Source organism: Gopherus evgoodei, chromosome 2 (assembly GCF_007399415.2).
Source record: "Gopherus evgoodei ecotype Sinaloan lineage chromosome 2, rGopEvg1_v1.p, whole genome shotgun sequence".
NCBI classification, from domain to species: Eukaryota; Metazoa; Chordata; order Testudines; family Testudinidae; genus Gopherus; species Gopherus evgoodei.
This window is the reverse complement of record NC_044323.1, coordinates 76,695,039-76,806,551: the sequence shown is the minus strand read 5'-3', so window position 1 is coordinate 76,806,551 and position 111,513 is coordinate 76,695,039. Positions and strand designations below refer to the sequence as shown.

The 111,513-nt window shown below is 43.1% G+C and overlaps 1 protein-coding gene across 4 annotated transcripts; it reads left to right on the top strand.

Moving 5' to 3' along the window:
• Nucleotides 1-4,549: 4,549 nt before the first annotated feature.
• TCAIM (T cell activation inhibitor, mitochondrial) lies at nt 4,550-67,712 on the top strand. Of its 4 annotated transcripts, XM_030551029.1 has the most exons (13): nt 4,838-4,977; nt 7,852-7,925; nt 20,971-21,106; nt 21,766-21,919; nt 22,006-22,068; nt 23,254-23,494; nt 38,862-38,984; nt 51,132-51,229; nt 55,708-55,799; nt 58,555-58,787; nt 60,564-60,695; nt 62,817-62,881; nt 64,774-67,712. In XM_030551029.1, the coding sequence occupies exons 2-13, from the start codon at nt 7,897-7,899 to the stop codon at nt 64,806-64,808; spliced, it is 1,401 nt and encodes a 466-aa protein (XP_030406889.1). In that variant the 5' UTR covers nt 4,838-4,977; nt 7,852-7,896; the 3' UTR covers nt 64,809-67,712. The 4 variants fall into 4 exon arrangements, with proteins under 4 accessions (XP_030406887.1, XP_030406889.1, XP_030406886.1 ...); XM_030551027.1 differs by lacking the exons at nt 4,838-4,977; nt 64,774-67,712 and adding an exon at nt 4,550-4,829 and having other exon boundaries at nt 62,817-64,269; XM_030551026.1 differs by lacking the exon at nt 64,774-67,712 and having other exon boundaries at nt 62,817-64,269.
• Nucleotides 67,713-111,513: the final 43,801 nt, after the last annotated feature.

Here is a 111,513-nt window from a genome sequence, read left to right as displayed (position 1 = left end):
TTTTTCTCTTTAAAAAAAGGTTAGATTTTTATTAAGTAGGAGGGGCCAAATCTGAAATTTCTCAGCTAGAATAAAAAGACATGTTGTGTGGAAGCTTACCATAAGTTAGTGATTAGGACATGCAAATACATGGTTTCACCGGGATGGATTTAAGTGGCAGGCTGCAGTTTTATTAATTTAATGCCTCTCTGCAGTATTATCTGTCCTCATTCCCCACCTCTCATGTACCAGGCATTTAAGTGTGTTCCAAGTGGGATTACAGAGCTCCCACTATATAACCTATCTCTCTGTCTACTCCAAGGATTCAACTCACTCCTGAATCCTCTCACCCTCATGTGTGCTTCCCCTTCCCCCATCTCTCTTGCTGAACTAGTGAATGCAGATGTCAGCCTTGGAGCTTAGCTGTGATCAGTTTGCTAAGCTGGCCACCCTCCTGTGGGCCAATGCGCTACAGAGTGTTGCTGTTACGGAGGGTCAGGCTTGTTCGGGATGTCTCCTGCAATCACAAAGAAAGGACCCCTGCAACACTTCCATAGGGACAAACATAAGTCTTGTAACAGTTTGGTTTCTAGCATCCTATTGCCTGAACTCTCTGGGAATCAGAATCCTCTGATGCTGTGGATGTCACTGTTCTAATACTGAAGGAAAATGTACCAAGATAAAGAACTAAGGCCAATAATACCTTCTCCATTACAGCAACAAACTGATATCTGGTCAGGTAGCTGTCATACCTATGTACAAATAGTGGGCCAGGCTCACCTTTCCATATGTCTAGAAAGGCTTTGACTGCATTCATATGGCACAGATAATCATCTGGGGGTTGGACTAGATGACTTCCTGAGGTCTCTTCCAACCCTGATCATCTATGATTGTATGATAGTCATCCAAGTGTTCTTTTAGCAGCACCAAAGCAGCTTTTCCTGTTTGTTTTCAGATACCTCAAATGCAGACAAAATGCTCTTTGTGTAAACTTTACATCAGTTATTGCTAATGCATGCTTGGACCTGTTCCCTGCTGCCTGTGGCACCAGCTCACTAACCCTAAAAGCACCAAAAGCCACAAGAAATGCATCTTTAAATAGAACTGTCTCCATCCCACAACCTTAACAATCTATTTTTATGGAGTGCTTGTTGTCTTCCCTGCATCTGTACCTCTGAACTATCCCTCGAAGACCTTCTTTACTAAGAATTCTCTACATGGGTTAGGAACTCCTGCTACTTCTGCACCAAAAGAACAAACTAGCTAGGTGATCAGATATAGTGGATGAAGCCAATCCACAGTGCACCAGATTCCTTATATCTCATCATGTGATGCTTAGGGATGGGCCAAAGATGCTGGAAGCCTTCCCTAGCTCTAAATTCCCTGAACTCAACATGTTATAAACCCTGTTTCCTGAATTGAGTTTTTTCTGCTTAAAATTTCAAACTTTTGGTGAGAAAATCAAAACATTTTATTTGAAAACTTTCAGAAATGCTGCCAAATGCTGGGCGTTGTAGTTTGGGGGTTCCATACTCCATTTTCCTCTATGGGCTGGTCTCTCTGGCTGAACTATAATTCCATGATGTGCCATGTTCTGTCTTCTTACTGAGCACTTGCAGTACATCATGGAAGTTGCTGGCTTTGAAGTATCGTGAGAGAGGTCATCTGACTGGAGAACCTAGGCCATAGAGGAGAACGGCGGCATGAAGCAGCCTAACCACCACCCCCACAGGCACAATGGCAATATTCCTAATCCGTTTTTTGTTTGGCTGGGAATTTGGGGGTGGTTCAATTTTTTGACAGAACCTCAAAATTATCTACTGAGAAGAGACATTTTTCATTTAATCAAAAACCTAATTGTATGTCAAAAACCAGTTTCAGTGGAAAATGTTTGATCTCCATTGGCTTTAATGTTAGGAGAGTAATAATCATCAGGTGACATCACATGCTACTGACTACATCACACAAACCTACATAATTATACAACCAATTTACTTGCATGACTTATTGATTGGCATTTATTAGGATGCAAAAACACCTGAGTGCATGTAGGAATCTTTATGCAGAACATGACAGAAACAAGGAATGGATGCTGACTTAATTTAAAGCTTCACTGAAATATGGATGAGTCCTGTAACTTATCAGCCCTGTTTCTAATTTCTTGCTGTGATAAAGAAGTGGATCCTAAAAACACCACAGATTCCTAGACTCTGCCAGGAAAACTCTGCTTCCCTCCCACTTTCCCTATATATCACAGTAGTGGTATACAACTTTTACCACAGTGAACACCATTTTTACTGTAGGGTTGTTACAATTATCTGGATCTGATTCTGACTGCCATGTACCATCTGAAAATATATTGTAGTATGAATGTATTACTTGTATGATTGTATTTCACAGATATAAATGTTGGTTTTTACCCTTCAAATGACCATGGTACAGGTGAGTCTGGTTTCACTCATTTTGATATTCCTTTTATACCAAATGAGGGAATTTGGAATATCCCTACCTAGTTTAGATGGATTATGCCTTTCATTTCCTGCATTTCTTTTTGATGGGAGTGATTTCTCATTTTAGGAATTTCATATTCTCATCCTAGATGCATTTAGCATGAGAAATTCTAGATAACTAGAGGCAGCGATTTAAACTCAGATTTTCAGAGTTTAAATCTGACAGATTTTCTACTCTCTTGCCTCTGGTGTAATCATACATTTCTGTAAAGTAGCTGTAAAGTGCTAACATTCCAATATACTAGATGGAAGGTGATAATGGTAGGTTTGGAAAGATATTCTTATTGGTAAATGTCTGTAAAACTGATTTCACCACACCCACAAACTGATGAAAAAATATTTCCATCAAAAACTGCTACTACTTAGTGTATGCACAATGTGCCTAAGGTGACAATGACCAGGACTGATCACTGCGTTTGGTCCATTGGTTTGAACATTAGCTTCCCTGACTTGGGCCCAGTACTGACAGGGAGAGCAAGGTGAATACTAATCTATTCCCCCCACCCCCTGAACAGAAATTTACAGATCAGCAAAGTAAGAAAAATGCTGCTTGAGAAATTACTGAAGTGATTTAAACATATTTACTTTGTATAGATTTACACATGATGTTGACATGTTTTAACAGCTAAAGCTTTATCTTTTTTAATCTTAACATCTCTTTAAATATTTCCTGGCCCACAACTTAAAATTTAAATTGATAAAAGTCAGAAAAAAAAAGTTTAAAAATAATATCCATCAAAATTATCAAAAAATAAAAATCAGATTCTGCCAATCCTAGGTAATAATCACGGACTTCATATAGTGCCTATTACTACTGAATTTAACTATATTTTTATGTTTTGCATTGAATCCCATTGTTATTGTGTATGCAAAGTGCTCAGTAATCTCTGTATTGAAATGTTGAGAAATTCTATTTGATCACCAACTTGCCAGCAGGGGTGGTTCTAGACATTTCGCCGCCCCAAGCATGCCGCGGGGGGGGGGGGCTCTGCCGGTTGCGGATGGTCCGCTGGTCCCATGGCTTCGGTGGAGCCGCAGGACCAGCGGACCCTTTGCAGGCATGCCACCGAAGGCAGCCTGCCTGCCGCCCTCCCGGTGATGCACCCCCTGGGCATGCTGCCCCAAGCACTTGCTTGGTGTGCTGGGGCCTAGAGCCACCCCTGCTTGCCAGAAATAAGATAAGGGCTGTATTTGCATTTGGCCACCAACCTCGGGGTGTACTTTGTGTTTATTTAAAAGGAATGCAATGTCAATTGCTGGGTGGCCCCCAAGTATCAGGGAGAGCGGTGTTAGGCTGTAGCCACAGAAACAAGGCAGCTGGTGACACCTTAAAGACTAACATTTATTTGGGCACAAGCTTTCGTGAGAAACCCCACAACCCAACTTCTGTGGGGGGGGTTACCTACGAAAGCTTACACCCAAATAAATGTTAGTCATTAAGGTGCCACTGGACTCCTGCTGCTGGATAGCTGCGTTCAGAAGTAGTGAAAGCTGATTTCCAGCTCAGAGAAAGAGCAGCGTGGGGCTCCCTAGCCAGGCTAGCTACTCGCGATGCGTGGGTGAGGAGACATAGCCAGGCCCCCCACTCCCAAACTATGCGGAAGAAGTTGTAGCAGCGGGAGCTCAGGGGCTGCGGCTCGCAACCCGGCACCGCAGAGCTGCTCCGGCGTGCGCGGTTACAGGCAAGGCCTTGGGGCTAACAGGGTGAAATCCCCAACGTTACACGAGCGGTGGAAGCCTGAGGGAGCCGCTAAACTCCGGCCGGTTCAGCTTGGCTGAAATCACCCGCGCTGGGGTGAGAGTGCGGGGCGCAGGGCCGCTCCCGGTCTCCGCCGGCGGAGGGTCCCTACCGCAGAAGCGCAGCTGGGTGTTCGGCGGTAATTCTGCCGCAGGGGGTCCTTACGTTCCGGGACACGCCGCCGAAGACCCGGCTGCACTTCGGCGGCGGGTCTCGCTTCCGCGGTAATTCCACGGGAGACTCCCGCCGCGGGTCCCGAATTACCGCCGAAGCGGGAGGACCCCCTGAATCCTGCGGTGGCGCGGCGAGCCCGCTAATAGCGGCCGGCCAGAGCGTGCCCCTGGTGGGGGAAGATAGGGAGAGTCCGTTCCTCAGCGTCTGCGGGGCGCGGGAGCCTGGCACCGGGATGGTTACGTTCTGCCGCTGAGAATTAAACATCCTCCACCGGGTCGCTTGGGCACTGCAGAGCTCTCGCGCATGCGCGGCTACTTTGACGGATGGGGGTGCGCGAGCTGTCTCGGTCGCGGGCTGGAGGAACGCGCGAGGTGACGCGGCTACGCGCGACCCGGAGTGTGGGCGGAGGCGAGGAACCTGCTCAGGAGGTGGGAAGGTGACGGCGGCGACCCCGCCCCTCAGGCCGCTCCTCCCTCTCGGGAAAGGGGCACTGAGCGTCGGCTCCCTGCGCGCGCGCCCCGCCATGGGGACCGAGCTCGGGCAGGCGGGGGGAGGGGCCGCTGTCACGACGCTGAGGTAAGGGGCTGGGGGGCCTGCCGCGTATCTCGGGGGAGTGTTAGGGCCTCAGCTGCGCTCAGGGGCCCTTCCCCGGCCCACGACCCCTCGGGGGCACAGGCCGGGAGCTGCCCGCTGAACGCGCTAGCGGGCCGGGCCGAGCCGAGGCAGTGATCGGTTTCCACGCGGCTCGTTTAAAACTTCCCGCGGGATTCCGCTGCTAGCCGGGCCGGCTGTCCTGGGGAGCGAGGCCGGGGGCGGCGCTTTCCAGTCACGCGGTGGATGGAGCCCTGGGCCCTGCCGCTTTTTGTGTCCGGATTGTAACCCCTTGGCTCGGACCTACCCCTAGTCTAGTGTAGGAGATGTTGGTGGCCTGTGATATACAAGAGGTCAAGATACATGGTGCCCTCTGGCCTTATAGGCTATGGATGGTCAAGAGCTGGAAGACACTTGGCTTGTGTTTTGTAAGCTGCTTCTGTATTTATGCTGAGAGTGCAAAAGCGCTGCTCTTCTGGAGACCAAAACTCCGCCCTACTTGTGTCTCACAAGAGGCTTTGATTTGGAACTGCAGTTACATGACTGCGTCTCAGACCTGTTACATAATGCAGCATAAGCCCAACAGGTGTCTGCCTGAGGCAGCAAAATGTTTAGTCACTTGCTAATGGTGTGGATTTCAATGGTGTCTTTTAAATATTCCTGTTGGCAAATCAGCCCTGATTCATTCTCTCTTGCATAAAGCTAAAGACTCACATTTTAGATTTTAATTTTAAAGCAGTTTTTGCAGTCTGGGGATAGAATTTGCTGGATGCTTCATGAGATATTTTAAAAACTTACTCAAGTCTTTGAATTTTAGTAATTACACTGCTTATGACCACTCTGAATTTGCCTGAGGTAGCAAAAAGCCACAAAACCAGCTCTAGTGTTTTACTCTTAACCTATGGAAATGTTGTAGCTAAAATGTTTATATGAATGTTTTAGTTCATTCTGTATATACTGTTGTTGAAGTAACCATGCTGCAGTCTGGCCAGTTAGGGAAATGGGTAGCTGCTTCAGCAGGCATAAGACTAGAATCTACAAGAATCTTTCACCAAATCACATGCTATTTTAGAGTGTGTTGGGTTTTTTAAATTGTTTTAGAAAAGTGATCAAATTGTTGACTTAACTGATTAACCATAGCAGGTTTTGTGCAGCATGAGAAAAGTGAATATTTCCTTTATATTTAAACTCCTTCAGCTTTTGCCAGTTCATGACATCTGTCATTCTTACTAATATTGGTATACCTGGAATGTTCAGTTCAGTATACTGCTGGGAATGCTCACAGCAATCAAGTGCTCAGTTAAACATGAGGAACTGGCAGCACTGACTGCTTATACACACACTATGCTGCTTCCCTTGAGGAGCCAGTTATGCTGAATTATTTTGTGCCTTTCCAAGAGGAAAAAAAGGCCTACATACATATTAACCAATACCCTTATACTTGATGAAAGGAAGTGTTTGGCCCTAGATCTATGGAGAATTCCAAAAGTATTAAAGCAAAAATTATTAGGGCTGTTTTTTCAAATATATGGTGAATGGACTATTAACACAATTTGTTTCAAACTGCCCTAGATATCACTTGATTAACACTCTCTGTAAAAATTAAAAAATACATTCAAATTTAAAGACCGATTTGCTTGTTTTTTTTTAAATGCAGTAACTTTTTGCATGTCACTCTCCCTTCATGTTAAGTTGGAGAAGTGAGGCTCAGTAGGACTGTGAAACCAACTATATTCACTTTGAGTTCTGAAGTGATAAGGCAAAAATGATGCTTTATTCCCAAAGACTTTGATGTTACAAATGGAGTACAGTATAAATCTAGTTTGTTTGAGGAAATAAAATTGTGTTTTGCTCAGGCACAACTGTCTTTTGATTAGGGTGCAGATGAAATAATTCTGTGTGCGTTCAGTTGATCAGTTTTTAATAAAATAATTAAGACTGTAGCCAACACCAGATGTTTCAGAGGAAGATGCAAGAAAACTGCAGCAGGCAGTTATGAGAGAATCTGCCTCCAGAAATACTCACTCCTAATCCTCAGTAGTTAGAAATTGGCTTAAGCCCTTCCAAAATGGTTGGTTGATTTATTTAGTGTTTACTACTATACTTCTAGATTTTCTTATCATACAAAAAATTGCTAATTTCATTTTGAAATCTAAGACTTTTGCCTCAATGATAACTTGTGGCAATGGATTCCATATCTAATTATACATTGTATGAAAAAGTACTTTCTTTTATTGTTTTTTTTTATCTGCCACCTGTTTTTAAAGGAACATAACCAACTTGAAAACTTTTTGTTTTGAAAAATTTTAAGTTAAATGTAGCACCTAATATAACTGGAGGAAGTTTGGGTGGAAACTGTTTTGCTCTATTTTTGTTTGGGTTTTTTTGTTTTATTTTGTGGAATTGACAGCACTTTGTACATAGTCAATTTCACTGTTTTCCCCTGTATAGCCAGTCAATTTCTCCTTTGCTGAAAAGACAGTTATAAATATCAACAGGGAGACTGGAAAATATTTTAAAAATATCAAAGGACTTTTTTAAAAAGCCGTATTCATCAGAAACTGGAGTATCTTTAAATTATTCTGTTTAAGATTTTCAAATAGTGTCAGTTCAAATCCACCTATGTCAAACAGAGTACACATTTTATCACATAATTTACTAAAGGATACTTTTTTCCTGTAGCTCCGGAAAAAATCTAAAAGCATCCTTGTGTAAAACCAAATCCTGCATTGTGGATTTTCTTAATTGTTCATTACCACTGTAACTTAAATTGTAAAACAGTTTTTTAGAAAATTGAAAGGGGAAAATATACATGGACACAATCATTAAATATACTTTCCTTTTATATTCTTCTTTAAGTGATCTAGCGGATGTCTGAAAGTTGACTTGAGCATAAGCAGTGAGATGTTTTGCCATTTGGGGGCTGTGAGGAGGTAAGACTGATTGCCAAATTAATCTACCCTTTAACTTAGTAATTAAAAGCTGGAGGTTTTGTGTTTAATACTTTTCAATTTTTGTCTGAATCGGTCATTTGTTATCAGTGTGCCATTTGACATTTTTACTACCATAGCTGCAATACACATTCAGTCATCCAATGGAGGATGAGTAGTCAGACACAGGCTAAACAGAACATAGGTTTGAGTATGACTTTATTGTGTGAAATAAGGTGATATGACAAAGCTAAAATTAAATATCCAAAATATAACTGAATTCTTATGCTATTAAAGTTCACCATTACAGATAAAGTGAACTGTAAGGGTAAAGTAAATTACTTTTAACAAAGATATTCAGTGTGAAAGCTACAGGAAAAAGTTAGGTTTAATAGATTTTTGACAACAATCTTCAGCAGGGGGTATTATTTCATCAGTAATTCTGTCTTGCAATCCTACTGCATAATCTTGTAGCAGAGATTGTGTTTGATAACACAATAGTGAGACTGCCCTACTCTTGGTGGTAATGATTTTGCTTTTGAACATGAATCCCTATCTCTTCTTATCCTCAGTCTCAATGCGGTTTTTGGGGAAATTGATCACTCCTTGAACAAAAAGCCAAGGACACCTTCTTTGCATTTTTTTTCTTTAAATTAATTTTAATTTCTTAATTTCACCCTACAGCTATGGGATGCCTCCAGGTCTGTCTTCCATCTTTTCTGTATATATTCATTCTGTTCATGGGTTAATTATGGTCTGTGAGTGTTCCTCCTTTGAGTAAGTTCAAAATAGTTTTTTGCTAGGATCCTCAGCCTACCTTCTACCATGGTAATGTTACATATACCAGTTTGTTTTATTTTGTTTCCCATCTGTCACCATTTTCTCATTACGATCTTGGATAAATGTGATTTGTATGTCTCAAGTTTAAAAAAAAAAAGTTATGAGGAAAACCTTGTACGTTAGCCAGAGATACCTGTTCCCATCTTTAAAAGTTAAGGTACAGGGAGCCTAGGCCCCTTGTCAAGCAACTATGAAAGGGTAGGGTGCTGACATTCTTGTATGGGTGTTGTCCAGGGATCTTTTTTTCAGACTATCTTTTGTATGAGCTTCTAGCTGTGTCTGATTAAATGTAAAGTACTTAGGAATGTCTGGAAGGGAAAATCTTTCTCTTACTGCCTCAGAGCCTCCTGGTTACTGCAAAGAAGTTGTATATGGGAGGGGTTAACTTTTACTACTGTTCTTTCCTGAATTACAGTGGTGAAGCTGACCAGTCTTGGTAAATTTCATTCTGCTTCTTGACAAAACTAGGAGTAACAGAAGAGGTGATAGAGTTGCCTCTCTGCCTATACAAGACTGTGTTGCTTTGGTTTACATTTGGTTCACATTTCAAAGGTTATTTTTTAACTATAAGGGCTCCCCGTCTTCGCCAGAGAAAGCTTTGTGCTTGTCATGGTCAGATGGATTCTTCAAGCCCTGCAAATTTATTTGAATCTTATATATTGACCTACCCTTTTTTATTAGCCTCATCAGTTGTTTTGTTGTTAACTAAAGGCAGGGCTTAAATTCAGCCAAAGCCATCCAGAACAGAGCTCTGGTAAATATTTTCAAACTGCAGGAGCCCTGGCACCAAGCCCCGAGAAATACTTGTGGAGAATTTAAACCCTGACCAAACTGTTACAGATACTGACAAACAAGATCAGAGTCCTTATCTCAACTTGAGAACTCAATACTTGTTTTAAAAAATTGTTAAAAATAAGATTTAGGTATGCACATGAGACTCTGATATCCGATCTTGTTTTAATCGCTGAATGGAAAGGTATTCACATGAATGAATCTGCTGCCCAAGTGGTGTTAAAGAGATTTGGTGATGACCCTAAAATGTTATGGATCTATGCAAGTTCTGTTTTAATTTGACTCACTATTTAATGATTTTGGAAAAGAAAAGATGTCTCCCGAAGACCAAACCATCTGGTTGTTAGCTTCATATTGCACTGACTTTCTTTTAGTTATTTGATTTTCAGAATATTCATATTTGCAAAGATCTTGGCTTGTAAAATGTTCTTTGATCGTCTTTCTTGGGTTTGTTGATAATGGTTTCACTAGATCTCATAAAATTTGAATAACTACGATTTGACTATCGTGTTTGTTTGCAAAGGCATTTGGCGAGTGCAGTAAAACTTGATTGTTTGATCTCCCTTTTATAGACTCATAGACTCTAGGACTGGAAGGGACCTCGAGAGGTCATCGAGTCCAGTCCCCTGCCCTCATAGCAGGACCAAATATTGTCTAGACCATCCCTAATAGACATTTATCTAACCTACTCTTAAATATCTCCAGGGATGGAGATTCCACAACTTCCCTAGGCAATCTATTCCAGTGTTTAACTACCCTGACAGTTAGAAACTTTTTCCTAATGTCCAACCTAAATCTCCCTTGCTGCAGTTTAAGCCCATTGCTTCTTGTTCTATCATTGGAGGCTAAGGTGAACAAGTTTTCTCCCTCCTCCTGATGACACCCTTTTAGATACCTGAAAACTACTGTCATGTCCCCTCTCAGTCTTCTCTTTTCCAAACTAAACAAACCCAATTGTTTCAGCCTTCCTTCATAGGTCATGTTCTCAAGACCTGTAATCATTCTTGTTGCTCTTCTCTGGACCCTCTCCAATTTCTCCACATCTTTCTTGAAATGCAGTGCCCAGAACTGGACACAATACTCCAGTTGAGGCCTAACCAGCGCAGAGTAAAGCGGAAGAATGACTTCTCGTGTCTTGTTTACAACACACCTGTTAATGCATCCCAGAATCACATTTGCTTTTTTTGCAACAGTATCACACTGTTGACTCATATTAAGCTTGTGGTCCACTATGACCCCTAGATCTTTTTCTGCCATACTCATTCCTAGACAGTCTCTTCCCATTCAGTATGTGTGAAACTGATTGTTCCTTCCTAAGTGGAGCACTTTGCCTTTATCTTTATTGAACTTCATCCTGTTTACCTCAGACCATTTCTCCAATTTGTCCAGATCATTTTGAATTTTGACCCTGTCCTCCAAAGCAGTTGCAATCTCTCCCAGTTTGGTATCGTCCACAAACTTAATAAGCGTACTTTCTGTGCCAACATCTAAATCGTTGATGAAGATATTGAACAGAGCCGGTCCCAAAACAGACCCTTGCAGAGCCCCACTTGTTATACCTTTCCAGCAGGATTGGGAGCCATTAATAACTACTCTCTGAGTACGGTTATCCAGCCAGTTATGCACCCACCTTATAGTTGTCCCATCTAAATTATACTTTCCTAGTTTATCTATAAGAATATCATGCCAGACCGTATCAAATGCCTTACTAAAATCTAGGTATATCACATCCACCGCTTCTCCCTTATCCACAAGGCTCGTTATCCTATCAAAGAATGCTATCAGATTAGTTTGACACGATTTGTTCTTTACAAATCCATGCTGGCTATTCCCTATCTCCTTACCACCTTCCAAGTGTTTGCAGATGATTTCTTTAATTACTTGCTCCATTATCTTCCCTGGCACAGAAGTTAAACTAACTGGTCTGTAGTTTCCTGGGTTGTTTTTATTTTCCTTTTTATAGATGGGCACTATATTTGCCCTTTTCCAGTCTTCTAGAATCTCCCCTGTCTCCCATGATTTCCCATAGATAATAGCTAGAGGCTCAGATACCTCCTCTATTAACTCCTTGAGTATTCTAGGATGCATTTCATCAGGCCCTGGTGACTTGCAGGCATCTAACTTTTCTAAGTGATTTTTTACTTGCTCTTCTTTTTATTTTATCTTCTAAACCTACCTTCTTCCCGTAAGCATTCACTATATTAGACATTCCTTCCAACTTCTCAGTGAAGACCGAAACAAAGAAGTCATTAAGCATCTCTGCCATTTCCAAGTCTCCCGTTACTGTTTCCCCCTCCTCACTGAGCAGTGGGCCTACCCTGTCCTTGGTCTTCCTCTTGCTTCTAATGTATTGATGAAAAGTCTTCTTGTTTCCCTTATTCCCATAGCTAGTTTGAGCTCATTTTGTGCCTTTGCCTTTCTAATCTTGCCTCTGCATTCCTGTGTTATTTGCCTATATTCGTCCTTTGTAATCTGACCTAGTTTCCATTTTTTATATGATGCCTTTTTATTTTGTAGGTCACGCAAGATCTCGTGGTTAAGCCAAGGTGGTCTTTTGCCACATTTTCTATCTTTCCTAACCATCGGAATAGCTTACTTTTGGGCCCTTAATAGTGTCATCTTATTTCAGCCTTGCAAAATTATCAAGATAATTTTAACAGTCCAGGCACATACTCTCCAACCCAACTCCCCTCCTCCCCCGAAAAAGCAAAAAAAGTCTGTTAGCCAACTTCTTTTATAGGGTAGGAGTAGAAAAAAAGAAACGTTCATCACAATTTATTCTCCAGTAAAATTACTCACCCTAGGAAATCAGGTGAATGGAGTTTTATAAGGCTATCTTATTATTTTTATATAGTCATCATTTCTATTTGAAGGATATGCAATTATGCCTCTTATCTTTTATTTATTCGCCTGTCTTGAGTTTATCAACCTCTGACCATAATATGATTTTGTCTGTCTTGTATTTAATTTTGTGAAGTGTGTTTTGTTTTTTGTTTTTTTGTTTGTAGTTTAAATGAAAGACTCTGCATAAATTTAAAAATGTTTTACCACTGAACAGAACTGAAGTGCTCTTCATCATCTTAGTTTCAAACTGAATGTGAATGCTGATAGAAGGAAAAATGACTTCTCATGGTAAATTAATTAGTATACTATGTCAGAGCAGTCGGGAAGGAATAATTCCATTGTTAAACATTTACTATTTACACACTGCCCTTGGTATTTATAAGTGTGCTGTCCTGTTCATTTAACACAACAACTCAGACAACTTTGTACTATGATCAGAAAGCTTAGTGATCTTTTACCCAGAATTTGGCTTTTCCTCTCATTTCTGTAATCTGCCATGCAAGTCTGCTCTTTGTCATTTCCAGAATGTTGTCAGAACTTGCCCTTACTTCAGTTCTGCCTCCTGAGATTCTTCTGGGGCAATCAAAAGTGCTGTGGTTATATAACTCTGCCACTGCAGGAAATGGAACCATATCATATTTATTGCATCTTGTTAGTTTTCGCATCAGTTCAGAACTGTAATCCCGGTATTTACAAATTTCTAAAACTAAAGACACACTATCTCCTGTTTGCCCACTACTTGCTCTTACAACCTTGAACTCTCTCTTTTAACTGTCCACAGTTGAAGCTTATGCTTTCTGATCTATCTAGAATTTCTTCATCCAAACACTCCCTCTCTTCAAATCTTACTTTAAACAATCTGTCATAAACAGATAGCTAAGGGTTAATGTTTTTTTACCTAGAAAGAAGTAACCTGAAACACCTGACCAGAGGACCAATCAGGAAACAAGACTTTTTCAAATCTGGGTGGAGGGAAGTTTGTGTGTGAGTCCTTTGTTCTTTGTCTTGTGCCTGTCTCTCTCTCGGCTATGAGAGGATTTCTGTCTCCTGCTTTCTACTCTTCTGTTTCCCAGTTGTAAGTACAGAAAGGACAGTGGTTTATATGGTTTTTTTTTTGTATTTACATGTATGTAATTGCTGTAGTGTTTTGAATTGTATTCTTTTTGAATAAGGCTGTTTATTCATATTTCTTTTAAGCAATTGACCCTGTATTTGTCACCTTAATACAGAGAGACCATTTTTATGTATTTTTTCTTTCTTTTTATATGAAGCTTTCTTTTTAAGACCTGTTGGAGTTTTTCTTTGGTGGGGAACTCCAGGGAATTCAGTCTGTAGCTCACCAGGGAATTGGTGGGAGGAAGAAGTCAGGGGGAAATCTGTGTGTGTTAGATTTACTAGCCTGACTTTGCATTCCCTCTGGGTGAAGGAGGGGAATGTGAGGGGGGAGCTTGGCTCTCTCTCGGTGCTTGTGTTTTCCAGGACTGGAAATAGAGAGGGTGGAATCCCTCTGTTTAGATGCACGGAGCTTGCTTCTATGTGTCTCTCCAGGAACCCAGGGAGGGAACACCTAGAAGGGAGAAGGGAACAGAAATGGTTTATTCCCCTGTGTTGTGAGACTCAAGGAATTTGGGTCTTGGGGTCCCCAGGGAAGGTTTTTGGGGGGACCAGAGTGCCCCAAAACACTCTAATTTTTTGGGTGGTGGCAGCTTTACCAGGTCCAAGCTGGTAACTAAGCTTGGAGGTTTTCATGCTAACCCCCATATTTTGGACGCTAAGATCCAAATCTGGGAATAAGTTATGACACAATCTTCTTTATCTATGATGGAAATTAAATCTGTCAACATCCCTCTTCTTCCCCCTGTTCTTGCACCTTTTCTCACTTTCAGCACCCTCATTTTCAAATAAGCTTATTTTCTTTCACTCCAGTCTACCTCCTTACATCATTTTGTCTTCTATACAAGAATATGCCTGAGAAATTAAGTAAATTTGCTCAGGATTAAAAATAGCTACGGGTATGTGGTTCTCAGAAGTGAACAAGGGATGCCTTCTTTGTGTTGAAATATGATTATTTCTTCTTCAAGTGCTTGTTCATATCAATTACAATTAGGTGTGCACGTACCACATGCATGGCAGCCAGAAGATTTTTCCCCTAGCAGCCTCCGCTGGGTCGGTCTGGGCTCCTCCTGGGATCATGCCTTCATTGCACTCACTATAGGACCCTGACGACCTGCCACTCCCTCAGTTCCTTCTTACCACCTGTGACAGTTAGCCTGAACGCTTGTTGCTTTTGCTCTGCAAGTGCAATTCCCCTAGTTTCTTTAACTTGTTAATGTAAATAGTTTGTATATACAGTATTGTTAGTGTTAGTTTTAGATAAGGTTTTGTTGGAGGGTGCACCCTTTGATTCCCCCCTGTGATGGGTTGGATCACAGAAACCCCCTTAGGGCTGCCAACTGATGTGCTAAGACTACTTCTACCCCCGCTTTCTCTGCCAGCTTGGGACTCCAGCACCCTGGCTTGTTGAGCCAGACATGCCAGTCTGCTCCAACACAGACCCATGGCTGTGGACCCAGACCCAACCACATGCCTCAGAGCTGCAGACTTAGCTGAAAGCAACTTAAGAAGGGGAGGGATAGCTCAGTGGTTTGAGCATTGGCCTGCTAAACCAGGGTTGTGAGTTCAATCCTTGAGGGGGCCATTTAGGGAACTGGGGTAAAAATCTGTCTGGGGATTGGTCCTGCTTTGAGCAGGGGTTTGGACCAGATGACCTCCTGAGATCCCTTCCAACTCTAATCTTCTATGATCTAAGAAGTGTTCCTGTCTTTAACACTCAGATGCCCAGCTCCCTATAGGGTCCAAGCCCCAAATAAATCCATTTTACCCTGTATAAGACGTACACAGGGTAAACTCATAAGTTGTTCACTCTCTATAACATTGATAGAGAGAGATGCACAGCTGATTGCCCCCCCAGGTATTAATACATACTCTGGGTCAATTAATAAGTAAAAAGTGATTTTATTAAATACAAAAAGTAGGATTTAAGTGGTTCCAAGTAATAGCAGACAGAACAAAGTGAATTACCAAGCAAAATAAGATAGGACACAGAAGTCTGTCTAATACAGTAAGAAAACTGAATACAGATAAAAACCTCACCCTCAGAGGAATTCCAGCAAGCTTTCTTTTACAGACTAGTCTCCTTCTAGTCTGGGTCCAGCAATCACTGACACCCCCTGTAGTTACTGTCCTTTGTTCCAGTTTCTTTCAGGTATCCTTGGGGGTGAAGAGGCTATCTCTTGAGCCAGCTGAAGACAAAATGGAGGGGTGTCCCAGGGGTTTAAATAGACTTTCTCTTGTGGGTGGAGACCCCCTCCTCTCTCCTATGCAAAGTCCAGTTCCAAGATGGCGTTTTGGAGTCACATGGGCAAGTCACATGTCCATACATGACTCAGTTTTTACAGGCAGCAGACATTGTTTACATGCTACCCTGAATGTCTTCAGGTAGACTTCTTATGTGGATTGGAGCCTTCCAAGATTCATTGTCCTTTAAATGCTTCTTGATTTGCACATTCCTTTCCCAAGAAGCTGACCAAATGTTTTACTAAGGCTACTTAGAAATCAAGCAAGTACACAGCCAGTATTCATAACTTCGAACACAACAATGGCACATGCATACGGATAGGAGGAATGTATTCAGTAGATCATAACCTTTACAGAGAGATGTTACATGGTATGTGTAGTATAAAACATATTCCAGTTATGTCGTATATGCATTCATAAGCATATTTCCATAAAGCCTCATGGGGTACACCATCACACTCCTCCTTTTATCCCTGGTACTGGGGCATGCCTCAGTCTCCAGAGTTTAAACTGCATAGACTGTGGCAGGCATATGCCAAAAAGTGACCCTCATGCTTCCTGCCTGAAGTGTCTGGCAGAAAGCCACCTCAACGAGCGCTGCAAAATCTGCAGAGGTTTTTGGCTGAGAACCCAAAAAGAGAGGGAGCAGCACCTCAGAGTATTGATAATTGAGGTTTCTTTGCATGCCCATTCGGACCCCAGCTCAGCAGAGCCAACGCTGAGCACTTCAGCACCAGGGCACAGTGCCCTGAAACTGTCACGACATGAGTCGGCACTGAGAAAGGACTCCAACAGAGACTCTCAGCACTGGCAGGCATCTCCTCATAGGAGCTCCACGCACTCTCATTCTCCAGTACCCCACAAGAAGAGAAAACCTGCGAGGGGATGCTCCACCACACCCAGAGCAGTGCTGAAGGAGCCCGCCGCTGTGAGACCTGCCTCAGGCCACACAAACTCGGCATCCACATTGAAGGTTGCGTTGACTCCTGACTCTCCCTAGGATCAGTTGAATCTGGGCCCCCTCCCCTGTCTGGGAGAATCATGACTTGCAAATACCTTCCACGCTGGAGGCATTCAAGGCAGCTGAAGACCTGATCGCTCTCACAGCACTGTCTCTCCCCCACACCCCAAGATAGGACAGGACGCCCGCAACAATCTCAGCACCACCCATGAGACCTGGGTGTCATCCAGGGGCAAACCAGCGATAATGCCGTGCTGATTGCCATCCCCTCAGCACTGATCACCAGTGCCATCAACAAGCGTGCGGGTAGGGGAGCTGCACCAGTACCCTAGCCCTAGATGCCACTCTCCAGCACAGACGCACTCTTCTCCTCCGTGGTTGTCTTATACAGAGTCCTCGGAGTCGGAAACAGAGTTCTACTGCTCCTGGTTCAGAAGGAGCAGGAGTTTGAGGTCCCACAGACAAGGATACCATCTCCAATCAAGACCGTGGCCAGGTCAGCGGCAGCCCCCTGCACAGTGGCCATTTTGGACCCTGGACCTTCCGCCAGGGCCAGAGCCACTGGTCTTATTCTAGGTCGGTGACATATGTGCCCTCAGCCTCCCAGATGGTCGCTGTACCTCTAGCATCAATGTCAGCTGTGCTCACTGGGGCACTGACAGCGACACCAGCCCTGGCCACACTGGTACCAGCTGCACCACGAGATCCCCTCGTCATCCTTCTCACCTGACAAGGTGGTGGTGTGCACATCAAATGCCCCAGCCCTAGAGGAGGGTGCTCCAACAACTGATGCTCGGGGTGGCACAAAATGTGGGCACGCGGGCTGAGGAGGTGGTTGAGTCCTCTGACCCGATGGTGGACATCCTTGCCCCTTCTGGTCCCTCCTGTATCGCCCTGCCTCTGATACATACCATACAAGAGGCTACTAAGACATGGCAGACTCCAGTCTCTTTGCCACCAACGGCAAAGTGGAATGAGTGGAGGTATTTCGTTCCCTTTAAAGGGTTCGGGCACCTCTATACCCACCCTCCACCAGACTCCCTAATGGTAGCCATGGCAAATGAACAAGAGTGGCAAGGCTGCTAGGGCCCCTTCCCAAAAAATCAGGAGGCAAAAAAGATGGACCTCTTTGGGAGGAAAATTTATTGCACCAGGGGGCTACAGTTCCGGATATCTAACCACCAGGCTGTTCTCAGCAGGTACAATTACAACTCCGGCAGAGTGATGCCCAAATTCACGGAGTTGTTGCCAGAGGACTCCAGGGCAGAATTCTTTCTAGTGGAAGAAGGAAAGCTGGTTTCCCTGAGTCTCACTTCAGGCAGGCCTTGATGTGGCAGACTCACTGGGGATAGCCATGAGATGGAGCACCTGGCTACAGGTGTCTGGGCTTCCTTATGAGGTCCAGCAAACAATTCAAGACCTCCCCTTTGAGGGTTCAGCCCTGTTTTCAGAGAAAACAGACTCCTGGCTTCATACCTTGAAAGACTCACGGGCCACCCTCAAGTCTCTGGGCCTCCGCACTCTGGCAAACCAGCAGAAATGTTTTAAGCCGCAGCTCCCTGCCGTGTTTATACCAGCCTCAAAATAGGCAGGACTTCTCCCGCAGGTTGGGTAGAAACAACAGAAAGGGGCCCCACTCTTCATCAGGCCAGGGCTCTGGTCAGGCGAAGCAGTCTGCTGGCCAGAAGCAGACCGTATGAAGATGCACCCAGGAAGACGCACCAGTCTGGACACTGGATCCTTACCTTCTCATGCTAACTGTCCCCTTTCTTCCCTGTGTGGGCCTGTATTACATCGGATCGCTGGGTACTCCACATGGTACAAAGGGGATAGTCCCACCAATTCTCTACTCTTCCACGTCCCTCTTCGGGGACTCTGCTCATGAGCAACTCCTCATACAAGAGATGTACTCGCTCTTGTCACTGGGGGCAGTGGAAGAGGTTCCTCTGGAGCTGAAGGGCTAGGGCTTCTATTCTCTGTATTTCCCAAAACAGGAAGCCAAAGGTGGCCTCAGGCCCATCCTAGACCTGCAAGATCTCAACAAGTTCATGAAGAAACTGAAGTTCCCCATGGTCCCTTTGGCCTCCATTATCCCTTCCTTGGATCCAGGAGACTGGTATGCCATCCTTGACTTGAAGGATGCTTACTTTCACATTTAGATTATGCTGTCCCACAGAAGGTACCTCAGATTCACAGTCCTTCCGTTTGGCCTGTCAGCAGCTCCTGAAGTGTTTACCAAGTGCATTGCAGTTGTGGCTGTGTTCCTGCGTAAGCGATAGGTACGGGTGTTTCTGTACCTCGACAACTGGCTAATCAAGGGCCGCTCGTGGAGGCACAACTTGGCTTCATAAGAGCAACTTTCAACGAACTGAGCCTTCTTCTCAATGCCCAAAAAGTCAACTCTTATCTCCCATTTAGCAGATAGAGCTTATAGGAGTGGTACTAGACTCCACACAGGCCACAGTGTACCCCCCGGAATCGCAGTTCCAGTCCCTGTGTGATAACATTCAAAACCTCAGACGGTTCCCTGCAACCGCAGCAAGGAATTGCCTGAAGCTTCTGGGACACATGGCCGCTTGTACCTATGTAGTACAGCACGTTAGACTCAGACTTCGGCCTCTTCAGGGATGGCTAGCCTCGATGTATCGCCTAGTTCAGGACAGTCTGGACAAGATCGTCACTCTGCCTCATCCAGTCCTCAACTCCCTCCTGTGGTGGCTCGACCCGCAGGTAAGGTGTGCGGGGCTCCCCTTCACCAGACCTCACCCGTCCCTCTTGCTGGTGATGGATGTGTCAGCACTGGGGTGGGGGGCGCACTTGGGAGACCTCAGGACACAAGGTCTCTGGTCCCAGGCGGAGCTCTCCCTTCACATCAATGTCAGAGAGTTGAAAGCAGTCCTCCTAGCATGACAGATCTTCTGAGTTCATCTGGAGGGGAAATGTGTATCAGTCATGACAGACAACACGACAGTGATGTTTTATATAAAGAGATGGAGGTGCACGCTCCTCTCCCCTATGCCAGGAACCCCTTAGACTCTGGGACTTTTTGCATAGCTCACTCAATCCTCCCCAGGGTACAGAATGAATTGGGAGACTATCTCAGCAGATTGTTCCACAGCCATGAGTGGTCCTTGTGTCTGGATGTCGCAAACTTCATTTTACAACTCTATCTCCTTCCCTTCTGCTCACAACGCACTCCACGAGGGCACAGGCTTCATCAGCTGCATTCCTGGTGCATGTTCCAACCCAGGAAATATGCGGAGCAGCGACATAATCATCAGTATATATATTTTTGCCTCGCATTACGCTTTTACCCAGCAGGCCAGAGATGATGCAGCCTTTGGTAGAGCAGTGCTACATCAGTGAACCTTTGAGCTCTGACTCCGCCTCCAAAATTTGGGCTTGGTATTCCACCTAATTGGAATTGACATGAACAAGCACTCAAAGAAGAAAAAACGGTTACTTACCTTCTCGTTACTGTTGAGTTCGAGATGTTGTTCATGTCTATTCCAATACCCACCTCCTACCCATCTGTCCAAGCAGCCACCAAGAAGGACCTGAGGGGGTGGAGGATAGGCAAGGCCCTATATTGAGCACCATGAAGGTGTGACCCCAGGGGCCACCCGGGCTGACCCGACAGAGGCCACTAGGAGAAAAACCTTCCAGCTGCCATGCACGCAGTATGCGCACACCTAATTGGAACGAACATGAACAACATAGCTCAAAGAATAACAGTTACAAGAAGGTAAGTAACTAAGTTATTTTTAGCCCAGAACTAATGCTTTGTTTTTATAGCACTTTTCATCCAAGAATAGCAAAGTGCTTTACAAATATTAAACTTCTTAGCTACTTTCTTACCTTCAACTTCTGGGCATTGACTTTGAGAAACAATTCCAAAATGGCAGCCCTCAGTATCTCTGACTGTTCCAATCACCAGAGTTTAAAAGAGCTATTTGTGTGGAGGATTTCATATATGAACTTGAAACATGTATCCCTTACCTTCTCCAAATACCACTTTTTGAATGCCACTAATCAGAACTGTTGGCATGAACCATCTTTGTAACACAGTAGGCCTGTTCTGGTTAAACAGGATTTTTTTAGATCCCATGGGACAAAATTCAGCCTTCTAGTATGGCTTATTTTTAAGTGATTGTATTTCATATGAGTGTTTTAGTGACATTTCTTTTATGTAGTTTATATTACTTTGTCATTTGGTGGTTATTTTAATACATAAAGCTTTTATTACCCTGTTAGGTTGTGTCTGGAGAAAATATTGCTACAATGGGTTCTTCAGGCAAGACCTTTGTCAGGGGCTGAAGCCGTCAATGCTCTCAGACCTTTCTATTTTGCTGTGCATCCAGATTTCTTTGGCCAGCATCCCAGAGAAAGGGTAAAAATATATTTTTGTTTCTAATGGTGTTTTCATTTATCTGGTATATGAAGAATGGAAGTATGTTATTAGTTTAGGTTTTTTTACACTGTCAAAGTTTGATCTACCATTTGTAGAACTAACATGATTGATATTGGTGATTAGGAAAATAGAACTTTAACAAGATAATGTCCAGCAAATTCTTATAATTTGGACAAAGTATATCTCCAAACTCACTGATCAGCGTTTCACTATTCTGACAATCTGGAGTCTTGATCCATACAAAACATAGAACTAATGCAACACTCCTTTTTTTTTTTTTTTTAAACGTGTGACAACCTTTACAAAAATTACCTTTTACTTTTAATCAAATCTAATTTTTACCTGGTTTTGGAAGCTATCTTGAACATTATGTATGCTTTAACTTCTGTTTACCTTTATCTACCATCAAGTCAGCTATTCATGCAGTGAAGACAATTTTTTAATAAAATTACTCAGTCACTTTTCTATTTGAAATACATTGATGTGTTTTCATGGAAGTGTGAACTATGTTTAATATTTTGAAATGTAATTGTATCTTATTAAACTAACACTGTTAGCCTGTTTTTAAATAAATATGCTATGTTGAGAAAGCGGACAAAATTAAGTATTTACAGTGGCTCTTATTTTGTTTTGTACAGGAAATCAATGAAAACTCTCTTAAGAGGTTAAATGGCTATTTGGAGAATCTCCAGAAACCAGGATTTAAATCTTTTAAGCCAACTCAACTCACTTTTTATGTGAGAGAGAGAGAACAAAACTCTTCTGATGTCCAAGAATCCTTCAGTGCTGCAGGTGCCTTTTTTATCTGATAATTTCTCTTGAAAAATTAAATACTGAAAATCCTTTCCATAGTTTTGTACTCTTCGTACCTTTTATAGTGCCTTATCTAATACCCATTGATGTCCATTGGCATTGGATCAGGCCCTTAAAGGCTATCCCAGGTAATTACACATTTTTCTAATGGAAAATCTTTATTAAGAGAGAGTGGTTATAATGGGTTTAAAAGTAACTAGGAGTTCTGTCAGTAATCTTACACTGAAATTGAAATAATACCCTGAAATACTTGCCAGATATCAATGCTTTTAATTCAGCTGTCTGTGTATAACTTGAAGATAGTTTAGGGTGTTACTTTTATTTTCTCATTATTTGGTCCCGCTGTAGCATGTAGACTGTGTGTTTATAGAAGTGCTGAATGACCTAGAGTAGCAGGGGTACATTTTAAAGTGCAATTTGTAAATTTCAGTTAATATTCGCTTCAGTGGCAAGTTTGGCATGCTTGTCTCTGAATTTTCCTCAGATTTTTTTACATTTTTGTCTAATAAAGTGTTAGTCTATATTTTAATTCATGTTCTGCTTTCTAGTGGTCAGAAAATTCTCACATAAATGAATTTTGAGTGATCCTTCTGCTAGAAGAAGAAAATCATACTAGCCTGCAGAGGAAAAATAGTGATATATTTGAGCCACTTAGATGTAAGAAAAAAGGGGGGTTGTTTAGTAGTTGGAACAGGGGGGACTGGGTCTATGTGGTTCTGTTTCTGCTTTTCCCACTGACTTGCTGTAACACTGTGCGAGTCAGTTAACATCTCTGGGCCTTAGCTTACAACTCTGTATAATATGTGTAATGTTTGTCTCTTGAATTTCATAGGTGTTGAGGCTTACTGTTTGTGAAGTAGTTTTAGATCCTTGCCTGTCTACAGTATATTTAATCCAAAGTAGTATTTTTTTGTTAATAAATCTTGCATAAAGGGCTCTCAGACAAAACTGTTGGAGTTAAAGCAATAGAAGTGTTTGCACCTCCGTCATCTTGATTTTCTATTTGTCACAATTGCAGATAAGCTTCAGACTCACCCATTGAGCCAAATAGTTGAAATATCCTAGTAGTTATGGCTCTGGACTTGTACAGTTGTAAATAGTAAACTATATTCTGATGCCTTCTGCCATGATAATAGTTTGAAATCTACAGTACTTGTTAAATAAATGTTATAATTTCACTTTGAAATTTATCATATAATACATGTATGGTTTGTTTTAGCTTTAAGACAAGAATGAAACAATGTGAATGCATCTAAAAGTTCAGCTATTCAATTGAATACAATATTAATTGATTTGAGGGTTGCGTTTTATAGGTTTTCGAGCCGTCAGTTTTACTTTGCACACCAGGGACTTACTAAGCACAGTATTGGACATTCTCAACTCCTGCAGCTTATCTACTGAGCATGTCCAAAGTGTGAACTCTCAGCCTCATAAAGAAGTAAAAGGGACGTTTTACAGGCCTATCAAATGGGACAAGACTTACTACTCGTTTACTGGATTCAAGGATCCTGAGGAAGAACTAGAACAAGCCCAGAGGGTGGAAATTACTCTAATGTAGGTAAAGGTTTTTATTAACTAAACTAGTGTTTTGTAATATACCGTATATACTTGTTCATAAGCCAAATATGTTTGGTAAAAAAGTGATGCATCAAAGAGCGGGGGTCGGCTTATAAACTGGTCTACACCAAAATTTGATGATTTTAAATTCTGTGGAATCATTGAATTGAATATCTAATGCATTGTCATTTTGTTTATCTGGAGTGTCTGCAGGCATGGAGCCCCTCAGCTCCCATTGGCTGGGAACGGCAAACCGCAGCCACGGGGAGCTGAGAGGCTCCATGCCTGCAGACGCTCCAAGTAAACAAAATGTCCCGACTCGCCAGCAGCTTACCCTGACGGCCAAGAGCCAAAGTTTGCCAACCCCTAAAATACAGGGTCAACTTATGAAAAGGTCATACAGTTTTTGCTATTTTTACCTAACCATCTTGAGGTGTCAGCTTATAAACGAACAGGCTAATGAGCGAGTATATATGATACATTAAGTATACCTCTACCTCGTTATAATGCCACCTGATATAACACAAATTTGGATATAAAACAGTAAAGCTGCGCTCTGGGGGGGCGGGGCTACACGCTCCGGCAGGTCAAATCAAGTTCGATATAACACGGTTTCACCTGGAACACGGTAAGATTTTTTGGCTCCCGAGGACAGCGTTAAATTGAGGTAGAAGTGTAGTCTGATTTTAATAGTGGTAAAATAGATTAAGAGTTTTTGACAAACTGCTAAATTATTATCACTCCCTCCAAGTATTTTCCCTGCCCTATAATGATGTAATTGACCAGTGCTCAAATGAGCAACTGCAGTAATCATAGACTCTGGTGAACGATGGGCAAAGAGACAAGGAATGTTTAATCCTAGTTTTTCATTGGTTTGCTGTGGAATTCCACTGTAGATTCATCAAGGGAATCAATAGATTTCAGATATTATAACTTTTTTGTAATTTACGTAAAGCTTTTGGAACACAAAATAATAAATTTAAATCTATACAAGTCAAGACATTAATTGGGCACCATGTCACAGAGCCCTGTAAAAAAGGTCTGTATCTGTATAGTGTGGTTTTTGCAGTGCCTATCATTTTATGTCTAAGCTTCTAACATCTGTTTCAGCCTTAGGGCATCATCTTAAATATGATACCTAGCACATAAGGTCATTGTACTACTGTAAAACACATAACGGGTATAAGTTGTACATGAGTTTTGTTTTCTGTCTGTGTGTAATTGTACATACTTTTCTTCTATATCATGTGCCAGTTATGATTACTTCATAATTTGTATAAATTGTCATTTGAAGAGGGACCTTTTTTTATCTGTTTTATTTTCATGCTTGAGTTTAGTACTTTTTCGTAGCAGTGGAGTATAATATTCTTGTAAAAACAAGGAACTGCAATCAATCAGTTGTGTATAGTGGGCATTTAGATAGCTGAAATAGTTTAAAAGGGTAAATAGAGTAAAGGAGGTCATTAAGTATCTCTTAGAAATAATTGATTTTAATCTTTTGAATGTCTCATATGTTTTTCCAGTTATAGCAAAAGCTCTGCCAGGTTTCTGACCAATATTACAGCTATCATTTACTGTTTTGTTTTGAGGGGGGTTTTATGTGTATATAGTAAAGATTACATTTCCTCTCAATCTATATTCTGATTAGAAAACAATATACATTGTTGACTTAGGACATGTCTACACTGAGACTTCACACTCTGGCTTGTCATGTAGGAATCTGCAGCACATTAACTGACCGCTCACTGACTAGCTCTGCAGACTGCTACTGTGCACTGATAGTTCCAGAGTATTGTCTCCATGTGGGCAATCCCTGAGTAGTCTGTCTGCTGCTTGAAGTTACGCCAAAATTACAGTTCAAAATACCTTCCTGTGAGCAACTGAATCCCTGTCACTGTTAAGAAAGGATTAAAGGCCAGTTGGGTGTATTCACTCCACGTGAGTGGAAATTAGATAGTTATCAACCAGAGAGGGAGGACAAAAAAAATCCAGGGATAACTCAGCAGACACCTGGGCCTTATAAATAGGCTGAGAGAGTTCAGTGTTGGGGAGAAAGCCACAGGAAGCAGGTTGGTCCTTGCTGCAAACAGCCAAAGTGCCAGATACTAGTGGAGGCTAGAGGCCTCAGGAAGATGTAGTGGGATAGTGCTTGAGAAACTGAGGAAAGGCAGTGAAACTCCAGGAAAGGGTTAAGCGCAGGGCCCAGAGAATACATTGATTTTGTGGTAGTTTGGATTACGCTTGAATGTTTTATTAAACTGAAAGGGATTTGGACTAGTAGCTTCTCAGCCAGAGGGCTGAATGGCATGCAAAGACAGGCATCCTGCAGGGGGCTCTGTGTGGTCATAGTGCCCCTCACGTTTGGCATGGCTGCTCTTCTGTCTCCATCTGTGAAGGGGACGGATGGGCCAAACATGAGTGGCGCTGTGACAATGCGTCAAGTCCCAATGCTCGTAGCGGGGAACAGAGCCAAGCCAAGCTCCACAGAACAGGAGCTGCGACTGCAGGGTGGCCTCAATGTGAGCTTTATTCAAATTCACAATTACCATGAACACTAATGCTATGATTGTGACACAGCGGTCACAATCAGGACAAAATATTGGCTAGTGGTGTGGATTCAGCTCAGAAAACAAGTTCCTAAAAGGTGTGGCATCTGAAAACGTTCATATCTGAAATATCACTAAAATATGGAATGTGATATAGTGGAATAATTTTTCTCATATTATTTTAGGATTGTAAAATAATGCTCTAGTATTACTAGTGTATACTTGCATTTTGCTATTGACATTTGTGCCGCACAAAAATAATGGGCTCTTTTTAATACTGTAGATGTGGCCTTAATTGTATTTATGTGCACTGCGCACAACTGCTAAGACCTGAGATTTTGCACTCAACAGATCCCTCTCTTTTGGTTCATTGGGCCTGGTAAAAGCACCCACAGTTTTAAAATTATGCTGTTGGGCTCACTTCACATTGTCCTTGCTTAGATATTTAGATTGCCCTGTTTCCCTCTCCTGCCCTCCCCAGCCATACCCAAATGCTTCAGAACTCGGTTCATTCCTGATGGTTATCAATGACGAAGGAACCCTAGAACTGTGACCTCTACTCCTCAGTGTTCATCCTAGCTCATGTGAGGTATCAAAGTATTTCACCCCTCATCTCTTTCCCACCGCTGTATTATATCCTTTGACTCTGGTGTCAGTTTCCTTAAATTTAAAAACAAAATACACCACAACCTTGTGTTAGCCCTCAGAGACACTGACATCTGACAGAGTTGTTTTAGAGCTGCTCGTGTAAACTACACCAGTCTTCAGGCCTCTATCTTTCAGTCCCCTCAGAACAGCTAGAGTAATAGAGCTGCCTCTCTAATACCAGAGGTTTCAGAGCAGCTTGTGTGGCAGCTGGTGCACAGCTTTTGAGGAGCTCAAGTTCCCACTTACAGGTACATCAGAGGCATTCAGCAGCTTCAGTCACTTATGTCTCATTCCCTTTGGAACATCACTGAGCTTCATAGACTGATCTTAATGCAAGGGCATCTTCAGTGCTCTTAAGGCCTTGCTCCTCCCCATGTGAAAACAGTGTACATCACTGCTGCGCTTTATCTTTGAAGCACCAGTGGCACACTTCTCAGCACATTTTCTGGATCATGTGTTGTGTGATGTGTTTTCTGTCTGCTTCCCTTTCTCTTTCAGATTGAGAAGGGCCCCTACAGCTTTAAAAAAGGTGGATGTGGTCATACAATATCCATCATAAGTAGGCATGACTGCTGTGTCCTGGTTCAGTGAGGATCACGATTGACTAGGATGTGAGATGATCACAGGTGTCAGTTTGAGCCATTAGGTCCCAGAGGGAGCTCCTCCTTATAAATTCTAGTGCTTCTGATAAGTCTGGAGAGAATTTGGCCTTAAAGGAGTCAGAACTGATACCCTACGCTTCACATCAGGGCAGGCCTTAAGGGTGAGCGACCTGGGCAACTGCTGTAGTCAGGAGAGTATCATGGTGAAAAGGCAAGGGTCTCAGTTTCTCCCTCGCGGGGTGCAGCCTGTCATGACAGGAGCGCCCACCTCCTTGCACCAGAGCAGATACCTCCTGCTTGCCACCACACTTGGTTTCCCAGCCCACCTCCCAGTCCCACCTCTGACTCTTCAAGCTGATGAGCTCTTCCCCTGCACCCTCTGGGACTGTCCCAGCCTGGGCCATTCCTCCTTCCATGGGTGGCCTGAATGAAAGCAGTGCTGCCCAATAGAAGGTATGTGTGGCATCTCAGCCAGCCAATGGGAACTAGAAGTTGCTGGCCTCTTGGTTTGGGAGAGGAAGGGAGCTGAAATTGCAAGAGAAAAAAATGAGTAAGTATGTGGGAGGTGGTTTCCTGACCCCATATCCCAGCTCTCAGAGGGCCTCCCAGGGCTTCCAGGTCCCAGGGGGACCCTCCCTATACCCCAGGTCCCAGGAAGCCCCTCTCTCTGCCCCCCAAGTGCCAGCCTCCCAGTTCACAGGGCTCCCCATTCTCCCCAGTTCTCAGGGTGTCCCCCAGGTCTTTGAGGTCCCACTCCTCTATTCCACACACTGACCACCCAGCTCTCAGGGGCTCCCCGTTTCTCTCATTCATTCCAAAGGGAGGTGTCAGTGCAGGGGGTTGGAGATATTTGAGAGTAAACCTTCCACCACCCACCCTAGCTATCTCCAGTGCACTGGAGTGTTTGCATTTTAATCTTCCCTGCTCCCCCATAGCCTCCCTTCTCTTGGAGTTGGAAGGGGCATTTGAATATTGGGAATGCTCAGTATTGGGGTGTGGGGAAAGATCTGTCCTTTTGAAGACCCCATGTCACTACTCCATTCCTGCCTTCCCACACAAGCAAACTATCTGTACTCCTCTGGTTCTCTCCCCTCTTTCTGGGGCTCTCTGGTCACCATGCCCCCCTGCCACCACAGCTCTCTGGTGCCTTTCTGTTGCTGTACCTTCTCTTGGGCTTCTGACCCATTGTGGAGAGCCCAGGGAGGCACCGGGGGCTGGGGCAATGAGGGGGTGGGTGGGGAGCCCAGAGAGGCAGCGGGGGCCAGGGACACCAAAATACAAGTTCACCTAGGGCGCTATTTTCCCTAAAGCTGGTCCTGCTTCACATCAAGACTGAGTTGGCATTTTCTATGGTGGTATAGGTCTGATGGGATAGATCCCATCATTCTACTTCCATCCTTTCAGAGCAATTAACTAAATGTACAGTATCAATATTGCTGTAGTGCAATGAGCATGTCCTCATCATGTGGCTCTTGAAGCTGATTTTTGTGGTTAATTGAGGCATGATAATACTCCATAGTGCTTAAACTCATTCTATACTATTAGGGCTCACAAGACTTTCAACTTGTAGCTGACTTTGCCAGTGAAGTATAACTGTAGTTTTAAAGTAACTCACAGTAAATTGATGCATTCTCTGGATGTATTGAGAGCTATGATCCCTGATATCAACATACACAGATGGAGCTTCTGTGTCAGACCACTGTTTTGTCATGCCATAGTTGGTACAAAGACTTGGGAACGAGCTTGGACACATTTCATTGCTACAAAAGTGGTCAAACTTAATATTTTTATCAGCTAACTCTCCTCTGCTGTCTGTGCCCTGTCGTTGTGAGACAGCTTTCATGCTCTAACGATCCCCAGAGTCTGGGTCAGCGAGGACTTTTTGCTCCAGGAGGTTCAACCATGCTGGACTGGTCTGTAGGGAAGGGGCCAGACACTCTAGCCCTCCAGGTTTGGGGGGTTAGGCACAGGGCTAACAACCCTGTCCCATAAAAAACAAAATATGTTACAGAAACTGCGGCAGAGAAATCAACCATTACTGTTTGTGATGGCCTTCAGGAGTCAATGACCCATATGACTGCCAGTGGTGAAAGCCAAAAGGAAGCCACTGGCATGAAGACTGAAGTACTCAACACCAAGACAAAAAAGAAAACTTGTGTTTTGGAACACAGGGACAATGTATGAAACAGGGAAGCCAGCTCAAGTCACAGCAGAGAAGAGACGCTACAACTTATGCATCCTGGGTGTCAGTGAGAACAGGGATCAGGAAGATTAACAACAGCCTTGGGAGAAACTTTGCTGTATTCTGGCCAGGATGATGGATGACTTCCTGAGGTTGTTGCCATCTTTTTGGAGAGGTAGTGGAGCGGTCCCTGCTTGAGTGGAAGTCAATCAGCAGCAGACTTATGAGAGCCAGATGGAAAGGGAAACACAATAATATCACCCTGATTCAGTGCTATGCTCCAACAAATGACAGTGATGAACAAGCAAAGGACAAATTCTACCTTGCACTACAGGCATAGTTAGAGAGAGTACCACACCACAACCTAACTATCATCATAGGAGACCTGAATGCCAAAGTCAGTAAGGACAACACAAACAATGACAGAACAACGAGAAGACATGAGTGTGGCACCATGAATGAAAATAAAGAGAGTCTGATGTTGATTTCTGCAATATGAACGATGTAGTCATCAGCAGAACCCTATTTCAACATTCTGAAATTCACAGGCTGACATGCAGAAATATGCCAAATGGCAGAAATAAGCCCAGATCAACCATACTATGATCAATGGCAAATGACAACACTCACTGACAGATGTGAAGGTGAGAAGGGGGGCAGATACTGGCAGCGACCATCACCTTGTGACAGCCTCTGTCAAAGTTTTAGTTTGTGAAGTGTGGGTCCACCAAACTCGACCTCTTTTTTTAAGGCTGACCTGATTATATTCCTGAACTTTAACCTTGGACCGGCAGGGTCAGCCTCCTTCTTACCCTAGTTTAGGGAGATTCGGATAGAAGAGCAAACCAGTCCTGATATGGTTAAATCAGGAAATAGTTTTATTAAACACTGACAATTACACACAAACACTTACAAGCATGCTATAATTTTAAGGCACGGTAATTCTATTACTAGAAAAATCCCCCTTTATTTTTTGAGCTTAGTTTTAAGCAGCACAGCAGCCCACTCCCTGAATACGCCCCTGACTTTTACCTGGTGAGTTTGGGGAGTTTCGGCCGGTTACTCCTTCACCTGTTTAAGCCCAACTTCTCCAAGGCCCCACTTGAAAGCTCTAAAACCTAATCAGGCCCTTTTTTGGTAAGTCCTCTTAATCCCTCTGATTCCCGCTGCCCTACGGCTAGTCGTTTAGAGGATTCAGATTTCCCACCCCCTTTTCTCCTGTCGGCCCGAGATGAGGCCCGAGATTACAGCCCTGTTGATCCACCTATTCCTGATTTCCCATGGTGGGGATGTGTCAGGTAAGGATTTTCAAGCAGAGTACTGCAACTCAGAATCTCATCCCCCCTCAGGGACAGTCCAATTGCTCAGACTGGGCAAACAGTGGCTCCAGCTAGTCTTAGGATTCCAGTGCCAGCAGATCTCCCATGGTGGGGATGTGTCCACTAGTACCTTCGTCCCTGGACAGCCAGTTTACCGACTGAGTGCCCCGATGGATTTGTCCGGCCATTCTTTATACCCTTTTTCGCTGACTTCCAACACGCATGAATCAGGCAGTATAGACCATTTCCAAATTTGGGCTTGCCACAGGGTCAGTTTCTTGGAACGTCCCCACCCCCTTCCAGATGGTCAGCAAGACGTGACCCCAGGAGTGTCAGCAACCTGTTTCTCGTAAAACCCCCTCCCCTATTAGCCAAGCTATTTCTTGTAAAACCCCCTCCCCTATTAGCCAAGCTATTTTTTAACCTATTGCAAAAATTCACCTCCCCCCTTAAGCCATTAGATGCTTTAAAACTTGTGCATAACAAACTTTCCCTTTTACTATGCCTTCTATTAACCCTTGAATATATTTCCTTTAGGCCTTCTATACAATAGGCCTTGTCCATCCCCCCTTAATCCCCATCAAGGACTATTGGACATTACAAATCATTATTCCCGTATCCCTCAGTCAACTAAAGTTTTAAGATGCACGGCCGTTTCTGGATCCAAACTCCACCCACTTTGGCTGAGTCCTTTTCCTAAAAATTGTACTTCACGTCCCACTTGTGTTTTTTCTTTATTTACATACAAATTGTGGGCTTTTAACAACATTTCAAGTTCTTTTATTTTATCCCTTATTTCCTTTTCAGAATTTCCATTAATTATTATGTCATCCATAAATGGAACGACTTTTTCCTGATCTTTCAATATGTTTACCATGGTTTCTTGTGCATAGGCCGGTGAATTAACTCAACCCTGCCCAAACGTTTTAAAGTGCCATACCTTATCATCCAATTTAAAATTCATTACATTATGTGGGTCGGCACGTTTTATACTGTGAAACTTATCTATTACCCCATACCAGGGACCCTTCTCTAAGCTTTTGAGTTACTTCTGTTATATCCGGTCCCCCTTGGGTTACTATTGTTTGACTGTTTACTTTCCTGCAATCCAACACCATTCTATAATTTTTTCCACTTTTTTCTTTACTGCCCATACAGGAATCACATGAGCATAAGGTGGACTTGCTTCTTCTATATACCCTTTTTCTTTAAATGTTTTTACAATTTCTCTTAATCCTTTTAATTGTTCTTTAGTCAATTTATATTGCTTAGCAGGAGTGGGCAAATTACCCAAAATCACCTCATAATTTTTCTTTTCCTGCTGTTTTATCCATTGATGTGCTATTATTGCTTTGATCTTATCAAATTCTTTTTGACATTGATTTTTAAACTTATTCTAGTCTGCTAATGCCAGGATATTAAACTCATGTGGCATTAATAATACTTCTAAAATTTGTCCCTGTACTTTAATTGTTCCTAATTCCAAAACCCTTTCCCCTACTCCTACTGCTTTTACCCAATCCTTATGTCTCCAGGTTTTAGGTCTACATGTTACTGTACTAAATTGGGCTCCTGAATCTAACAACCATGGCTTTTTATTATAGTCCAAATTTACATAAATTAACTCCCTATCTAAGTCTCCTCCCGAGGGAGGTGTTTGTTTTTGGGAGGCCACTACCTAGGGTTTGTGTGGTTTAAATTTGTCCTCCCAGCCATGATCCCTTGCCAACTGCAATAACTCCTGTCCTTGTGCTGAGTGTTTTACGCCTGCTTGCCTCAAATAAGCATATGCAGATCGTTCATTTCCTGGCCATCTATCTTTTGCAGAAAATGGCTTTGCCCCTTCGCTGGCTGCTTCCTTTTTTTTTTATTTTTACTTCTGATTTTGTTCTATCTGACCTTTTTGAGTTTTGTTCAGTTGGTTTTAACCATTGAACTCCCGTGTCTACTTCTGTATTATCTATCATTTCTGCCAGCGTGTCATATTGTAATATACCCAACGGTAACCAAGGGCTTCTTTTTAATAGAGCCCTACTTAATACGTCCTTAGTTCCAAATCCACCCTGGTCCCAATCAATCTTTGTTACTAGCAGCGCCTGTCTATTTATTTCTGTTCCTCCTGTGAGCCAATCCATGAGGACTACCAATGCCGGTATTTGCTCTTGATTTCTGGCTTTAAAATCCTTAGAGGGCCACCATTCTTCTCTTACCAATCGTCGCAAGAATCTACCTAGGCCAATTGATTCTAGCCCGCTTCCAAATATCTTTGTTAATGAACTTCGATCCCTTTCCTCACCATAAAATGATCTAGGTGCCAAATCTTCTACTTCTGTTCTATTTAATACTATGGCCTTTAACTCCCCTTTTAGCCATTTTAATACCATTTTTTTAGGATCTAATCCCAGCCATTCCCTGATCAATTCTTCTTCTTTTTCCTCAAATTTTTGTTCTATAATTTTTTGCTCTTTCACATTATTTCTATATTTTATTTCCCTTTTTAGTACTGGACAGACTATAGGATCTGGCAGTGGTTTTACTGGTGCCAGTTGCTCTGTCCACAAAGGGCTAACTATGTTCGATGGTATTTCTAGGTAGAGGGGCGGAGCTGTAGCTGACGCATCCTGATATTGGGGTGGTTTTACGTTTTTTTTTTTCTGATTTAATTTTTAAATGACTAAATCTTCTTAATTCATATTCCTGCATCACCTGATCCTTGCTTCTCCCATACACAGTTTTATGCTTCCCCCCTTTTGGTCCTAAAGTGGGCGATTTATTCCATTTAGCCTTTTCCTTTGTTTTACCCAATTTTATATGATATTTACAGCCTCCTAATATTATGTCCCTCCCCCATCGGTCTTTTCCCCCTTTTAACTGTTTCCAAGGACCCTTCGTTAGGGCGTTACAAAAAACAGGTCCTTTACCTTCTCCTGTCCATAATTCCCCTGAATTTGGTTCATTCGTCCAGATAAATCTTAAATCTGGGTGATTACGTGTGTCTGTTTCTTTAAGACATTGGATTTTAGGTCTTTCTATATCTGCTTCTACTCTATACACTCCTATTCCCTCCTGACCTGTCTCTAAACGTGTTCCAAATACACCAGCACATATTAATCTTATTAATTCTCCTCCATTTTCCTTACTATGACTCACCACATACAAAAGGTGCTCAAGATCTGTCAAATCTCGTTGTTGTTTTACTTCCTTAAACACACATGTCCCTGATGATGATCGCGCTTGTGTACTCACCAACATCAAGACATGTTGTGCCCTGGGTAATCCTGGATTTCTGTAATCAGCCATTCTACAACATATTATTTATATTTTATATCACATTACTTACACATTATTTATCACATTATTTACAAATATTTACACAACTAATTACTCAACTAAACCCATGATGTTTGATTTTCTGCTTTTCCAAAGCTTATCATCACGCGACCCATAGTTCTTCCCATGAGTCCACTCATTAATATTCCTCCCATTAAACCTCCTATTATTTTTGCTTTATTCTCCTCCCATTCTATTCCCCAATCAATTATAATCACAAAATATATTACTACAAAAACTATCAAATTCAGTAAAACTAACACTATTTCCCAGTTTCTTTCTTTTACTTCTTCCGTAAGATTTTTAATTATTTGCTTATTTTCCTTTTCTCTGATCGGGCCTTTTAATCCTTTCATCTGAACTATTTTTTATCAGTTTGTTCCTACTTCCGATGAGTGGGTGCTTCCTCCCAAATTTTTGGTTCCACAGCCGCTACTTATACTTCTGTTGGAACCCTGACAAAACTTTTCTTTTTATCCGTATACTGCTATTACCCTGCTCGCTGCGCCATCGACCTTTTTTTAAGGCTGACCTGATTATATTCCTGAACTTCAACCTTGGACCGGCAGGGTCAGCCTCCTTCTTACCCTAGTTTAGGGAGATTCGGATAGAAGAGCAAACCAGTCCTGATATGGTTAAATCAGGTAATAGTTTTATTAAACACTGACAATTACACATAAACACTTACAAGCATGCTATAATTTTAAGGCACGGTAATTCTGTTACTAGAAAAATCCCCCTTTATTTTTTGAGCTTAGTTTTAAGCAGCACAGCAGCCCACTCCCTGAATACGCCCCCGACTTTTACCTGGTGAGTTTGGGGAGTTTCGGCCGGTTACTCCTTCACCTGTTTAAGCCCGACTTCTCCAAGGCCCCACTTGAAAGCTCTAAAACCTGATCAGGCCCTTTTTTGGTAAGTCCTCTTAATCCCTCTGATTCCCGCTGCCCTACGGCTAGTCGTTTAGAGGATTCAGATTTCCCACCCCCTTTTCTCCTGTCGGCCCGAGATGAGGCCCGAGATTACAGCCCTGTTGATCCACCTATTCCTGATTTCCCATGGTGGGGATGTGTCAGGTAAGGATTTTCAAGCAGAGTACTGCAACTCAGAATCTCATCCCCCCTCAGGGACAGTCCAATTGCTCAGACTGGGCAAACAGTGGCTCCAGCTAGTCTTAGGTTTCCAGTGCCAGCAGATCTCCCATGGTGGGGATGTGTCCACTAGTACCTTCGTCCCTTGACAGCCAGTTTACCGACTGAGTGCCCCGATGGATTTGTCCGGCCATTCTTTATACCCTTTTTCGCTGACTTCCAACACGCATGAATCAGCAGTATAGACCATTTCCAAATTTGGGCTTGCCACAGGGTCAGTTTCTCGGAATGTCCCCACCCCCTTCCTGATGGTCAGCAAGACGTGACCCCAGGAGTGTCAGCAACCTGTTTCTCGTAAAACCCCTTCCCCTATTAGCCAAGCTATTTCTTGTAAAACCCCCTCCCCTATTAGCCAAGCTATTTCTTGTAAAACCCCCTCCCCTATTAGCCAAGCTATTTTTTAACCTATTGCAAAAATTCACCTCCCCCCTTAAGCCATTAGATGCTTTAAAACTTGTGCATAACAAACTTTCCCTTTTACTATGCCTTCTATTAACCCTTGAATATATTTCCTTTAGGCCTTCTATACAATAGGCCTTGTCCACAAACAAGGGACATCGACATTAAGATGTTGACAAGCTAAAATCCCCTGAAATACAGAAAGCATTCATTCTGCAGTTAACAGGTTTCAGGCACTTGCAGACCTTGATGAAGAGGAGGGGAATGCAAATGAGGAAATCAACAAGAAGTGGGATAAAATAACAACAATCTATAAACAAAGCAGTGAAGCCTGTCTAGGCTACAGGCAGAAGAGGAAAAAGGAGTAGATTACACCCAACACATGGAATACATAGAGCCCTGAAGAAAAAAGTTTTAGACACAAAATCCCAGAAGCTAAAGGACAAATACTACGAGAAGTAGTGCAAGGCACACTAGGAGGTCAAACGCCTTGTGAGAGCGGACAAACGACATTATATTGATAATCTGGCAACACAAGCAGAGGATGCAACTGCTCATGGTGAACAAGGGAACGGTCTACCAAATGACATGGCTTGTCAGTGGCAAACAGGAAACACCAACAAACATTCTCATCAGGGACAAACAAGGCCACTTACGGACCTCAGAAAAAGAACAAGAAATGAGGTGGACAAAGCATTTCAAAGAATTGCTGAACAGGGAGCCACCTATAGAGGAAGCAAACATTCAGGAGGCAGAAGATCTTGATATCAACACAGACACCCCAACTAAGAAAGAGATCATTCAAGCCATCAAATGCTTAAGAAATGAAAAAGCTCCTGGCAAGGATAACTTGAATGCAGAATTGTTCAAGGTAAATCCTGAGTTAGCAGCATCTATCCTGGCCCCTCTATTTACATCTGTCTGGGAAAGGGAAGAATTGCCAGATGAGTGGACCAGTGGGGTTATAGGGAAGATACCAAAGAAAAGAACCCAATGATTGTAATAACTGGCATGGTATCACACTTTTATCTATGCCAAACAAAGGTATTGTGTAAGATCATAATCCAGCATATATCAGAAGCAGTTGATAGCATTCTTAGAAAAGAGCAGACTGGTTTTTCAAAAGGGCCTGGATGCACAGACCAGATTTTTAGTCTATGAAACATAGTAGAACAATGTTAGAATGGCTGCGGCAACTCTACATAAACCTCTTAGACTTTGAGAAGGCTTTTGATAGCATTCACAGGACCAGCCTATGGCGTGTTCTGCGGGCATATGGAATCACTCTCTGTATAATCAACATCATCAAAAGCTTCTTTTCCAACTTTACATGTAGTGTTGATCACAGTGAGCTCAGTTTTTGAAGTCAGAATAGGAGTACATCAGGAGTGTGTCATGTCTGCAATCCTCTTCAGTATTGCCATCGACGGGGTAATGCGGCATACAACAAAAGACATGTCAGTGAACACCCTTCTCGTCCTTTGAAGGCCTGGACTTCGCAGATGATCTCGCTGTCCTATCACATACCCAACACCATATACAAGAAAAAACAACTGGACTCAACACATTCAGCCAGCAGATTGGACTGAAAATCAACCGCAGTGAGACAGATATCGTGACCTTTAACATTGGCTCACCATGAGCAGTACAGATAGAGGATCATGCTCTCACGAATGTAGAAACATTCACATGCTTGGGCAGTACCATCAGCCAGAACAGTGGAACAAGCCAGGAGATTCGGAACAGAATCAGTAAAGCCAGGAACATCTTTAGGAGCTCAAATACAGTCTCTGGAAGTCTTCAAAACACAACACCAAAACCAAACTCAAGATTTATCTGAGCTGTGTATTTTCAATACTACTTTATAGTGCAGAATGTTGGGGAATGACGAAGTATGACATGTCCCAAACTGTCTTTATTCCATACAACCTGCCTAAGAAAAATCCTCATGATGACTGGTGCTCCGCCAGTATTGGGGGAGAGTGACACCAGCTAAAGGGGAGACACTGGATCTCCCCACGTGTCTCCACCCCAGCCCAGGGCCCCTGTGCTCTCCCCACCCCCTTCCCACCCAACATTACCTATTGGGGGGATTTCTGTCCACCCGCTGTACCAGCTCTTTCTGGCAGCCAGAGCTGGGCAGGGAGCAGGAAAGAGCCACTCTTTGGTGCAGTGCAGCTGCTTCCTGGGGGAGTGTCTGGCTGTGGCAGTAGCAGGCTGCCTCCTGCCTGGGCTTAGCTTCCAGGATAGCAGCTGAGCAAGTCAGAGCCCCCTCCACACCCAGCATACTCAGTCCACTCCTGTCCCCAGAAGCTAAGCCAGAGCAGGGACCAGCAGCAGCCCATTCCATGCCCAGGTTCAGCTTCTAGGGGTAAGAGCTGACTCTGAGCATGCCAGAAGCTGAGCCTGTGTGGGGGGCAGACTGCTGCTGCCACAGCCAGGTGCTCTCCCCATCAGCTGAGACACTGCACTGCACCGGGTAGCATCCCAGGCAATGTGGCTAAAAGAGGCTCTGGCCCCACCCCTTCCTCTCCCCGCCCAGATCGGTTGCTGGGAGGGCACTTGACTCTTCATGATTCTCCCATGCGTCACCTCCCTACAATCTCAAACCAAGACTTATTCACACAGTGCAACCAAGCAGATATGAGCACCACCATTACCAGGAGGCACTGGAGGTGGATTGGCCATGTGCTTCAGATGGAAATTGATTCCATCACCAGAATAGTATTAAGGTGGACACCTGAAGGCAAGCGAAAACGAGGCCACCCAAAAACAACATGGTGAAGACTGGGGCACTGCTAGGGAACCATTGAAAGACTTGCCAGAAACAGTCAGGAATGGAGGAGCTTCATCACTGCCCTAAATGCCAAAGGCGTAATGGGAAGATGATGATGATAAACTAGATCATTTGAAAATGTTTTATCCATTAAATCTCTTAAGATGCTGCTTTTAAAAAGTTCATGAGTTGGAGCTGTGGGAACATGATTCAGTGACTTATCTACAGTTATCTGTTATACTATAATAGAAATGTTACACTAAAAATAGATTTTTCAAGAAAACATTATTTTAAAACGTTACCTGATTTGATAACTTGACATATTTCTTAAAGTAGACATTAATATTTTTAAATAGCAGTACAATGTGCTTGAGAAAAATGGTCTTGAATAGCCATATATTTTCTTTTTTACAGCTCCTGGTTAGATAATAGTGAAAAAAGTGCAATAAAGAAGCTGAGAAAGAGCTTACCACTTAGGGAAGAACTAAACCGTTTAAAAGATGAACTCACTCATCAGCTACAGCTCTCTGATATCAGGTAATGAAGTACAGAAGATCTAACTTAAAAGGGTCAAAACAAGCATAATTTACAATTTTGTAAGGCCACATAGACTAACAACAAAGTAATGCATTTAAACTTTAAAAAATGTATTCCAGCAAAATGTCTATTTTATATGTAGTCATAAATGCAGTACTCCGCTGAATACGATTATATTTTCATCAGACTTGGATGGGACTAAAAATTTGCATTTACAATAACTGAACTAGACATAGTCTTATTTATAAGTCAGGAGATTGTACTACCTAGTAGCATGGTTGTCAATTCAGGAAAAACACTTAAGCATGTGCTTCAGTTCTATTGTAGTCAATGGGACCTAATCACGTGTTTAAGTATTTTGCTGGATAAAATTGCTTTCCTGAATTGGAGCTTGTCACGGAGTGTGGGAGAGTCCAGTCCTGCACCCCTCTTCCTGGGACCCACAGTGACTTTTAGCCAGCCAGTAAAACAGAAGGTTTATTGGACAACAGGAACACAGGTTACAGCAGAGCTTGCAGGCACAGTCAGGACCCCTCCGTCGAGTCCTTCTGGGCTTTCAGGGTGCTTGGATCCTAGCTAGGATACCCTGAATTCCGCCCACACAGCCCCAAGCCCAAACTCAAAACTGCTTCCCTCCTGCCACTCCCTTGCTTTGTCCCCCTTCCTAGGCAAAGGTGTTAACCTTTCCCCTCCCTTACCTAGCTCAGGTTACAGGCTCCGGTATCGTCCATCCCCTAAAGTCCTCCTCTGCTCTCCCATTCCCCACACAGACAGCCCTTACTCCATCACATCTCTCCCCCCTTTGAGACTGAACTGAGTGGGGTCACTCTGCCCAGTGACCTGGGGAAGTTCAGGACCCCCTCTCCGGGACAATGCGTCTGCTATCAGGTTGGCACTTCCCTTCACATGGACCACGTCCATGTCATAGTCCTGCAGGAGCAGGCTCTACCTCAGGAGCTTGGCATTGGCTCCTTTCATCTGGTTCAGCCAGGTCAGGGGAGAATGGTCAGTGTATACGGTGAAGTGTCGCACAAAGAGATATGGCTCTAGCTTCTTAAGGGCCCACACCATGGCCAGGCATTCCTTCTCGATGGCCGCGTAGTTTTGCTCCCAGGGTAGCAGCTTCTTACTCAGGTACACGATGGGGTGTCTCTCCCCCTTTTCATCCTCCTGCATTAACACCACCCCCAGTCCCGTGTCTGAGGTGTCGGTGAACACCATAAAGGGTTTGTCAAAATCTGGGTTTGCCAGAAATGGGCCACTAACCAGAGCCTCCTTCAGCGCCTGGAAAGCCTCCTGCACTGCTCAGTCCAGATCACCTTGTCTGGCTTCTCCTTTTTGCACAGTTCAGTGATGGGGCCGGCTATGGCACTAAAGTGGGGCACGAACCTTCGATAGTACCCCGCCATCCCAATAAAGGCCTGGACCTGCTTTTTTGTTTGGGGAGCAGGCCAGTCTCTGAGCACCTCCACCTTGGCTGATTCCGGCTTCAGGCAGCCGCTCCCCACCTGATGGCCCAGGTAAGATACTTCAGCCATCCCCACCTTGCACTTCTCAGCCTTTACTGTTAACCCAGCCTTTCGGAGTCGGTCCAGGACTTGTTTAACCTGGGATATGTGGTCCTCCCAGGTCTGGCTGAAGACGCAGATGTCGTCAATATATGCCACGGCAAAACTCTCCATCTCCCTCAGTAGCTGATCCACCAGGCGCTGGAAGGTGGCCGGCGCTCCCTTGAGGCCGAAGGGCAGGGTTAGAAACTCGTAGAGCCCAAGAGGGATGATAAAGGCCTATTTCAGCCTGACATCTGCGTCCAGCGGCACTTGCCAGTAGCCCTTTGTAAGATCCATAGTGGTGAGGTACCGAGCACCTCCCAGCTTGTCTAGGAGCTCGTCAGGCCTGGGCATGGGGTAGGCATCAGATACGGTAATGGCATTGAGCTTTCAGTAGTCCACACAGAACCGGATTGACCCATCCTTCTTGGGGACCAGCACCACTGGCGAGGCCCAAGGGCTGGAAGACGGCTGGATCACCCCCCAGGCCAGCATGTCCCTGACCTCTCTTTCAAGATCATGGGCAGTTTTACCAGTGACCCGAAAAGGGGAGCACCTTATAGGGGGATGTGACTCGGTCTCCACCCTGTGGACAGTCAAATTAGTGCGTCCAGGCTGGTTGGAAAACAGCTGTCGGTATAGATGCAGCACCCCTCTGATCTCAGCGTGCTGGGCCAGGGTCAGCTGATCAGAGCGGGGAATCGCCTCCAGGGGGGAACCAGCTTTTGTCCCAGGGAATAGATCCACTAAGGGGTCATCTCCCTGCCCCTCCCAATGTCCACACACGGCCAACACCACATTCCCCCTGTCATAGTATGGTTTCATCATGTTCACGTGGTACACCCGACGGTGATGTGCCCAGTTTGACAGCTCCACCACATAGTTTACCTCATTCAGTTGCTTGATAATCTTGAAGGGCCCTTCCCAGGTGGCCTGGAGTTTGTTTCTCCTCACGAGGATGAGAACCATCACCTGATCCCCGGTGGCGAAGGCACGGGCTCGTGCCGTGCGGTCATACCAGACCTTCTGCTTCCTCTGGGCTCGGGCCAGATTCTCCCTGGCCAGGCCCATGAGCTCTGCCAGTCTTTCCCGGAAGGTCAGGACATACTCCACCACTGACTTTCCCTCGGGAGCGGCCTTCCCCTCCCATTCGTCCCTCATCAGGTCTGGGGCCCCCCTTACCCGCCTTCCATACAACAGTTCGAAAGGTGAAAACCCGGTAGATTCCTGGGGTACCTCCCTGTACGTGAACAGCAAGTGAGGTAAGTACTTGTCCCAATCCTGCAGGTGCTGGTTCATAAATGTTTTTAGCATCATCTTCAGCGTCCCGTTGAACCTTTCCACCAGCCCGTTGGACTGGGGGTGATACGCTGAGGCCCAGTTGTGCTGGACCCCACATTTCTGCCATAAGGGCCGAGCAGGGCCGACATGAAGTTGGACCCCTGATCCGTTAAGACCTCCTTGGGGAACCCCACCCGGCTGAAAATTGTCAGCAGCGCATCTGCCACTGTGTCTGCTTCGATAGAGGACAAGGCCACCGCCTCGGGGCAGCGAGTGGCAAAATCCACCACCACCAGGATGTATTTCTTCCCTGACCGGGTCGTCTTGCTGAGGGGTCCCACTATGTCCATGGCCACTTTCTGGAAAGGTTCTTCTATGATGGGTAAAGGCCTCAAAGCCGCTTTCCCCTTGTCCCGGGCCTTCCCCACTCTCTGGCAGGGGTTACAGGATTGGCAGTACTGTCGGACCTGGGTAAAGACCCCAGGCCAGTAAAAGTTCTGTAGCAGCCTCTGCCTGGTGCGCTGGATTCTCTGGTGCCCTGCGAGAGGGATGTCATGGGCCAGGTACAGCAGCTTGTGGCGAAACTTCTGGGGAACCACAAGCTGCCTCCTGATCCCCCATGACTCTACTTCCCCTGGGGGAGCCCATTCTCGGTACAGGAACCCCTTCTCCCACAGGAACCTCTCCTTGCAACCTCTCCTCATGGTCTGTACCGCACTAAGGTCAGCCTGGTCCCTGGGCTTCCGCAAGGATGGATCTTTCTGCAACTTGGCCTGGAACTCAGCAGCTGGGACAGGGATGGGAATCGGCTCTCTCTTGCTGGCTGGGTCTGAGGCCGCAGCCTCTCTGAACCGTGCCCCTGGGCGGTCCCCGCCCCCTAGGTTAGGGTCCTGCACCTCGGGTCGAGTACCTTCCCCGTTTGTCGGGGTGCAGTGCCCTTTGCCGACTCTGACTACGAGTCACGGCCAGGGCACTCTGGGTGTTACTAGGCCAGTCCTCGAGGTCCCCTCCCATTAACATGTCCATGGGCAAATTTGGGTGTACCCCCACGTCCTTGGGGCCCTCCTTGGCCTCCCACTTCAGATGTACTCTCGCCACGGGCACCTTGAATGGGGTCCCGCCCACACCCATCAGGGTCAGGTAGGTGTTGGGCGCCATCTGATCTGAGGCCACCAGCTTGGGCCGGGCCAGTGTCACCTCTGCGCCCATGTCCCAGTACCCAGTGACCTCCCTCCTATCTACCTCCAGGGAAACAATGCACTCTTTCCAGAGGGGCAGCCCCGCACCTACCCAGTAAACCGAAAATCCGGAGCCTGGAGCATCCAGCCCCCCAGAGGAGCTGACCTGGGGACCTCCTCCCTCCTTCACAGGTGGTATATTGCCAGCCCCCCCTTTCCTGGGAATGTAGCCCCTCCTCCGATTGGGTTTTTACCCTCTGCGGGTTGGGTCTGCTAAGTCTGTCCCTGACCTTGGGGCACTGGGCCTGTATGTGGCCTCGTTGGCCACAGCAATAGCAGCCCATGTCTCGTGGGTCCCCTTGAGTGGGTCAGAGGGACCTGACGCTGGATGTTCCCCTTTTGGGGGGGTTCTCCATAGGCCCCCTTTGGGAGGTCCCAGGATGACTCTCTCTCTGCGTTGAGGCAGGCCTGCTCCTTCAAGACTCCTCCCTACCATCCCCTGCCCGACTGTCCACAAATTGGTCGGCTAGCTGGCCGGCGTGTTATGGGTTATCCGGCTTCTGGTCCATCAACCACAGCCTCAAGTCGGACGGGCACTGCTCGTACAGGTGCTCTAGTATGAATAGGTCAAGCAGGTCCTCTTTAGTTTGGGCCCCAGCTGTCCACTTGCGGGCATACCCCTGCGCCCAGTTGACCAGTTGTAGGTATGTGACCTCACAGGTTTTACGCTGGCTCTGGAACTTTTTCCGGTACATCTCAGAGACTAGATGATCAGATTGGTCCCTTCTGACCTATGAGTCTATGAGTCAGCCCAAACTCGCGGAGCAGGGCCTGTTTGAACAGTTTGTAGTCCCCTGCCTCCGCCCCTTTCAGTCGACTGTACACCTCCACAGCTGTGGAGTCCAGTAAGGGGGTGAGAATTGCGATCCTGTCTGCAGGGTCAACCCTGTGCAGCTCGCAGGCATTCTCAGAGGCCGTCAGGAAGGTATCTATGTCCTCCCCCTCCTAACGCCGGGGCAGCAAGTGCTTATCAAAGCTCTTTGTAGGCTTGGGTCCCCCCTCACTCACCGCAGCCGGGGCCTCACTACTCCTCAGCTGGGCCAGATCCAGCTCATGTTTACGCTGGTTCGCCTTCTCCTCCAGCTCTTGCCTCTTTAACTCCAGCTCCTCCCGTTTCAGCTCCCTTTCATATTCCAGCCGCATCCGCTCCACGGATGCCGAGCGTCACTGGGAGGATCCCCTGCTGGGGGGTGAGCTTCGCCGGGAGGATCCCCTGCTGGCCAGATGTGTCACGGTGCCCTTGGTATTCGCTGGGCTCCTCCCTGCCCTTCCCCTAGGCATAGGAAGGGGGGGTCTCAGGGAGCCCTCAGCAGCCAGCTGACCACTCCCAGCTGGGACAGACACTGGTGCCTGCGCTGCATCTGCCAGGCTGCTTCCCTCAGAGACAGGGATCAGTTCATTCAAGCAATCTCCCTCCTCCAGCTGGGCAATCAGCTGGTCCTTGGTGCACCTCCCCGGGCGCAGCCCCCTCTGCTTGCACAGCTCCACCAGGTCGCACTTGCGCCGCTTAGCATACATCTTCCTGCTGGCCACTCACAGGTCGGGGTGCTCACTGCTCCCCACGGTTTCCAGGGGGACCCCTAGTGCACCAGCCCTTCTTGAGGTCACCACCTCTTTCCCAGGGTCGAGCTGCAGACTCCTCCGCCCCTGGGACTGCTCACTGCAATCCCCCGGGGGACCCTGTTACTGCAAAGTCCTTCTCACTGGGCACACACTCCAGGGGTTAATCCCCCCTAAAATCGTCCCTTCGTTTTACTGCTCCCCAGTCACTTACTACAGGAAGCGCTGTCCACGAGGTACAGTATATCCCACTGCTCCCACCAGTTGTCACAGAGTGTGGGGGAATCCAGTCCTGCACCCCTCTTCCTGGGACCCACAGTGACTTTTAGCCAGTCAGTAAAACGGAAGGTTTATTGGACAACAGGAACACAGGTTACAGCAGAGCTTGCAGGCACAGTCAGGACCCCTCCGTCGAGCCCTTCTGGGCTTTCAGGGTGCTTGGATCCTAGCTAGGATACCCTGAATTCTGCCCACACAGCCCCAAGCCCAAACTCAAAACTGCTTCCATCCTGCCACTCCCTTCCTTTGTCCCCCTTCCCGGGCAAAGGTGTTGACCTTTCCCCTCCCTTACTTAGCTCAGGTTACAGGCTCCGGTATCGTCCATCCCCTAAAGTCCTCCCCTGCTGTCCCATTCCCCACACAGAAACCCCCTACTCCATCACAGAGCTTGAGCTTGCTTATATAATTAACTTAGCTTAAACAGCTTAGCTTCTCTTTCAATGCTGCGTACGGTACTTATTGACAACCTGTGAAGACTTAGTAAAGATATTGTTGTCCAAAATATCAGAAACAAGAGTCCATGGAGGGAATATTGTAATAGCTTTTAAAAGCAGGTTCTGTACTTGGATTTCTTTATTCCAAAATATTTCTTAGAAAATACAAGTTAATATTTGAGAACAAAAATGCATCTCTTCGGGGTATGTTGTGAAAGCTTCGCGTTAAATAGCTTTTAGGTTTGTTTAGTGCAGTAACATGGAGTTTAAAGCCAGAAGTACCCACCAGATCATCTGATCTGACCTTCTATATATCACAAGCCACACCACCCAAACTGCTAAATTTTTATCACTGCCTCCAACCAAAAATTCTCCTTATTAGACCCTAAGTTCCCGACTCACTTTTTATTACTGAATTTCATCCCATTTCTGTCACTCCAGTCTTCAAGGTCATCCAGATCTTCCTGTGTAATGTTCCAATCTTCCTCTGTATTGACAATGCCTCCAAACTTAGTATCATCAGCAGATTTCATTAGCACGCACACTTTTTGTGCCACAGTCCTTAACAAGAATATTGAAAAAGATTATTTCCAAGACCAATCCTTGAGGAACTCCACTAGTAACCTCCCTCCAGTCCAATAGTTTACCTTTCAGCATAACCCATGGCCTTCTTCCCTTTTAGCCAGTTCCTTATCCATCTTACAGATCATGTACTGATCCCCATCTTTCCTAATTTAACTAAGAATTTCTCATGTGGTACTATATCAAATGCTTTATTGAAGTCCTGGTATATAAGATCTATTCCATTTCTCTTGCCTAAAATAATTTATTTTTTGAAAGAAGATCAGGTTAGTCCGATTTGATCTGCTTTTAGTAAATCCATGTTGCATTACATCCCTTTAGCATTTTTTCTCCCACAAGCTTGCTCTTTCCTTCACAATTTGATCTAAAGCCTTACATACTAGTTACACACCTGCTATTCTGACTGCCTGGATCACTTTTTTTTTACCTTTCTTAAATATAGGTCTGACATTAGCTATTCTCCAGTCATATGGGATTAGCCCAGACTTTATTAAAAAGCCGTGCTACTGGACTACCAATCTCATGTGCCAGTTCTTTCATATTTTGGAATCTAAATTATCCGGGCCCCTGAACTGAGCATGTTAAGATTTCTTTTTCTTCCACTTCAGATGCAGTCATTTCCATTTCTACACACACTCTTTCATCAACTATAGTGCCTTCATGCACATATTCCATTTTATCATCCTTACTGAAAGCCCACAATGAATTCATTTAGTTTGAGCCATATCTAGATTATCTTTAATTTCCTTCCCATCCTTACTGCATAGCAGCCCAATTCCACCCTTCCTTATTCTATTTTTATATAAACTAAAAAGATTATTTTAATTCCGTTTGCAAGAGTTAATTCATCTTAATTTTTAACAATTCTAACAATTTAGATTTTTCTAACGTCCAGATGTAGCTTTCTTTATTGATCAACCCTTTTTACCATTCCTTATAAACTCTCAGCTTACTCCTAATAATCTTTTTGAGGTTGCTGTTCTTCAAGCTGGTGTGGAGCTTTTCCCTACAAGCTTTTTTTCTTTGCTTAGGATGCAAATTTCAGATAACTTTTGTGTAGTTGTGTCATAGGGCAGTCTCCTGAGAGTCATTTCCAGCCTCAGTGACTGACCACCACAACTCCAAGTCATCTTAAACAGCACTGTGCTTTATATTCCTTCAAAAGGCCACAGCCTGGAGAGTTATTTACATACTGTTTACAGTCAGTAGCCAGCTTCCTCACTTGCTTCTGGGGAAACAGCGGAGTATTAACAGCAGCCAGTCCTGTCTACTCCTGCCTTCCTTCAGGCTCCCGACTCTCGTCCATAGCACTTCCTTCCTGTCTGCTTATATAGTCCCAGCTGCAGGGGTTTCTTCCATCCAGTTAGCCTCTGAGCTGTATCTTTACTCAATTAATTGGCATGCTCTGCCAACTACTTATCTTTCAGTCAGGTCCCAATTAATGTATGCTAGTGAGAATTTGAGTGACAGGTTGCTGAGTCAATTAATAACTCAGAATGTCCTGTTAGAAGTTGATTTTGAAGAAATTCCAAGCCTCCTCTGCATTTAAGTCCTTGAACTTTTCAGTTGACTTCTTTAACTAATTCCCTTATTTTCCCAAAGTCTGCACTTTTGAAATAAAAGGTCATAGTTAACGAGCTGATTTTGATTAAGTTTAAATCAAATGGAAGGATAATCAGCTCATGATCACTCAATCCAAGGTTAGTTTCTAAGAGTAGCTCTTCTATGGAGTCCTCACTGCATAGTAAAACCAAGTCAAAACAAGTTGATAGAATCTTTCTGAACATTGAATGAAATTTGCTTGTTTGTGGTTTTTAATTTTTCTTTCATAGTCTGTTATCAAAATACTGTAATACTGTATTGTTACATTTTGTGGAAAATTAACATTTTAATGAAAAAAAATTACAAGAAAATGCTTCCTGTTCAGAATTTTTTCTGACTGACAAGTAATTGTATCTTAATGGGAAACTGCTACTTCCACCTCTTCCAGGTCAATACTAATATGGTTGGAGGCTTTAAAAGTAATTAATGGGCTAGATCCTCAGCCATTCCAAGCTTATGCTTGAGACGTTTGAGCAGAGGGTGCAGCCTCTAAGCAACCTTTTTTGTGTCCCCAATCCTGGAGCTACTGAGGGTCAAAGCAGCCTCAAAGTGTAACTTGGAGTAGCTCTTAGGCTGATCTGAGTTATGCCTGCTGTAGTTGTCCCATTAGGGCTCTTGCATGGTACCATCCCTCTATGCCCCGATGCTGAATTGCTATGCTGGCTTTATGCTAACTGAGGATTCACATCCTATTCTGTGGTAACAGTCAGTTTTATGATTTGAGGCAGTTGTAAGTACGCTGAAAAGGGACCTGGGAAAGCTGAAGATCTGGCCCATAACTGTAAACTGTGTTAACGTAATGTTAAAGGTATAGTGACTAAGAAACCTCAGAGTTTAATAACTGTCTGAAACATTATCTTAACTTGCCTGTTCTGTGTCAGTGTTGAGGGGATCTCAAAATTGTGAATGATTTTTTTTTTTAAATATACACATGCTGTAATACCTGAACAGAAGGTGAATTAAAGTTAATGTATTTTTATGGGTTTAATTATAGGCACATTTTGATAGCAGCAAATTTTATCCTAATGTCTCTTAATTAAATATTGTATATCATAAACATTTATATGAATACAGGTGTGAAAAGGGCAACAAAAATGATAAGGGGTATGGAATGGCTGCCATATGAGGAGAGATTAATAAGACTGGGACTTTTCAGCTTGGAAAAGAGACAACTAACAGGGAATATGAAATCTGTATATGAAGTCTATAAAATCATGACTGGTGTGGAGAAAGTGAATAAGGAAGTGTTATTTACTCATCATAACATAAGAACTAGAGGTCACCAAATGAAATTAATAGGCATCGGGTTTTAAACAGACAGAAGGAAGTATTTTTTTCACACAATGCACAGACAACCTATGGAACTCCTTGCCAGAGATGTTGTGAAGGCCAAGACTATAATAGGTTTCAAAAAAGAACTAGATAAATTAATGGAGGATAGGTCCATCAATGGCTATTAGCCGGGATAATCAGGGATGGTATCCCTAGCCTCTGTTTGTCAGAAGCTGGGAATGGGCAACGGGATGTATCACTTGATGATTACCTGTTCTGTTCTTTCCCTCTGGGGCACCTGGCATTGGCCACAGTTGGAAGACAGGATATTGGGCTAGATGGACCTTTGGTCTGACCCAGTATGGCCGCTGTTATGTTCTTATGAATGGATAACTTACTCTGGCTGGACACTCAAAAAAAAAACTAAGACTCTGCTTTCTGCAAGATATGGTGCAGGAAATTTGTTAGAGATGTTTTTCTTCCTTACTTATAGTACATGCACATAAAACTTTCAATTCCAGTACAGTAGTTCCCCTAATAGCAAGCCAAATCAACCCGTCCAATATATGAGCTAAATACTGGGCTGAACTCTCCAGGATTCAAGAAGGAATGGAATCTTTCCCCCTGCTTGGCTGTCGAGCACCCAGGGCCAGTGCAACCATTTAGGCAAACTAGGCGACCGCCTAGGGCGCCTAGTGGTTGAGGGCGCCTAAAAGCCCCCTCAGGCGAGGAGGTGGAGGTGAGCTGGGTGAGGGGGCGCGCGGAGAGGGTTGCTCGCAATAACGAGGGGGGGGCGCACAGGGGAACCGCTCCCTGCCCCAACTCACCTCCGCTCTGCCTCCTCCGCTGAGCACACAGCCCAGCTCTAAGTCTCCTCCAATCAGCGCTGCAAGCCTGGGCGGGGAGGAGAATTAGAGCAGTGCTGACGTGCTCAGTGGAGGAGGCGGAGCCGAGGTGAGCTGGGGCGGGCTACTCAGGTAGGCTTAGTTTCCGCAGGAGGTCTCCCCAGGCAGGGTTAGCTGCCGGGGAGGGAAGGGGGGAAGTCTCCCCAGGCAGGGTTAGCTGCTGGGGGGGGGGGAGGAGGGAAGTCTTCCCAGGCAGGGTTCGGCGGGCTACTCAGGCAGGCTTAGTTTCCGCAGGAGGTCTTCCCAGGCAGGGTTAGCTGCCGGGGGGGGAAGGAGGGAAGTCTCCCCAGGCAGGGTTAGCTGCCATGGGGGGGAAATGGAGGGGGGAGAGGGGTTAGCTGTTGTGGTGGGGGGGGTAGCTGTTGCAGCGGGGGCTCCCCAGGTGGGGGGCTGAGTTAGCTGCCGTGGGGGGGGGGTTTAGCTGGGGTGGGTGCGCAAGGTGGAAGTTTGACCTAGGGTGCGTAAGTTCCTTGCACCAGCCCTGCGAGCACCTGTGTAACTGAGTAATTAAGGGTTAGTTACTAGTAAGTGTGCCTACTTAACTTTATGCTGTGTGAGTAACCCAGCTGAAATCAATGGACATACTCACAGGCGCAGGCCTCCACTCTGGCCCTGCTTCCACCCTACCCCTTCCCCCAAATTCCCAACCTGCCTCGTCGCACTCAGTTCCGCCCCCTCCTCTGAGTGTGACTTGTCCCTGCTCCTTCTGTCTCCACTCCAGCACCTCCTGCATGCCACAAAACAGCTGATTGCAGGGGACAAGAGGTGCTGATTGGCAGAGCTGCCAGTGGATGAGAGGCGCTGGGTGGAGCTGTAGGGGGAGGCAGGCACTGACTATCACAGGGTGTTAAGCACCCACTAACTTTTTTCCAGGGGTGGTCTAGGCCTGGAGCATGCATGGAATTGGTGCCTATATACTCACTGCATAAAGTACATGTGTAAGTCTTTTTAGGAACAGGGCTGAGACTGCAATAAACTTCACAATCCTAACCTCTTGTCCTCTTCTAAGAAATCAGTAAAATTATGAATAAAACTTTTGTACTGAACTCCCTTCTGCTTATAGAAAAAAATACAAAGAAAGTATCCCGAGAAACAGATAACTGCTTTTTGCATATCCAAATATAGTTTTTAGCCTTTTTCAGTTTTTTCCCCTGCACCATCTTCACTATGGCACCCACTGCAAAAGAAATTCTACATTTTCCATTTTAATTACTTAATTATTGGTTTATATATGAGATTTGATTAGTGTATGACTCAGACCACTTTATACACATTCCCAGTTGGATTATTTGCCATTTATTATTCTTCAGTGACTGTGATTTTTGTTGCTATGAATTACTGCTTTATTGTAAAGCTCTTAGCACACTTTGGGCACTGTCTTACATTTTTTAAAAAATCCTTTTATAAGACTGAGTGAGATATTCTCAAGTATATTTTTCTTTAGGTGGCAAAGAAGCTGGGGTATTGCCCATCGTTGTAGCCAGCTACACAGTCTAGGTCGTTTAGCTCAGCAGAGCCCAGAAGTACTGAGGAACGTTAAAGGTATATTTCCTATTACTTTTCTCTTTTGTGTGTGTCATGGTACAGTAATCATCTAAAGATAAGCATGAATCTTATGGTATTCCTCATGAAAGCATAGAACAACCTGCCTGAGTTACTTAAGAAATTATCAGTGATACGTAGTTTAAAATTCAAGTTATTTTATTTCATAGTTATTTAAAATATTGACTATTGTCTAGTAACTGACTACAACATCAGAATTTAAAAGCATTTGCTTATTTCAGCTTGAAGTCTTCATATAGACTCATTTAAAGACTGTACTTTCAGATATTCAGAAACTCACAATTTAAGGTATTCATAATATCAATCTTACAGAAAATATATATATCTGCTTATATATGTTTTATGTGAAAAATAGTCACAGCATATCAGTGATCACATAATATAATTATAAATATGATTCTTAGCATTTCTTGTTGCTGTCGCATTATATAATTGACATTCATTCATATTAGCCATATTAAAAGCAAATGCTTAATGAATACCTCAAAAGAAGTTTGAGTATTTGAATACCTGAAAGTGCACGCCTTGTAAATAAGCAGCCGTAGGTGCAGTGTGTGTGTGTGTGTGTATTATTATTATATATTATTTGGCATTTGTAGACTGTTAACCCTTGCTTCAGGGTCCAGGATTTTTAGTCTTAACACAAGTCAACTCCATGCTTCCAGATACTGAGTTGTACTTTATTTGCCAGAGAAACATTTAGGTATGAGAGTGCAGACACTTTAGAACAGGTGTGGGAAAACTTGCCACATTTAGGTATAGAAATTGTATGGCAAGCCATGAATGCTCATTAAATTGCGATTGGGATGCGGAAGGGGGTGACGGCTATGGATGGGCCTAAATGAGTTCAGGGTGTGGAAGGGGGCTCCAGGCTGGGGCAGGTGGGGTGGAGTGCAGGGCACAGATGAGAGCTCTGGGGTGGAGGTGGGGATGAGGGATTTGGGATGTAAGAGGGTGCTTCGGGCTGGGACCGAGGGGTTTGGAGTGCAGGATGGGGATCAGGGCAGGGGGTTGAGACACGGGGTGGAGGGGGTGAGAGCTATGGCTGGGGGTGCAGGCTCTGAGGTGGGGCTGGAGATGAGGCGGTTAGGTTGTCGGAGGGTGCTCCAGGCTAGGGCTGAGGGGTTCAGAGGGTGAGAGGGTGATCAGGGCTGGGGCAGGGGGTTGGAGCACAGGAGAGTGGCTCAGAGGTATAGGAATCTGCTTACCTCCAAGCGACTTCCAGAAGCAGCAGCATGTCCCGTCTCCGGCTTCTACACAGAGGCACGGCCAGGCGGCTCTGCTTCGCGCCACTCCATCCTCAGGCGCCACCCCTGTAGCTCCATTGGCCTCAGTTCCCGGCCAATGGGAGCTGCAGGGGCAGCGTGCGGAGTGGAGCCCACTGGCCGGCCATCGTTTGCCCAACCCTGCTTTAGAACCTATGAGATTCCTATACACAACCATCTTATTCTTATGGCCCATGTGAACCTGGGCCTAATGCTCCATCTCTTTGCATTCCTTCAGAGAAGTATACATATAGGAATCAAGATGTATTGTCATCAAAGTGCCCCAGATCAACTCAGAAGGGTAGGGATGGCTGCTCTTCAAGAGGATCCTTTGGATTAGAAATGGGTGAATCATTGAGAACTTATTTTCAGTAATGAAGCGCCTTCCTCCATCTCTAGCTCTCCTGACCTAGATGATACTAGAATCAGCTTCTGTCTTACCTCTTGATGAATGCAAGTTATTTAAAGTTTTTTTGGATAGACAGGTGAAAGAACTACATTTGCCTGTTTACACTATGGAGGAGAAATCCCATAAATAGTTATACAGTCCAGACAAAAGACTCTAAGATAGCTTTTTCTGTCAGAGGGACTTCTGGAACTACGTGAGATCTGTGGCTCTCTGCTTCATCCATGCCACCAGTATCCAAGAAGAATGATAAACTCTAACAGGTGCCCCAGGCAGGACAAAAGTACTTCTACCAGAACCAGATACTGGGTTCACTTACGGTCTCTGCTGCCCTGGAAAAGAGTAAGTTGGTGCAGTAATTATAATCTTTCCTTGGGGCCAAGGAGACAAAAAGATGGATCACTAACTCTCAGAATATCTAATTAACCTGGCCAGTAGGGCTTGTAAGAACTTTTTTACTTGGGTCAAGTAATCTTCTTTTGTAGAGCATATTCCAGAAGACCTACATTCTGAAATCAGATCTCTTGTCCAAGAAGGATTGAGCATCTCTGAACACTTTCAGGTTGCCATGTGACTCCTCTGATACAGCAGATTGATCTGTGGCAATAACTGTTGGCCAGCACACATGGCATCACACTTAGTCTTTCTCAAGATTCTCAGTTTTGAATAATTATTCATTCACTTGAGAACTCACTTATTTAATCAAAAGACAGGTGAGACTGTCCCACGTGCAACTTTATAAAGGTTTCAAAGGTAACGTTTATCAATGAGAAGTATCAATATGCTAATATATGATTGTGTATTTAATTATTCCTCGGGCCCTGCAAATTTGGCCTCTGCCCTAGATGAATACTCAGATGATTAACTGTGTCCACAGTCTCAGCCTTCTCTCCCACCCCCAGGAATAGTTACTGTCTTACGCGTAGGTAGAGGTCTTTATGAGAATATTTTTACTTCCTTTTATCCCTGTTTTTGAGATGATTCTTCGGGAGTGTTCCTTTCAACTATGTCTTTCTCATGGAAAACTAAGGCCAAGTCTGGACTAGCACTTCTGACAGCAAAACTTGTCACTCGGTATGTGTGTGTGTGTTTTTTTTTCACACCCCTGAGTGACAAAAGTTTTGCCAGTGTAAGCACTCATGTGCACAGCACTATGTCAGTGAGAGAGAAGGCTGTCAAACAGCACAGAGGGTGTGTAGGATTGTATAAAGATACCTGATATCAGATATCTGCATAAAAGTTCACCAAAGGGTAGCATGTGAGGTCTCTACCGAGACCCAGTTATCCACTGGTTGTCATAATCCGTTGTGAATGTATGTATATATAATATTTCAGAAGATATGTATGTATACTGAAAATTATGCTCTTAAAGGCTTAAACTTAAGGCAGGTCACCAGGAGATGATGTACCATGGAGATGTGCCTTTCAGGAAGGAGGTAACAGGTACCTGTCTCCTTGTCTGGCCTACGGTGACCAGATGTCCCGATTTTTATAGGGACAATCCCGATTTTGGGGTCTTTTTCTTATATAGGCTATTACCTCCCACCCCGTCCCGATTTTTCACACTTGCTGTCTGGTCACCCTAGTATGGCGATTTGTGTATTGTATCCCACATGTTGCGTGCTTATTTGCATACCTAGCTGGGTATGAATTGAGAGATTGGAAAATCTACAAAAGAGGAAATCTGCAGGAAGAAACTAACAGCAGGGGGGTGTCCTCTTGATGAATAAAGACAGAGGATTGGTCTGGTATGTTTTGGAGTGCAGAGGCACACTGAAAGTCCTTCATCTAGGATGCAAATTGACAGCATGTGTGTCTCATAAAAAAAGAGTCACAGCCAACTTAGCTGTAAACCGCTGCAAGGATTTTGAGTGAGCAATACACTACTAGACATGAGAGTATCTGTATTAATTAAACCTGGCTCTAGATTGCGTGCTATGATTTTATTTAATATGTAACCTCTGGTTTACAGTATTTCTACTTGTTACTATTTGAATCGCTATGCTTTGTTAAACAAACTTGTATTTGATTTCACTGTAAACAAACCTAAACTCCACAGTTAAGTGGAGTGGTGATTTGAGGTGCAACTAGTAAGCTGGGTTGTACTGTTTCTTTGGAAGCAGCAAATCAGTGAATACTGCAAGGGGCCAGTAGATCGGGGCCGGACACTCCACTTGAAGGGCTTGCAAACTGGAGCATGCCTATTACTAACCTACAGAGTGACAGTGGCCTGAGAGGCCTAGAGGGGAGTGCCTATATTGAAAGTCGCTGATGAGGTTGGGGAGCTGATCCATGGTAGGCACAGACAAGGCTTCTTCACTCTAAGGACAAGTGTTAGAGACATACCTCACAACCCTGAGTGCTCCCCCAGGAAATGTTATAGTGGTGAACTGGGCAATATTTACCATATTCAGGTTAAAGTTACTTTATTTAATACAAATAATAGTGATCTAATTATTATTTCTTGAGTGCATACAGTGTTCTGTGGGTTGTTTAAATATGGTATAGTCCAAATATTGATAGTCGTCCAAAAATAGTCCCTCTATAAGGTAAGACACTAAGTAGTGAAACTACGCAGGGGGATGAGGGCAGGGGAAATACTAGGTAAAGTTTTCATATAGAAAAATCCTTGAATTTAAGCTTTCAGAACGAGAGTTTCCAATTGATGGGAGTAAAGCTTCTACTTACTTTTGTCTGTGCTGAAATGATTTACTGTTGGTGAAATGCAATAATATTGTTAATCTTACATCGTTGTGGAAAGTGACTAAAAACTGTTTCATTATTAGGACACACAGTAGTATTCACGGACTGTTCAGGTATGAGTGCAACAGGCCATGTCATGCTAGGCACAATGGATGTTCACCATCACTGGATCAAAGTAAGAGAATTTCAGATATAGGATAGTTAATATTTTTCTTAATTTAGTTAATGGTGCCTTGTATAAATGACTTATTTTTAAAAGGGTTATAACCAAAATATTAATTGCTACAGGTAACTGATAGTAACTACATGCATTGTATTAAGTTACTTATGTTCAGCATAACTTGATACTTGCATTCTAAATCAAATCCTTTACAGTAGATGTTAATAATAACCATAAAGATTATGGTTGGGTTTTTATTGCAGTTTATTCTAGTAAATCAACTCCTGGTCTAATACTAAGGGGTGAACAAAATTGCCTTTTTCACAACTTAGAATGCAACATGATCACACACTGGTGAAATATTTCTTTATCCCTAAAATGTCACAACTAACCAAAAAAAAAGCACTACAGTGCTACTGAGAACTGAGTGGGAGTTTTGCTATTTATTTCAGTGGAAGCTGTGTTGATCACAAATTCTTTTTGCAACATCTACTAAACTACTTTTTCTGTACCCAACGCTTCATCTTGTTCATTAACTGGCCACCTTAGATTGAAAGAATCCCTTTTTGTGTTTCCTTTTATTTACACATTTCTGTATTTCTGTGTTTGTTGTTGCAAACAAGCTGTGGCAAACTCTATGGCATCTTTTTTAATAATAGTATATAGTTTCCAAAGAACTGTAGAGAGTAATCTTTTAACATAATGCTCAGATACCACTTAATGAAATGTCTGAAAATATTGGTCACTTCATTCAAAGATGATTTTCATATATTTCATAGTTCCAGTTAATTTAAATTTAGCAATGTACAAGTTAACTTAAATGAATTGTAGGCGTTGAAGAGGAGATTTACATAGAACATCTTCAGAATTATCACTCTTTGCACCAATGAGTTTAGTTCAGTATTGTCAATTCTTGGCCCACATAAGTAAGTAGCATTTGGTCACCTGAGAAGTCACTCCTTTTAAAGGACTTGCATAAAAGGAGTTAAATGTGGATAAAATTCAAAAAGAAAGGAGGTGGGTGGGTGGGTGGGTGAGTTACTTTGTTTGAAAATTTACAATACTGTGATGTAGGAACATAAGATTCCTATCTTACATCCTGCAGTTAACATTGTAGCCAACTAATCAACAGAAAATTCCATAGCAAATGATTAGTTCCTTGTCTATGTAAGCTCAGTGGAGTGAGAGGTTTCTGTTAACTCTCTCTTTCCTGTTTTGTTAATATGAATTATTTATATCTTTTGGTAAATTGAGAAATTGGAATTAAACGCAAAATTCGTTCAAAAGCTCATTGAATGGAAATAGTTTGAGAGAAGGTGCTTTGGATGTTCACTTTTTTAATAGAAGCTGCATGTTACGATTCCAAACTACCACCTTGTCTAATTAAAAAGAGAAATGACAGTTTCTAATGATTTAATGTCTTTAATGTATTTTTAAAAATTGAGTAGGAAGCTGATGTTTTGAGACTAGTATAGGATAATGTGCAATTTAAAGTCTTTAAGTTCTTGAAAGGTAAATTCACTTTCTTTTTTTGAGATATTGTAGTTAAAACTAATGAGAAATTGGCCAGCATAATTAAAACAACTTAAAATAACTTTGGAAGTCACCTGCTTTGTCATCATATGCAAAAGGTAACAACTGCATTACCTGTATAATCAGATTGGACCACCTGCTGCAAATTATCGTTGAAATTGCAGCTTTCAGTTTGACTTCTTCATGATGGAAATCATGCAACATTGATGAAATTGCTAAATGCCCCATTCTTAGGTATAATCATTGTTGGCAAGATCTGCTTTCATTCTTATCTGATCAGCGTTTGCTGTTTGGAAGGTCTTGTCTACAGCCAAACTTCACTAGTTGAACTGAGTCTTTCATATGATTAAACCAATCCTAAACCAAAATAAAAGTGCACACAGTCTTGCACTGATTTAATTAAATTGATTTAAAAACACACCTTTCTTTAAACCAGAGCAAATCTATATGTAGACAAGATTGTACTTCCACTTTAGTACCACTGACTGTTTGTCGCTGTCTTTTCTTTTGAAACTATTCTCTATTCAGTCAAGCTGATAGCTCAGACTTTTTGCACAGAAGGAAGAGAGAGATCCTTCAAATCACACTGCAGCAGGGTATGCTGATACCTGTATGAAATTCTAATATATGTTGACATCAGTACATCTACAGCTAAAACTTTTTCTTTCTCATTCATGTGTATGTGCACACTTGAAGAATTTCAATGTGTATAATTAATGTTGTATATGTGCTATTTTATCTACAGTACAAATAATTCATAGGCCATGTCATACTAGTCATCTCATTTAGTGTATCATGGTAATGTATATAATAATGGGACACAAGCGGTCATAAGTTGTTTTATATATAAATACACAAAAGTTGTGAAACAGGGTTGACACACACACATATACACACTCCTCCCTGACAATCATACCCCCTAATTCTTCATTCACAAGCACACACCTTAACTGTTACCACTTCTGCTGTACACTATGGACCATGCACACAGAGATTCCGTGTAACCCTCCTATCCCCCTGACCCCCAAAAACAACATTCTGTTCACCCAGCCCTGCCAATCATGTTTGTGTTCCCAGTGCATAACTTTCAATTGTAACATTTAGATTCTGTTTGCATCGTTAGATACCTCATTTTCTTTAGGGTTCCTTCCGTTGTGGATTAATAAGTGCTTAATTTCTTGGAGAGATTTTTATCGCGTTATGTGTAATTATAGGAAATGTATTTTTGTGTGTGCAGATTTTTGAAAGATTGCCTAGCTATTATAAACTTCAAAAGAAGATGCTGCTTTTGGAGGACCGTATAAGTCATCTTCTAGGAGGCATACAAATAACATACATTGAAGAGCTGCAGCCACTGTTAACTCTTGAAGAGTATTACACCAGTCTTGATGCTTTCTATAATAGATTGCTTAACAGTAAACTATCTTTTCATCCTCGTAGTCTGCGTGGCTTGCAAATGATTCTAGAAAGGTAAGTGTCTGCAGGATAGCTGCTTCTATAAAGCTTTTGGTCATTTTACACTCTCTCTGCTGATTATGTATTGCTCTTTGTAATATTACAAAGTCTTATTTGCTGCAGTATTGTCCCTTTGGCATTTTCACGTTCCCTGTTGGTTGCAATATATTTTACATTTTTAATGTAGCTTCAGGAAATGTTAACTGCCTGCATCAAGTTAATTAAGACTGCACAACCTGTAAACAATATGCACACACTACAACTTACTAGGCACTAGCAATCCTGTTTATAGTTATGGAATCAATATGATCTGTTTCTAAAATGATGCAACTGTGTCAAACTGTTTCTCTTGAGTTGGAGAGTGGTTAGCTAGAAGGAAATCGTGCACATCCAGTGAGGATAGCATTTTTATCTTTCTAAACTCATCTGCACAGTGAGCATTGACTAGATTGAACAATCTGTCAAGCATATGAACAGCTGTTATACAGAGATACAATTATGTGCATCTAATAAGCCAATGTAGTTCAGTGTGGGTAGAAGTGCCTGCCCATATGTATTTAGGCTTTGTTTGTGTGACTAAGGCCATGTCTACATCTAAAATTTTGCAGCGCTGGTTGTTACAGCTGTATTAGTACAGCTGTATAGGGCCAGCGCTGCAGAGTGGCCACACTTACAGCAACCAGCGCTGCAAGTGGTGTTAGATGTGGCCACACTGCAGCGCTGTTGGGCGGCTTCAAGGGGGGTTCCGGGAACGCGAGAGCAAACCGGGAAAGGAGACCAGCTTCGCCGCGGTTTGCTCTCGCGTTCCCGGAGCCACCCAGCAAACCGCAGGGAAGGAGACCTGCTTGCTCGGGGTTCCGGGAACGAGAGAGCAAACCGGGAAAGAAGACCAGCTTCGCCGCGGTTTGCTCTCGCGTTCCCGGAGCCACCCAGCAAACCGCAGGGAAGGAGACCTGCTTGCTCGGGGTTCCGGGAACGAGAGAGCAAACCGGGAAAGGAGACCAGCTTGATTACCAGAGGCTTCCTCCTTCCACGGAGGTCAAGAAAAGCGCTGATAAGTGTCTACATTGGATTACCAGCGCTGGATCACCAGCGCTGGATCCTCTACACCTGAGACAAAACGGGAGTACGGCCAGTGCTGCAAACAGGGAGTTGCAGCGCTGGTGATGCCCTGCAGATGTGTACACCTTCAAAGTTGCAGCGCTGTAACTCCCTCACCAGCGCTGCAACTTTCTGATGTAGACAAGCCCTAAGATAACATAAGATAAGAGAGTGCTTGGCTTGAATTCATTTCAAAGCGAGCTTTACATCCACATATTGTGCTAGTAAGATCATTAGACAGGTTGAACGCAGGATTCAAGAAATGAATTTGCAGTAGTTTTGTAAGAGTTCTGCCAAGACTGCTAAATGTAAAATGTTTAATTATCTTAAAATTGCTAATTTAATGGAGAAAGTCCTTTGAAATCTAAATCTTTGTTTAAATCTCTGAGAAATTATCTGAAAAAAATGAATTTTGTGAGTCAATAGTTTTGTCTGCAGCAGGAAACTAATATGCATCTATTGAGTTGCTTCTGCTGATCCACACTCTTGAAATTTAAAAAAAATCAGAACACCTAAAATAACATTCTGTACCCATGCCTCAACCCTTTTCCAAAGAATGATTTAGAACTTATTGATCAGGTGGGATTTTTTTATCCTTAATTTCTCGTTCTGTTATCCATGACAAATATTTTAGTACAAGAAGAAGTGATAAGGTGTATCTATTTTGACTTGCATCATGTTTCATTACAGTGATAGGTATGCTCCAAACTTGCATGAACTTGGGCATTTTAACATCCCAACAATGTGTGATCTAGCAACCCTTCAGTGGTTTATTATTACCAAAGCACAGCAAGCAAGAGAGAATCTGAAAAGAAAGGAAGAGTAAGTATTCTCAGCAAGTTTGTACGCTAGCTCTTGTTTTTCTCTCTACTTCTTGTATTACTGAATTATTTGTTTTACGTCTGTAACAATACGAGAATTTTGAGGATATATAAAAGGGAGTTAACTTTTTTCCCTACAAAAAAGAGTCTCACCTTTCCTGCCACTGTGTTCTGTTTTATCCAACTTGAAAGCTTGTCTCTCTGACCAGTAGTTGATCCAATAAAATATATTACCTCACCCAACTGTCATTTGTTATGAACTGCTGCTCAGCTGACAACTTCTTTATCAGTTTACATAGCTGCTATATTTAATTAAAAAATGAAATTTTTTTTGTTTATAAGAGATCAAGAAACTCTCTTGATTTTACAATAATCTTGCTGAAGTATGCAGAGACTTAATAATTTCCACAACTGAGCATTCTTTATTAAATATGGAAATACTTTATGGTACATTTAAGTTTTTTAAAGGTTTTAAAAATCTCTCTTTATGGTCCTGAATCCTTAATGTGGACTCTAATTAGAAATAAATATGTTTTAAAACAGCTGAAAATTTTCCTCTTTTTTACTTATTTGGTAAGACCTGAATTCAGAGTTAGTGTTAGTGAAATCACAAGCACCTAATGCAACATAAAGATGCAGCTCCCTTCACTGTTTGGGAGTTGCAGTATAATCAGAACTTCAGAAGAAAATAAGAATTTTTTAATACCAATCTAACCAATTAAAATGGATCTTTAAGGACCCAAACCTGCAGCTGGAACAATGCAGGAGGCTGCCCCTGATGCTCATGCAGAGTTCCAGGCAGGTGCACGGGGCTGCCTGCACTAATCCAGTTGCAGGATCCTGGCATAAATGTGTAATTTTTAAGGCCTGCCTTACACTTAAAAATAGATAGACATAGCTACACTGGTCAAGAGACAATATGTACACCCCTTACCAACATAGCTCTGCTGACCTACCCCAAAGTGTAAGTCCATCTATGTCAATGGAAAAGTACTTCTGTCAATATAGCTATTATCATTTGGGGAGGTGGTCCGCCTCAGTGAAAAAACACACTCTCTTGGTGTGGACTGCACTTGCACTGTATAGGATCATGCTGGCATAGCTACAGTAACATAACTATATTGATATAGTCTCCATAATGTAGACACATCCTAAGTCTGCACAGGTATCATATTTATTATCTGGATCTTAAGCACAGTACATGTGAAACTTTCTTTAAAAATAAGAAAGAGTTTCTGTTCTCTGATTCTGTGGGCTGTTTCTTTGCATTCTCCTTAGGATTGTATTAAATGAACTACACATCATTCCATATAGGCTATGTAAAAGTGTTTAGCAATACAGAATTTAGAAATGGCTCAGTTTGTTTCATTTATCTGTGCCAATGCTGACAGATTTGTATTACATGACAGCTTTTTAAAACTAGAATTCTCAAATGTACATACATACTAGCTTTTTCTTTAAAGAAGCTGGATTTGTCAGTTAGTTTATTCTTATTCCTTTTTGTCTAAGGTGAACTGAAAAATCATTTCATTTGTTAAGTCCTGAGTTAAGGATTCTGTATTTCTCTTGCAATAGTAAACTATATTATTAACACCTAAAATAGAGCAGGTGGCTACACTACTCTTCGTTTGATGTCATCCAGTGTTTTAGGTCACCTGCAGAATACTGAATATAGAGTTTGGTAGGAGAGTACAGGAAGAAATTATTTTTATACTTTCAAACCTAGTTTCTTAATATTGACTAAATATCTCAAAAAGGAACAAACATTTTTATCTCTAAGATGCCTTGAAAATGAAGTCTCATGACCACATAACCACAAAATGCTTTTCAAATAAGTGAGTCATTAATGTTTTTAAAATTTGGTCTCCTTTTGTAGGTATGCAACTTGACATAATCACTTGCACTCACAAAGTTTGCATATTTGTACACAGAAACATTAGTCTTTACATGTTCAAAACTGTCACACTATACCTGCGCTTGAAAAAATTGAAACTAAATGCACACTATATAAATATTTGTCTTTCAAGGACGTTTTAAAAAAAAAAAGGCCCAAGCACCAATGTCATGATTGTATTTGGTCCTCATATTTAGCACTAATTTCTAACTTTTTAAAATATACTAGGTTGACAGTGATGGAAAAAGAGCTAATCAGTGCTTCCACTGAAAAATTTTCTCTGAAACAGCTGTACAAAGAACCAAGTATTTCCCATGCACAGATGATAGATTGTTGTAAGCGACTGCTGGAAGAATCGCTCCCATACCTGCAAGGCATGCACCTCTGCATTTCACACTTTTACTCAGTGTTGCAAGATGGAGACCTCTGTATTCCTTGGAACTGGAAAAGCTGAGGCCTGTCTAATAATCAGAGGAACTGTATATTTTCTCTGAGGCTATAAATATGAATTATTTTCTTTTAGAGTAAATTATTTAAATGTGTATTTTGATATCAGTATTCTCACTAATCCAAAAACTTTCTTTAATTGCTGCTCAGAAAGTAGAACTTCAGTTCTAGACAGCTTGATGAATAATGTACATTATTGCCTGTTTGTGCATAAACATTCTGTACGGTTTCCATACTCCTTTACAAGTCTCATCATAGGGAAGGGGTAATGAAAGGTCATTTCTGATAGTTAAACAAAACTTTTGAATTGGATTTAAAAGTTACAAAAAGGGTTTTGGTTTGTTTTTCATATACATAAATATTCCAGGATGGATTTTGTTAAGTTCATAGAAATTGTACCTCTAAAGCCAAGTGCTATGTACTGTCTAAAGTAGGTAATTAACTAGATTCAGAAATTAAGAAATATCTTGTCAAAGTAGTTTTAGGGGTGGCAAAAGCAGTAGAAGTAATTCTAGAGTCCTTCATATATCATTAAGTGTCTGGTGCCAATATGTAGTTACATATTGCTGTATATCTTACTGTACAAGAAATATAGAAGAAGGAAAAATCCATCAGTGTTTATTATGCAGATAGGGACAGTATTTGAACATTTGCTTAAGAGGAGTTTATTTTAAATGTCAATCCAATATCTGCCCATTGGAGTAGGTGTTTACACTTTCAAAATGACATCCTCTTTGTAAATATATCTCCAATCTACATTATTGTTACATCATTTGTTACTGGAGTGTAAGATGCATCAATTGATTTTAAATACACTGTAGCTACGGGCATGACTGTGAAACTTCTCACATTGGTGAGCACTGATTTGCATGACTAGTCCTGATGAAGTCTAGGGATGGTAGAAGTCAGTGTCTGTCTGACTACTTATGACAGTAAATGCTCACTAATGTAAGTATGAGGTTCACAATCAGCCCTGAGGATCAGACATACTGAATTTTATTTAAACTTGATAACTCGAATATCGTAAGATAAGGATTGAGGGCTTATTTTCTGAGTAAATGTTATACACATTAAAAAGCTGCTGTTTCACTGTATTTCATACTAGAATACACACTGTTTGAGTTCTACATCTTCAAAATCATCTGAAAGGAACTAGCCAGTTAACATTTTTTGGACTTGGATTCATCTTTCAGAACTGGCAAAAATACTGTAAAATAAATATGTATAAATTATGTATATTATTGTTTGTGGTGTTTGCCCACCATTTCCCAGTATAAGATCATGTTTTCACTTGCTTATAACTTTGCTGTACTTTAACAATTTGGGCTGAAATTTTTGATGCTAGGTGTCTACTTTAGGCTGAATTTTTTGGAAAACTTCAACTGAAATAGTTCATCATTTCTGAGAAAGAGGCAAAGGAAAAAATATTGTTTAGCCTATGTTAAATATTTCTTGTTCTTCTTTGAACTGCTTCAGCACCCCTGTGCTTTGGAGCAAGAGGTTTGATTTCTGTGTCAGGGATGTGACTTTTGTCATCCCCATGAAAATCCACTTGAATTTGGCCAAGTTTTAAGCCTTTGAAGAATTGCATTTCGCACATGCAGCGTAGAGCCTTGCTAGAGCTTAACTGCTAAAACTTCTAAAGATTCCATCCTCACTGAGTATGCTCTAGCCCCTTATGGCTCCTGTGTGTGACAGGACTGTGCATGCACCAGCCCTATAGAACAGCTGAGTATGCTGCAGCCCAGGATTACGAGGGCTCACCAGGCCTGAACAGATCAGGGAGCCTGTCTCTCCTGTGCTCTCAATGTCACCCTTATCTGAAGTCCACACCAAGGCAGTATGGAGGATGTAGCCAGTTGATTTGAAGGTAGAGGGAACAAAAGCTGGACCTGAGCAGAGAGAAAGGAGTAGATTGGGACAAGGAGTCTTCTGAAAGTGTGACTGGAATGGGGAAGTAACTAACTAGAAGCTGATTGGTAGTGAGAGACTGGGCAAGAAGGAGACTGGGACTGGGAACCAGTTTGCTGGGAGGGGAAGATATTGAGATCAGATGAGGAACTAAGATGAGGCAGGGACTAGGAACCAATGTGGCAGGCACTTGGGAGGAGAGACATCTGTCAAGGAGTTGGCTATAGGGGAGAACTGGGACTGGCTGGGTGAAGACACCGAGACAAGGAGTCTAGGTGGGAAACGGGGACCGAGATTGGATGAGGAGCCCAAGAAGGGAGATTGAAACTAGGAGCTAGTGTGGAGAGGGGTCAGACCAATCAAAAGCCAGGTGCGGAGAGACTGGACCTGGCTGGGCAAGGCGTTGGGGTAGGGAGTGGGGAACTGTGACTAGCTAGGCGAGGAGATGGGGACTGGGTGGGGGGAGGGAAAGAGATGGGGAGCCAGGCAGCAGAGGGGATGGGGACAGCATGCCCAGGGGGAAAGACAGATTGGCTGGACAAGGAGACTGAGATGTGAAGACTAAGGAATGGACGCTGGGAGTGGCCAGGTGAGGAGAATGGGACTGACACAAGGAGCCAGGGCTGAGGCAGAGAGAGGACTGGGACAAGTTAAAGGGAAAGGGATGGGACAGAAGGGGTCAGGCTTGTGGGAAATGGGAAGGAGTGTCTGTGCCCACTGGAGCTTGGGTTCTATTCCAGAATCCCCATTCAGAGTCTAGAATAGAACCCAAGAATGCAGAGTCTCGCCATTCCTTTGCTGTCAGCAAACATCTGTGAAACCCTTGTCATAGTGTGTCCCATCCCCCACTAGTACTGGTCCACGTAGAGGATGACAGCCTACTCCTGCTATCAGTTACTCTATTGGCTCAAATGAGAGAGGTCCGTATGGTGAATCTAAAGGTTTCAACCCAGTTGGTGACCCATGTGGGTGTCAATATGATGTCACATTGTGGAATTTGTTTTTTCAGTTTCTTTTAAAAACAACTAGGAAATAACACACAAACTATGTTCAAAATTCAGTATTAAGGTTGCAGAATTAAGCACGCAAAAGTTAGGAAATACCAGAATGTAGATTGCCTAACTCAACCCTCAGCATTCTTCACGTCTGTTTTTTGTGTAGAATGAGAAAAAAGGGTGGTGATCAATAACTACTATTAATCATAATAAAAATCCAAAGCCAGTTCTATTTTTGAGTATTCATTGATTTCACATTTAATAATCAGATTGGCTGAGACTTGAGACTTTTCTTCTCTCTTGTTTAGAAATTTTGACTATTTAATCAAATATTTGTAGAAAAGGTGGGTAACAATTCTTGAATCTCAACCAGTGATCAAAGATTTGAGAGGTGGGCCATCCATTATCAAACCAGGACATTCCAGATCATGTCATTCAGACTTCAAGAAGTAGTTTAATCTTTACTGTTGCTTTAGAAAGGAAATTGAAAAGACATGGTGCTGAAACACAAGAGATCATTAATCTTTTCAAACTGATAAACATTTAATTATTAAAGAATAATTCCCACAATAATTCCAATCCTATGTACAGCTGTGGCTGTATGATATTCATGCTCTGGCAAACAGCATTAATTTTGGTAATTGTATGTCTAGCATTTTAAAGTACTTGAAACCATTATTCTGGTGGTGTGATATGTGAAGACATTCCCCAGTATCCAAAACATTCTCCCCCCATATTTACTCACTATGCCTCTTTCACTCCTAGCGCTGTATATGAAAACTGTGAAACTGTTGCCCATCTTGTCATTGTATATTTGGCTTATACATACTATGATCTACTTTCAGGAACTAACAATTTTTTGTATCCACTTGCAATTTAGAAGGTGTTGAAGTGTCAATTTTGAATCTCAGGGTTTATCTACATGGCTACTTAGTGTACAGTAAGATGGGGTGGGAATGTACAGAACGCTACCCTGTGTGCTAATTGGCCTTGTGGATCTTGCTACTGCACACTAAAAGTTCCGTACTTGTAATGCACAGTAACAGAGTCCACACAGCCAATTAATGCGCAGCAGGCTAGTGCACTCTGCATTCGGCACCCTGGCTTGCTGCTAAGTAGCTGTGTAGACAAGTCTATATTAGATGTGTGTGGGGATGGGATAGGAAAGGAAAATTCTCCCATAAAGGACAGGTGGCTGATTAACAATGTAAGTGGATTAATAATTCATAACTTTTTCTTGTAGAAAGGAAATTAGATATATAGCCTAAATTGTGTTCACTGTAGCTGAAATAACCTGTTCCTCTTATGAGGAAAAGGTGAAACTAAAGCCTGTTAATTAAAACTTTTGTCATTCTCCTAAGATGCAAGCGTTTGTCCACAAAGAGGATATTTGTATGATTTTATGGGTATATGTATATTTATAGATTGTGAATTGTAAATGTATGTAGTAGTGAATGTCTCAATTTTTTCTTTATAAATGTGCACTTTTGGTGATGCTACAGGCCAAGTCATATCTGACCCAATTGACAAGGAAAAAGTTTAATTATGGCAAAACGTTTAATGTAAATTTAGAAAGATACAGATTCAGTCTTTCCCTGCATAAGCTGAATAGCTGAATATTACAGAGAGTACTTGGTTTAGTTCTTAAATTAAAGAGATTAAAAATTGGGAATCTCAGTCTTCTCATGGATTCCAAGAGCGGAAGGGGCCATTGTGATCATCTAGTCTGACCTCTTGTAGGCCATAGAACTTCTCCAAAATAATTCCTGGAGCAGATCTTTTAAAAAAAAAAATCCATTCTTGATTTTAAAATTGCTAGTGATGGAGAATCCACCACACCCCGAGAAAATTGTTCCAATGGTTAATTACTCTCACTGTTAAAAATTTGTCTTATTTCCAGCAGGGGTGACGGACTCTTTCTAAAAGAGGGGGAAGGGGTTTCTGCCCCAGCGAAGCTGGAGCTGGGCCGGGGAGCCCGGGTCCCTCCACCTACCTGGGATGGGGAAGTGCGAGAGCAGTCCCCAGCTCTTGTCCCAGCTCTCCACCCAGGGCAGGTGGAGGGTCTGCAGCTCCTCACAGCTGCCCGCATGGCTCTTACCCTGACCCGGCTCAGCCTGGGGGTGGGGCCTCAGGGGCCAAAGAGCTGCAACTGGGCTATGGTAAGAGCCGCCTGGGAGGAGGGCTCGGAGGGCAGGGACATAGGCCGGGGGCTGCTCTCAGGCCCCCCCAGCCTGGGCTGGTCAAGGATCTACAGCTCCCCACAGCTGAGCTCCAGCTTCCAACCTGGCCAGGGGATGGGCCTCAGGAGGAAGAGGAGGGGCAGGGGGCCAGGCCCATGGCCAGAAGTGTACAGGACAGGCCCATCCACCGCCCCCCCTACCCCCCATTCCAGCACTCCTGATTTCCCATCTGTATTTGTCTGTCTTCAGCTCCCAGCCATTGGATCATGTTATACCTTTTGTCTACTAGATTGAAGAGCCCATTATCAAATATCTGTTCCCCATTTGGGTGCTTACAGACTGTAATCAAACCATCCTCTAACCTTCTCTTGGGTAAGCTAAATAGCTTGAGCTCCTTTAGTCTCTCACTCTATAAGGCATGCTTTCTAATCCTTTCATCATTCTCGGGGCTCTTCTCTGAACTCCCTCCAATTTATTATGGACACCAGAACTGGTCACGCTATTCCAGCAGTGGTTGTACAAATGCCAAATACAAAGGTAAAATAACCTCTCTACTCCTACTCAAGAGTCCCATATTTATACATCCAATTATTGCATTAGCCCTTTTTGCCATAGCATCACACTGACAGCTCATATTTGGCTGAATCCACAACAACCCCAAAATCTTTTTCAGAGTCATTGTTTCCCAGGATGGAGTCCCCACCCTAGAAGTATGGCCTATATTCTTTGTTCCTAAATGTATACATTTGCATTTAGCCATATTATATGGATACTGTTTGCTTGTGCCTATCTTACCGTGCTCTGTATCAGTGACCTGTCCTCTTCATTATTTACCATGCCCCCAATTTTTGTGTCCTCTACAAGCTTTGTCAGTGTTTTATTTTGTTTTCTTCTTAATAAACATGTTAAATAGCATAGGGCCAAGAACTGATCCCTGTGGTACCCAAAAGTTTTCTGCAGAAAGCTTTTTTTGTTTTTTTTCACTAAAAAGACACAGTTGGAAAGAGCACATCCTTTTCTGAACTAACAGAGAAGTGCTCTTGTCATGCAGTTTGTTTTTACAGATGTTTATTCCTGATGTGATTGTTTAAATAACAAATAATTTTGTGCTCAATTTCAGCTAAGACTAATGAGGTACTAAATTGCTGATTAGTCAGGTTGATTGCATTATCAGCTGTTTACGTCAATAAAATATTTTTAAATTCTTTTATTTAGTGGAACTTAAATATTTTGACTGATTTCTGGGGGGGGGTTTCATATTTCTCTTTCACATTCCACAAATTTTCTTGTAATGTTCTTTCATTTCCCTGAGTTTATTTGACTATTTTCTGGACTCTATCTACTTTTTTATGAAATTAGGACTATATAATCTACATTATATACAGATCTCAAGCATGTGCATTTTTAAGGTAGAGTTAGATTAAAGAGTTCATCCATGTATTTGGATTTGTAAATTAGAAATAAGTGCCTATCTGATGCTCTGGACTCATACGTAGTTTTAAAAATTCCCATCATCAGACATTAAAAAAATCTATATGATAATTCTCTGAGTTAATCAAGAGTTTGAGTTCTTATTGATGGCAGATGATTGATTATAGGTTTATTTTTTCTATATTTATAAAACTTCAGCAGAGGTATAGGATAGAGAAAGGCCTAGATTTCATGAAGCTGAACTCCAGTGACCTATTAAAACAAGAATCTTGAACTAACTTTTTAAGTTGGCTAAAACAGCTGTGTTGTAAGAGGGATTCATTCACAAAGCATGACTTTATCACCCTAGCCGCTCCCAGAATGTTTTGCCATGAGACCGCAGTTTTAAATTACAATAAATCTCCTGGCCCTGCCTCCTCCCAAGATAGCTCAGCCCATGCTGTGAACTGTACTGAGCACCTGGCTGACTCCAGGCCTTTAACACACTGTAGGTTACAAGTGGCTTGGGTTGCTACAACCCTGTTTCTGTCAGACTACTGCCAAGGACATGGGTTTAAACAGGTGGAGTGAATGGGACTGATCAACAGTAGTGGTAGGTATTTCCTTTTATAGCTTGAGCAAAAGGAAATAGTTTCAGCCGCAACCTCAAATTTGAGTTGACACAAGGATTGATAAGAAACCAACCCCTCTTTTTTAGTTTTAGTACCACCTAGTCTTCATCCTCTCCTGTATTTACAGCTGATTTGGAGAACAAACGGCAGTTAGATTTAACTTGGCCACATTTGATTTCTTTTTAATTATTTCTGGGTAATGTTTTGTTTTTAAACATCTACTCTGTTATTCATTTTTATACATTTATTTTTCTTGCATGCAACAGCAGGCTAGTGAATGTTAGAGTCATGTGTATCTTCAGCACATAATGAAACATTCTGGGATTCATTACTAGAAACAATAATGGTTACCTGGTATGCTTCATCAAGTCTGCTTTTGTAGACCTATTTTCTGTGATCTGGCACCCATTTACTAGCTAAACATAAATATAGTTCATTACCAAGACACTTCCTTGATACCAGATCTAACTACACATTATTCTCCCCATCAAATTGCCATGCTTCAGGGATACATTTTTCTAATTCAGTGTGTTTTTATAAACAGTTGTATATTGAATGTACCAAGAACATGGGTTACTTTTTTTCTCTGAAAATATTGACACTCGAGCTCAACTGTAAGAGTTATGTTTCTAGCCGCAGTCACAGATACTTTGAGCAGTAGTTGGCCATTAAGGGGTTTACATGTGCATACCCCTAAATCCCAGAATTCTGTAGACTCAGGGTATGGCTACACTTGAAATTTCAAAGCTCTGCCGCGGCAGCACTTTGAAGTGTGAGTGTAGTCAGAGCGCCAGTGCTGGGAGAGAGCTCTCCCAGCGCTGTATCTTGCAGCACTCAGGGGGGTGTTTTTTCACACCCCTGAGCGCAAAAGTTGCAGCGCTGTAAAGTGCCAGTGTAGCCATGGCCTTAGGGTATAAATGCCACATCTCTTCTAAAACAGTTACTTAAAAGTTTGTTCCTGTATTGGACTGTAAATGCTTCAGGGCACACTGTGTATTCAGTGCCCATTTCGGTTAATGTATATCTGTGAAAGCAACGTGTCCAGTGAACTAGACTTACTGCTAGTAAGTTAATGTTCTTTCTTCATGATGACTGATTCTAGAGCCCCACTGAAAGAGATGAGATACCGGTGACCTCCCTGAAGAGGTGGGCTGAGGAACCTTGCTAATTAAACAGTAACTGAAGAATTCCCTTCCTGGAACCAGAAGCATAGAGAATATGATGATTCATGAAGTTACGCACCAACTCTGCATTGCAGCCCTACAGATTTCAAATAAGGGTGCATTGTGGCTACATGCCATTAAAATTACCATCTTCCTAACTGAGCGGGGCCTTCAATGTTTAGGCACAGGAACATCAGTTCATAATATGACTGAATGCATAGTACTACCCACTTAGTCTTTGAGCTCTAGACCTTTCTCCAAAGTCTTAGACCAAGCATGACTAAGCAGTTTAAAAAGCTCTTTGGGGCAGGGATTGCCTATCATAATGGAATACTGGTCCATGGCTAGTGCTCCTAGGCACCATGGTAATTCAAATAAAGAATTAGAAAGCCTAAGTAGTAGGTAGTGGCTCTTGGCCGTTCAGGGTGTGTAACCTTGCCTCCCCAGTATGACTATGGGACAGAGGCTCTGAGAATTTGGTCTAGTGGGTCAGTCCTGTTGAATCTTCCTCAGTATTTGTGAGGGATGTGGGGGCAGAATGGAAGGTAACTCTTAAGTCTGTTTATTTGAATATAGTTGTATCTTTGTATGTGACAGAAAAAGGGATGATAATAGCTTCATGGACCCACCAGCTAGTGGACAGAGAAACTGAGGCTCATTTGGGGGTACATGGTATTTACACCATTGGTGTATGGAATGATGGGCTCAAGAGACATATCCATATACCCTGACATGCAAACTATAGTTCAAAAAGTTTCTGTGACAGTATGAATAGGCACGTAACCTCTATATTTGTGGCTCTGGGGTGGCAATGTCATGAAGAACTGTAATTTAACTAGTCTATGTGTTGCTGATTAATTTAACTAAGTTTAACAAAATGGGTTTAAATTGCATTCAGTGTAGTCACTCTGTGTCCTTAAAAGACCTGAAGATGAGTCTATAGTGTCTGTAACACAACCTAAAGGATGCCTTGTGATCCCACTTTGCCTCTCAAGCGGATGTTTAGCTTGTGTGACAGATCCAGGCAAGTGGGGTACAGGAATCTGGTAGAGGGCAAATATACTGGTCACTGGATGAGTAGTTTTCTGTTCCCTGAGTGACCAGAGCAGGGGCTGCACTAGAGTAATCAGAAACCTGCTAGAACCAATTAAGGCAGACAGGCTGATTAGAACACCTGCAGCCAATCAAGATAGGCTAATCAGGGCACTTGGGTTTAAAAAGGAGCTCACTCCAGTCAGAGAGAGGGGAGCCAGAGGCGTGGAAGTGTGTGTGAGGAGCTGAGAGTAAGAGGTGGAAGGAGCTGAGCGTGAGAGGGTGTGCTGCTGGAGGACGAAGGAGTACAAGCATTATCAGACACCAGGAGGAAGGTCCTGTGGCGAGTATAAAGAAGGTGTTTGGAGGAGGCCATGGGGAAGTAGCCCAGGGAGTTGTAGCTGTCATGCAGTTGTTACAGGAGGCACTATAGACAGCTGCAATCCACAGGGCCCTGGGCTGGAACCCGGACTAGAGGGTGGGCCTGGTTCCCCCCAAACCGCCTAACTCCTGATCAGACACGAGAAGTTGACCCAGGCTGTGGGGAAGATCACTGAGGTGAGCAAATCTGCCAGATAAGCACAGGACCCACCAAGGTAGTAGAGGAGGAACTTTGTCACACTTGGTTATAGTTCTTTTTCCCTGAGCATCACTTTGTGTGCTGGTTAGTACACTATTCCTACTGACACATTCACTAACAAAAACTTCAGCTCCTCTCAGGTGCCATGGCTATGGCACCTATTAATCTTCAAGAATAAAAGTTGAAGTTATTGATACGCTCTCCAGTTCTTTTTATGGTGCTTCTGTCAACCCTTTTCCTTCTCTGGGATTCTTCTACAACAAAAATTCTATATCTTCAAGAGGGTTGGAGTTTTTTTATTTCAGAAAACTGGGGTAATAGCAGCAGTAATCTAAGATTAGGATAAAGCAGGGGAAGGCAAACTATTGCCTCCGGGCTGGATCTGGCCCATCAGGGCTTTCAATACAGCCCCTGGCTCGGTTGAGCTAAGGCAGGCTCCCTGCCCCTATGCCGCTCCTGGAAGCGGCTGGCACCACATCCCTGCAGCCCTTAGGGGAGGAGAGGACCCTGTGCACTGCCCTTGGCTGCAGGCACCGCCCCCAGCAGTTCCCATTGGCCTGGAGTGGTACTCACAGGCAAGGGCAGCATGCAGCAGAGCCACCTGTCCCGTCCCACCCCCAGGAGCTGCTGCCAGACATGCTGTCCACTTCCGGGAGCGGCAGGGGCCAGGGTGCCTTAGCCCCATGGCATGCCACTGCCACCCCAGAGGTAAGTGGTGCCGGGCCAGAGCCCACGCCCTGAACCCCTCCTGCACTCCAACCCCCTGCCCTGAGTCCCCTAACCTCCTGCTTTGAGCCCACTGCCACACCCCTCTTGCAACCCAATCCTTTGCCCTGAGCCCCTTCCTGCACACTGTACTCCCTCCCAACCCCCTTCCCCAGCCCTACATTCATGGCCCTGCATACAATTTCCCCACCCAAATGTGGAGTTTGGGCCAAAAAGTTTGCCCACCCCGGGATAAAGATTACTTATGTATAGGGTAAGATGGGTTCTCTTTGAGGCCTGAGAGCTGAATTACTTATTTCTGTATTTTTTTCCTGAATTATATCTGATCAATACCCTGCAAACTATACCAACTTGGCCTGCGTTCTCTTCATAAACTAAGCAAGTTTAGGCATAATAAATATATGAAAGGGATATTCAAGGAAAACCTAGGTGGTGTAAGATTTAATACTAAGTAGTACTCTGCCCCCTGAGTTAAAGATGCAACCACAAAAAAATTGAGGGACCTGTGGTGAAAATAAATGAGATCTGGAGCAGCAATGCGGAACATCAACAGGGTCATAAATTGGTGAAGATGAATGTGCCCCATGGAGCACCTTCGTGTAGTCATAATCCAATCAATGTGTTATCCAGGTGCTTTCATTTATATTTAGCATACCATGAATCTATTGCATGTCTAGGAGCAAATATCGCCACTTAAGTTGTCAGCTAAGGGGTGCTCTGCCTTTTTATTGTCAAAAAGAACTTATAAATCATAGAGTTCTGTGTTTACAATTAAAATGGTGCAGTCCTCTTTCACATTAATGTTTGCATTCTTCCACATTGTTTTGTTTTCCCATCTAATTTTATATTTGTCAGTATTGTAATAGTTTTCCTGTTCTGTCCACTAGTGATGTTTGCTTCTAATATTATAGCAATTTTGCATAAATAAAAAAGAAAAATGTAAACAACCAGCGTGTGAAGTTTTTCCTGGTCTTTATTTATTTAGCCTGGGTCTCGGCAGTACCATGTTATAGCTGCTGTCTCTCCACTTTTCTGGATAGCATGTTTAAAAACTATTTTATTTTATGGTTCATGCCATCTACAGTGGCCACAGAAACCATGTTAGCATTCTTCTGGCAAGAACCATCTTTAAACTATAGGCTTTGCTCTAGTCTAAAAAAAAACAACAACTGAATTTGGGGATGCTGTGTATTTTTTTACCCAACTGTATTCAATGCCATTTGGCATGGTCCGTATGGATGGGGATGAATCTTATGAGCAAGTTCCAAAATGGTACTTTAGTCTAGGCTCCTAGAGTGCAGCATGGTTTGGAACTTGCTACTGACATAGCTTAGGGCATGGCTACACTTGCAGATGTAGAGCGCTGTGCGTTAAACCCGCCTTCGTAGAGCGCAGTAGGGAAAGCGCTGCAGTCTGTCCACACTCACAGCTTCAGGCGCAGTGGCTTGGCTACATTTGCAGCACTTGAAGCGGCCTTGGGAGCGGTGCATTATGGGCAGCTATCCCAGCATGCAAGTGACTGCAACATGCTTTTAAAATGTGTGGGGGTGGAGTGTGACAAGGAGTGTGTTGTGTGTATGTGGGGGGAGAGAGAGTGGGTTTGGGGGGAGGGGATTGAGAGCATGTCAGCATGCTGTCTTGTAAGTTCAGACAGCAGCAGACCTTCCCCTCCCTCCTGCCCCACCTCTCTCTCTCACACACAGCATTCCACAGTAACGGAGCTTTGGAAGGGCATTTCCACATTCCTACAGGAGTTCAAAACAGTGACAAGAGTGCACTTGACTTAAGGGGAGTATGAGACGTTTCCGGAGGCCGATCAGAGCACAGTAACACACGTCGTTCCCACTGACACCCGGGTGTTGTAGCCAAGGCGCAGCAAATGTTATTCCTCTCGCCGAAGTGGCGTACCAGCAGCGCTGTAACTGCGGAGTCAGAGTGCTCTGTGTGGACGGGTGGCAAGCTAGTGCACCCGGGGCTCCTTTATTGCACTGTAACTTGCATGAGTAGCCCTAGTCTAAATGTCTATCTGAGTAGTGGCAAAGGAAAAGAAAAGAGGAGTCGTCCCTTGAGAAGAAAAGGGAAAGATTATATGCTAAGCAAGTCTCTACACACATCTTCCTCCTTTGCTCTCATCCCTTTGCTGTCTCAGGTGCTAGTTCTCTTTTCCTCTCAACCTAAATAACGGCTCTGTGATGGGGTGTACTCCTTACATTAGCCCTACAAGAGCTGAATTAGGCCAAATAGGCTGCAATCTGGGAGAATGAAACCTCTGAGGAAAGCCCTAATTAAGGGAGGCTCACCTGTGGGAACAGGTGGGGCTTATATAAAGAAAGGAAATTGGAAGCAGAGGAGGCTGCAGGGAGGCAGTCTGCAGTCATTCTCTGGAAGAAGGGCTAGGGCTAGGGCTAGGGCTATAAAGACAAATAGCCCATGGTTATTCCCCAGGAGGAGGGAGCTGAGAGGCTGATAAATCCAGAGGAGTAGGGAGGGCCAGAAGATAAGGAAGAGGCTCAAGAAAAGGTAGCAAGGTGCAGGAGGGAACAGACCTTGGCTGCTGCTTAGATCAATGGTTCTCAAACTTTTGTACTGGTGACCCATATCACATAGCAAGCCTCTGAGTGCAAACCCCTTATAAATTAAAAACACTCTTATATATTTAATACCCATTATAAATGCTGGAGGCAAAGTGGGGTTTGGGGGTGAGGGCTGACAGCTTGTGACCCCCCCATGTAAGAATGTTGTGACCCTGAAGGGTCCTGACCCCCCAGTTTAGAGGGTCCCTGAGCTGAAACCTGGAGTAGAAGATGGTCTGGGTTCCCCTGTTAGCCCTTGAGGAAGTGAATGAGAGGACTGCCTGAGACTTCTGATGAGCAGAGACTTCGATGCAAATCCCCAGAAGGGGAAACCACACAGTGACCTGGCGAGAGGGCTGAATCACAAAGAGAAGACTGTAGTTCCTGGGATATGAGAGGGGCCCCAGAGATAGAAAGAGACAATGCAACTACAGGAAGGAGTGTTGGCCACGCAGCGCTAATCCTCAGAATGGCAAGGAGGGGAGCATCACCTGGGGTTTGTCACAGGCTCCTTGATTTGAAATGGCCAGGGAAAAATCCCCACTCTCCCAAACTGATAAATACGACAGTAACAAATGGTGTGCACTCAGCATATCTGAGAGTGGATTTTCAGAAGTGTTGAGAATCCAGTTTACTCTGCTCCCACTGAAGTCAAAACTTCTCTGGGAGCTGAGTGAGGCCAATATTGAGCATTTTTTCAAATCCCATCCTAAGAGTATAATAAAACTCCATCTGTTTCATTACAAAATCTTTACACCACACTTGCCCTTGGACCTAATGCACAGTAGATGTGCATTTAAATGTGTCCTAGCAGTTTTTCAACATAGCTGTGCTTTATGAAAAATCTGATACTTTCATAATCAAGTTGAATGATCTAAGGTTAGAGGAGGCATCTTTATTAAGTAGATCTACCTCTCTGCTCTTTCCTGATGCAAAGATGAATCTCCCTAGTTTTTGTGAGCCTCAAATGTCCTTTAGTTTAAATGTTAAAGTTATAAAACAGAGGTTATCACTGGAAAGTATGTTCTTTGTTTGAATGCTTGTTCATGTCCATTCCTGCCTCTGCTCAGCCTCCTCCCCCAAGTCCCTGCCCATGCTCCGCCCCCCATTCCGCCCCCTCCCCTGAGAACTTCTGCTGCTTGTGCTTCTCTGCCCCATTCCTCTGAGAGATCCCCCACCCGAGGGAAAAAATTCTCTCGCAACTGTGCACGCAGCGCACTCATATCATGGAATGGACGTGAGCAACACATCTCAAAGAGCAACAGGTACAGAAAGGTTAGTAACCATATTTTTTAGTATTAATAAGCCTTATTAAGGAACTACTGAAGTCACCTTTCAAAAATCCAAGCACTAAGATATGTTAATGAGAGATTTCACTACTAGGAACTGATCTTATGTTTTCATTATAGTTGCCGAAATCTGAAAGGACCATTACAAAATGTTAATCTAAGCCCCTTCACTCAAAACGAACACATAAACCTCCTGCAAGAGAAGGATTCTTGTGTAATCAGTTAGAAACCTGGCATCACAGTATACCAACTCCTAGTTCAGCGCATTGTTAAATCACTCCTTACAGCTTCCGCTACAGAGGAACAAGATAATGAGAAGACTTTTAAATTAATAACTGCACCTTTTTATGAGACTTCCTTTACTGCCTTTTACCATTTTATGGAGAAGTGAAACTCCATTCTACACAATGAATTGCTCAGTAGCAAATTTTCTAGAGTACACTCTGATTTTTTTTCATGATTTTAAAAAAAATCTAGATGTTGCAAACTCTATAAAGCAAAAGATCATCGGGACATGCATGTTAAAGTATGTTGTAATAAAACAAATCAATATTGTACACTGTTACATGGCCGCGTGTAATATATTCCCAAGTCTAGTAAAGATTGGTTTGTAATGGTTTGCTGTATATATATTTCCACAGCTACTGGAACTACTCAGCAAGAAAGGGTTTCTGAATAAAACTATTCAGCACTTTTGATTTTCAAAGAGTTTTACAAACACTATTTTTTGCCTCACTTCAGTGAGGTAAGTAATAGTATTCCTGACTTACGAAGGAGGAGCCTGAGCAGAGAAGGCAAGTGACTTGTCTAAGGTCACACTGAAAGTGGGTAACTGAGGTGGTGCTAGAACTCAGGAGTTCCTAGCTCCCAATCCTATATCCAAGCCTACACTATGCCCCTCTTGCAAAGACACATCATGGAGGATCTCCATGCCCCCACGTAGATCCAAAGGATTCCCACAAAGTTTCAAGCTGCAGCTAACACCTTTTCTGCAGAAGGAGAACAGCTTAGGACTCTTTACAAATCCTGGCCATGCTGTCCTTTTAACCTCCGCATGCATGCTTATAGTCATGAGGGAGCTAGGAACCCCTGAGTTCTAACCTTAGCTCTGATAACTGATGCTCCTTGTGGCCATGGGCAAGTCGCTTAACCTCTCTGCCTCAATACCCGGTAGAACAAGTCCAAGCGTGTTCTGAGTTATGAGATGAAGGTCGAGCCCCTTTACCTCAAAGAAGATTAAAGAGTTTAACTGGGGAGCAGATGGAGGTATACTGGGAAGATTGCAGAGAGTAATCTCTTGATGATAGAATATTCTGCTAATGCTGTGTAGGTCAAATACTTGCATTCAGCACAACTAATGGAATGTTAGGTTAGCTTATCAATAATCATAAATGGGCTAGGATTCCCATTTTGTTTTGGTTTATGACCATTTTTTTACAGACAAAAAATGAGATTTCAAACCTCAGTTTTCAAAACATTTTTTCACAATCTCCATTGGGCATTTATATAGGTTGTACTCTCATTGCCAGAGTCACAATTAACTAACACTGAAGAAAAGTTGCATACACGCCGTTCCGTCAAAAGAAATTGCCATTTTCCTATGGCAGATTCCAAAATGCAAATGATAGTACAAACTCAAAAACACCTGGGCATTTTCTGAGAACTCTGAGTATTAACTTCAATAGCACTGTACAGGGATCTGGTATGTGGCTTTAAATCTGGAAGCCTGAACACCTGAAATGTGAAAGGCAAACTGGAATAAATGTAAGATTGGCTTGTTTCCTTTTTGTTATATTTGTTACTGTAAACCTAGTGCCCAGGTCATAACCCTAGGATTGTCTCTTTAGTTATGATCTTATTTAGAGTCAAATGTTGTGTCCTATAGCTTTAACCATAGCCTGCATTATTAAAAATGAATTTAATGGTCCTCTAGGAGCGAACTCTGCAGGTAGCAAACAAGCATGTTGTTATATATTGTCATCAATTATTCATTCTAGACTATGGGGATTTGTGAAATGTATTTCTAGCTAAGCTCAAAGCCATTATACTAATGCTAGCAACAGGGCTATGCTATTTAGTTTAACAGAAAAGGACATGATTGCCCTCCTCAAGTTTTCTGTTTGTAATATTTTATTGCATTTAATAAAATTTCCTACAATTGTATGCATATATTGTGGACAAGGCCAGCCATTAGAGAGTATTGGGATGCAGTCCATAACCAAATAGCACAAATTGTTGGATATTTATTACAGAATGATTCTTTGGTAATCCTCCTGGGGCTTCCTAGACGAAATGATCACACACAAGGAAATGAAGGATTCGTCTCTCATCTGTTAGTAGCTGCTCAGCTAATGATAACCCCTGGTTGGAAAAAGAAAAATAGTCCAACCATAGAGGAATGGTTCAAAAAAAATGGGAGGTTATATTTCTGGAAAAATTAACACAACAATTACATACTCCGCAAGGACAAATAGATGTTTAGCTATTTGGGTATCTTTTATTCAATCCTCACACAAAGTGCATTCACTGGGGGCGGGGGGGAGGCCACACCTGTGCAATTTTTTTAAGATTAACATTTGATAGACATGCCTGGGCTGTTAAATGTGTAATCAGAGATTTCACAGAATTTAATGAAATTACATGTCATGGGTGTTGTAATAATGCTTAGTGTGCAAAATGGTTGGTAGTAGCCTGTTATATAGAGAGAGCTGATTAATCTATTCCTGTACAATGTCCCCTTAAACAAAAGCTCACTGTTGTAATGATTGTTTTCTTTCTGATATTTACATGGCAAGGATTTTGTTAATACTTCATAACTAAACACAGAGTAATAAACATATAAAAGTTTCCTACACATGTTACTTGGGTGGGGAGAGAGAGGAGACAGCCATTAATTGTAAATGGCCTTCTTGCCAGCAGGAATTCACATGCATCATCTTGTATGTGTGTGATGTAATCAAAATGGTTTTACACACAAATTGCTTGCAAGTAAACGCTGTGAATAATTTTGCTCCTGTCAGACCTACTTCTCTGGCTTGATGCAATCTCAAACAAGCTATTGGTATCCTCTGATGTGTTTTGTTTAAAAATCCAAGCCACTTTCTCAAAGAATCTGTTTAAGCTTAACAACGGGCTCACTACTGCTCCTTCATGGATTTTGTTTTAGAAAAATGTCTCATTCTGTCACTTATACCATATTTACACTAGTATAACCCAGGGCTTGTCAGCATGAAAACATGTCACCAATTATATCAGTATAACTGCCCATCTGGACATTCTTATTCTGGAATAAGAGTGATTTTTTTTTTATTTAGCTTAAATCTCTTCCCAAACTAATCTGAAAAAAGTTGCATTTACAGAATAAGAGTTTCCACTGGGGGAGTTATACTGGTACAATTATACTGCTTTAAATTCACACCTTATCTTATACCAGCATAACTTTCCCACATACACAAGCATTCTGTTGGCTTCAATAGCGTTGCTCCTGTTTTACACCAGTTTAACTAAGCAGTTTGGGACCTGTCACTAGTCAATGCAGTGTTTGGGGGAAAGGAAAAGTTTGTACATGTGTCTGGTGGAATCCAAGTAGGATATTTTCTACAGCTCTGCATCCAGCAATCTTTGCTCTGCCAATTTGCTGCATCAGATTGCACTAGTTTTGATTAGAAAACTTTAGCTCTTTGTCACAGGTTACTGGCCCCTTTAAGAGGAAATAGGACTGGCCCCCCTAGTCCCATAATTGTCTGCCACTCAGCCAGTGAGGTCCAGTGTTAGCCTGATGAACATTGGGGCCTCATAAAAAAGGCTGAGAGAACTCCGTAAGGAAGGAACTCCAGAAAGCAGGTTAGGGTCCTGTGAGAAGCCCTGAGGTAGGGCCTGTAGGAAGGTGCCAGAATGCTCTGGGAGAGGAAGCAGTGGAGCTTGCTAGGAAAAAAAGAGGCCACCCAGAGAGAAAGCCCTGGGTTGTAGTGTTCAAAGAACAATTCTACAGGGCCCAGGATTAGGGGTGACAAGTAGGGCACTTTAGTGAATGGTTGACTGTGAGATGGACTCCAGGGATAGCAACCTGGCAGTCAGTGAACAGGAGCCGAGAACTGAGTCTAGAAAGCAGGCTGAAAAGTAATCCAAGAAGGGCAGAAGACTTTTCTGTTTGGGCTTCTAATTGGTCTAATGCTGTGCCCTGGCTCAGATAGGCATTCCACCAGTGAGCCACCTCCATGACATGCATGCTTAAGTGGGCCAATAATAAATTGGAGTGAGGGGAGGGGAATTCCCAAACTTTTGAATATATCTGGCCTGCAACATGGTAATGGCAGATACTGAAAAGCAAAAAGAGGGGAATGAATGAATGTAAGTTCTGACTTCACATGGATGAATGAGCATTCATTGTTAGACTTGTTCAGCTACCTTGACTGTTGAAAAATGATTATGCAATATTTGCCCTGTCTCATTAACATAGTTGCAGTTGTTATAGCATGTGAGTTGTGAGAGAAGAACAGGACATCTGTTTCATCCTAGAATGATAGTTGAGTGTGTAAGAGGGAACCTTCTGCTTCTACTGTCATTTTGCCTAATACGGTGGGAACAGGAAGTGCTGTGAGAAAGTAGAGAGACTCTACAGACGGCTGCCAGGCTGAGCAGATCCATCTGTTGGAACAACGCTTGCTGAGAGCCAACCCCTCTGAGAGCCAAGCCCTCTCCCTGGAGTTGGATTTGGCTGCACGTGTGTTAAGCAAGCTGTATCCAAAAGTGGACTGGGCTATTCTGGGCTAGGCCACACAGCCCCCCACATCTGACCGGCCCTGTGAACTGCCCTTTGCTTCCCTTCCCGCCACCTCCCCAAGTACTGTGCAAGAAGTGTTCCAGTACAAGAAGTGTTCTAGAGTGAAAGCACATCTGAGCAAGGAGGGGACATGTTGGAGACCCTGGAAAATCTCCACTACCCCAAACAGACTTATGGCAATGTAAGGCATGGGTTAGGGGAGACCCACAGCTACCCTTACTCTGTGCTTTAGCTGCCAATCGTAGCCAAATAGGGAGGGTGCAAGACTCAGGGGTAACTGGCTTCAAGTTTGTTTGTTTGGGTAACATCAAGGCGCTCTTGAGTGACGTGCTCTTCGCTGGAAGGGTGTCACAGTAGTCTACACCTTAGGTCAGGATCCTCTCGAGTTTCAGGAACCACCAGCTCAGATCTCAGCAGAGAATCTTCTGCATTGAGCTCAGCAACAATTTGACAACATTTTTCATTTTGTGGGCAAAGGGGGAGGAAATTTTGGGAGGCAGAATTCACAATGTGGCCTTATTTTTGACCAGTTCTGCTGACGTAAATTGCAGCTGAATGGATTGTGGGCATGTCAAATGAACCCCCCAAAACCAACATCCTGCCTGCTCTGCGAGGGCCCTAAAGATTTTAGCACATCTTTCATAAGAGTAGAAATGTTTTCTAATGGCCTTGAATACTATATATTCATTACTGCCCTTCTCCCTAGAAATGGCCCAATTTTGGTGATGCTCTGTGATCCCCTAGAGTGAAGTGTAAGAGGATATTATAGGCAGTCATGGCAACAGAATTATTTATTTTAGTGGTGGTTCAAGAATTTTCTTGAGCTTTTAAACAGAGGTTTTTTTTAAAAAAACAAATCTAGGATCTACCATTTGGATGTAAATCACTTCTCGATAGCAGAAATCTGCTTCTCAGCTCCTTGGCTCTAGCTCTGCTTCTCACAGCCAGATGACTCTGGGCTATAATTTTAATTGCAGCTTTTCAGATCATTAGTGATGTTCTTACTGCACTGAATGTGAACATTGTTTTTAATGCAACAAGTTTTGATAGAGCGTCTCCTACCAAAAGCTTCACTTTAATGGTGTGCATTTCCACTAAAAGTGCTCTCATTGTCTCTGGAAATGTTTGCTGTCACTTAATCCTGCCCTTTCATCACTAGAAATTCCACAAAAATATGGTTTCTCCTGCAGTATTACCATTAGAAATAAAACAAGAAAGCACTTTCCATTCATATTACCGGTAAGATTATGCACTTGTGAAAGAAACTCAGCATTGTCTATTTAGTGCATTAGAAATGTAGCAATTTGCCTTTTATGTCCATCTTGGGCATTTGTTTGCTGATTAGTGGATAGATAATATATACAAAACCAGATTAACTAAAGCTCTACTGTTGCTTGTCAATGCCTGCTTCATTCCCAGTAGCATATGCACAACTTGAAAGGTGATTGACTAGTGACATTTTATCACAGGCCTGAGGGGAGTAGATCAACTGCTGTCTTCATTAGACAGAAAACAGAGCCAAAGAATCAATAGGAATGTACACAATTTCATCGAGAGCCTCCAGCATCTGGGACCTATCAAGCCACTAGAGGGTAGTATGGAGGGGACATGTTTAACATTTTTTTTTATCTATGTAGAAATTTTGATCAGTGTCCATTGCCTAAGCACCTGGGATGAATAAACATTAACGAGGTAACAAAATATGAGCCTTTCAACCTAAGGGGGAAAAAATCAGAACCTCTTGCTCAGTAATGCACAAAAAAATTCCTCTTCTTATTAAACTACTGTTGAAGGTCCATCAGCGGCAACATCAAACAAATAAATTGTGTCTTTGGCCCAAAGCTCACCAAGCCCAGGCTCTGGAAGAGTGCTGGAGGTAGCAGATCCTTGAGGCATATGCTCTCTATTGAGATTGCCCTGCAGCTGTCCTGAGAACTTTTAAATCCTGAGAGCTAAGAACAACCCATCAAATTGTAACGCTCTTGAAAGATCACTGATGATTTTTCAGATAACTAGGTTCCTGACCTTCAGAGCTTGGCATATTGACCCTCATCTCAAAGTGAGTAGGTTCCTAGCAAACTGAAACAAAGCTATGATGTTATGTGTCTATGGCATATCATGGGACATGCAAAACTTCATGGAAGGGGCATTAAAACACAGGGAAAACTCTGAGGATCATGTCCACAGTAAATAATAATTATATTTGCCAGAACACCTTTGATCCAAGAAGCTCAACAAGAATTGCAAAACTTAATATTCCCATTGCATAGATGAAGAAGCTGAGGCACTGAAAAGCCAAGTGGCTTGTTTAAAGTGACACAGAGAGTCAGCAATGGAAACAAGAATAGAACTCAGATCTCCTGATTCCTAATCCTCTGCACTAATCCCTTGACGGTGTTTCCTTCTGTGACTTCTACTATGGCAGTTGTTCTGCACAGCAACCATGAGCACATGTGTGTTTGAGTGGAGGCACAGTTGTCACATACATGCATTAATTTGATGGGAACTTTCTCTAGTCTGTTGCTCACATGTAATATGCCATTAGCACATTGCACACCTCCTCTGAATAATTTGTTTCCTTACGCGGCTTAGGTTTCCTCTGTTCCATTACAGGGGACTGGGCCTTGTGTTGCTGGTGTTCGGTTCCTTCAAGTCCTTTCCTTGCTCAGGTGATTTGGAAGTCTGGTTCTGCCATCTCTGCAGGAAGTCCTCACACTTAGCTCTCAGGGTCTCATTCATGGATCTCTGCCTTTCTGTATATCAAAGCAGCCACTGACCCACATAGGGTGATCAAGAAAAGGAGGGGCTTTGCCAGCTGTTTCTGAGCCAGGATTTTGGTAGTGAATAGAGTGAGCGCCACAGCTGGCTGGTCCCTCAATGCTCAGTAGAAACCATATGTGATGGGGGGATCAGCAACCTCTGGCGATAGCAGAAGGAAAGGAGAATAAAGGTCTAGCTTTCACAGCAGCAATATGTTTATGGATCCGTTTTGAACACCCCAAAGTTTGGGGATGAAGAGATCTGGGGTTTTGATTCAGGGACTAAATGCCAATGAGCAGTTTAATTCTGCAATATCCCCTAAGAAAGTTGGGAAGTGTTAAGATTCATGGTTTTCATTCAGACCCGTCTCCATCAGCAGCGCCTTTTCCTGAAGGTTTGAGCTGCAGGTCTATTTTATTTTATTCATTTGAGCCCCTTTAGAGACTTGAATATATTCTTAATAAGGATTCTGGCCCAAATTCAGCTCTGACAGGAGTAGCTGCAGCCCCCACTGAAGTCCCTGGGCTGTTCTGTACAACAGGACTGAATATGGCCCACTATCATCATTCCAAAGCAGCAGATTCCAATTTACTAAAAACTTTTCAGTTGACACCTGCTCTGACAAAAGGGAAATTCTCTCTGTTGGGAGCTCCTTTAACCTTGGGCTCTGATTCCACCTTTCAGCATCATTTGGCTAAGATTGCCCAAGGAAATGAGTTCATAACGAAGCGGTTTGATGTTTCAGAAGGGTTTCTGCTTATGGCCAAAGTGCCAAACAATCCTGTACGTTAGATTCTAGTATTAGGCTTCAGAGCAGGATGTCTGCAATCATAAAGCACGTGTTGCCCTTTATTGCTCCTGAGGCTCATTGAGGCATTGAACAATCTGCACAGGAAGTGTGAGAACACAGACTCTGGTGAATCTGTAATGAACCTGGTGGCTTCCAGGTGACTTTCTTCTGCTCAGGTGAACATCTAGACAGGGGAGGGCCCTGTGTTTCCCAGTTTACCATCCAGCCAGCTACTAGAGCGCTCTGTAATTCTCCTCCTACAGGAAAAGGCAGTAATATTCCGAGGCTCAAGTGAGCTAAAAGCTGCATGAGACCAGAAGCAGTCTGCGGCGTGCAGGAAGGCCAGGCAGTAGGCAGCCTGCAAGCTGGGCAGACATGCATCCTGCTGCTGGCAGGAGGATGTTGGGAAGAGGTACAGTGAGTCAGGGTTACCTGTATTACCTTGCTCTGGATGACTCCTAGAGGCTGGGCTGGGAACTGCAGAGTTGAAGTGTTCAAAGCAATTTGTGCTGAAGTCTTTGCACCTTTTTCTTTTGGCAGCCCAAGTGGGGCATAATCATTGGTTACTTATTCTCAATGTGTGAGTGTTAAAGGGAGCCTATTGAGGGGCACAGCCTACGGGGCTTGCCTCTGAGCTCACGGTACCTAGCGCACGCTGCCAGATGCTGGGGTGGGGGAAGCGGGAGGGCTACCACAGCATTTGCAGTGACAACTTACGATAGGGGACTTGGTTACAGAGTGTTTCCATTGGTGCCACAGAGGGAGGAGAAATATATATTTATATATGTCTGTTCTTTGCACCACTGCAGAGTCACAGGATCGCACTGAGACACAGGCCAGCAAACAAACGAAGCAATGTTCAAAATAGCAGCGCCCACTCTCTCCTAGGCATGTTAGACAGCGTTCCCTCCAACAGCTCCCCCTCCTGTGTCAATCTACTGCAGCCACTGGCAATAAGTGGTCATTAGAATAAGAGAAGAACTATTTGCAGGGCTTTGTTTGTAGAGCAGCAGGCTGCTGGGAGCAAGCTAGGAATGCATCAGACTGAGGCCAATGCGAAAACTGAATGCTTGCTGGGGAAGCTCTGTGTCTAATGGATAGAGCCCCTGACTGGGAGTCAGGAGAACTGCATTCTGTGCTCACCTCTGCGACTGACTGACTGTGAGGTCACATACGTCATATATAAATTACCAAGCCATCTGCCTGACATCTAGTGACGGTGAGAACAGCAAATAAGATACTAGCATCTAGCAGTGGGCACTAGTAGAGCTAAACAGTTATTATTTTTATTACAATGGCACCTAGAGACCCCAAATAACATTGGGACCCCCATTGTGCTAGGTGCTGTACAAAAACATAAGCAACCTTGAAGGGACCTGCCTTGAAGAACTCACAATCTAAACAGACAGGACCAAGTATGGGTGGGGAACAAACACAGGAAGGTGACATGACACAGCAAGTCAGTGGTAGGCTCAAGAATAGTCCCCCCCCACTCCCGGGCTCCTGAATTCTTTTGCAGTATCCTATTTGCTGGACTATATCTACTCCCTTAAACCAGATGCATCATTGGCCTCTCCCTTTGTGGCAAGTTCTCTGTTTCAGCTCTAACAAAATCTGACACTTGGTAGTAAAGATGACTCGAATGAAACAGGGAATTGAAGTTCTCATTTTCTGATCCTTGAAGATGTTTGTCCTACCACTTTAAGGCCTGATCCTGCCAGATGCTGAGTGCCGTCAACTGCGTGCCCCTCTCCTTTACATTTTTAAAAATACAAGATGCCAATAATGTTTTTTGTTTCATATATCTCCTATCTTTGCTGTGGTGTCCAGTTCCAAATTAATCTCAAAATCCTTTTAACAAATAAAAACACATTTTAGAACCAGGAGTTTTGTCCTAGTGGGCAGGCAGACCCAGCAAGTGTGATGAAAGATATTCCACTAGGGGATTTCTGACACACACTGACCATAGATTTCTGGTATTTATTATCGAGGCAGGGGAAGACATAAGCTCCAGGGAAAACAAAAATCTAGGTCTGCCTCAGGTTATTATAAACTGAGAATTGATAGGCATTCTCAATTGCCTGTTGCTAAGCAGCCAGTGAAATTGGATGTCCATAGTCTAGTCTCATTTTAAATAACAAAATACCCTGGTGTGTATTAGGAGGGTTTGCGATAATATGTAAACATTACATTATCATGCTGAGTGCATCACGGGGGTGTCTGATGATAAATTTGTTAATGATCTGAGGTGCTCGTTATTAGCGATGGGAGTCACGGCAAGTACCTAGGCTGACAGAATAAATGAAGTCAATGGGATTATTGTAATAGGAGTTGGCAGGTCCAGGTGCTAACATTGAGTGTTACTGCAGTATAGTTTTGATTTGTAGTAACCTGGTAAATGGCCAAAATGACTGAGGAAGTGATGTGCCCCATATTACCCCCACCTCTCCACCCCCCAAGTTGGATAGTTACAGTATAAAAACAATTGGTAGATTTGATATTTGTTTGTTTTCTTAATAATCACTTTGCATTCAGCAAAAATCTCTGGGCAGGGAGAGAGCAGAGGTTATTGTGAGGTTAAACTAAAATTGTGAAATGGAACGGACTGTGTGTATTTCAAAGGTCCTTATCAGGTCACATTGTGGATGTAGATTGTTTATCTTGGAAATATCTAATGGAGAATGTTGTCTGAGTGCTAAGCCTCTTTTTGTTGTTTTAGTTCATATGTTTGCCATCTTACACAGAAATAAGGGACTTGGACATCAATGTTTTGAAACAATCAAACTGTTAAATTGGTCAGTCTCTGTATTCCACCATGGATATCTTGGCAATGTATTTGTATCATCACTTATTCTATTTATACTCTATTTATACCGGATGATCTAAGTACAGAGTAATTTTCCATAGTCTAGAATAGTTTCCAAACACACACATTATTCCTCCCTTAGTCCAAATTGCTCAATTTAGAAGGTAGTCCTGTATGAATATAACTGATAAGCAATTCCAAGCAAGAACCAGCTACAATATATACTCCTCATTCAGAAAAAAGGAGGGAAGGATTGCAATATTTGGGAAGATCAAACTATTCCACTACAAACCCCTATTCACCCAGAAGCATACAGTCAGCATAGACATGATCTGTCATTCTGTCTAGTTTGAATCAGCATACATAAACACTTTTCTTGATTACTACAATTCTAGTACCCAAAATATTTTTTTACACCTGTGTGTGGTGGATGCTGCAGATGCTATGGATATTACTCACCAAGTTAATGTGTTCAGATATTTCTATAAAAGTCCTAGGCTTGAAGAAACACCCCAGTTTGACCCCAAAATAATTTTACACGTGGACCTCATCAAAAAATTGATCATACTCTACTCACCACACACATGTCATATAATCAATAATACATCTACTCCTAAAAAATAATTGCAACAACAAAATGGCTGTTGCTTCAATACCAAATTTTACTTTTGGTAAAGCAAATTGGTATCGCTAAGGAGATCCATGGAATATTGCTCAGATTTGCGAACAAACATGGGGTACAGCAGTACAGAAAACCAGAGAGCAGCACTAGTGTGCCAGGTTCAGTTACCCTCTTTTACCACTCCTCCCCCAGCCATGTGCCTAAAAATAGAGATAATCAGGTTTCAAAGAGAAAAAGAAATGAAAAGGTCAAGTGTCATGACCTTAGACATATTCTGAAGCTGCTTTTCTCTCCAGCTTGGCTTTCCTTAGCTGGGCCTCAAGCCGCTGTTTCCGTTTTAGAAGTGGATCTACTGAGTGCTCTTGGGTACTGATCATGGTCACTGATTGAAAAAAAAAAAAAAACCACTAAGAAACAATCTGACCTGGCTTCCTGCCTGCTGCTCCTGGCTCCATCCTTACTTAAAAATAAAAAAAATTAAAAAAAAAACACCAGAAAAACTGAATTCTACAATGTTCTTTATTAATGGCCCAAACCACTGCATGAGTCAGGGCTACTGTCATTTTTGCAGCCCAAGCAAGTAAAGTCAAATATGCACTAGAGCTTCTGTGACAAAAATGCTGTTGCTAAGACTGCGTGGCAGTTCCATGCTAAACCTTTATTTACAGCCGGCTGTATCTTCCATACCGTTCCGGGGGTGGCACTTCTGCTACTTGATGTCAACCCAGAGGCATTTTTTTAAAAATTTGAAAGCTGGATCAAATTCCATTTGTGCTAGGTGAGCATTAGGTGATAGTGTTTTTTCTTTAAAGACCCCACAAATATTAGAGTCCCACCTCTGGATCTTGATCTGCCAATAGCTGGCCAGTACAGTTATGATCCTCCATCCTAGTCTGTTCAAATCACAATATATACACTGGATAATTTCATGCTGGAAGTATAAGACTCAGAAGCAGCGCTCCCTTGGGACATGCGGTGTCTTTTGATAATTAGAATTTGAGAATTACAGGTAAAGAATTTCCTTCTTCCAAGCTGTTAAGACATATTTTCAATGTTTTAGCTGAAATTAGCTGAAAAGTTCATAATTTTACGTGTACTTTGAGTAGTCCTGAAATAGGAGCCAGTGCCTTGACTAGTTTTTCCTTTTCAATAAACTTATTTAAATACAAAATATATCACCATTGCTCAGTCTGTGTTCTGGCATGACTGCAGAAACACAGTCAGTATTTTCCATGTATAGACCCTTGTTCTTCTTAAATCACTTTGCTCAACATAAGAAGAAAACAGTCATTGGAAGGACTGGGTGAGGGTGCAAAAGTGAGGTAAAAAATTCAGTATGTGATCAGCGTGTTGTACAAACAAACTTTAAATTAAGTTCACCAGAGAAGGGGAGTGCCAGTCAGATAAAAACAACATCATGGTGAGAAGGAAAAGCAGTGCTACGTGACCACACACACTATATTATTTGAAGGCAATGGGTCAGATCGCTGGCTGGTATAAATTGGAGTAGCTCCACTGATTTCAATGAAGCTGTGCCGATCAGCACCATCTGAGGATCTGGGCCTATGTGTTTCTCTTTGGGCCAGGCACTGTCTTTGTTCTGCGTTTGAACAGTACCTAGCACAATGGGGTTCTGGTCCATGGCTGGTCTCCTAGGTGCTAAACAGTGAATATGGTCAGCCCCTCTGTGATGGGGCATCTTCCCCATCTAAGGTTGAAAGGAGTAAAAGTGGCCAGGAAGGCCAATTAACTCCATGGGCTGCATCTGGAGGAGGAGCCAAGGAACATGCCACTAATTATAAGTAGGCTTAGCTGGGCAGGAAGAGATGGGGCCAGTATAAAGCCCAGGAGGGGTGAGCAGCAAGGTGGCTGCTGTCAGTCCCTGAGTGGAAGGATTTGGAGGCTTGCAAACCCAGAGAGGGGAAGCCAGATGAGTGAGATGAAGCCCAGAGAAATAGCAGCAAGAGGTCAGACCATGCAGAGACCTTGGCTACTTGTTATAGGGTCCCTGGGCTGGAATCCAGTCCAGCAGGCAGGCCTGGGTTCTCCTACTGGCCACTGGGGAATAGCAAGGGTGCTGGAGATGCGAGCAAGATAGTGGATCTAGAAGGACTGTGAGTTCTCCAGAAGGGGAGGACCATACTGATCTGGCCAGAGAGCCAAGCCACAAAGAGGAGACTGCAGATCCAGGAGTGAGAGGGGCTGCAATGTGAGATAGGATGGGGGAAGACCTCACTGGAGGGAAGGTGCAAGCCTGGTAGAGCTAATTCCCAGGACAGCCAGCAGGAGGGGCTGCTAAACAGTGAGTGATCCCTGTGACAGTTGGTGGAGAACAGGGATGTGCAGTCATCCCAACAGAAGGGAGTTTAAGAGACTGTAATGTAGAGACTGTAAATGACTGCATATGGTGGTCATCCCAATACAAAGGGAGCATAAAAGGCCACAGCAGGAAAGAAAAAAAGGAAAAGAGACAGTGGAGCTGTGGTACATGGAAGCTTGTGGAGGGCCTTTATACCCTTCCAGGCTGGGCTCCAAAGTCAGAACCCATGCAGAAGGGGTGACAAACAGCAGCAGTGGATCCAAGTCCTGCTGAGGCAGGTACTGGAGAACCAGCAGAGACCTGGTGAGGCCCAGGTGTACCTACAAAATTATTTGATGCAGCTGGTTGAACAGTAGCAATACTTATTTAAGCTCCGGAAGGAGGAAATTGGCAGTGGCCGTGGAGAGTGAGAGGGGAAGAGAGGTGCCTAGGCCAGAGGCCCAACAAAGGAAACGCTATGCCTGCGAGCAATAGGGACACCTAAAATGAGAGTGCCCCTACCTGTACAGGAACAAGAAGCCTCACATAGAAGGCAGGGAAAGAAGGAAGGCCAAGAGCCCATCCTGTAGGGAGAACAGGACAGGCAGGGGCAGATCTTGCCTGCAGTCAGCAGAGGCACCTAAGAAGGCAACGCCCATCTATAAACTGGAGGGTGAAAGCTAACTCAGGAGGAGGCATGATTAGAGTAGAGAAGTCCAAAGTGTGGCCTGCTGAAATGACTAGGCAAAGGGTTTGTTTCAGGTGCCAGCAGGTTGACCATATAAAAAGGCACTGCTCTTTTAAGAAAGGGCAGGTAGCAAAGGGGAAGGCACCAGCCCCAGGGAGTTTGAGGTGGTGAGAGGGAAAGAGGGGATGTCCAGAGACTGGAATATACCAGAGACCACCAGGATAGACCTGACAGTGATGACCATGGACCTGGCAGGGGGTCAATGCACACACCCAGTAGTGGCTAGGAAGGAACTAGCAGATAAAACAACTGGTATAGAGAATGTCCAGTCAGACTGATGTATGAACACCAGAGCAAATCAGACAGTGGTGGAAACTCAGATCCTGTGGGAAAGGGAGTCAGGGGATCCTGTGGGACAACTGAAGGCACTCCAGGAGAAGCTAGTAGCAGCAGAGCAAGCCCTGTGAATAGCTGAAGAAGATCTGGAGCTCCAAAAGGACAAGCTTTAGGATACCATGGAGGACCAGCATAATTTGCATATCCAGATGGAGAAAGCAAAACAGGAAAGGAATGACCTGAGAGCCTAATTATGGCAATGCAGGGCAGGTGGCATCCATACTCCCAAGGGTTATGCTTGAGAGGAAGGGTATGTGATGTGATCTACCCCACCCAGGGTTGAGAGGCGTAAAGGTGGAAGAGGAGCCAGGAAACATGCCACTAATTAGAAGGAGGCTCAGATGTCAGGCACAAGCTGGGGTCAGTATAAAGCCTAGGATGAGGGAGCAGCAAGATGGCGGCAAGGAAGTAGGCTGCAGTTAGTCCCAGGGTGGAAGGAGTTGGGAGACTGGCAAGCCAAATGAGTGGGAAGAAGCCCAGGGAAACAGCAGCAAGAGATCAGACCGTGCAGAGACCTTGGCTGCTTGTTATAGCTGGAACCCAGTGTAGAGAGTGGGCCTGGGTTCCCTTACCAGCCACTGGGGAGTGGCAAGGGCATTGGAGATGCCAGCCAGATAGAGGGTCTGGAAGGACTGCATTCCCTGCAAGGGGAGGATCTGAGTGACCTCCCCAGAGGGCCAAGCCACAGAGAAGAGACAGCAGATCCAGGAGCGAGAGGGGCCACAGAATGAGACGGGACAGGTGAAAACACCACAAGAGGGAGAGTGCATGCCTGGCGGAGATAATTCCCAGGATGGCCAGCAGGAGGGGCTGCTAGTGGTGAGTACCCATGACACCCCCTCATCAGTGAATCAAAGTTTCAAAACTTTTCAGACTAACTAAGGAGGGGCCTTGTGGCAAGAGGCTTAAGGTGATGCCCAGCAAAGGTTTGGACACATCCACCTAACTCTAGAAGCATAGGGATCCATGGAACCATCAAGAGAAATGGAAATAGTCCATTTTGGCAAAATACCTTTCCATTGGCAATGTGACTTACAAGAGAAGCTGTCTAACGGATTTGCCTGTACGGCTCTGACACTGAAGGTCCCCAAAAGATAGACTATGGGGATAGTCGGAGCAGTATAATCTGTAGCTATGTTTAAAAATAAATTACATATCCATCTTTTCTCCCACCGCTCACTCTCCATCTTGCTGTTTTCTATTTTCTGTCTGGCTTCTTGTCTTCCATCCTACCACTTGTGCAATGTTTGGTCTTTTTCTTAAGAGCTCCAGCTCCTGGAGTCAAGTGAGAATCTCATTGCTATTTTTAGCTTAAGTAAGTTGTCTTCAAGGTTGTGGGGCTCAAACTAGAAAAAAAAAGCAGGAGGGGGAATAAACCCCAATTTTGTTTTAAAAATCATGAGCTAAATAAATCTCATGATTTTTTAGGCTTGACTCCTGATTTTTGGAATGCTGGTATAACTCTCCATCTTCAGTATGTGGCTCATCTTTTTGTTCAAACCCCACCCCCACCTTCTGACTGTAGGCAGCTTTCCTTTCCTTTCGATGACCCTTCTCACTCCTGCTTTTCTAATCTCTCTAATCTTCCGTGACATACATGACATCTCATAAATTGCGGTAGAGTATTCAGTAGGGAGATTTCTTTATATCGGGTTCACCCATTCCAGCTTTAGAAAAAAACCCGTGGTATGTGGGGAAGCATTGTGTAATGCAGCAATACCTTCTTCCATAAGCACAGAATAGGGCCTGGTGACTTGGGGACTGGTCCTTCAAACACATTAGTATGTGTTAGCGGGCCTGACTTGCCTGAGGGTGCTGGATGAATGCAAATCATTCTCTCCCTTTTATTCTGTACTTTCCTTAGACCTGGTAGCTTTCTTGTCTTTCCACAGAGCACCCATTTCCTTGTGAAGCTTCCGTTGTCATTGTGTTCTCCCCCCTCTCCCCCCATACACAAAGAATAGGAAAAAAATCAAAACATGGTTTGATTTCAGATTAGGGGAAATTACAAAGAAAGAACAAAAGTAAAGTCTCCATGACAGGAAGGTAGCATAAGAATGGTCACATGAGCACAGTGAACCACTGCGGTGCTCTATCTCTGAAATGAAACACATAGTCACAGCACCCGTTCAACAAGGAGGAAGGTGCCTTTACATTTAAAGATGCAGTGCAATGAAAGCCGAATGATGATTTATTGTCAGCTACATGGCTTACTATGGCACAGCTTCTGGGTTTTACAATACTGTTAGAATGATGATTATTTATACTGTTATCATTCAAGGCCTCAGTCAAGACTGGAGCCCCATAGTGGTAGACTTGTAGTTCTCTGCTTTTCAATAGCAGCATCCCCCTTTCCATCTAGCCAGGAACTGCCTCCCATTTAGCAGTAGGGAAGGGGAGACTGTCCATGACCTCTTAATAGCTGTTCATGATCCCCCTGGGGGTCATGACCCTCAGATTTAGAACCCACCTGGTAGGCAATGTACAAACACATAGTGAGGCGCTTCGTCTCAAAGCCCCTCTGGTTTTACAAAAAAAAACAAACAACCTTCTAGGTTCATTGAGTGCAGGAGAGGAAGATGTGAAAACAAAGCAATAAAAAGGCTGAATTTAGGATGATGTAAATAAAATAGGTGTTTAGCCAAAGGGATGTTTTTATTTCACACATCTTGTTTGGAGCTCTCTAATGCTCTGTGGAGCATATCCCTGTTACATTCTCTTGGCTCTTAGTAATCTCTAGGATTGTTAAAGATATGCAGGATGGACAGTTTTTTATCGGTTTATAGGAAATATGGTGCAAATTCAGCCATTACATGGACAGGTGCAATTCCTGTTGACATAACTTGCCTATGCTGGGGCTGAATTCATTGCTATGTTTATAATAAAAATGGTTTTGATCTTAAGAGTTGGAGAAAAAGTGAGTCTAGGAACAGAAAAGGAACTTGTGGGGTGTTTATCAGGACTGAGAAGGCAGATGCAGGCTAAAATCATGTTAGTATGGAGGGAGTAAAATTAGTTTTCTGTCCATTGGCATCCATGTTTTAAAAATTAATGTATTCTTTAAAAATTCAAAATCTTCATATTCATACAAAGATGTTGAATGTTGTTAAGCACCAACACTGTGCAATGCACAGGCTTATTAAGAGATATTTTAAAGTATTTTCTTTAGTCTGAGGGGTTGGGTATTATATATGAAACTGGAGTGTTCAGTGCATAACAAGTTGATTGTTTTAAATCCCTGCTAGTGTATCTGGTTCTGCCTTTTTCTGTTTCTGCACATTTTAACTTTAATCTAGGCAAGTGCCTTGCTCTGTACACTTTTTGTAGAAACTTTTTTGCTCATCAGTTAGCTGCATATTTGTTGGATCTACAGCCCTTGGATCCCCTGTGTGAGGAGGCAGTGCCCCTGGTTGTTTTAAAAACTGTTTTAGTGCTGCATTTAGTCAGGTATTTTTAAAACTAAAAACAAACTTTTATAATGGATGCAGAGATTCCTTCCTTTTAGATGAGATTTGACATGCAAAGGTGGAAAGAGTTTCCCTGTGGGACCACCGTACACACAACATATTATCTAGAGAATACAAACTCTGTCGTGAGTTATTGGAACAAGCTGATTTGTCTGAATAGAATGTTTGGCCTTCTGGATCCTAAAATATGTAGCAAGATTTTACATAATGGAAAATTGCTGTTTTGGTTCAGAAGAACGTAAGCTCCATGAGGCAGGGACCTGTTCTTCTTTTATGTTTGATGTGATTCCAAGTGCACCAATATGCTAGTTAAAGAACAAATGAATATACAAGCATCTATCTGAACAGATGTTGTGCCAACACTAGTGCATCCATCATAACTAATGAGTGCACTCAGTCTTTCATGTTTGTTTTTATTTTTTGGCTTTTTTTATAGTGCTCATCAAAATAGTATGAGAGCTGAGCAGGGCTGGTGGAAGGATGTTTCGCGCCCTAGGCGAAACATACACCTTGTGCCCTCCCCCGTCCCCCCGCCCTAAGGTGAGCGCCTCCCCTGCGGCAGCTCCCCCCCTCTGACCTGAGGTGCCCCCCTGCCACAGCTCACCCCTGCTCTGCCTCCACCCTGAGCATGCCGTCGCTGCTTCACTTCTCCCGCCTCCCGCCTCCCAGGCTTGCAGCGCCAATCAGCCGTAAGCCTGGGAGGTGGGAGAAAGTGAAGCAGCCATGGCGTGCTCAGAGGAGGTGGGGCAGGGGTGAGCTGGGGCGGGGAGTTCCCCTGCATGCCACCCCCCCGTCCCCTTACTTGCTGCAGGTGGCCCTCCCTGCGCTCCCCTGCCCCAGCTCCTTCCGCCTAAATGCTAGCAGCAACCGGGACGGCCGAAGGTCCACGGTCGCTGCCGAAGAAAATGCCACCCCCCCCCAAATCCTACCACCCTAGGCAACCACCTAGGTCGCCTAAATGGTTGCACCAGCCCTGGAGCTGAGCTGACACTTGTGAAACCACAGAATAAAACTCATTAAGGACCTGATTCAGCAAAGCACATAAGCTTGTTCTTAAGTCCCAGGCAGACTCAGTGAAACACACTTCCTACCCTACCCCATTCCCAGTATACAATTGGCCTGATGTTTGGTATGGGGTCTGCCAGAAGCAAATGGATCTGAAATGAAAAGGAAACACTCAGGTAGCTCAGAGGTGTAGTGGGGAAGCTTCTCGTTACTTTGCAGATAAAATCAGTTAGACTTAGATATCTTGTATGCACGTTCATGGAAGCAATGCAGTGTTGGCAGAGGTAAATACTAGATCACAGCTGCTTGACTTTCAGCCACTGTCATTTACAGAGGGTCTAGATGGCTTGGGAGTACTTTGTGCTACAATCTGTGCTTAGATCCCTGTCTTTCCTGGCTGATTGAAATGAGTGGAGAAATGTTTGCTCCTTTATTGGCTCATATTGTCAAAGAGGGCAGGCTACTAATTTCTCTGAAGGAAGCACATATTTGGCCTCTATTCAAAGTCTCTGATTCAGCAAAGCACTTAAGTACGTGCTTAAGTCCCACTGACGTTGGTAAGTATGTGCATAAGTGCTTTGCCGAATCAAGGCCACAAAGCCAATCTGGCCAGCTATTCACTAGTGGATCTGATCTTTCATTCTTAGTTCAGATATATAGAATGGAAGTAATAGGAATTTCATACCAGCTCAGTCCAGTCTCCTCTTTCTTTAGAAGCTAGAACTCCACTACGTTAAGAGTATCTTAGTGACTAATTAGGGCCCTACCAAATTCATGGCCATGAAAAATATGTCATGGACCATGAAATCTGGTCCTTTGTGTGCTTTTATCCTATACTACACAGATTTCACTGGTGAGACCAGCATTTCTCTAAATGGGGTCCCAACCCAAAAGGGGGTGTCATAGCATTCCTTCTCAGATCTGAACCTTAGAGTTCAGAAAATGAGATACTAGCATGAATTTCCCTAAGCTTAATTACCAGCTTAGATCTGATAGGCTGCCACCACCCAAAAATATAGTGATTTGGGGCACTCTGACCTCCTCAACCTTCCCTGGGGACCTCAAGAACACACCCAAACTTCCCTCCACCCGAATTTAAAAGTATCTTGACTTCTGATTGGTCTTCTGGTCAGGTGTCCAGTTTCCTGCTTGTAACCCTTTACAGGTATAAGAGACATTAACACTTAACACTCTGTTTATGACAGGGGGGTCGTGGGAGGAGTTGCAAGGTTACTGAAGGAGGGATGTGTTGTTGCCACCCTTACTTCTGTACTGCCTTCAGAGCTGGCCAGAAAGCGGCGACTGCTGGCCAGACACCCAGCTCTGAAGGCAGCAGCGCAGAAGTAAGGGTGGCAATACCATACCATGCTATCCTTACTTCTGCAGTGTTGCTGGCAGCGTTGCTGCCTTTGGGGCTGGGATCCCAGCCAGCAGCTGCCACTCCCCAGCTGCCAAGCTCTGAAGGAGTGCCACCAGCAGCAGCAGTGCAGAAGTAAGGGTGGCAATACCATGACCCCCCTACAATAACCTTGTGATCAACCCCTGCCCCACTACTCCCTTTTGGGTCAGGACCCCTACAGTTACAACACTGAAATTTCAGATTTAAATATCTTAAATCATGAAATTTATAATTTTTTTAATCCTCTGACCGTGAAATTGACCAAAACAGACCATGAATTTGGTAGAGCCCTATGAATAATGGAAGTATTTGTTTCTGATTGATAAGACAGTTTTTTACTTTTTCTGTAGTTAATTGTTTTAGCAACAGTGTGTATTTTCATAATTACTTTTGAAAGCACTCTTCATGTTTCATAGGCTTACAAAGCTTAAAAATATATAATTCAGCAGTCTAATGCAATCATGGGCTGAATATCTTTGTTCTTCCCTTATCAAGTGCCTTGCTGTCTTTAATCTTTCCGCTTTTTATATAAGCCACGCAGTTAAGCATCATCTTGAGCTTCCTTTGTTATGCGAAATAGCATGTTTTGGAGGAGGGAGTCCAGACAAATTTGGCTTCCCTTAGCCATTTTCCAGTTATAAGTTCAGAGATTAATGTCGTGGCACCCACTCTAGTTTTCATTAAGTCTACAATCCACTGATTCCCTTGTCATTGTGAGCTAACAGGTCTGTGCTGGAGGCCGTGTCAATTAGCAATTACAGTTAAAATGATAAATCTCAATAAATACTTGTCCTGGCTCAGTTTTTGATGGATTAAAAATACCTCTTCACTGACGGACTACATTTGGACTTCTGTTAGGTATGTCAAAAGGATGTCTTGGAAATCTAATAATTTCACTCTTCCACAGAACTTCCAGAAATTTTATCTGGAAGAATGTGTTGTGTGTTGGTTGTTTTTGTTTTTTTCTTTCTTTCTTCCCCCAGGGCCAGATGAAGGCATAGACACTATAGGCCTCTACCTAGGGCCACAACTTCTGAAGTCGTGTGATTACATCACAATCTCATCTTTCCTTAAATACTAATTCCTCCTGATGGTGAAGAAAATTTTAACATGAACCAAGTGTTGGTTGATGTAGTGATATGCGTTTGAGTCTGCAGAAAGTATAAAACAATTATCCTGAAGTGGAGAAAGACCCACAGCTCTGGGAGTCCCTGTCAACATAGGACTCTGAGTGACAGGTGCATTAGAGTGCAGCATGCTCAACACACCCTGCAGCCAGGATGTATAAGTGCTCGGGGTCCTCTGCTGTTCCTGTGGGCAGGAGGCCCTGCTGCTGTTCCTGGAGGGGTGGATGGGCCCAGTGATTCTGCTTTGTCTTTCTAAGAATGGAAGAACAGGGCCATAGTGTGAGGGCAGAGCTAGGGGGTGTAGCTGAGGAGACCTCCATATTGTGGTGTCCCAGGGCCCTGGATTACCTTAATCTGGTCCTGCCCCTTCTCTGTGACCTCCAGTGGATTTGTTTAATTGGGCACTTCAATCCTCCTTCCCAAGGAGCTATCCTGGGGGACAAAGTCTGCCAAATACCACCCTACTCTGAGTTGTAGCAAAACTAACATTTTGGGCAGTTGCTAAATAACATTAAACTAGATACCAGAACTGCACTTTTGGTTCCCTCAGCAACACTCCATTGCCATTCCGAAATGTTCTCAGGTTACAGGGTTACATTCCTTTCTTGGTAACAATAGGGAATCCAATATTGTAAAGGTCAGAGGACCAGATACCACTCTACTTCTGCAGGTCTGTCTCCTGACTTAATGTAGTTTATCTATAGATCTGTATCCTCTCTTGCTCAGAAATATAAAACAAGGCACTGACAAATGATGATGATCATTAGGATTGTGAAAACTGAGTGCTAGGCTTCTCACTCACCCAAGTACTAGCCCTACTGAGGGAAATCTACTATTTCTAAATACTACATAGAAAATATTCAGTATTGTCCACATGACCCTAGAACAAGCAGACTTCAGCTGTGATTTCCTTTAGTCACTGGCATCAGTAGCTAATTTTGACCAGCTTGAAAGACTTGCTTTTCTTTCATGAGGCATGATGGGCTTTCAGATACTAAGTGTTTTGAAGCAGAAATTCCAGAGTGAAGTCAGAAGGAATTAGAAAACCAGTGTCAGCTGTGAGAAACCATCAGAAATATGAGCTGAAAATGAAATGCGCTATCGCTGCCTTCCATTTATCACATCATTTTCCTGGGCATGGAATGGAAGGTGTTTGAGTGTAAAATCACTGACTTGAATCATAGAATAGGTAGGTTGAAAAGGCCTATGGGTCTCCCTGAGTGGCTAGAACTGTTTATAATCAAAATCTGACTCTTGTAAATACTTAATCTTTCAATGTAATTGACATTCCCAGTATATCGGTTCTATGTTTAGCAAGTCCTATAGCAGTGGAAGATGGAGCACTACAGGTTGGTGAATAAGGAGGGCTGTGTTGAGTTCAGTACCTGCTTTTCTCAAAGGATTTGGTAAATGTTCCCATCTTTGAGGTTTTTAAATCAATATTGGATGTCTGTGTACAAATTAGGGTCCAGTTCAACATAAATGATTTGGCTCAGCACAGGAATTACTGGGTGAGGTTCAATGGCCTGTGCTAGGAAGGAGGTCAGGCTAGCTGATCATATAACGGTGCCTTCTGGCCTTAAAATCTATTCATCTGTACAAGCTAAAATTCCCATTGACTCTTCCCAATTGTGTGCTCCTTACAAAAGCAAAGCTTCCACTGTACTCACCTATCAGCTGAGCATCTTAAAGAGCCCAATGATCATAACTTACTCACAGAAATGAGCCCTGGCTGAAAAAGTTTGGATCTGGGTCTGAATCTCATGTTGCTCAATAGTGACCCCTCTGGTCAACTAAGAAGCAGCATTACAGGAGTGGAGTGAGACAAAGTTCTGTCTTCTAAACCACAAAAAATAACCATTTATAACACAGCCATATTTAGAAGATTTTTTTTCTCCTGCATGTGGACATTAAAAATAGCTACAGCCAGGGTTTAAAATGAAAACAGGTGTTGTCTGAAATGTGGTTCTAATGTTGTTTGGACACAAACATATTTAAACATAACTATACCGGGGATGGGAAATAGCCAGACTCTTAATAAGGGCTTAGGATCTAGCCAAATAATGTAGCCCCTCCAAACAAAGATCTGTTTTAACTCTACTGTTGGTCAGTGCTGGAAGGCTCCTTTGGCAAAGGCTTAGTAGGCCTCTTTTCTGAAATACTTCCACTGTTGCTAATGCTGGCAATGGGCCACCAAAATGGGAGTGCCTATATTCAGAGGCTCTCCTGACAGGGGAGATACAACGCAATATTTGATTAAGCAGGTCTAAGTCAGGAATGTTAAATGTTTGTAGTCACAGGTGCTTATTTAGTCTTCATTGTATCTGAGCACCTCGCAGTCAGAAATTAATTTTGTTTTTGCAGCACTCCAGCGAGATGGGGAAATAGATCTGTTTCACACATGGAGAATTGAAGCCCAGGGTAAATCTAGTGACTGACTTAAGGTCACACAGGAAGTCTGTGGCTGAGTCCGGAATTGAATACAGGTGTCCTGAGTCCAGGATGGATTGATTTTTAAATCAGTGATATAAATCATTGATTTTAATCATGATTTAAATCAGCAGGCAGGAAACCTTGATTTAAATCCATTGATTTTAATCATATTTTTTATTTATACTTTAAGAAAATGAGAGGTTGATTCTTATTGTTTGGTAACCATTAAAGTGTTGATTTGCAACTAAATACTGCCTTTATGCTAAATTTGGTGCTGCTTCTTACTAATCAGCAGGATGCACTAGATCAGGGTTCAGCAACCTTTCAGAAGCAGTGTGCCGAGTCTTCATTTATTCACTCTAATTTAAGGTTTCGTGTGCCAGTAATACATTAACGTTTTTAGACTGTCTTTCTATAAGTCTATAATACATAACTAAACTATTGTTGCATGTAAAGTAAATAAGGTTTGCAAAATGTTTTAGAAGCTTAATTTAAAATTAAATTAAAATGCAGAGCCTCCCAGACCAGTGGCCAGGGCCTGGGCAGTGTGAGTGCCACTGAAAATCAGCTTGCATGCCGCCTTTGGCACCCGTGCCTACCCCTGAACTAGATCTATATACAGTTAAGCAATTAAATAGCTTAAATTTTTTACTTGTGATATGTACCAACCTCTAATTGGATGGATATTCAAATCAATTAATGAGCAAAAATTGCACTTTAATTTTTTATTAAATAAAACTACCTTAAATATGCTGGATACCGAAGAAAAACAAGTTTATCAATTAATTACATAGTTATAGTGGATCACGAATTGAATGAGCCAACAATGTAATCTAGTTACAATATAATTCTAGTGTGTATTAACAAGAGTGTTATGTTTAAAACCCAGGAGGTAACTGTTCCATTTTATTTGGCGCTGCACTGGTAAGGGATGAGCTGGAGTATTATGTCCAATTTGGGTACCATCCTTAAAGACCAATGTGGACAAATTAGAGAGTCCACGCAACAAATGATAAATTACCTATGAGGAAAAGCTTAAACTGAGTATATTTAGTCTTGAGGAAAAAAGACTGAGGGGTGTCTGGAAATAATTTTTCAGATATATTGAGGGTTGTAATGGAGAAGATTTGATCACTGTCCTCTCTATGTCCTCTGAAGGTAGGACAAGAAGTAATAGGCTTAATCTGTAGCTGGTTCAGTGCTTCAACAAATTCTGTCTCCAGATATTAAATACAAAAATAAGACTATAAATTGTCTATAATTTTAAGACATAACATTTGTCAATTTCATATTTAATTTTAAATAGTTTTTTTAAATAAACTATTAGGGCTGTCAAATAATTGCAGTTAAATGTTGAATGTTTTTCTACATTTTCATATATTTTGTATTCTTAGTTGAAATCAAAGTGTATACTTTATTACAAATATTTGCACTATAAAAATGGTAAACAAAAGAAATGGTATTTTTCAATTCACCTCATACAAGTACTGTAGTGCGATCTCTTTGTTGTGAAAGTGCAACTTTAAAATGCAGATTTTTTCTGTTACATCACTGCACTCAAAATCAAAACAATGTAAAACTTCAGAGCCTAAAAGTCCACTCAGTCCTACTTCTGGTTCAGCCAATTGCCAAGACCATAGGCGTGGAAACTTGGGATGCTGCAGCACCTTCAATTTTTGTGCAGGGTCCCACTGCCACCCCATGCCCAGGGTCCTGGAGCTGCCAGCCCAAGGCTCCACTCCTGGTCTCGCACCTGGGATCCCAACTGCAGGCTGCTGGCCCCTTGCCCGGGGCTCTGTTCCTGGTCCCCTACATGCCAGGTCCCAGCCTTGACCCCCTTACTCCTGTCCATGTCCCTCCCAACCCCAGAGCCACAGCCCCACTCTTGGCCCCAGCTCTGGGGTAAAGGGGCATGGACAGGAGCAAGGGGGGGGAGGTAGAAAGTTTGGGGTGGGGACCACTGGCTTTCAGCACCCCCACTGTTTTTAAAAAAAAATGTTCCAGCGCCACTGGGTAAGACAAATAAGTTTGTTTACATTTACAGGAGATAATGCTGCCCTCTTCTTATTTACAGTATCACCAGAAAGTGAGAACAGGCATTTGCATGGCACTTTTGTAGCTGGCATTGCAAGGTATTTATGTGCCAGGTATGCTAAACATTTGTATGTCTCTTCATGCATCTGCCACCATTCCAGAGGACATGCTTTCATCCTAATGACACTAGTTGAAAATAATGCATTAATTAAACTTGTGACCCAATTCTCCCCCAAGGAGTTCAATGTGCCCTGCTCTGTTTTACCTGCATTCTGCCATATATTTCATGTTATAGCAGTCTCGAATGATGACCCAGCATATGTTAATTTTAAGAACATTTTCATTGTAGATTTGACAAAACTCTGAGAAGGTACCAATGTGAGATTTCTAAAGGTAGCTACAACACTTGACCCAAAGTTTCAGAATCTGAAGTGCCTTCCAAAATCTGAGAGGAATGAGGTGTGGAGCATGCTTTCAGAAGTCTTAAAAGAGCAACACTCCAATGCAGAAACTAGAGAACTCAAACCACCAAAAAAGAAGAAAAAACTTCTGCTAGTGGCATCTGACTCAGATAATGAAAATGAACATGCATCAGTCTGCACTGCTTTGGATTGTTTTAGAGCAGAACCCATCACCATGAGCACATGTCCCCTGGAATGGTGGTTGAAGCATGAAGGGACATTTGACTCTTTAGCACATCTGGCACATAAATATCTTGCGATGCTGGCTACAGCAGTGTCATGAGAATGCCTGTTCTCATTTTCAGGTGACATTGTAAAGAAGAAGCACGCAGCATTATCTCCTGCAGATGTAAACAAACTTGTCTGAGTGATTGGCTGAACAAGAAGTAGGCCCGAGTGGACTTGCAGGCTCTAAAAATGTACATTTTTATTTAGAATGCAGTTTTTTGTACATAATTCTACATTTGTAAGTTCAACTTCCATGATAAGGAGATTGCACTACTGTACTTGTATGAGGTGAATTGAAAGATAATTTTGTTTTTTACAGTGCAAATATTTGTAAAAATATAAAGTGAGCACTGTACACTTTGTATTCTGTGTTGTAATTGAAATCAATATATTTGAAAATGTAGAAAACATCTAAAATATTTAAATGGTATTCTGTTATTATTTAACTGTGATTATTTTTTTCAATTGCACAACAGCCCTAGTATTTAATCTCAATAAAAATCTGATTTAAAAAAAATCATTAATCTTTATCCACTCTACCTTAGCCACAAGGCCATCCTATCCCATCTTCACTGCCTCCCATAGAGATGCACTCATGGTTGTGATAGGGGGCATATTCCACTCTGGCAGTGACAGGGGAAGTGGAGAGCCCAATTAGTCCATTCTGTGACACCTTGAGGGGAGACAGACTATTAAGAATTAGAACCAGACTGGGTGGTTCCTATGAAGGAAGGACTGCAGAGCAGCAGGAAGAGGACTATGTTGCCCTAGAATCAAGGGGGACTAATAGCAATTTGGCTGGAGGGTTGAGTTATGAGAGGAGGCAGACTGCCCCTGGGCCAAGGTGGCTATTGGCAACAGGTACTGGATGAAGAGCCAAGTCACAAGGGGGTGCACCAGTGGCGAGTCCACTCCTGTACAGATGGTAGACTTTAAGAAGCCTAGTTTAGACAAGGGTGAAGATGCTGTGACATTCTGTGATTGCACAGAGACGAGGAAAAGGGATGGATTCAACAAGGATAAGGAGGTCTCATCACAGCAGGACACTTTCTTTAGCTGTGCAAAAGCCTTTGTATCATGGAATATTGGCATAAGCACCCTAAATTCTATCAAATCTCACAGCTTCTGTTAGCTCTGTCTTTGAGGAATCTTATGTCACTGGTTGAGTTGCCCTGTATGAGAACTGGCCATTGCTATGGCAACTAAAGTTAAATTTAACTGTTCATTGTAAGCTGTGACTTTCAGAATTTTATCCTCTCAGATACTTTGAACTCCATTAGGATGGAACTTAATTTAGAAACTGTCAGCATGGATGCTGTTTTCCTACTGAACTGTTTTTAATTTGCTGCTCTAACTACAATGCACCAGTTTCAGATGTAATTTTTTTTATGTAGGCCTTATCTAGACACAAGTTGCACTAGTTTAACTTCACTCAGTTTTTAAACCAACTTAGTTAAAACCAGTGCAAATTCTTATGTGAACACTCCTATTTCAGTTTAAGGGTGGCTTATTTCAGTTTAGTTTAAACCTGTTCCTAAGGTAAACTGTAGTAAGTCTAGTATAGACCAAAATAAGTGTCACAAAGCCTTCTGTGCCAGTTTATCATCACATCTCTTCAGTTAAGTCAGGAAAGCTCTCATGTAGACAAGCCCTGACTATACCAATTGAAGTACAATTTGGCGAAGAGTCACTCCCTAAAGTTCGACCATTGAAAACTTAAACTCTTCAGAAATGGCTATTTGCTTATAGAGGGGTGCCCCAAAAAATCGACTGGGTTCTCCCCATCTATCTCCTATACAGAAGGAAAGTGAGATACTTATTAGATACTCTTGGGAAGGAGACAATGAGGCAGAGAAACACAGTAACTGAATATATACAAAGTTCAGAAAAGAGTTAAGACATGATGGATGTTCAGACAAATCTCAAGGACAGTCAGTCCCAGCAAAAGGCATAGTATGACCAACAAACTTGTAAGTGCCCCTTTTTAAATAGGGGACTTGGTGTTGGTGGTAAGACCTCTGGGGAAAAAGTACAAAGTCCTTCCCAAAAATTTTGCACCTTTTGAGGTGAATGAAGATATGCCTGTTAAAAAGCCTCATGGTACCAGCTATGGGACAGCATTACATGTAAACAGGCTGAAAGCTTATCACAGCTGTGAAGCCATGGTAAAAGTAATCTGTTGTGCCTCAGTTTCCCCTCTCCACAACCCCTCATTGATTTGATGGCTGAATGCTAAACTGACTCTCTAGAAAGCATCAAGTTTTTTGTAGCGAGTTAACACCAGCTGAAAAAGCAGAGGTGTTCTTGCAGCACAGAAGTGTTTTCTAGCAAATGGGGAAGACTCACTTGCTGACTCATAAAATCATTACAGTAGGACCACAGTCATGTCCCAACAAAAATACAGAGCATTCTGCCCTGGGAGTGATTAAGAAATCAGACAATTCATGGACAATACCTGTGATCTTGGTCCCTAAGAAACAACATGGTAAGGTTTTGTGTTGATTATAGGAAACTCAATGCTATTGTAGTGCCAGATGTGTATCCTATTCCTAGAACAGATGATATGCAGGATATCTTAAGTAGATCTATATATTTTAGCTTTTTTGACCTAGTTAAGGGGTACTGGTAAACTGCTTTAGATGAGGATGCCCAGAAACAAAATCATATATTATCGATATGGGACTTCTATAAATTCAAAGTGTTACCATTTGGTTCAATTAAGGCAGAAGACACCTCTTAGAGGCTGGTCAACCAAGTGTTGAGAGGATTGTAGAACTTTGCAAAGGTCTATGTCAATGATATAGCAGTCTTTAGCAACACTTGGTCTGATTACAACAAACACTTGGAAATTGTGCTGTCAAAGCTCAAAGTGTAAAACTGGGGCAGCAAGAGTTCCTTATTTTGGACATGGGGTAGGAGACGGTCAAATATCACCTGATACCTTAAAAGTTGAAGCCATTGTTAATTGGCAAGTGCCACAGACCAAAAAGCAGGTCCAATCTTTCATAGGTCTGGTAAACTATTACTGAAGGTTTGCGTGTGTGTTCAGTGACCTAGATTGTGATTATGAATACAATGTAAAAAGGCACAGCCTAACAAGATGTAAGGTCAAAGGCATGCCAAGAGGGTTTTGATAAGGTAAAGAACTTTGTCTGAAAAATCTGTTCTGGCTAGTCTGGATTTGACAAGGTGTTGGAGCTGTGTACAAACGCATCAGACACTGGTTTGGGGGCTGTGCTAATGCAGTCATGGAGAATAACAAAAACACCCCTATTGCATTATTAAGCAAGAAATTGACAGCCACTGGACAGAATTATTCTGTCATAGAAAGAATATTATGCCATTGTGTGGACAGTAAAGCGGTTATGGCCCTATCTCTTTAACAGAAAGTTCAGGGTACTAACTGACCATTCTCCATTAGTCTGGTTACACAAAACCTAAAGGCTCCAGTTCTAAACTGCTATGGTGAGGCATCATCATCCATAAATATGATATGGAAATTCTTTTCCCTTTATATGTGCAGGGTGGCTGATGCCCTACCCAGGAAAGGGCTCTGACCTGCTGCTTCTGGATCAGCCAGTGGCTAACCCTCCTCCAGCTGTGTGAGGGAGAGGAGTGACTGAATGCATCCCTGTATTCACACCCTACATACTATTGTAGTCATCTTTGTACAAAGTATTCCTTGTGAGGCATCGTTTGAAAACTAATTCATAGGTCAATATCATGATGAAATGTGTGTGAACAAAAGTGTATGGAAAGTTATGAACATAAAGGGAAATTATGACTAAAATGCGGTCACCAGGCAAATCTGGGGAGTGAATAAACTGTTTCTCAAACACAAAGAACAAGCTGATGCCTCTATCCAGGTATCACCAAAGCTGATTGGCAATTACCTCTCAACGGGCCATTCTGTGGCAAAGAAGTGGGGGCAGTAACAGATCCAGCTAAAATGTAGATCAAACCTCTTTCACCACATGACTCCAATCTCACAGCAGGAATGAACTGTATCTAGAGCTAACCCTAAGGAAAATGCATTTCAAAGGGTGACTGGACTATAAAGTGAGGGGCAAAAACACCCCAAGCGAACTCCCCCTGTTTATCTTTCATCTAAAAAGACAAAGGAAGTATTTATTTGACTTTGGGAGAGATCCTGACCTGAAATTTGGTCAGCCCTGTTGGGGAAGGTGGTAAATATTTTATCTTGAACCAAGTGTAGTTTAAGTTTTAGCACTAGGAAGTGTTTATCTTTATTTCTCTCATTATCATTTCTGACTTTAATGCCTTGTACTTAAAATCTATTTTTGTGGTTAAATGTTTTGTTGTTCAATCAAAACAAATCCAGTGTTGTAAATTTAAAGTGGCAAACTGCTGGATATTGTTCCCTTACAAGGGCAAGGGATCTAAAATATCTAAACTGTCCAGGAGAGGGTTCTACCATGCAGAACACATGTTTTGGGAGAAATTTTGGGGCTGGGGATGTGTTGGAGTCACCCTGCAAGTGGTAACCAAGGCTGGGGGAAACAAAAGTGTGACTGGAGTGTGCTGGACCAGGACTGCAGCTAGATACAAACTCTCAGGGTGTGACCTGCATGCTGTTTGGCTATTTGTGAGGGGCCCAGGTTGGGAGCTACAGCAGCTAAGCATTGTGAGGTACCTCAGGTTGCAGGGCAGGAGTGACACAGCCCTTTACAGGTCTAGATTGCACCCCAATATGTCATACCAGCATGTAATTTAAAAACAACATTAATTATTCATTGAATTACCACTCTTTTAATTATCCTTTTGGGTAAAGATTTGGGGATCATGGTGGATAAGCAGCTGAATGTGAGGAAGGATGTTGGGAAATTGGAGAGGGTTCTGAGAAGAGCCACAAGAATGATTAAAAGATTAGAAAACCTAGTGATACACTCAGGGAGCTCATGCTATTTAGCTTAACAAAGAGAAGGTTAAGGAATGACTTTTTTATAGCTTATAAATAACCACCTGAGGAACTAATAATGGAGTCGTCAGTCTAGCTGAGAAAGGTATAACACAATCCAATGGCTGGAGGCTGAAGCTAGACAAATTCAGACCGGAAATCAGACATATTTTTAACAGTGAGGATAATTAACCATTGGAACAATTTACCCACCACTGATAATTTTTTAAAATCAAGATTAGATATTTTTCTAAAAGATCTGCTCTGGGAATTTTTGGGGGAAGTGCCATGGTCTGTGTTCATACAGGAGATCAGACTACATGAAAACAGTGGTCCCTTTGGCCTTGGATTCTGTGAATCGAAGTGCTGCCTGAATTATCAGGAAATCATCCTGGCTATGACTGAGTAGACTAAAGTAGTCTCCCCAGGAGTGTAGTGAATGTGAGAGGCTTGGCAAAGCCCAGTTACTTGAAAAGTTTAAAGTAGGTTGGGAACCAATGGAAAATACACTGCAGGGCACAATCCTGCAGTGGCAGAACTAGATTATCTATTAGGTCTTTTCCACCTCTGACTTCTGTGAATAATAAAAATATGATTTTTTGTCTTGAATTCAAGTGAACTATCCAGCTTTTTGAAAGCCCTTTTCAGAAAATGGCTGTAGGTTTGGATCAGGATTCCTGGAACTTCTACAAAGCTTCACATGTGACTGTTTAAAGGAACAGCCCGTCATAAGATCTAAATGCACCTGTAATGACTATGAAATAACCCTACAAAACATTTGCTCTAGTTTCCCAGTGGTTACATCCTTGACTTGCAGGATTCATTGGTGCATATTACTCTATGGCATGAACATAAGATTGTCATTCTTGTAATAAGCATAAGTTGATTTAGGATTCCAATGTTTTGTTTATTCCCTGTGGCTAACAGCTATTGAAATCATGTCTAGATTACTGAAGATTTCTCTGCTGCATGGCTCAGGGGCTTAAATATTGTAGAGAAGGAAAATTCCTACCCAAAACATTAGTGTGTGTGTGTGTGTATGTGTATGTATGTATATATATATATATATATATAGCTTTGGGACATCTGTTCTCCCTGCTTTACAGCCACCACCATGTGAAATAAACTCTATCACAATTCTATTCACCATTCAAAACTGTTAATTTACCAGTGTAGCCCTTCCATTTTCTCCAGAGCTTCAGACGTGGTCTCTCACATTGCAATAGGTGGCTCATATGCAGCACCAGGACTTCTGGAAGGGTGCCCTGCCCAGCAGCCACAGCAGAGGGCTGAGAATCAGATTTTCTAAAGGGCTCAGAATTGGCCTAACTCTGTTCTCATTGAAATCCATACGAGTTTTACTGTTGACTTCAGTAGGAGCAGAGTTAGACCAATGGATCTGAAAATCCCACCCTAGATGATATCCATCTAGTTGGATGTTTATGCCACAAGTGCTCCACCTAAAATTTGATCTATTATTGCCACGTTCTTATAGTGGAAAGGGGTAACTTGATTACTTCTGCTCCTGAAGTTCCCTTCAGAAAAGGGGCCCTGTAGGCCAGTCGTGTCGGGGCTTGTCCCTCTCAGGCACGGCAGGGAGCCTCCTAGCACGCTGCAGTCTGGGTAGGCTTAGCCCCTCCGCAGGTGTTGAGGGGGTACAGGGTCTGCAAACAAGGTAGAGCCCCGGCCCTCTAGCCGGCATCGGGGCTCTCAAAGTAAATAAGCCCCAGCTCTTGGACAGGGCGGGGCAGTAACAGTTCAAGCTCAGGCC

Excerpts from the sequence above, each read along its gene's own strand:
- TCAIM (XM_030551027.1), top strand. The coding sequence starts at position 7,897 with ATGTTTTGCCATTTGGGGGCTGTGAGGAG. Across the intron at positions 23,495-38,861 it reads AGGGTGGAAATTACTCTAAT|CTCCTGGTTAGATAATAGTG; the intron begins GTAGGTAAAGGT and ends TCTTTTTTACAG. Across the intron at positions 60,696-62,816 it reads AATCTGAAAAGAAAGGAAGA|GTTGACAGTGATGGAAAAAG; the intron begins GTAAGTATTCTC and ends AAAATATACTAG.